Source organism: Micromys minutus, assembly GCF_963924665.1.
Source record: "Micromys minutus genome assembly, chromosome: 16".
Classification (NCBI taxonomy): Eukaryota; Metazoa; Chordata; class Mammalia; order Rodentia; family Muridae; genus Micromys; species Micromys minutus.
Window position 1 is genome coordinate 10,163,535 of NC_137985.1, and position 144,179 is coordinate 10,307,713.

The 144,179-nt window shown below is 40.9% G+C and overlaps 3 protein-coding genes across 5 annotated transcripts; 2 read left to right on the top strand and 1 right to left on the bottom strand.

Annotated features, from left to right (window-relative positions):
* Positions 1-8,979: 8,979 nt before the first annotated feature.
* MTMR2 (myotubularin related protein 2) lies at positions 8,980-66,683 on the top strand. 2 transcript variants are annotated; one of them, XM_080929792.1, is made up of 17 exons: positions 9,055-9,190; positions 20,927-20,997; positions 40,138-40,243; positions 43,498-43,573; positions 46,088-46,182; positions 46,518-46,628; positions 48,910-49,011; positions 50,022-50,105; positions 51,721-51,870; positions 52,590-52,778; positions 56,007-56,192; positions 56,666-56,872; positions 60,196-60,288; positions 61,506-61,619; positions 62,756-62,932; positions 63,313-65,159; positions 66,612-66,683. In XM_080929792.1, the coding sequence occupies exons 4-16, from the start codon at positions 43,528-43,530 to the stop codon at positions 63,472-63,474; spliced, it is 1,716 nt and encodes a 571-aa protein (XP_080785918.1). In that variant the 5' UTR covers positions 9,055-9,190; positions 20,927-20,997; positions 40,138-40,243; positions 43,498-43,527; the 3' UTR covers positions 63,475-65,159; positions 66,612-66,683. The 2 variants fall into 2 exon arrangements, with proteins under 2 accessions (XP_080785917.1, XP_080785918.1); XM_080929791.1 differs by lacking the exon at positions 20,927-20,997 and having other exon boundaries at positions 8,980-9,190.
* Positions 65,180-85,065, bottom strand: CEP57 (centrosomal protein 57). Its single transcript, XM_080929793.1, has 11 exons — positions 84,828-85,065; positions 79,821-79,977; positions 75,860-76,039; positions 75,315-75,436; positions 73,903-74,019; positions 73,239-73,316; positions 70,719-70,829; positions 69,976-70,053; positions 68,557-68,792; positions 67,744-67,888; positions 65,180-66,750 (listed from the first exon to the last, which is right to left on the bottom strand). The coding sequence occupies exons 1-11, from the start codon at positions 84,870-84,872 to the stop codon at positions 66,517-66,519; spliced, it is 1,503 nt and encodes a 500-aa protein (XP_080785919.1). The 5' UTR covers positions 84,873-85,065; the 3' UTR covers positions 65,180-66,516.
* A 600-nt stretch (positions 85,066-85,665) lies between these two features.
* Positions 85,666-104,232, top strand: FAM76B (family with sequence similarity 76 member B). 2 transcript variants are annotated; one of them, XM_080930429.1, is made up of 10 exons: positions 85,666-86,029; positions 86,730-86,794; positions 87,705-87,759; positions 88,744-88,899; positions 90,772-90,971; positions 94,224-94,271; positions 94,451-94,531; positions 95,169-95,304; positions 97,946-98,047; positions 101,734-104,232. In XM_080930429.1, exons 1-10 carry the CDS (start codon positions 85,943-85,945, stop codon positions 101,821-101,823), a joined length of 1,020 nt encoding a protein of 339 aa, XP_080786555.1. In that variant the 5' UTR covers positions 85,666-85,942; the 3' UTR covers positions 101,824-104,232. The 2 variants fall into 2 exon arrangements, with proteins under 2 accessions (XP_080786555.1, XP_080786556.1); XM_080930430.1 differs by having other exon boundaries at positions 95,172-95,304.
* Positions 104,233-144,179: the final 39,947 nt, after the last annotated feature.

Below are 144,179 nucleotides of genomic sequence, written 5' to 3' on the forward strand. Positions count from 1 at the left end.
CTCCCAGAAGAGTACACAGTGCTCTGGAACCAGGTCAGCTTGTAGATGGATTTTTTTTTTTCTCTAGATCACACTCCATCTCCCATAAGAAGACTTTAGTAGTCGCTCTGTCCCACGTGGAAATTTCTTGAGCCTATACACACCTATAGAAAAATTCATTTGCACAATATAAAAGGTGTTTTATGCTAAACAGACACATAACAAAGCATCATTTATGTAATCAATTTACAACATGAGAGGGTCTATATTCAGAGGACTTGTCCACATACTAACTGACACCAGAACAAATGCTATGGTCTATATGACAGACACTACTGGAAGCATATGACATGTCCAAAGACTTTATGTCAAATGTTACTACGTTTGATGCAGAGAAAGGTTGGACCATTTTCTGGCACTGTACACCTAAGGCAATATTTTTGAAAGGACATTAACTGCATTCCTACATTTAGAGAAAGCCCATAGAGGATAGGTAGTCCAAATCCACACTCTGCACCAAGGAAATGTCAAATCTGGAATCCAGGACTGCTAGCTCTGTGAAGTCACCTGCTATTCAACAGAGGCCACTGCAATCACTGCTCTTTGTAAGTATTTTATTGATTATAACACATTCATACTTCATTTTTAGCCTTCGGTCTGTGGTATTGCTGTAATTGATTCTGGGACAGGCATACTGTCACCTTTGTGTACAAACTTTTCCACATTACACAGCTATAATTGTCTTTAGTTGTCAGCTTGACACACCTAGACTCTCAGTAAGGAAGTGCCTGCACTGAACTGGCGTGTGTACCTGTCTGTGGAGGACTGGGAGCTCACCAAAATAGAAGTTAGGAATTTCATGAACTCATTTTGAATGAATGAATGAATTTGTGTGTAGAAAGCAGTTGCTGCAGTAAGAATCAACAAGTTTCACTTACCTAAAAAAGAAAAGAATTTCAATTAGCAGAGGTGCTGAAGGACGACAGGAGGAACATGGAAAGAGAAATTAAGGAATTATAAACATCCACCAAAGTCTTAGAGATAAACTGCTCCCTATAAAAGCTCCCCATGGGCCAGGGAAAGGACTCATGGGCAAAGTGCTTGTTGAGGAAACCTGATGACCTGAGTTCGGATCACCGGAACCCATGCCAGAGTAGGATGTGGTAATGCGTGCACTTGTCATCATCAACCCCACAGAGAGGTGGGAGATGGACCCAGGATCACACAAGCCCATTGGTGACCATCAAGAAACCCTAGGTCAGTGAAGATGGAAGTGGGAACTGTCACTCAAGTTGACTTCCATGAGCACAAACACATGAAGGCACACACACACACACACACACACACACACACACACTCACGCACATATACACTTTCATACACACACACTCTCACACACATATACACTCTCATACAAACACACACACTCACGCATACCTACACTCTCTCACACACACTCATATACATGCTCACACACACACTCACACACACATACACTCACACACATACACTCACACACATACACTGTCTCACACACACTCATATACATGCTCACATATGCACTCACACACACACATACACTCTCACAACACTCACACACACACACTCACTCACATACACTCACACACACAAACACACAGACACACACACACACACACACACACACACACACACACACACACAAACACTCACTCCGTATTTTCTTCCCTGCTCAGCATCTCACTTCACGCATCTTTTCCTTACTGAGTTACACAGTATGGAAGCTTACTTTCATCACTCAATAGTATCATTAATCAGCCCCATCTCCTTAGGGCATCATGTTGTCACTCTGATTTATGGAGAAAAGGAATAAACATTACTCAGAGACACAGATCCTAGGATTTAGCATGCCCTCCTTAGAAAGTATGTTTTTTTATCTGTGTCTAGGGTAATTTAGTTATGGCTGGTAACATATATCTTGTATTGTTGAAGCTGTTATTTGGAATTTGAAGTATCAATAGGATGGTGCTCATAAAAGTAGAGAATCAGGAGGAATGGCTTATAGTGGATGCAGTGCATGGTACCCAGTGTTTCATAGACTGTTTCTGAAACTGTAGAGGATGAAAGCAGAAGCACATTTCCCACACTTCTCTGATGTATGATCTATATATGACATCAGTTGCATCCGACTCCGCATGGGTGGAAACGGAGGTGAGGCCGGGCACCTCTTTGCCAGTCTGACCGTCTGCTTCTCAATCCCCACACCGTTACAGAACTGCGTCAACTCTCACGGCAGCACCCCAAGCCCCCACTTCACTCATTGAATCGTGTAGCTTGTATAACGTTTTTCTGTGATTTATTTCCTTTTCTGCGCCATGTTGTCCTCTGCTGATTCAAATGTTTACATTTTGCCTCTGTTTCCTCTGATGGTTAAAGCCTACCTTATGAAAAATTCTGTGTGAGAGTGGACTACTTATTCAAAATTTGTACCGTTCCAGTCTATAGAGCATGGTTATATTAGATCTTCCTCTTCCAGGGGGAAATATACTTCTTATGCCAAAATATGAATGACACGATGAATTTCCTATCCAAGCAGTTTTAAGAGCCTGCCTCTTCATTGTGCCATGAGAAAGGTGAGCTCGTCATGTCTTCGGTAGGGATGCTCCTTTGTCTAGTGTCTCACAAATATCTATAGTGCAGAACCTCAGCACATGTGCGGCTGCCAAATAATCAGAGAAGCAAAACATTCTTTGTGAACTCCTTCTGAGATTCAGAGATTGCTATCACACTGCAAGCACGTAGTAAAAGCTGACTGATGTGTTTCATCACATCCCCCACACTCCTGGGTTCATTCACCGATCTCTGCGTCTCTTTCTGTGTCTGTCTATCTCTGTGTATAGATAGACAGATGGAGAGGTGGATAGATGGCTGTTGGGTAGATGATTAGATAGATCAGTAGGTAGGTAATAGATGCTGAGTCTTTATCCTAGAGTAGTCTATATATTTCTGTGTAGTTGAGAACGACTTCGAACTTTGAGCTTCCTGCCTTTACCTCCAGAGGTTAAAAGTATTCCCTGCTGTAAAGGGGTTTCATTCAGTACAGGGAATTGAGCCCAGGTTCTCCTGCATGCTAGAAAATCTATACATGGCTCTGTGATGAATATGATATATCTGCGATCAAAAGCATACCCTTGGCTGTGTCTGTAAGGTTATTTTAGGAATTATTGAATAATGAAAACTCCGATGTAATGTGTGGTTTAGTTCCTTCATGGATTCTTAGCATGATGACTGTTGGGAGGTCACGTCAAACAGGAGATGGTCAAGAGTAGAACACGAGGCCCAGTTGGGAAACTAGGTCACTGAGAGGTGGGAGGGGCTCTGTCATGCCCTGACTCCTGTCTGCAATCCACTTCCCTCTGCTTCCTGTCTGTGGTGATGTAACCTCTTTGTCCATCATGCCACCATTGGTCCAGAAACAACAGAGTTGGTCCTAAAGGAATCAAACCTTCAAAACTGTGATGTAATCTCACTTTTATTCTGCTCATGTTAAGGCATCATGTCACAGCAATACAGGTCCAATCACCAAATATTACATTGTATTACACTATATTATGTATATAGTATACATGTATATATTTAAAAATATATATGCTTATTCACCAAGGATCACTGTGTTTTCTTTTACTTCATTGGACCTAGTAATATTAGCTGCTCGGAGCCATTGCCTGGTACTTCTAACATGTTGGACTTTTGTGTTTAGCTTCTTTTGATTATTTGTTTCCTTTGAGAGTATGTTTGGAGCAATTTTGGATTATGTCCTAGATGTTATTTTTAAAGTCTCTGGGTTTTGTTCTAATCTTCTGGAAAGTGTTAATGCCTTTTTAAAATAAGAGACTAAGTTGGTTAGACAGGGACTCTGTCTTATTTAGGTAACAGGTCAAATCTTGCTCAGCTCTTCCAGCAGGAAGTGATGGAGCCCTCTCACTTCCCAAGTCACCTGCGCTCCGCCTTCACTCTGTGCGATCTAAAGTAGGGCTTAGCCAGAGTTTGCAGGGGCTTGGTCCGCAGTGTCCTGTTATCTTTTCCTGAAAATGGCCTCACATCCCAGCTGCCTTTGACACTGCTTCCTTAATTCCTCATGAAACTTTAGAAGGTGGAGTCTCAGGGGAAGTGGGTCCCTAGCATCGGGCCTTGAGTTTTATAGCCCTGGTCTGTTTCCTGTTGCATCTTTGCCTCTGGTTTCTCTCCAATGTAGGAAGGTCAGATGTAGGAAGTGGGCTGTGCTGTCTCCGATCATGCGCCAGGTTAATTGTTCTCCCTTAGATCGTTTTGTCAAGGATTTGATCCCAGCAAAAGTGACTAAAGTGCTGCAGTCAATCTGAATAAAGCACATTAAAAGTGTAACCATAGCTAATAAACCTAGAACAATTTACAACAAATAGGTCTTTCTCATACTCCTGTAGTCCACAAGCTCTCCTCTTGTGGTGATACATGATTATGTCTCTATGATGAAAAGGATGTAAACGGCAGACATTGTGGTTAGCACTGTCCACTCCCTGAGGGCTGCTTGAACACACGGACTGAAGCAGTGACATTGTGAGTCTATTTGAAAATGCAGATAGCTACCAGGTGACACGTTTCTTCTCGTAGGAAGAAGGCAGGGTGGGACTCCACCAGCTAGTCAGGATGACACGCACCTTAAAATGTGTCCTTTCTGGCGTTTCCAGGTAGCAAGCATCTTCAGTATGGCTGAGTGCAGTTGACTGAGACTGTGAGGTAGTGGGGGTAGTTGTTTTAGATAATTTACAGGTTTGTGCACGTTTCATGTTTCTAAGGGTTGTGTTTCTGTGTTTTGAGGGAAGTACACATTACCGTCCCTATGCTTTTCCATCATATCACTGCCTCCAAAGACACTTATTTCTTATTAGATTCTGGTAATCTGGTAATCTAATCAACAGCCTTTGGCAAGATGATGGATTATACACACCTATAGAACTAAATAGTGAGTTTTTTTTTTTAAAAAAAAAAAAACGTGTCTATAGCATGAAAGTATTAGTTGTCTAGTAAATAATGAAAGAATATAGGTTTGTGAATTTTTTATGAAATACTGTGATAGACACTTTTAGAAAGAAATCTAACCTTATATTTTTGCATAGCTTTAGTGTTTTAAATTTTGTTTTTAAGCAATTGATTTTTCTTCTATTTTTAAAAGTAATAATCACTAATTAAAATTAAAACTTTAATGGTCTACTCCACAGGCAGTTTGAGAAATACTAGTGCAAGTTAAACACTAAAACTTAACTTTGGAGAACTTTAAAATTAACCATTTTACATAAAATACATCCCTAGACTATAATCTTGATAAGAGATACGCTGAGATTTTGTTGCACATGTATGTATGTAAAGTATATATATGCATGTTCACATGTGTGTGGGTGGGCATAAACATTGTACACATTTGAAAACCATAATCTGACACCAGGCGTCTTCCTCAGTCTCCCTTTATCTTATGTATTGATGGAGAGTCTCCGTTGCACTTAGAGCTGGATGATTCAGCTGGTCTGGCCAGGTCGCTTGTGCCGGGAAACCTGTCTCCACATCCGTGTGCCGCAGTGATAGGAAGGATGGTCACACCCACCAGCATCTACCTGTACGTTGGGGATCCAAACTCTGGGTGTATATGGCTTGCACTTGTATCATGTGTACATGGAAATCTCTGTACTTGCACAGGGGCACATACAATGTGTACGGAGGCCTTCCTCTGCCCCAGGTGCCTGTCCTAGTTTGGTTCTTTGCTACTGTAATAAACACAAGGACCAAAAGCATCTTGTGGAGGGAAGATTGGCTTATGCATCCCCATCACACTCCATCACTGAGGAAAGTAAAGAATTATGGGAGAAAGCTATTTCCTGGCTTGCTTTACCCAACCTGATCAGCTTCCTTCCTTCCTTCCTTTCTTTTCTTTCTTTCTCTTCCTTCCAACTCTTTCTTTGTGTTTTACATCAGGTATTCCAGTTCCACTCATCTCTTAATCCCCTTGTATCTGTCCTCCAGTCTTGCAACCTCCCCACAAAAGAAAATTAAAAAAACAAAAAAACAAAAAAGAGAAAAGATCCCATTGTGGAGGCTGCAGTGTGTCACAGTGTGTCCCACAGTGTACCCCTCTGTCTGTACAACTTTTTCTTGCAAATATTCATTGTGATGAGTCACTGGTCTAGTCCAAGCTCTAAGTCCAAGGCTTTTGTCACAGTAGTGCCAGGGAAATTTTAGTGATCCCCAAAAGACAGACAGGAGCCAATATGATGAAACTCACATCTGGCCACAGACAAGCAGGAATACACCCATCTCTATCCTCTTGGCAATGAGATTATAAGCAGGCCATGAAACTCAGCTCCCTCCCTCCCTCTCTCCCTCCTCTCCTCCCTCTCTCCTTCCCTCCCTCCCTTTCTCCTTCCTTCCCTCCCTCCCTCTCTTCCTTGTCTTTCTTTTATGTAGCTCCTTAGAGGATGGAGTTCAAGGTGGTCACACAGAAAGCTCTTTACTGATCCATCTCTCCAACCCCGATGCTGAAGTATTCTTATAAGAAGTGAGGCAGGTGGGTGTGAAAAGTCTTCAGCTCATATTTCCTGGCTATGTGATAAAACAGCTCAAACAAACCATGTATAAGATGAGGAGTGCAGTGACTTAACCTTCATCGAAATCATTCGTACAATGTATAAGATGAGGAGTGCAGTGACTTAACCTTCATCGAAATCATTCATACAATGTATAAGATGAGGAGTGCAGTGACTTAACCTTCATCGAAATCATTCGTTGCTGTTTTGTTCTTCATCAATCAGGTTAGACGTCAAGCTGGTGTGTCCGGGGGGAAAAACAATAATAGCAACAGATCTATTTACTAAGAACTTCCTGTGCAACTGACTGTTAAGAAAAACAATCTGTTCTGAGTTTTCAGAGATGAAAAACAAGTATTCAAAGTAAGTTTGGTGACAGAATCAGGATTGCAATGCAGGCTTTTCTGGTTGCAGTCTCTCTACATTTGATACTGTTCTATGATCATCACCAGAGAAGGTCATGTACAAGTTATATTACCCAGGAAGTCGGGTTTATAATAATCAATACAGCAAAATCAACACATAAAAGTGCTTCATTTGATTATTTATTTTCCTGGCCTATCAGAGAGGTATAATTAAGATCTCTTGAAAAATTACAGAGATGGAAATAATTGCTTATCATCATCCTTGCATGGAAAATGGAAGAAAAGGGCTAAATCTTTTGAGGTTAACTGATGAACCAGCCTACCTTCATCTTGGGTTTGAAATCCATCTTATAGTAAAGACAAAATGGTTCATGCCTATTCATGATTAAATCTGTGTTTCTCAAAAATTGGGCTATGCCCCACCTGTAACCTGAATTACAAATGGTTCTGCATTGTCTGTTATAGAAAAGGAAACCATGCTTTTGTTTCAAAGGTTTTTAAGACTATCTGTTGTTATGGCCACCTTGCATTCATGTTGTTGTTTCAGGAAGTTGTTATGATCAACCTGTATGTTCTACTTCTGTGACCCTGAGGACTTGCCTGCCAACCCCACATTGGAAACCCCTACCCTGGAACTATAAAATCCTTCCTCATGTCCAAGGCTAATCTCTTGAACCCTACATTTAGGGAGAGACAGCTCATGTATACAAAATTTTAAAAGCCTGCTTTAATTAATTTGGCCATGATGATTTGGGTCACTGAACTTTCTCCTCAAATCTGTGGAATTGATATAATCAATCACATAGTCATTTGTCCATTGATAACTTTTCTAGTTTATGTAGAACACAACTGGGATAACTCGATCTTGTAGGAAATGTTATGTTTTAAAATCCAGTAATTGTTTTAAATTAAATCTAGTTTGTAAAAGCACAACTATATTTATCCTAGCAGGAATCTTTAAAAGCTTCTTTTATTTACAGAAACAATCTTTGCATTTTTGTTTTGAAGACATGTGAGGTTATTAAGGTAGAGTCACAATTAGAGACATTCCTCTAGCACTATCCTTCCTGTGTCCTGAGTAACAGAAAGTCACGGCTATTAGCGTTCCCCCTTTATCCAGTTCCTGTCCCTTATCTCATTCCATCTCCACACTCCCTTCCTGCTTTGCAAAGGAATATGAAGGAGCACACAGGAGGTAAGTCTGTTCTCTATGTTACACCACAGCATTCAGCAGTGTTTGTGTCTAATTCTTATGAGTTTAGCAGATTCTCCCTTTTTTACTACACCTTACAGGTTGGTGTCAAAGTGCTTATCAGCTAAAGACGTACTTTCAAGCCACTTTAGCCAATACTCTTGTCACAGGAGGCCTGAACTCTTAAACTTCACTCCCATTTTCCTTTGTATAATGATGTTCAGAGGTGGAAATGTAATTTTCCCTCCCCTCCCCATTCAGGGTAGCTGTAATTACCTTTCTCCTATCAATTACCAGTTAATGGTCTGTCATACTTTAGTTTCCTTTCTTTAACAGTTACCATTTATTAAATTTGTTATATATGCGCACCCGCTGACTGCTGTCTGAGCACTTCTTAAGCAGGCATCGTTTTAGGTGTTTTATATTTATCAACACACTTAGTCTGTGATGTTAATACACTTACACAGAAGGAAGCATACGTGAATGCAAGGTAACCGGAGGCTGTGGTATCTGAGTCGTCTTAGCCTCCCTGTTACCTTTACAAAATAGGCTCTCACATCACATACAATTTCCTATCTCTAGCCTGATCCTTAAATACTTCTGCCCCTCATCCCACAGGCTGCCCACGTTCCTCTCATTTTCCTCGAGTCCACCACTCCCAGGCCTTCACGTCCTGTGTTTTTTCTCTGAAATACTGGTGTCCTCTTCTTTCTGGAGATTATCCTCATAGCTGGAAATTCCATCAGACCGCTTAAGCCGCCTCTCCCTGGGCGGCCAGGGCGCGTGCGCACTGCCTTGTAGAGCCACGGGTACGGACTCCCAACAGCCCCCGCGCGCAGGGCAGGCTGGGGGAACATGGCCGCTTCCGGTCTCGTAGTCCGCCTGGCGCGGGGCTGACAGCGGCGGCGGCCCCGGGCGCTCCTCCCTCTGCTTCTCGCGCCGGCGGCCGCGGAGGGCGCAGCGGCCTCCTGTTCTAGCGCCATGGAGAAGAGCTCGAGCTGCGAGAGTCTCGGCGCGCAGCTCCCGGCGGCAAGGCTGCCCAGCGAGGACTCACTGTCCAGGTGAGGCCGTGCGGTGCCCGGACAGAGGCCGGGAGTGTGTGTGCTTGGAGATGCCAGGGCGTGCGGGAGGGAGGCCGGAGCATGCCGAGGAGAGACCTGGGCCTGGAGAGGCTGGACCCCGAAGAGAGGAGAAGCCACCGGCATCCTGTGCGGGTATGGAGAGCCCAGGAGAGCCGTGCTTCCTCCTCTAGGCCTTTGGTGCGAGAGGTGAAAATACAGTTTATTAATGGCCACTGTCCCTCCAATTCCTGCTCATTTTTCCGTCGTGGATTTTGCTCCAGTTGTGTTTAAGGACGCAGCGTTTTTTTGTTTTTTTGTTTTTTAAAAACTTTATCAGGAGTTCTGTTGTCAAGGGCGTGACACTTTCATCCTGCTCTAGTCACTGTTTGGGGTCCAGCCCATCACCAAACAAGTGACCTTAGAGGGCACTCTGAGACAAGCATGCTTAGATTTGAAATGGAGAGAGGTCGCAGCCTCATAGAGCCGGCTTCTCAGCTTAAACTGTCAGTGGCATTACCAACACAATGTATATTATTTGTGGTATTGGTTTGGAGCACTCTTTGATTAACTGTAAATAACAGCTTCAGTATAGAAACTTGTTACTTTAAACTTTTAAGCTTAATGTAGGCAGACAGCCACAGGTGATTGGAATGTACAGGAAAGGTAGACTGTTATTTTCACTTACCGTGATAAGTGTATATCTAAATTATTTCAAGTTTTGCCTACAAAGTACAAGGAAAGTGTTGGTGTTTGACTATGGTAGCTCAGCTTTTTTCTGCCCTGTCACTCTAAAATTGTACTTTGGGTTTTGTTTTGTTTTTAAACAGATGCTCAAATAAGAAATTATCTTATTTGCATTCATATACTCTATGAAATCAGCTTAATGTATCACACAAATTCTTTCACCCAATAGATTAAATTAAATAGTAATAGATAAATGTATTACTATTTAAAAGTGTCTTTTCATGTATGTACTTGCATGAATTCATGTGTACCACATGCATGGAGGAGTCCAGGGGGTGAGTCTTAAACTGGAGGATGGGCAGGCATGACCCTAGTGTGGGTGCTGAGAACTGAATACTGGTCCTTTGCTGAAGTAGCACGTGGTCTCAACTGCTGAGCCATCGCTTCAGCTCTGACTTAAATTTCTATTAAGTTTAGCTATGAAAAGGATTAATTCTGTTTTTTGGAGAGTGCAGATTATTTCAGCTTGAAGTTTATAACTGAAGTTGATAGAGCCCTCATTTCTAATGGTCTCAAATGCTTCTGTTATGAGATGAATTTAGTTGAAATACTGTGTTTGAATAGTTAATTTCTGAGAATAACATAAATGTGAAGATGAACATATAACTCTTTTCAGGGTCTTTTCTTAAGGTTATACATACTCTGTTAAAGCTGGGTGGAAGGCCTTGAGAAGTACAGTTTCTGCTAAGAGTGTGGTCTTGGTGGAGTGCGTGAGTCATTTTAGATGTTGGTTTAACTCTGCCTTCAGTGTCAGTATAGAGCTGATAGTTGGGGCTTCAAAAGACCATTTATTTTTTCTTTATACAACTTTCAAAGTTTCTCATCAACTGTAGTAAGCAGTGAAGGGTGAGTCTTGCTTGGTACTGCCCTCTTTAGGCAGTTCTTAACTACACCCCTTCCTGAGGGTGCCGCGACAAAATTTACTTTAATATCCTGGTCATCTAGCTGCTTCTATAATTTTATTTTGTAGGTCTTTCTCTGATTCTTTAAGTTGGACCTTGGAATATAAATATAAATAATAACCTACTGTAGGCCAGTTGCGAAGGCTCAGATGGACCTGCCCTTCAGCAGTGTCTAATATTTTACTGCCTACATCTAGTTTCCATCTTCCAGGCTTTCATTAAGCTTCCGGACAACTCAAGTTCACCCTCAGCTACTGCATGTGAAACCAGGCACGCTGGTGGTTTTTATTGATAGCATTTTCTTTCCTCTTCTGTGCACAGCCAGACTTACTGAGCTTGTCCTGTCCTCTTGTTTATTTCTTTTGATTACTTTGACTCCTGTTTTCTAATTTTCCTTGTAATTCATTTTAATGTCTTTTTTCTTCATATATCCTCAAACTGTAGCTATTCTAGGTAATACTTACTTATCTCTGGTATTTTGGTATTTATCAGTTGCTTTCTAGTTGATAAATTTACTAGCTTGCTTGGTCCACGATCCATATATATGCCCAACTTTCCTAAACAAAGCGAGAGGAGGTACATTACAGATGACTGGTGTGTTTGTTTTGTTTTGTGTAGCCCAGTCTAGCCTTGAACTAAAATTCTATGCCTCAGTCTCGTGGGTACTGTAATTACAGGTGGGCACCATCTCTCTTACCCCTAAACTTAATTGCATTTTAAAATTGTACGTTTTTCTTTCTTTTTTTTTTTTTAAATTGGGTATATTTTATTTACATTTCAGATGTTACCCTCTTTCCTAGTTTTCCCTCCATAACACCCTATCCCAGTCCCCCAGCTTCTATGAGGGTGGCCCCTACCCACATATATCCTCCTACCTCCCTGCCATGACGTTCTCCTACACTGGAGCATTGAGTCTTGGCAAGGCCAAGGCCTTCTCTTGCCATTAATGCCCAGCAAGGCCATCCTCTGCTACATGTGCATCTGGAACCATGGGTCCCTCCATGTGGACTCTTTGGATAGTGGTTTAGTCCCTGGGAGCTCTGGTTGGTTGGTATTGTTGTTCATATGTGGTTAAAAACCCCTTCAGCTCCTTCAGTCCTTTCTCTAACTCCTCCACTGGGGACCCAGTTCTCAGTTCAATGGTAGGCTGTGAGTATCCACGTCTGTTTTTGTCATGATCTGGCAGAGCCTCTCAGGAGACAGCTATATCAGGGCTCCTGTCAGCATGCACTTCTTGGCATCAGCAATATTGTCCAGGTTTGTTGGCAGTATATGAACTGGATCTCCAGGTGGGGCAGTCTCTGGGTGGCCTTTGCTTCAGTCTCTGCTTCAAACTTTGTCTCCGTATTTCCGCCTGTGAATATTTTTGTTCCCATTTCTAAGAAGGAACGAAGCATCTGTACTTTGGTCTTTTTTCTTTTGAGCTTCATATGATCTGTGAATGTATCTTGGGTAATCTGAGCTTTTGGGCTAGTATCCACTTATCAGTGAGTGCATGCATGAGTGTTTTTTTTTGTAATTGGGTTATCTCACTCAGGATGATATTTTCTAGTTCCTTCCATTTACCTAAGAATTTCATATGGTCATTGTTTTTAATAGCTGAGTGTAGTGTGTAAATGTACCACATTTTCTGTATCCATTCCTCTGTTTAAAGATATCTGGGTTCTTTCTAGCTCCTGGCTATTATAAATAAGGCTGCCATGAACATGGTGGTGCATGTGTCCTTGTTATATGTTGGAGCATCTTTTGGGCATATATTTTTTTGTTGAGGTCCTTGGTCCACTTGGACTTGAGTTTTGTTTTGGGAGACAGTATGGATCGATTTGCATTCTTCTACATGCTGACCGCCAGTTAAACCAGCACCATTTGTGAAAATGCTGTTACCCCCACCCCCGACTGGATGGTTTGAGCTTCTTTGTCAAAGATGAAGTGACCATACGTGTGTGGGCTCATTTCTGGGTCTTCAAATCTATTCCATTGATCTACCTTCCTGTCTCTGTATCAATATCATACAGTTTTTATCACGATTGATCTGTAATACAGCTTGAGGTCAGGCATGGTGATTCCCCCAGAAGTTTTTTTTCTATTGTTGAGGATAGTTTGCACTATCTTGGGTTTTTTTGTTATTCCAAATGAATTTGCAAATTGCTCTTTCTAACTCTATGAAGAATTGAGTTGGAATTTTGATGGGGATTGCGTTAAATCTGTAGATTGCTTTTGGTAAGTTGGCCATTTTTACTCTATTAATCCTGCTAATCCATGAACATGGGAGATATTTTCATCTCTGAGATCTTATTCAATTTCTTTCTTTCATCAGAGACTTGGAGTTCTTGTCTTGATCATACAGATCTTTCACTTGCTTGGTTAGAGTCACACCAAGGTATTTCTTATTATTTGTGACTATCACAAAGGCTGTCATTTCCCTAATTTCTTTCTCAGCCTGTTTATCCTTGGAGTAGAGGAAGGCTACTGATTTATTTGAGTTAATACATATCTAGCCACTTTGCTGAAGTTGTTTATCAGCTGTAGAAATTCTCTGGTGGAATTTTTGTGGTCACATAAGTATACTATCATATCATCAGCAAAGAGTGATTTTCTTCCTTTCCAATTTGTAGCTTTTGACCTCCTTTTGTTGTCTAATTGCTCTGGCTAGTACTTCGAATACTACATTGAATAGGTAGGGTGAGAGTAGGCAGCCTTGTCTAATCCCTGATTTTAGTGGGATTGCTTCAAGTTTCTCTCCATTTAGTTTGATGATGTATATTGCTTTTACTATGTTTAGGTATGGGCCTTGAATTCCTGATCTTTCTAAGACTTTTTAACATTAAGGGGTGTGGAATACTGTTAAATGCTTTCTCAGCATCTAATGAGATGATCATGTGGGTTTTTTTTTTTTTTTTTTTTCTGATTGTTTTCTTATGGAGTGCATTACTATGATGGATTTCTATATATTGAACTATCCCTGGATCTCTGGGATGAAGCCCCCTTGATCATGATGGATGATGATTTTGATGTGTTTGTTCTTGGATTCCGTTTGTGAGAATTTTATTGAGTATTATTGTATCAGTATTCATAAGGAAAATTGGTCTGAAGTTCTTTTTCTTTGTTGGGTTTTTGTGTGATTTAGTTATGTGTAAGCATAAATGTGGCCTCATAGAAGGAGCTCGGTAGTGTTCTTTCTGTTTCTATTTTGTAAAATAGTTTGGAGAGTATTGGCATCAGTCTGATAGAATTATGCACTAAATCCATCTGGCCTTGGGCTGTTTTTGGTTGGGAGACTTTCGATGACTACTTCTATTTCTTTAGGGATTGTGAGACTGTTTAGATGATTTTTCTGATCCTGATTTTAATTTTGGTACCTGGTATCTGTCCAGAAAATTGTCCATTTCATCCCTATTTCCCAATTTTGTTGAGTATAGGCTTTTGTAGCAGGATCTGATGACTTTTAATTTTTTTTCAGTTTCTGTTGTTATGTCTTCCCTTTCATTTCTGAATTTGTTAATTTGAATACTGTCTCTGTGCCTTTTAGTTAGTCTGGCTAAGTGTTTAATCTATCTTATTTTCTCAAAGAACCAGCTCCTGGTTTTCTTGATTCTTTGTATAGTTCTTTTTGTTTCTATTTGGTTGATTTCACTCCTGAGTTTATTTCCTGCTGTCTATTCCTCTTGGGTGTTTCTGCTTCTTTTTGTTCTAGAGATTTTAACTGTGCTGTCAATCTGCTAGTGTATTCTCTCTCTAGTTTCTTTATGGAGCTACTCAGAGCTATGAGTTTTCCTCTTAGCACTGCTTTCATTGTGTCGCATAAGTTTGGACATGTTATGCCTTCATTTTCATTAAATTCTAAAAAGTCTTCACTTTTTTTTCTTTATTTTTTCCTTGACCAAGTTATCATTGAGTAGAGTATTGTTCAGCTTCCATGTGTATGTGGGCTTTTTGTTGTTATTGAAGACCATTCTTAGTTCATGGTGATCTGATAGGATTCATGGGATTATTTCAGTCTTCTTGTATCTCTTAAGGCCTGTTTTGTTACCGATTATATGGTCAGTTTTAGAGAAGGTACCATGAGGTGCTGAAAAGAAGGTATATTCTTTTGTTTAGGATGAAATGTTCTATAGATGTCTGTTAAATCCATTTGGTTCATAACTTCTGTTAGTTTCACTGTGTCTCTGTTCAGTCTCTGCTTTCATGATCTGTCCATTTATGAGAGTTGCGTGTTGAAGTCTCTCACTATTATTCTGTGTGGTACAATGTATGCTTTGAGTTTTATTAAGGTTTCTTTTATGAATGTGGGTGCCCTTGCATTTGGAGCATAAATATTCACACTTGAGATTTCATCTTGGTTTTTTTTTCCTTTGAGGAGTATGAAGTGTTCTTCCTTACCTTTTTTGATAACTTTTTGTTGAAAATTAATTTTATTTGATAATAGAATGGCTACTTTAGCTCATTTCTTTGGACCATTTGCTTGTAAAATTGTTTTCCAGCCTTTTACTCTGAGGTAGTGGCTGTCTTTGTCACCGAGGTGTGTTTCCTGTATACAGCAAAATGCTGTGTTCTCTGTACATATCCAGTCTGTTAGTCTATGTCTTTTTATTGGGGAATTGAGTCCATTGATATTGAGAGACCAATGATTGTTGTTTCCTGTTATTTTTGTTGTTAGAGGTGGAATTGCATTTGTGTAGCTGTCATCTTTTGGGTTAGTTGAAAGAAAATTACTTTCTTGCTTTTTCTAGGGTGTAGTTTCCCTCCTTGTGTTGGAGTTTTCCATTTATTATCCTTTGTAGGGCTGGGTTTGTGGACAGATATTTGTGTAAATTTGGTTTTGTCATGGAATATCTTGGTTTCTTCATCTATGTTAATTGAGAGTTTTGCTGGATATAGCAGCCTAGGCTGACATCTGTGTTCTCTTAGGACTTGTATGACACCTGCACAGGATCTTCTAGCTTTCATAGTCTCTGTTGGGAAGTCTGCTGTAGTTCTGATAAGTCTGTTGTTATATGTTACTGCCCCTTTTCCCTTACTGCTTTTAATATTCTTTCTTTGTTTTGTGCATTTGGTGTTTTGTCTATTATGTGACAGGAGAAATATCTTCTCTGTTTCAGTCTATTTGGAGTTCTGTAGGTTTGTTTGTTTATTTTGGTTTGGTTTTTGTTTTTTGTTTTTCAAATGGGCATTTCTTTAGTTAGATTAGGGAAGTTTTCGTTTATAATTTTGTTGAAGATATTTACTGGCCTTTTAAGATGGAGTCTTCCCTCTCATCTATACCTATTATCCTCTGGTTTGTTCTTCTCATTGTGTCCTGGATATCCTGGATGTTTTGGGTTAGGAGCTTTTTGCGTTTTGCACACTTACTATTTTGGCAATGTTTTCTATGGTATCTTCTGCCCCTGAGATTCTCTCTTCCTTCTCTTGTATTCCGATGCTTGTGTTTATGACTCCTGATCTTTTTCTTAAGTTTTATATTTCCAGGGTTGGCTCCCTTTGTGATTTTTTAAATTGTTTCTATTTCTAGTTTTAGATACTGAAAAATAGTATCTAAAAACAGTAGTTTTGTTCAGTTCCTGCACCTTTTTGATTGTTTTCTCTTTAAGGGTTTGTACCTGTTTACCTGTGCTGTCCTGTTTCTTTAAGGGAATCATCCATGACCTTTTTAAAGTCCTCTAACATCATCGTGAGTTGTGATTTTAAACCAGAATCTTGCTTTTCTGGTATTTTGAGGTATTCAGGACTTGCTGTGGTTGAGGGAACTGGTTTCTGATGTTCCCAAGTGGCCTTGGTTTCTGTCTCTTACATTCTTGGACTTGCTTCTCACCATCTGCTTATCTTTGGTTTTAGCTGGGCTTGCTGATTCAGACTGTGGCACTTCTGGGGGACAAGTTCTCTCCCAGCTGGTTCTGGGTATAGAGAGTTGTAGCACAGGGTCAGCTCTGTGCGCAGGCAGAAACGGGAAGGATCCTGTTCCAGACTGTTCTTTCATTCCTGTGTCTTGAGGGCTCTGGGCAGGTCCCTCAGAGCAGAAGTGGTGGTCTTTCCTCTTCTCTCAGGTGTTTTAGTACTTCTGGGGGACCAGCTCTCTCCTAGTGGAGACTGTTTATAGAGAGCTGTGGCACAGGGTCAGCTCTGGGCGCAGGTGGAAATTGGAAAGGTCCTGTCTCAGACTGCTCCTCAGTTCCTGTTTCCTGAGAGTTCTGGGCTGGTTCCTCTTGGCCAGGAATTTGTGCAGAAGTGGTGGTCTCACCTGTGCTCTCAGATGTGTTAACACTCCCTCGAGAATGGGTCTCTCCCAGCAGGGTCTAGGTACAGAGTGCTCTGGCAATGGGTCAGCTCCCATATGGTTTTCTTAAAGTTATCACCATTTGAAACTAGTAAATCCTGGGTTACTGTTTCTGTGAATTTTAATCATGGTCTTAAGAGGTTTCCAGATGCCTAAAGCATATTTTGTTGCAAAATCTCATCTGTAGTTTTAGCTTCAATATCACTTGAAAGTGACATGTTGGTAGGAAATATTTTTCTGGGTTTTTCTAGTAGTGATAGATTTATCACATTCTTACATATTTCCATTGTGACTTGTGGTGTGTTTTCTGAGACATCTAGCCAGGACTAGTGTCAGAGGTTAAAGATTCAGGACGAGGTGACTCCCTTAGCATTGTTCTTATTGGCATAGAGTCATGTACTGATTATTTAGCGATTTAAAGATTATTTTGAGTTTCATTATTTCTAAACCCTGAAAGAACTTTAACATTCTCTTATTTAAGACCCAATATTATTATGAACTCACCAGTACTTTGATCAAGACTTTTTTTGTTTTTGAGACAGGGCTTTCTGTGTATCCCTGGCTGTCCTGGAACTTGGCTCTGCATGCAGATCTGGCTAGCCTAGGATCAAGAGATCCACCTGCCTCTTCCTTCCAAGAGCTGGGATTAAAAGTGGTGGTTGGAATTAAGCACCACCACCAGCCTTGCGATCAAGTATGAAATTTAATGCTGAAATTAAAGCTGAGTTTGGGCCTTGTATACTTTTTCTTTCTTAAATCTCAACTTTAAAGGAAAATTTCTGAGTATTTGCAGCTATGAATAACATAGTCAAAATACAGACCCTAAGATTTTTCCTATACGATATATCACAGTAAGATATACTCATAAAAAGTATTATAATGGAGAAATTATATGAGAGCATAAATAAACCAAACCAAAGTAACCTGCATTGTACCCAAGGGAAGGAAATAACTGGGCAGGGCACAGATGTCCAGAAGGCAGGAAGTTTATTTTGGAAAGCTGCCAAATTAATGCTATTGTATTAGTAAAACTACCAGAGCCTAAGATTGCATGTGATTTAGGGTTTTGACTAGTGGAAATTCTCCAGGTTGTAGTGTGGAATGTTTTCAGTTTTTAAGGAAAACGGCTTTGAATATGTAAAGTACTTGCTATTTGTTATGCCTTGTAGGTGAAATATGTGGCTGAATGCTAATTAAGGACCTGGAGTGATTTTATAAGACTGATTCCTGCAAGAAGCAGGTTAAAAATGGAGCTCTAAAAAGTGATGATGTCAGGGCTGGAGAGATGGCTCAGCAGTTAGGAGCACTGGCTGTTCTTCCAGACGTCATGAGTTCAATTCCCAGCAACCACATGTTGGCTCACAACCATCTGTGATGGGATCAGATGCCCTCTTCCTGTGTGTCTGAGACAGTGACAGTGTACTCATACATAAACAAATAAAGTGATGATGTCAGAAGGTTCCTGAAACTCAGAGTATCAGAGACTGTGGTGACCAGAAACAGCAGCTTTTTTCTTTACCCATATAAAAGCTCTCAGAGGTAGTGCAGTTGTGATGTAGTGGATCTGAGGACCAAATTCTTCATGTGTTTAGATTCCAAAGTTACCATCGGAGCCAGCATTGCAGTTAGAGTCCACCATTGGAATCTCAGAGGGATAGTCCCTCTCTTTGAAAGATATGCTGTTGGAGATGGTAGGCTGCTTTACACCTACAGTCTAGTTGCCAATTACATGGAGCTATGGCCATGGCTGTAAGACAACTCTTCTCTAAGACTTTGTGCTAAGGCAAAGCTTGGAGGTTTTAACTTAAGGAATAGGAGAAAAAGAGACAGACAGAATAGGAGAAGGCAGTAGATTCTTCCTGACACAAATTAACCATTTAAAAGCAAGAAGCATGTTCCTGTGATGCTCACGTAAGCAGGAGATGCCTCTGGTTGCCAGGCAGTAGTCACAATAGAAAATGAGGGCTTCTGTATTGTAGCAACCAAGAAACTTGTCAGTACCTTCAACTCCAAGTTAAACTCTTTGTGTACTGTATTGGCTTTTTTTATAGTCATAATCTCAGAGTCTAAAATGTTGCTGGGCCAGGAAGAGTTGGCTAAGCAGGGATCAAAGAATAGGCAGCTATGCTGCACTTTTACTTCAAGGAGCTCAAGGGATCACAGGGCAAGGTAGTGGGGGTGGTGGTCTTGCCAGCTACTGCTTCCTCCTTTCCAGTTCCAAACCACCTGCCCATATATTTTTATTTCTACATGAGAAATAAGCCTGGCCATCTTAAGCTATGTTAGTTTATCAGCACTTTTGCCAGCATTCTGTGTTTAATTCTGCCCTAAAACACTTTAAAAAAAAAATCAATGTTGTATGAATCCTTCTGTTACCTAACTTAAATAGTTCTTAAACTTGGGGGAAAAATGTCTTTTGTGTGTTTGATATGTGTGTATGTATGTGTATTCGGATACATGCATGCTATAGTGTGTGTGTGTGTGTGTGTGTGTGTGTAAGAGAGAGAGAGAGAGAGAGAGAGAGAGAGAGAGAGAGAGAGAGAGAGAGAGTGAGAGTGTAAGTCAGGAAAGCCTTGGGTGTTAGTCTTTGCCTTCTACCTTCTGAGGCAAGGTCTCTTTCGTTTGCTGCAGTATGTGCCAGATTGGTTAAACCCTTAGCTTTCCTAGACCCTCCTCTAGCTCTCGGAATACAAGAATTACAGATGTCTCTGGATTTATGAGTTCTCGTGCCCATACTTGAAGCAAATGCTTAACCCCCTGACCCATCTCCCCATCCCTAACTTAAGTATTTTAAGAGTATAATTTCAAACATAAGGAGTTGAATATTTGAGGATGAGTAGGTAAGTGCGTGTGGATTGCTAGGACCACTGTTCATCATGCAGTAGGATTCCACAGGTGAAATAACAAATCTGCCTGTCTCCCTCTCTGTAGGATTCCTTTTTCTTGTGACAGAAAGTGAGTGCTTGCTTGAGCAGTTATGTGTCTCACTTCGAGTCTGTGCTTCTGTGGAAAGGGTAGTAATTGACTTGTGAGAGGCCAGTCACTGTGAGCCATCATTTCCTTAACCTAAGCAAAGGTGCCTGCCTGTAAAGGTCAAAGGTAAAATTAACGAGTCTTCTTTTCCTAATATTAAAAATGCATTATTTCATTGTTTCAAAGGTAGTAACAGAAATAGAAACACGAGGGTAAGTTTGATTGCCATGTGATAGTTGTTACAGCAAAGTTAATAGGGACGACACAGTATGATGTAAATAATAGTTCTGAATGATTGTTGTAGGCCTACTGTGTGCTGAGTGTGACATTAAGTTACTTACGTGCTTTTCTCACATAAGCCTGTATAAGCTAGACAGTATTACATTTTTCATTTTACAGATAAGAAAATTAAAGGTTGGACTGGACTGATATTGGAGTCCACGTCTCTGACTTCAGGGTCTGTGTGTGACACAGAAATGATTGTGCCCAAAGCTTAGGTGCCTGGGTCCAGGCAGCTTTACAGTTAACAGTTCCTGCACAGATTGATGGGGTTACAGAGGTGTATTCTTGACATGTACCCTGTGGAGAAATGTAAAGGCATGTTAGCGAATTGAGAATTTTTCTTTAGCTCTGAGCAATTTGTTTTTCATACAGAAGGAAATATGACGGGTGATGTATAGTTTTCATGTACAAGGACAGTTTTATGTTTTGAAGATCTCATGAAACATGCAAGTGAAGACCTTCCCCTCCTTCTCTACCCCTCAGACTTTGCACATAGAGTTCTTAACTCCAGGGCTCATTCATTCAGAATCTGAACCCCCTAAGTTCCTTTGTGTTTGTTTACAGTTAATGTGTTAAGAACCATTGACATTTGAAGATCATCAGAAGTGAAGATAAAACATCTCAAAAATTATAATGTAAGTGAATGGGAAACTTCAAAAAATGGACAGAAATTGACATTGCCAGTAATATCCTTGGAATCTGATATTATTCCAGATGAAATTTGTGCACATGAGTAATGAGTGACTTCAAACTTTAATCACAATTCCATGTTCCAATCAAGAATAGCCTGTGATCTCTTCTACATAGGGAAAGCGGTCATTACATTGTAGTCACCCAGTAATTTTCCCTTTGATTTTGAGGCATGGGGTGCTTCTGTGTGCTTCCTCCCTTTCTCCCTTAGGACTTTGAAGTTTGAGATGAGAACAGGATGAATCGGGTACAAATTATATTTGTGTGGAGACTGTTTTCTGGTAGCAGATCTGTCTGTGGCTTATGTTGCTACCATTTTGCATCTCTTAGTCCTAAAGAGGACAGTGAGATGCAAGCCTTCTTCTTCCCTTTCTACCTGCTCCTTTCATCCAAGTTCCAAGTTGCTGAGTATTCACGATGTCTTGTACTCTATGCACTGGAACCAGCATTTAACTAATTCATTCATTCATTGGTTTTTGATGAGACAGTGACTAATTGTAGCCCACGCTGGCCTTACCCTCTGTAGCTGAGTGTGATCATGAGTTTCCGATCCTCTATTCCACCTCCCTCATGCCAGGACCACAGAAGTGCATCATGCACCTGATTCATGATTCTGCAGATCAAACTCAGGCTCTTTTAAAAGCTAGACAAACTCTGTTCCTGAATTCTTGAGCGCTTGGTGCTGTGCCTGCTGTGTTACTGTTAGGCACATCAGGACCACTCAGTGCTTTCCACACTCTGGGGACCTACATGTTCTAGTCACAGGTGCTGCTAAATGAACATTTGGTTTGTAGTTTCTAGCTTATTCTGAATCATCAGGAACAAGAACAGGGATTTGTACTGGGAAGTCTGAAATGATTGGTTCAGATGCTTTTTGGAGTCTTAGTCCAACTCCAAGATTTTGTGGATGAGGGAAAAGACTTTGAGAAGTTCAATTGTTTCTCTAAAGACAGTTGAATCTGGAGGCTGGTGTTTTGTACTAAGTACCAACCCTGAGTTGGAGATTTCACAGTCATGCTGCAATTTTTGTTTGCTACACAGCTTCACTGTGCTTCATGTGTTAAAGCCCCTCCTCTGTCCTACATTTTAATATAATAACCAATCCATCCTTGTTTCCAAAATACCTAGAAGCTACAGATGTATCATTTACCGAAAGATGACATGCTGTTTCCCAGTCTTTAGCCTGAAGTCTGGCTGATTCTGACTTAGATCATTAGGTAGGGAAAAGCCCTTTTTAAAAAAAAAATCTAGTGCATCCCTATTCCTCTGTGGACTGAGTTTTCTATGATTCTGGAGTTCTTTTTTAAGTGTCTGTGAGTAGGAGGTGCTAGCTAGCTATGTCATGAGCAACTCTGTCATTGTTTTTCTCCCCGTCAGCTCTGTGAAGCTTAGTGTTAGGAGTGATCAAGTTTTCTGTGTGTGGAACCTGATGCTTCACACACCAAGCCGTAGATCTTGCCATTGAAATTAACTTATATTTGTAATACAATCGTATTTATTAAAAACTTTTAAGTAATGTTTTGAACCATATGTTTTGACTTAACTATATTATTGCACATATTTTATATTGTGTCTCTTAGTTCCTGAATTATATTTTGTATTAATAAATAAAGTTAGCCCACTTTTTAAAAAATATCCTATGATATTGGAATTACTAGAATGTGGGTTATAAACTGTTACTACTCATTGCTGAGTGTTTTGAGGTATGTCTTAGTTAAAGGATGCTTTTCACGTATTATTTGATTTATGATATGGGGGACCAAACTGGGTCTTACACATGCACAAAATGCTGCTTGTAAGCAGTCATTCATCTGTGCATAGTTATTATCCTTGACTTTACAGATGCCAGTTCCATTGTCATTGTTTTGTAACCGCAGGGTCAAAGTTGCAGATAGATAATCTCCAAAGTGAGACTTGGTCTGGGAATGGAGCTCAGTTGTAGAGCCCATGTTTGGTATTCAACTTCCAGCATTATAGTGAGAAAAAGAAAGTTTGAAAGGAGGACTTTATTATGTGGTGTTAATTCCCCACCAAAGGAATTTACTTAAGTTGCACACATGCTGAAAGATGCATCTGTCACAGCTATGATGTAACTGTTACCTACAGCGTTGCCTTATTATTTAACTGTATATACTTACCATTAATTTTAGCTTAAAATCAGAATGAAGCATATAAATTCTGATCACTTGACTTGTTATTTCCTGTGCTCAGACTTTATTCAGTTGTTAAGCGTATGCTGTTGTTATACAAGTAGCCTAAATTTCTCTTTCATTGTGTCAGAGTCTGTGATAGTTAGTGTCATCTACTTGAGGATATAGAATCACCTGGGAGATAGGACTGTAGGGAATTATCTTCATTGTATTATTCCATGTGGGAAGAAAACCTATCTTAATAGTGTTGGGATTATTCTCTGGGCAAGGGAGTGTTGACTACACAGAACAGAGAAAGCGAGCTGAGCTAGTACTAGTGCATTTGTCTCTGCTTCCTGACTGTGGGTGTGAGTTTTCCCACCATGATGGACTTCACCCTTGAGCTGTAAGTCAAAATAAACTATTTCCTTCTTAAGTTGTTCTAGTCAGGATTTTATCACAGCATCAGGGAAGGAAACTAGAGCAGAGTCTTAGTGATCAGTCCAGATTATCACCTTCAGTACATGAAATACTCAAGGAAGACTCGGTTGGCAAATAGGTGGTCAGTGTAATCACAGAAGCTAACGAGCACACAGTTAGGTGTCAGTTTTGTAGTTGCAAAGTTGTTTTGCTTATGCAGGTAGGAATCCATGAGTGATAATTAGGTATTTCACTTTTCCAGGCTGGCAAGAGAAAGAGGTATGGTGTGAGCTTTCTTAGTGGCTTGCTGATAGGGAAAGAAACCAGTGCAACTCAGTTCCACTTCTTCACCGCTGAAGTCTGTGTGGAAAGGGAGCTAGTTGGTAGGACAGTGACATGAACAGTAAGTTGTGATTGTCATGTTAAAATACCTGCATCGTCTAAGGAATGGCATCTATTTATTTAATAATAATGAACTCACATTTGCAGGTAGCATGAGAAGATTACATGAGTCATGTAGTGGTGAGTTTAAACCACTTCGAGCTTCCAGCCACCCGCCCAGCAGCTCTTTTGATCCACGCACAAAAGACACATACATGTTAGCTTGATTTGGAAATGCCTTAGCTACCCAAAGGCTGGGCAGTTCTTCTCCTCCTGCGGCTAGCACACGTTTCCCTCCAGGACTCCTGGCTCAAAACCTTCTAAATCTACTTTTAACTTCGCTGCCCTGTTACTCTCTGTGCTGCCCAGGAACCGCTTTCCCTTCCATCTACATTTCCCATGCTCTTCCCTCTCAGCTCTAAATCTGATCGCCCTTTCCCTCGAGCCACGGAGATGCTTCGTCTCCTTCTCTCTCCTGCTGCCTACCCCGAGCAAATCTAAGGGTCCCACCCCATCTCCCATTGCCCAGCCATTGGCCACTGACATCTTTATTGATTGATTAAAAACCAATTGGGGACAAGGACCTTCAGTGTTTGGACACGGAAATTCCCGATTGAATCAAAGGATTAGGACCAATCTCTAGGAGTCATTCATCAAGATATAAAGAAAGTCTGAAGAGATGGCTCAGAGGTCAAGAGCACTTGCAGGAGACTCAGTTCTCAGCTCCCACATAGCAGTCTACAACCATCCATAACTCCAGTTCCAGGATGTTCAACACCCTCTTCTGACCTGCAGGCACTAGGCATGGGTGTGGTTCACATATAGTCATGCAAGTAAAACACTCCCACAGAGTAGAATCTTGGTGTTCTTGTGGTTTTGTGCTTGCTGAGATCAGAAAGCTGCCCGGGCCAGGGCTTTACTGACTAAGCCGGATACCATGTCAGTAACCCAGATATAACCTGACAAATTTCACTTTAGAATATTTTTCCCAGTTAACTGATACATAAGGAAGTTTTCCTTGTAGGCCACACTTGTGGATCTACTTACATACTTATTTAAACTGATTGATGAATAAAATAGATTTTGAGGAGATTTTTAGGACTGCTGTTGGAGCCCCTCCTCCTGGCCTCATTCCACCTCATGCTGACATTCATTTTCATTACAGTGCTTTGGTGGTTACCAGTTTTGTTAACTTCTAAATATCGTCTTTGCAAAACCATTATGTGGGGGAAAGTCTTGTAAGCTGTATAAATTGGTTCAAATTTATGTTGGAATTGACAGATCGCATGCACTGAGTTGATCTGGAAATAAAATGATATTATAATTTAACTGTGTCCTGGATGACCTGTTCTTACTTCCTTGGCATTTTCCAAAGTGCCAGTGAACACCAGCCAAGGCTGGCAGAGCTCAGACTCACCTTGTCCTCTGAGTGAGGACTCTCATTTGTCAGTTGCCTTGATATAACATTATTTTTGACTCTTCTCTTGTCCTTTAGATTGGTTAAGTTTAAACAGCATTTAACAAGTGGTTAAACGTGCACTTACTGTATTCTGGTGAAGTTGTTTTCTGTTTTGGAGACAGATATTCTGACAGTAGGTTGTTGTTTTATGAAACACTGCAGGCCTTTTATTTTTTAAGTAAATTTTCAACAGTGACTGACAAGCACATACAGTGCCGAGGAAGAACACTGCAGTCCATTGTGTGAGTGCTGACAGCAAACTTTGCATTCCTAGAAAAGCTCTCTTCCAATCAGAATTCAGAAGGCATTCTTTAATATTCATGGGCAGACGACATTAATAACCAGAAAACATCTGAAAGCACCTCTTGGTTTCATGGGATATTCAACGGAATTTGAGTTGGCAGTGAGAAAAGTTGTTTAAACAGAGCAGATGGTTTAGCTCTCACTGTAACAACTGTGGGCAGCTGAGCCTGGGAGAAGAAACATGGCTGATCCTGCGTCCTCTTGACACTTGTTTACTAGGAGTGAGAAGTAGGTGACACGTGTCTGACTTTCTGGGCTTTTTTGACTTAAGCATGTGCGATGCTAGCTACTTTTCTTGTGTCTAATTTTCACTTTTACAAGAAGTGTTTCGTTGACTGTTGGAATTCTGCTCAGGAGGAATCAGGAGCATGAATGTTGGAATATGTTAATCTTGGATTTTATTTTCTGTTTTTTACTGTTGATTTCTGCCAAGTGGCTATGTGACAAGAAAGTAATGATAATTTTATTAACAGTCCTTCAGACCAGTGTTTCAGACACAATAATACTTTGCTGTTATTTTCATTATAAAGAACTGATGGGTGTAGACTTGGTAGTCCCAGGTGTGTATCCCCAAAATAGGTACCAACATTCATATGTTTAGGAGGGATTTGCTTAATTTGTAAGTTTGTGTCCTAAACATTTCTCTAGAATATGTGTACCTGGGGGTCAGAGGTTCCTAAGTAAAAGAAACTCCAGAAAAGTAGAAGATTGTTTATTTTACCTTTTGACCCTTGTTTGGAACAGGCCAGAGTAGTTGCTGTCTGTCTGAGGATACCTGGCGTGTATTAGGCTCCCATCAACACTGCACTTTGCATTAGTAGTAGAGTTCGAATAGGGCGGCCAGGGATAAAAAGGACATTGTGGTACAACAAGAGGAGCAGATGTGTGGGAATGACTAAGAGTCAGATGATGGTTTCTGCTTGGTTCTTGTGGTGGATGAAGCTGTGTCACCGACAGAGGGATGACAAGATGGAGAGTGAGCAGGCTCGCTGGTTTGTCCTTCCCCTCAGTGTACATTTAAATTGTGTTCTTTCAGAGGTATGTGTGGACTCAGGGATGTTTTCTTTTCTGAGAGCAGAATTTAGCATTTAAATAATGCCAGGTTTATTCTACTTTTAAAAATGATGCTGAAAATTTAGACAAATTAATTTGTGATGGTCATTGAACACAAGGCTCCTGACTTCTACTAGGCCAGCACACAACCATTAAGTTATATCCCAGCTGTTTGTGAGTTGTTAATGTCCTTCTTAAGGGGTGATAGTAAGAATTTAGTAACTAGAGTATAATTGTAGTGGTGTTATGATGGGTATTTCTCACAGGAAAAATTGTCTCCAAGAGTAATGTAAAGTATAATTTATGTCCTGGACAGTTTTCCAGAGTGCTGGCTTAATGCTTCATCGATTGCTAAGATTTCTTCTGTTTATGCCTCCTGTCTTGACAAAACATGCTTGACGCTCCAAAGAGAGACATTAATGATCTGGGGCATGAAGTATTGTGATTGTTTCTGTTGCAGAACACACTTGATTTTATGTTGTTTTGAATTTTACTAATATCTGCACGCTGTTCAGTGCATTGGAAGTTGCTAGTTAATGACTTTGAGCTTTGTCAGTATGTGTTTAATAAGTGTGTGTTCGTGAATAATAAGTTCATGAATGTGTGTTTTGTGTTGTGTTTATATGTATGTGTGTGTGTATGTGTGTATATTTATGTGTGCATGTGTTTGTGTTTATGTGCGTGAGTTTCCATCGGAAGATGTAGAGTAAAAGAAGAGGATTGTGATTTTAATTTAATTTTTAATTGCCTCTACTTACTGGCTCGGACAAAAAAGCCCACAGCAATTGGGAATGAAAATGTGCTGCAGTTCAAGGAGAACATTTGCATGGAAAAAGGCACAGTATAATTAAACAGCAGTGCTGAGGGACGAGGCTGACGCTTTCCTAGTGATTAAATGTGTATAGATGTGCACACACTGGGAGAGAGGAGAGTTGGGGAATGTTTTCACTCTCAGGAGCTGCTGAGTTATGGAGACCAGGAAACCTCATTTAGCACAACGATTTCAGTATTTATAGTTGGTTCTTGACTGTCAGTCCTGTAAGCCTAAGCTCCCAGCAGTCTCCCTCTGGGAGCATGATCTGACCTTGGTAATCTGTTTTCTCTCTTAACTTTCAAATTCACTTTGAGGCAGGATTTCCTCATTTACCTATAGGTGGGCCAGAACCTGCCATCCTCTTGCCTCTTCTTCCCAAGTTCTAGGATGATGACAGGCCAGTCTGTTTACAGCCTGCTACCTCTGCTTCTTGATGTTGTGATTGTGAGTCTAGCCTTTAATGACTGAGCCATCTTTCTAGCCTTAACTCTATTCCTCTGAAGAGCAAATTGTTAAGAATTTCACCTAATTTAACTTTCCACTTTTGTATTTAACTCTATTGTAAACTAGGATTTCTAATGGTTTGGGGGCATCCTTTTCTAGCTTCTGTTAGCTACAATAATAGTTGGCCTGGTATTCTTTGTAATATATGTGCTAAACTCTTACTTTATTTCATCATTATGAGTATACAAATAACTCTTAGCATGTGTCTAGTACTCAGCAGGTATTAAGTAATTTATCTAATAAATTTAAATAAAATTAAACCTAGGAGTATTGTGTGCCAGCTGTTATCAAGGAGCTGAGCCAGGGTTTTCATCTCTTAAGAAAATTATTACCCTTCTAAGGAGTATTTTTAGACACATGTCTCTCTGTCCTCTCCCCCCCATGTTCACATAATAGATATGATTTTATCTACTATGGGTTTTTTTTGTTAAAAAATATATATAATATGTCAGTGGAAATATAAAGATCATGGGTTCAAGGCCAGCCTGAGCTACATGAGACTTTATGTCAGAAAACAAAATAATATTTAAAATTTTTGTTCAGTTTGGCTCTTTCTCAAAGGGCCATTTTTATTCACACCTATGGGGCCCACATTCTCCCTTTAGGAATGCATGTTCTGGACTCTGGGGATCCCATTTTACTTATAGCCTGTATACAAGCAGGTATATAGTTTAACCCAGTAAATACCACAGGCTTTCTCCACTCCTTGGATCAGTACAGTGTTCTGGATTTGATATAGCTACTACCCAGCTTTAATCTCTCCACTGTTTAGTGAACATATCAAGTTGAGTAGTTCTGAGAGAACCTCACCGTCAATGGATTAACATTTTATATTCTTTCTGTATTCCGCATGTTTAGTCAGTTGTTTCTTCTATGCATCTCGTGTGGCATATCATTGTTTTTTGGTTGTCTATTAAGTGATATAACTGCCTGATTAACCAAATCTGTCCAGAATTTTACCATCCTGACCCTTTCTTGGTCATATTTAATCCATCCTTCTCTGTGTACCTGTAACATTCCTTTTCCAGTACGGTGCATAGTTGAGTAGGCACCTTCATCTCTGGTGCGTCTTCCTTGGTAGCATACCCACTGCTGAACTCTGCATCTGTATGGGGTATTCACCCAGCAGAAAGTCATGACTAAGCACTGAGCAAATGGATTACTAAGACAGGCACATATGCATCGCGTGTGGGCTCCAAACCCCTCAGCCTCCTAGTACATATGGCAGCACACATGCTAACTCTGTCTGGAAAGTTCCAGGATAACTCCATCAGTTTCACACATGACTATGTTTTTTTTTTTTTTTTTTTTTTTTTTTCTTTCTTTCTTGTGTAGTTGGCAGAGTGCCTTCTTCTTGATCAGGAGACTTGGGATCATGTTTTGACTCATCCCTTGCCCTTGCTGTCTTACCAAGTCAGTGCTAAGTTCTGTTGATTCAGGTCCCTGTGTGCCTTATGGCCACTCCTATTTACATCGTTTTGCTAGTTCGGTCTCTACCTCTGTCCTTAGATGGTTCTTATCTTACTGCTGTGATGAAACCACAATGACCAAATTAACTTGGGGAGGGAAGGATTTCTTTTATTTGGTTTACACTTCCATATCTAGCTATCATTGAAGGGAATCAAGACTGGAACTCAAACAGAGCAGGAAACTGGAGACAGGAAAATTCTGGTCCAGGAGACTGGTGAAGAGAATAAAGGGTAGACCAGAAAAGGCCATGGAACCAAAATGGCTGGATTACATAGGGAAGGTCATCAGGAGGGCGGCTGGCAGCCCGGAGTATTGGGTATATGGATTGAACAGAGATGTTTTTAGCACAGTGAGAAGCACTTTTAAATCTGTCTTTAGAAAACAACCAAAAGAAATATAAAATTTTGAACTTGTGGCTTTGATAGTAGTAATCAGTGCTTAGTAGAGTTAAATTAATAACTTACCAGAAGTCCACTAATCAGTGATAAAATTCTGACCTTCTGAAGTCTGAAGTGTGTGCGCCTAGGAAATGTGCAGACCAAAGTGGTGTTGGTTGATGAATAATGTTAGCAGGCTGCATAAACTTGCTCTGAGATGTAGTACCTTGCCAGCTACAAGGTTCTTACTGTCTGGCAGCTTAAATTTAAAGGGGTGGGGACCGTGCAGCGCTCCAGTACTGTGAGGAAAGTAATTAAGTGTACATTCAGACAGACTGGAGACCTCAGATGGACAGAGTTAAGTTCTAACTGCAAGGCCTAGAACTTTGGGAAACCAGGGTTTTCACTGAGGCTGATAGGAAAGTTAGACAATGGGCTGAGCTAAAGAAATGGCCTGTGTGGGACGGCATGAGGGTTGGGCTTGTGGAACAATAGGCAAAACAAACCTTGACATGAAGATGAGCAATGGAGAAATGTGAGGAGGGGACAGTAGAAACTACATGTGTTGTCATACAGTCATGGCAACCAGAACATCCATCATACATGCTTATGTGAGAAGGAAAAACGGGGTCCTGGCACAGCTGTGCTTCTGTGCTGTGGCCCCTTAGTCTGACAAGCTCACCAAGGGCAGCATTTGATATGTACAGCAGCTTTCTCCAGTCCTGCCTGTTGGGATTCTGTAAACTCCACCCCTCAGTTACCTAGCAACAGCCAGGTATACCCCACCCCTCAATTACCCAGCAGTGGCCAGGTATGCTCCGCCCCTATTCCCTTTTCACCATCGGCTTCCCTACCCTCCCCTTTTCTCTCTTTTTATATAAGAAAAAAGGGAGGAATGTTGGCATTAGGATAGCCCCCTCCCCCAGCAATGGCTCCACCCACAGGTGACAGGAACCTAGCACATCAATCGCCATGGAAACAGCCAAAGCATTCCCAGAAGACATCAGTTCTAAATCCCATCTCCACCTGGGAGCAAGTGACGTCACTACCCCTACAAAAGACCGAAACCCTTTCTCCTCTCTCTTTTTCCTCTTCCTCTCTTCGCCCGGCCTTGACCCCTGCCCTATCCCGTTCTATTAAACCTCTCCACGTGGAACCGTGTTTGGTGTGGTCTGTCTGGGCCTAGGCGAGAAATCTAATTTACAACACTGCCAGTGTGTGTCTCTGACATAATCACAGGGACAGTGCTGTGACCTGCACACCCTGCTGCCCTCCAGTCTCATCATTTGTCTGAAAAGAGAACTGAAAAGGCTGACCACCACATTCTTGCTTAAAAGCCCAGACTTTAAAATCTGAGACCCAAATTGTTAGCTTCTCTTACTTATTTTTTTCCTTTCCCTTTAACAGTTATTTGGTTTCTTGGTGCTACATCTACATTGTTCTGTTAGTATTATTCTAGATAATGTACTACCTATAATTCCCAATTTTAGTTTTATTACTTTTAAAAGTTATTATCCCCATTCTCTCAGAAGGTTGTGAGGTAGTCCTATATGTATGTGAATTTTTCCTGATAGACCTTGGAGTTGCTGTATTAAGAGTTTTATTTTGTTGTATAGAACAAAAAATTCTATTGCAGTGATTTTAGAAATTGAGGTTCTATTTATTCATATATTTGACATGAATTTCAGGGTTATGGGTATGGTGGCAGCTGACTAGCTGTTCTGTTAGCCCCTAAGGACCCAACCCTCATCCTGGTGGACTTTTTGTAGGTCCTCTGTTTATAGAATGGCCACTGATAATCACTTCAGGCAAGAGAAAGGAACGACAGTAGACCTATCTTGCATATAGTCCATACTCCCTTTAGTAAAAGAAGGTTTCCACTACCATTAGCAGACCCCATCTAATCTCAGTGACCAGAGTTTTCTCTCTGGTCTTCCCAGCCACAGGGAACTAAAGCAAAGTCTGTCTTTTCAGAGTCAAATGAAGCTGTGGCCTTAAGCCTTATTTAACCTGCTATGGCAAACAAAGTTAAATTAATCAGATGTTAGCTACAAACAAGAGGAACATTTACATATGTATGTATGTTTACAAGTATATGTGTAAGTATGTCTATCCATTTTGTTTGTTTATACAATGATTCTGTTTATTTCTTGGTTGTTGTTATAGACAGGACTTGTAAAGTTTATTTTAAAGCTAACATACTTAAGAATTTTTGCCACAGTCCTAAGATAGGATTTCAAGGAAATATAATGAAACAAATTTATAATTTTGTATAAGGAAAACACGTGTGTTTTAAAAGCTGGGAACAGTGGTTCACACCTGTAATTCTAGCATTTGGGAGGTTGAAGGCAGGAAGGTTGTAAGTTGGATGCCAGCTACATAGTGAGGCTTTCTTTTAAAAGGTGTGTTGTGTGTGTGTGTGTGTGTGTGTGTGTGTGTGTTAATGACCCATGTCTGTATATATATATTTTTTAAATCTACATTTAAAGTTTTAGTGACATGTCTTCATTTTCTTTGAATGTTTTACAATGATTTAGCTTTTGTAGAAAAATGATATAAGAATATAATTTTTTAATCCTTTAGAAACTTAAAATGTGGGGGATTCAATAAAATGTATAATATGATCAAGTATCAGAAGTTGTATAAGAATTAAAGAAAGTAAAGGTAACTTGAGTTGATTACTTACACAGCAGAAACACTTAATGGCAGGCTCACTGAGAGTATGGAGTCAGCTGTGATCGGAAGCCCGAGATGCAAAGGCAGCCTGTCTGTACACCCATCTTTGCTGAACCATGTCTAGTTTTTTTGGATGTTCTGTGTACTTTGATGTTGCCATATCTTTGTAGTAAACTTTTTATTCATGAAAATTTATTGCATAACTCTTTGATTTTTAAATGTTCAGTTTTTAAAAAAATTATAATAGTTGTCGTTCATGTAAAATAGTATTATATAGTGCATTGTATGTTATGAGCTCCCTCCACCCTCAAAAATTCTAACGCTATACATGTCTTTGCTGAAGATTCCCCAAACAGCATGTGAATAAATTTTTTAAAAGAATATTAAGTGAACAAAATTTTAGTACTGCACTAACCAGTCTTCACATAACTCTGAACTGAATGCTATACTTTTACAAGGAGGTTGTCATTCATGCTTTGGGATTCTAAAGCATTCTCACAAATCATCACATGAAGCATAAGACTGTATATGATCATTACAGTGCCATTTCTGGATTGCAACCAGATATGGGGCCATAGAAATCAGCATTTGAATAATACAAAGATAATCTTTACATAGTGCACAATAACATCATGCCAACATTTTCCCTTTTGGTCTAAAAAGACTTCTTTTTTCTAATAACAAGCTATATACAATAATAATTATGAAGACTATCAGGTACTATTTACATTCATAATATCCAGTCCATATATATTTGGCATCCTTGAGAAAGTATTCTTCTATCTGTCCTATTTTATCAAGTTCAAAGTTTTGTTCCTAAATCAATTTTTATTATAATTTGCACTATCAGCCTACAACATCTTCTTAGACTTAACTTAAAAATAAAAATCCTAAACAAGTTAAACTTAGTTGTGAGATTCTAACTATCTAGTCTTCATCCTCATTAGAGACCTGAGAAGGATAAATATTACCTGAATATGCAGGAAGTGCAGAGCAAGCAGCTTCCAAAACTGTAGAAATGACTGTCTGGACAGTCCCCCGAGATTTCTCTGTGTGGATGGAGCATCTGTCTTCATCCTTCCAGCCCAAGTGTCTGACAGACATTTTGTGGAGCAGGAATTATGAATGACTGCTTACCCTGTCTTGACAAAGCTTAGCAGTCAGTTTTCCTGTGTCTTGTCTGTCCATTTTGCACAGTTGAAGCAAGGACAGTTTTCCCCTAGTGGCAAGTCTGCCACTTTTGAAGCAAACTTTACTATGTAGGTTCTTCAGTGTGCATTATCTTCTTTGAAGTAGAATGGAGTTGCTGCCAGGAGCAGACCTGTCTCAATTTCATAAAACCTTTTTACGTCTTTAAATGCCATAGTCTTTGGATCTCTGAGTGTTTTGAAGATTGTCTATAGTACATCTGAATAGCAAACATTGCTTGCTTTTAGCTATTTATTATCTTTCAACCTAGGAAGCATATTTCTATAATTAATTAATATCTAAGATGACCACAAGTTTGATTAACTATTAACTTGTATTTCTTGAATATTCTAAGCAGTTTGTAATAACAGTTTTCAAGGACTAAAATTTAAATTGTATTTCTAAATAAATTATATAGGTGCAATACCTTAGTATGTTGTAGCAAACAAAATATGATCCTAAATTTGTATCAGTATACAAAGCTCTATACCAGTGTAACCAAATGTAACCGTAATTTGTATCAGTGTACAAAGATACCAATGTATTTGTCTTGTTGACACTCTTTGGTATAAAAGTAGATTCAGTAATCTACCCTTTTGTCGTATTAATCCTATATTCCCCCTTTTCTGTTATCCCTTCTTCCTCCTGTCCTCTCTAACACTAGATAGGAGAGAAAGAAGGGGATAGAGGGAAGAAAAAGAAGTCCCTGAATCTAACCTTTATTTGTCTCCAGCCTAAGACTATTAACTTGTATTCACTGCTTTAAATGGTGACCAATAGTCATGTGTTTAACAACCAAAGAATTACGCATCTCACCTTTGGGAATGGAGGCTTCCTTCTCTTAAAATTGTTTTCTGATGATTTGGGTCATTGTTTTCATTTTGATGCCATCCCTAAGAAAATTGAAATGTAGGTCGGTCTTAAGGAAGTTATAACATTTGCTGTCCAGTCTCTGTATGTTGAGAAAGTTCCGAGCTTAACTGACATTTTGATTGGAGCAGTCTGTAATGTTGGGTGATGTAACCGGCCATATAGAAGTTTTCTGGGATGCAGAGTTTTGAGGAAACATTACTGAAGCAGGCTGAGCTGGGATGAAGCAGGATGCTGGAATACATGTGTCTTAGCATTCTTCGAGCATCCTCCAGGTGAATCTTTTCAAGGCTGCTGTTTGGTTATTTATCTCTGTGAACACAAACTTTGACAAGTAATACACATTTCTGCATTAACATATGTATGGAATGTGCATTGTGTACAGTTCAGCCACAGACAATTCTTTGCTCTCTGAGCAGGTAAGGCATCTGTGTTTCTTTACAAGTTAGTCTGAACTGTATAGCTGAGGATGATGTGTACTAGGTCATGAGGACTCTGTCTGAAGTCCTGTCTGGAGACATTTTCACGTCTCAGCCAGTCTCAACAGTTCCCATGCAAGAGGGATCAGTAACACAAGTTGGTCTTCCTGACTTTTTTTTGTCTGCAGCCAAGATCTTTAGAAGTCTCCCTTTGTCATGATCTGACTTTTATCCTTCTGAAAGGAATTCACAGCTTTTCTTTTCCTATAGAAACAAACACAAACCCTTCCCCAGTATAACACATTTCCTGCCTTTCATTCTGAGGTTAGGACACTCCTTAATTTCAACAGGCTCATTTACTTCATCAGATCCCCTAAGCCAGTGTCTCTCTGCAGCTGTTCTTTTTGTTCAGTCACATTTAAAAACTTCTAAGTCCATAAAGCACGGTGTGATCTATCTCTGGGGGTTTTGTTACTCCTGCTTGTTAGGATAATTTTTAAAGTATAATTGGATCTGTTCACAGCTGTCCTGTCGGATTGTGTGGTATACCTGTGATATGCTTTATATTCTAATATGTAAAAAATGTTTTATTTTACTAGAGACATATGCTGGATCATTGTCAGTCTTAATTTGTATAGGCATTCCCATAATTGCCAACTTTTAATAAATGTATAATTCCTGAATCAGGTTTTTCAAAACTTAAAGCAATTGCCCATTGAAATTCTAAATATGTATCTCTGGTATGGTGCACATACTTTAATTTCCAAACTCTGCAAAATGAAAACACATCTATTTGCCTTCCGGGGTACTTTTTTGTTTACTCCTTCAGGTAATAGAGTTTTGTTATATAAACAAATAGGGCATTTCCTTATAATTTTCTTGGCTTGTTGTCAAGTGAGCGAAAAATCTTTTGTAAACCTTTGATATTAGCATGGTATTTCTCATGAAACTCTGAAGCTTCTAGCAACTACTAATAGTCGGTCAGCTCCATTACTGCTTTGTGCTGGAGAGCCTCACAGACCCATGTGTGACCTAATGTGTGTTATATACAATGGATGTTTTCTGTTTCTTATAACTTGTAGTTGAATAAATAGTGAAGCTAATTTGGATTCATCCTGAATAATTCCAGAAAATAGCAGTTTCTGTATGCAAAACAACTCTTTCTGCATATTGTGAGTCAGTTACTATATTAAGAGATTCTGCAAAATCTAATAATAAGAACTCATATTATGGGCTGGAGAGATGGCACAGTGGTTAGGAGCACTGATTGTTCTTCCAGAGGTCCTGAGTTCAAATCCCAGCAACCACATGGTGGTTCACAACCATCTGTAATGAGATCTGATGCTCTCCTCTAGTGTATCTGAAGACAGCTACAGTGTATTTACATATAATAAATAAATCTTTAAAAAACTCATATTACTCTGATTGTTGAACTGAATTGTACGGTCTCTAAGCCACTTTACTTGCTTTCCCCCCCTGACCTATAGCCTGCCTTTTCTGATTTATTTGCATCAGTATAAAATGTAGGAGCTCCAGAAATTGGAATCCCTTTATAATGTAAGGGAGGGGGCATTTGGTTCTTTACATAAATTGAAGTTGCTTGCATTTTGGGTATTTGTTAATTTCTCCCCCCAAAATCACTGCAGGCTCTTTGCTAGCACTCATTTTCTGCCCATAATGAGGTAATATCAACATTAGTAAAAGGTACCACAACCTCAACTGGTTCTGTCCCAGGTAATTGACCAAGTTTCATTTTTCCCTTCAGAATCAATTCAGAAACATTTTCTATATAGGTTTTTAACTTTGTATTCTTTTTGTGTGCTAAAAATATACATTTTAAGACACAGTCTTCTCTGAGCATAAAAATTCCTGTGGAATGAGAGTAGAAAGCATAATTACTAAGATACAGGACATCTGTGGATCAAGATGATCTATAAGTTCATCTTGTAATTTTTTACCATAGCCAATTATTTTTCAGGTTCAGCTGATAATTTTTTTTGGACTATTTAGGTTTTTATCACCTTGTAAGTTTTGATTATTTCAATTTATTATTACTTGGCTCTTGAGTAGTTAATCTGTTTGTGGGCTTTAGCCAATTAATGATTCCCAACAATTTTAAAAATCATTAAGGGTTCTTAATTGGTTTCTTCTGATTTGTACCTTCTGTGGTCAGATCTTTTGAACACTTATTTTACATCCTAGGTAATTAATAGAATCTCCTTTTTGTATTCTTTTTAAGAGCAATTTGTAATCCCTAGCAAGGCAAAAAATTCTCTTTATCTTATTAAACATTTTTCCAAAGGTATTTATATCTGAATCAGCCAGTAAGATATTATGCATATGGTAAATTATGGATTGAGGAAACTACTTACCAATTATTTCTAGTGGCTATTGCATCAAATATTGTCATAAGGTAGGGCTGTTCAACATTATGGGAAGGCTCTCATACCTTTTGGCTGGCATAGTGGCCACTGTGAAGGCATATCTTTATCTTCTTGTTCTTGTAAAGGAATTGTGAAAAAGCAATCTTTTTAATCAATCTCTATGATAGACCATTCCTTGGGTAACAAGGAAGGTCATGAGATTCCAAGCTACAGTGATTTTACTAATTGCTTTTGGGTCCCTTAACGTTCTCCAATTGACAGATGTCTTTTTAGTGATAAATATCGGAGAGCTCCAAGGGCTGATGGACTCTCCTGTGTGTTGACTTTCCAGTTGCTCTTGGACTACCTGTTCCCAATGCCTGGAAATTCTTTAGTCATAGGCTTTTTTGCTCTATCCAAACTGGTTGGTCAGTCCACCATTTTAGTGGTAAGGTTGTTGTTGGTGGTTTTTCAACAGTCGTGCCTCCAAATAAAGTTGGAGAGTTAGCCTCTGCTGTCTTGGTTTATGGATAATTTGTACCTTCTCAGACTGTTCTTGATAACATTTTATAATACATTCATCAGGAACATCCTTTATTTTATGGTTTGTTTCTCAAGTTGGAGGAATGCTAATCTGTGTTTTCCCATTGCTGTAACAGATCTCTTCCCCATAAATTCATGGCTTCATCAGCCACAAATGGCCTTAGTTTTCCTATTTGACCTATTTGCTGAGTCATCTCACCAGCTCTTCTCCATGGATGTCCTACAGGTGAATAAGTAAATGAATACATGGACGAATGGATAAAAGGAAGGAGTTCATCCAAATTATGTTTTTGAGAACTAGAAGAGTATAATCAGACTTGAGTAGTAAGCATATTTAACTCTTAAATAACAGAGTCTACAATTTTTATGTCTTTCTACAAGTTATTGAAAAGGCAACCCAGAATCTGCTGACAATGCAAGTTGCAATAACTATTGGAGTTATAAATCAAACACTTAAAATTGGTCTGCAGCCAGGTACGCTGAAACTATTAGAAGAGAAAGTGGGGAAGAGCTTAGAACACAGGCACAGGGGAAATTTTCCTGAACAGAACACCAGTGCCTTATGCTCTAAGATCAAGAATCAACAAATGGGACCTCATGAAATTACAAAACTTCTGTAAGGCAAAGGACACTGTCAGTAGGACAAAACGGCAACCAACAGATTGGGAAAAGATCTTTACGAGTCCTACATCTGATAGAGGGCTAGTGTCCAGTATATACAAAGATAGACTATAGAGAATTAGATAATTCTATTAAAAAATGGGGTACAGAGCTAAACAAAGAATTCTCAGCTGAGGAACATTGAATGGCTGAGAAGCACCTAAAGAAATGTTCAACATCCCTAATCATCAGGGAAATGCAAATCAAAACAACCCTGAGATTCCACCTCACATCAGTTAGAATCACTAAGATCAAAAACTCAGATGACAGCAGATGCTTGCGAGGATGTGGAGAAAGAGGAACACTCCTCCTTGTTGGTGGGGTTGTAAGCTGGTACAACCACCCTGGAAATCAATTTGGCAGTTCCTCAGAAAACTGGACATAGTACTACCTGAAAACCCAGCTATTCCTCCACTCCTGGGCATATACCCCAAAGATGCTCCAACATATAACAAGGACACATGCTTCACCATGTTTATAGCAGCCTTATTTATAATAGCCAGAAGCTGAAAAGAACCCAGATGTCCATCAACAGATGAATGAATACCAAAAGTGTGGTACATTTACTCATTGGAGTACTACTCAGCTATTAGAAACAATGACTTCTTGAAGTTTGTAGGCAAATGGATGGAACTAGAGACTATCATCCTGAGTGAGGTAACCCAGTCACAAAAGAACACACACAGTATCCACTCACTGATAAGCAGATACTAGCCCCAGAAAGCTCTGAATACCCAATACCCAAGAAACAATGTACAGACGTTATGAAGCTCAAAAAGAAGGAAGGCCAAAATGGGGATGCCTCAGTCCTTCATAGAAGAGAGAACAAAACTCTTATGGGAGGAAATACAAGGTCAAATAGAAGAACGGGGGTTGAAGAAAAGATCACTCAGAAGCCGCCTCACCTGGGGATCCACTACATATGCAGTCACCAAATCCAAGTACTATAGCTGATCCCAAAAAGTACTTACTGGCAGGAACCAGACAGTGATGCCCCCTCAGGGACTATGCTAGAGACATAACCATCAGTCTGAACTCGGGGACCCCAATGAGGGTGCTAAAGAAAGGATGTAAGGATCTGAAAGGGTTGCAACTTCATGGGAAGAACAACATTATCAACAACCAAACCCTCCAGAACTCCCATGGAGTAAAACACCAACCTTTGTGCACACATTGAGAGACCTATTGATCCATTTGCATATGTAGCTGAAGATAGCAGTGTCTGGCATCAATGTGAGAAGAGGCCTTTGTTCCAGAGGAACAATGTAGGGGAATGACAAGGCAATGGGTTAGAGAGGGGGATCAGAAGGGAGTGCACCTTTGTGAAGGCAACTGGAGGAGGGGCAGGGGAAATGGGAGCTGGGCAGGGTAAAGAGATAACATCTCAAAGGTAAACATAGAGTATCTAGTAAAAAAGCCCCATTTCCCAACCATCCTGTGTTTTTATCTTTTGCAGTGCTTCCACTTGTCAGTCAGAGAGCTCAGTTCATACCAAATCAGCTTCTGCCATATCATCAGATTCTGTTTCAACTTCTGCAGACAACTTTTCTCCTGATTTGAGGGTATGTATGCTGCTTGAACGTACTGATGATATCCTTACTGTTCAGTATCTTCCCAGCACTATCAGTAGAACCTGTAATAATGAGATAGGTGATAACAGAAAACTCTCAAAGCCCACCCGAATTATTTGTGATGGCTGTATATGCTTGACCTAGGACTTGGCACTATTAGGGGGTGTGGCCTTGTTAGAGTAGGTGTGTCACTGTGGGTGTGGGCTTAAGACCATCACCCTTGCTGCCTGGAAGTCAGTCTTCCACCAGCAGCCTTCAGATGAAGATGTAGAACTCTCAGCTCCTCCTGCACCAAGCCTGCCTGGATGCTGCCATGTTCCTTCCTTGATGATAATGGATTGAACCTCTGAACCTGTAAGCCATTCCAATTAAATGCTGTCCTTACAAGAGTTGTCTTGTCATGGTGTCTGTCCACAGCAGTAAATCTGTAACTAAGACACTATTCTAGATAAGGTCAGTAAATTTGAATGTTTACTTATTATTTTAAAAAATGAATGATTTATTCCTTAAGTTAGTACATTTAAATATTTTGTTTAAAGGTAATATTTCTTTTGTGATATGATTTTCCTGATTAATTCCGTAGTAACATGGAATAATAGCTACATGCATTGAGAATGTACTATAGCCAACCGTTGCTGTAAGTGCTGTGTGTAAATGATCTCTTAAGACTTCTAGTTTAGTCACTTCCACATAGCATCTCAGTTAGTATGTCCATAGGCTCATAGCTAATACAGTACTGTACTGTACTGCCAATTACATTAGTCAGGGTTCTCTGAAGGAACAGAATTGATCGGATGAAAATGTATGTTTAAAGGGATTTACTAGAGTGTCTTACAGGCCATGATCCTAGTAGTTCAATGTAGGCTGCCTCCTAAGGAAAGGCAGCTGGTAGCTGTGCAGTCTATGCGACTGGATGTCTTCAGCACTCCCTGTCTGCTGCTGAAGTCCAGAGAACTTGGAGGGAACTGCTGTCTTTAGTCTGTTAGAGTCTGGAAGAAGTAGATCCTCCCAACAGTGAAGGAATGCCTCATCAACGGAATACATGAACTTGCCAGCAAGAGTGAGGACGAACAGGCCCAAAGTAAAATCTCTTTTTTCTATGTCCTTTTATGTGGGCTGCCATCAGAAGGTGTGGCTCAGATAAGGGTGGGGCTTCCCACCTCCTCACAGGAGTGCCCAGCAGCTTGGCTTTTAGTTTCTGCCAGACATAGTTGTTGACAGCCATGGCTAGCGGTCAAACCAGTGCTCTCCCCATTAAATTCAGTTCTGCAGGAAAAGTATTCCAGTATTTATATCTTATTTCTACAGAATTAACCATGTCAGTGAAGCACTGAAGCACGTAGTATAATTGTGGGTTCATCTGCTTTTCCTCAACCACTTAGCCATGAGTGGTGGAAAATGCATTTTTGTATATTAATTCTACCCTTTCTTCAGAATTTCTTTTTAAACAGTAGCCATTCATTTTCAAAGTTCTGAAAGATGGAAGTCTGGGTTCAAGTGTCTGCAGCATATTCTTCCTGGTTTCGTTCAGACATGGAAGAGAATATAAATATCTTCAGTAATGAAATTCTTTGCCATTGAGAAATTTTGAGAATTATTGAGACTATTAACTTTTTTATTTTAATAAATACATGAAGACATGTCAAGGTTAGGGATCTGCAAAGGTTCTAAAATACTTGTTATCTTTCGTATAACACTGGATTAAAGGCATATCTCCAGGGCTTATCTTCATCATCTGTGAGTGCTGTGCTAATTGCACTGTCTTTCTGGTTAGCGTCAGAAGAACATGTGCATTCAGGTGTTACTTGTTGCTAGTAACAGTGAGTGTAAGTCTTGCTGCTCCCCTTATTAATGCTAACCAACACATGGTTCATATCTGCTTTTGTCTACTAGTGGGCTAATCAAAATAAAGTAGGGCATAAGCTTAATTTTAAACTGTTTTGGTCTACTTGTGGTCAGGTCTCACTACTTAAAAACAGAATTGGTTCAAAAATGTAGTTTTTTAGTTAAAAACAAAATGTGCCTCTCCTGTCACAAGCGCTGCATAAAGCAGCAGTTCTCAACCCCATGAGTCAAGACCCCTTAGGTAAGCCTCCAAAAATATCTACATTATGATTCATAGCAGTAGTAAAATTACAGTTATAACATAGCAGCAAAAATAACTTTATGGTTGGAGTCACCACACTATTGAAGGGTCGCAACATTAGGTTGTTGGTTGAAGACCACTGGCGTAAAGGCTTCTCTCGTTGTCTTAGGATAGTATATATGCCATAAGTAATAAGTGACTGGCTCATACTCGCACTTGAGGCCAGAGTGTTCATCAGTAACATGAAGTGTTATTATTTATCACTCTTACTGAGTCAGCTTAATTTTAGATCAGTTTAAAGTTAAGAAAAACTTCTTATCTGTTAGTAAAGAGTTTCCATATAGGTCATATATAGTGTCTTATGCTTTTAGTGTACAATAGTTTGTGCGTGTGCGTGTGTGTCAGGAGGGACACAGGATTGGCAGGGTGGGGTATAGATATCCTTTAGAGCTAATTCTCTATAGTGACTTATTTTCAGCATTCCGACCATTTATGACTACATTAGTCACTTACCACACTGCATGGAGTCACATCTCTGGCCAAGAGGGCGGTACTGGCACTTTTGTACACACTACTATTTATGAGGCATCTGACAATATGACCTTGATTCTGTATCTGCTTTTTGGAAAAATGGAACGTGTTTCCTGGGGTCAGGATTTAATGTAATACTCCCCTTTTAATAAGGTTATCGGTATCACTTAAGACTTCTAAATAGTAATTTACACAAGGATCTAGTGTCACAGATTGTAAATGTGCTCTGCACCCTTGGTGTGGTTTATTGGAAGTGGGTGGGCTTTGGACTTTCCTACTGTTATGATGGGACCCAGTGCACTCTTTTAAGCTTTAGGACTAAGTAAGTTCACTGCCACTTGGACCTATTAAATGAGGATTAAAAATTATTTTATTTTTCTGTTGGTTAGGATTTATTGTGAAAATATGCAGCTTATTTTAGTGAATGCAAGATTTTATAATGCTTAGGCATTCAGGAAATACTTTAGAAAAAGGCAGTTTCGAATTGTATGTGGTTTATATAATTTGATTTAAAGTTAGTGTAGTAAGATTATAATTTCAAATAAAAGTTAACAGTCTAAAATGAAATGTGAATGAAAAAAATAGCCTTAGAATAAAGTGTGTTTCTTTCTTACACATCCCCATCTAGGTCCTGAGGGAGGCAAACAAATTAGCAGAAATGGAGGAACCAGCCCTGCTTCCTGGAGAGAACATTAAAGACATGGGTCTGTAATGCTGTTTCATGGTTTGTTCCTTTCTGTCTGCACAATTGCACGTTCTCCTGTAGCCTCTCACCTGCACACTGCAAGCCCAGACCCAGAGCTGTTGGGAGAGAAATGTACAAATTCAGTGTTACTCTTTCAGTTGTTGCTGAACTCTGTGAAGCACAGTTCTATTATTTTGAATTACTGCATTCAGCCACTGTGTTGACCAGCTAACAGCATTAAACAAGTGATTTTTATTAAAGTAGAACGTCTTATTTTCTGTTTTTTGTAACTTTCTTCCTTGATCAAATTCCGGTTGTGTTTTGGGTGAAGTCTTTGGTGTTCGTTGCAGAGCACGCATCTATGTGGTGGACAGAGCTTGTATCCTAGTGTAATACTTGTGATCAGCAAAGCTGCACTTTGTGCCCTTGTTATGCTGTTCACAAAGCAGTATTCATAGATTTTGAGGAGGGTGAAGGAAGATGTTTCGTAGCAAATAAAGTAAGCACCATTTCTCATACATTAGCACTGTGGATGCTGTGTGATGGGAGTAGTTACCACAATGGTCTTCAAGATTATATTGTGGGAAAGACATTAGCTTGCTTTGGTAGGTGAGGAAACTGGAGCACAGGGAGATTCTTAGCTAATAAACCACAGCTCAGCCCATAATGGTTTCTTTCTGCTATTCTACAGTCCGTGCCCTTGCTGCCTCCATCATAGCGTATGGCCGTACAAAAGGGTTGTCGACTGGCCACTTTCCTGTACTGTCCCTGTACCCTGGGACTTCACCCACAACCAGTTTCTTTATTGCTTATTGTTTCCATTGGTTATATCTCATTAGTAGGTTTACGCACATATGGATTATTGAGTACAAATTTGTGTTTCAACATGAGTCTCCACCTTCCTGTATGTAGAGAAGTGCCTCTGTCTCTGAACCAGGCCTAAGTATCCCATGCATCCTGTCCCAAATGTTCTTAACCGCAGACTCGCTCTTTATCTTGTATGTCGCCCCAGGAGTGCTTTTGCTCTTTTTTAACCCTCTTCCTGCTTACGGCACATGCAGGCATTTGAGTTTATTAACACAGATCCTTCCACATAGTTAACAATGACAAAGAAGTCTCGTGTGTGTTATGGCCATGGCAGATGCTTGCCCATATACACATACAAATAAATAAGTGTAATAAAAGCAGAAATGGTAGTAGAAGCATTAAATGAATGCTGTGGGGGTTACTTGTCTCAGAATATTATGGTCTGGTATTCCCACACTTCAGTTACTCAGCTTTAATGGAGGAGTCAGATACTAAGACTGTGCTAGGTTAGTGGGTTAGCTTTGCTATGAGATAGCCTAATGTTCATGGAGAAAGAATGTTTTTAGTCAAGAGAACTATGCTTGTCTTATAATAATTATTGGTTCCAGAATGCTGAACAGTTTATTTTACTTTTCTGTACATTGAAAATCTCATCTAAAAGTTGCTAGCAAATAGATTTACACACACACACACACACACACACACACACACACACATCTGATTGAGGTTAAATTACACATGCACAGGTGAAAAGTACTTCATGAACTAAGCAGCTGAAAGGATCTCTCTGTCTGCAGTGAGGGTGTGTAGAAGAAAGCAGAGACAGGCATCGGCAGTGGGGATACGTGTAGGCCTTTGCATCTGCCAGTGTCTTCTCTCCCTGTCTAGGAATGAGGGAGTGCAAGAAGGACGTCCCGTGATGCCACAGGATGAGAACGCCAGTTGCTTTTCCTACAGAAGAAAACTGGGTCTGATGTCATCCAGACCATTTCAGTGACACCGAGGAAACTTTAATTTAAGCTATAAGATCGTAATGAAAACAAAATCTGTCTTTATGTTGTGATGGGACTTGTTTAATTTCAGAAATTTCTAAATAAAACACGCATCGGAAATTAAGAAAATGTACCTCACGCTTCCTGAGAGATTTAATGCAGAGTGTGGGACAACTGTTAGAAGACTGGTTTCATTTCAGATCCCATACAAAATCGTCAGCCCTTCAAATTGATTAATATAAAACCAAAGTCAGGAAGTTTTAGTGCCTTACAAATTGTGTAGGTTTTTGTCTCCCCCACCCTCCCCTGGGAGTTTGTAGAATCTTGTGACTCTTAAGAACTGACCTGCATTTCCTTGGGGGAATCTGATATTTTGCCCTAATAATGTCATGGAGAGAATTTATAATATCCTAAGATTAAAATCCTTGAATTAGCAAGGTGGTGGTTGTGCCCATCTTTAATATCAATACCTGGGAGGTAGACAGGCTGATCTCTGAGTTCAAGGCCAGCCTGATCTGCAAAGTGAGTTCCAGGACAGCCAGGGATACTACAGTTCTCAGATTAAGATAAAGTTGAAAGTTTGGATTAAGCTTCTGAAGGATTTTTTTTTAACATCATTTATTCTGTGATTTTTTTTTTACAATTATCCAAGCAGTCAAATTAATTATAAAATGTGTGATCCATTTTTAATAGCACATAGTGTCAAGTAAACTCTGACTATTTTGTCTTTTCAGCCAAAGATGTGACTTACATATGTCCATTCACTGGTGCTGTACGAGGAACGCTGACTGTCACAAATTACAGATTGTATTTCAAGAGCATGGAACGGGTGAGGCTTCGTCTGTATATTTGTGTGTGTTTGGGATGTTTGCTTACCTCTGGTTAATTGACGTATTATTGAGACATAGCTGTCCTGTAACTTGCTGTGGACCAGGCTAGACTCCAACTCGGAAGTTTTCCTGCCTCAGCCTCCACGTGCTTGTTCTAAAGGTGTGCTCTACCACTCTCCGCTCACTCCTGGGTAGCATTTGATTAAAGAGTTGCTGGTTAAGATTTTTAACATTTTGGGCAAACAGGTGTTGGATATTAAACACATGGTCCTGTTCATGTTATTCAAGCACTTTGCAGTTTTTATAAGTTGTGCGTTTTCTTTTCATCTTGCAGGACCCTCCATTTGTTCTAGATGCTTCTCTTGGAGTGATAAGTAGAGTAGAAAAAATTGGTGGTGCGTCTAGCCGGGGTGAAAACTCTTACGGCCTGGAGACTGTGTGCAAGGTAAGCTTTACAATACTGGTGTGGTTGTATTTGCTCTAGAAAGCAGTACTTGAGCCTGTCTTTGGAAACTGGCATGAGTGGATTACATACTAAAAGTTTATTCTTATAGTATCATTATTTGCTCCGAAGTTACACGGCGTTTAGTACCAGGACATGGTCAGCATCTTTATATATCTCTTTTTTTGGTTTTTTTAAGATAAGGTCTCTGCCCTGGAACTTGTGCTGTAGACCAGGGAGGCCTCAAACTCATAGATCTGCCTGCTTCTGCCTCCCAAGGTGTATGCACTACTTGGCTGGTGCTCATCTCAATTCTAGACCACATTACTTCTGTCTCATTCTCCCCGTGCCCTAAGTCAAAGAAAGAGTATGTATCCATAAGTATGTATCCAGAAGGTTTGCATGTGTTGATCTTAAAAGTTTGTTGAATCTCATGTTGGAGTTATTGACTTAGTAACTGGTAGTTTCTCAATGTCCAGAAGGTTCTGAATATAATGGCTACCATCGGGTATATAGTGTACCTTGCTTCTTGGTCATTTATCTTTAGCAAGAAATAGTATAAAGAGTTTCAGGCCGGCTGACTTCTGAAATCATTGTAGATATGTTTTCCTGTGGACCTGTACCGTTATAGTTGGGTCTTTGCTGGAGAGAGGTTAAACAAAGAGGTGATCTGAGTGTCCTTATAGTCATAGAGGTGCTTGCAGGAGGACAGTGTGCATGTGTATGTCATAGGACAGAACAGATTTTATTTGTATTAGAACTACACTATGTATTGTCTCTGTTTGTGGTTTTTCAAATTTATAGGGAGTGTTTTATACCCTAAAAACAGAAAAACACATTTGTGTGTTTCTGATGTCAGAATTATTGAATAGTAACACATTCACAGTTAGTGGCTCCATTGACAGCAGTGTGCCATACAGCCCTACCAACCTTGTAGCGTGGCTGAAGGTTTATTTAGTCTAGTCTTAATTGCTGATATGCACTCTCAGGTCACATAGTAAATGCTTCAGTGCATTTCTTGGCATGTAGATAAGTCGCAGAGTGAACACCCATTGTAGAGGCCACAGTGCATGTCGGGAGTTTCAGAAATCTGCGGAGAGAGTCTCTGTCTATAGGTAGTAAATCAAACCAGTGCTGGAGGGAGCGAGCTACCAGTAGGTGTGAGGCCAGCCAGCACAGGAAGTGAGTCTGCAGCAAGGGATGACTGGTTAGTTTCAGCTAGGAGAGCACACATGCAGTCAGGAATTTGAGTAGACTAGCCCAACCAGAGCTTCAGGAGCAGTCAGGAGTTCTTAGTGCTTGACACGCCAGGTTTCAGATGATGTGGGAGCAGTAAGGTCAGGGTGAGGAGCTGTATTCTCCATAGTCTGCTGTCTTGGTTTTCCTGGTAGAATTTCAATCCACTATGTGCCCTTTTGCCATCTCAGTTCAGCACAGTAAACTAAGAGTAGCCCCTTTCTACTCTCAGGAATAACCCACTGAAGAGTCTCTGCCGGCTGGATGGCTGTGCTACAGTCATCTCGTGCTCTCGTCTTTCTTCCCTGGAAAGAGGTCTAAAATCGCTTGTAAAATGGAGTGTCAGTATTAAATGATTATAAATATATTATGATTTTATATTGTACAGTACTGAGTAAGCAGTAGGACACGGTCTGATCTCAACAAAAATGAGACTGTAACAAAGTAAATTCACCATTTGCCTAGGTTAAAATACTTAAGTAAAAGTGGATACTTGTAAATCATTTTTAATCTCAAATGTATTTACTAGGTGCTAAGAGCCAGCATAAATGTGACTTCTAATGTCACTGCCTGAGCATGAGGACCAGCTGAGGACATGTGGAGAGTCCCTGTGATCCAGTGTAGGCTGAGTCTGGGTGCTTCCAGCCAGCTAGTAGGCATGCCGTTGAATGAGGAAGAAGGAAGGGCCGTTCAGTCCTGTGTAGCAGGAGAGAGGAAGTGAGATGATGGCATCCATACATGGTGGAGGGGCGGCAACAGCTGACCACGGTTTTTATTTTTAAACAGTAGGTTCTGGGAATTACACTACAGCCCTGTACTGTGAGGCAAGCACTTTACCTGCTGAGCCGGGAGCAGGATGACTCTGCCGTGTGGTACAGTGTCCTGCGTTTCTTCTGCTCCCAGTGACCCCCCCCCCTTTTTTTTTTTTGCTTGCAGATGTTTTTACATCGTAAATGCAAACCTTCTCTTTATCCAACATTTCCAAGTAACCTCATTTGTTCATTAAAAAGAAACAAAGTAATTTAATTAGATATTATATCTTTTCTAGGATATCAGGAATTTACGATTTGCTCATAAACCAGAGGGGCGAACAAGAAGATCTATATTTGAGAATCTAATGAAATATGCATTTCCTGTGTCTAATGGCTTGGTAAATGTTTCTTTCTAATCTGTATGGTCATTATTAATGTGAACAAACTCAGCTAGGTTGTCCAGATTGTCCCTTTTATGTTCCTGATTTGCGCTTAGCTAGAGGGTATCTTATCCCCAAGGTCCATTTTAGTAATGACATTCTATAAGTATGTGTTGATTCCTTGTGAGGAGGAGCAAACTAGAAATTGAACCTAGGGCTTTATACCAGGCAAGTGCTGTACCACAGAGGGATTTTGTATATGTGTCTATTTGCGACAGGCTGGCTTCTCCTGCCACAGCTCCACGAGGCCTGGATTACAGCTTATATAATACTTTTGTAAGGATATTTTTATGATAAAAGCTTTACGTAGTCTTCATTAGAGTGAAATCCCCCTGGGTGGGAGCTGGCATTAAGGAACTTGGGGCAGTTACTAGTGTAGCAGTATTTTAGCTGTGCTGGGTTCTCTCGGCCACATGTTAGGATTCACCTCCATTCATTCCTGTCAGAGCCGGAATGGGATGGCAGGGAACTAGCTCTGTGCGTGGATTTCTCACTTCAGTGGCAATTATTTTTATAAACACCATAGTTCTTTTTTCTAGTTGTACGTTAAAAAAGCTTACATGCCAATGTATAAAAAGCTTCTTCAGTATATCAGAGCATACAGTATGGATTTTAGAGCCACTCACTGGTGCCGTCGAGTGTTGGACCAGTTATTTCTGTTGAAAAGGACTTTTAAGAAGATGTCATTTATTACTTAGTATGAACCCTATAAAAGGTACCAGAATATTTAAAGGAAACAGGTTAGCATTTGGTAAGTTTTATAAGTGAGTCTTTGTGTTTTTCTCTACTTTTTAAAGCATATAAAGATATTTAGTGTTGTAAATTAAATAGTAATTTCAGTCATAAACTAAAAGGGGCAATACAGAATATTCTTGCAAATAAGTAAATAAAAACAGAAGTACTTTAGGGACATATTTCTGATTCATTTCTTTCTTAAATGTCTTTTTAAACTGCTGTTTATTTTGTAGCCTCTTTTTGCTTTTGAGTATAAAGAAGTATTCCCTGAAAATGGGTGGAAACTGTATGACCCCCTTCTAGAGTACAGAAGGCAGGTATGTGCTTTTTTGTTCCAGCTCCGTGTTCTGTGTTATTTTCAAGACAGACAGTTGATCAAAGCAAGGAGTTCTTTCATTGTCTCTTCCTTTTGTTTTATCTGGAAGCTAATCTGGTTTGGTGAGTTGCTTTGTAGAAGACACTAATGATCCTCTATGAGTCTTTATCTAGTTTATGAGCATAAGTTTGTCTAAAAAAATGTTTGCTCAGTATAAAGATGAAAATGGGATCAGTATGTGTGAATTTTAATGTTCTTATATGTCATAATATCATTCATTCAACTTTTTTCATTTTAGGTATCCTAGAGTATATGAAAGAAAAATAACTTTACTGCTTCTAGTTTAGCTCTGCAATTTTTTGAGTTCCATTCTTCATAGAGGATAGAGAAATACATTCCCTGTGCTCAGGGCAGCGTTTGGCTTACCTTAGTTAGTACACATACATTTTAACTTGGTGTTTGCCTGTGTGTTTGCAGGGATTAAGTTCATGGTTTCCATGTGCTGGGCAAACACTCTACTTTTACATGTATTACTGTTGATAGCTTCTCATATTTTCCACTCAACTTTGATGCATTTAAACTTGATGAGTATTAATGGCACATGTGATTTTCTCTGTTGAGGCTCTTTCTGAAGGAATCCTCTGTTATTTCTTTGGTACTGTTATTGCTTGTGCTCTAGTAGGGAAGGTACTGACTGGTCTCACTGATAATGTCAGGACGTGGCAATGCCTGCTCTGTCACAGACTGTGTCTGTTGAACATAAGATGTAAAGGTACTAAATATCTGCATAATATGGATAAACTGAGGCATGGGAAGGTTAAGCAATCTGTCCAGGATAACGTAATTATTATTGTGGAAGGTAGGATTTGAATTCACAAAATGCAAAAAAAATGTGTTTCAGTAGGTAAGTTAGTAGTAGTCTGACTAATGAGAAATAACCAGTTTGAATGAGAATAACTGTACAACATCAGACCCACAGAGTCTTAAAGGTACTAGAAGAAGTAGATTCTTTTGGGCTAGGGAGATGGCATTTGGCACACAAGCCTGGAAACCAGAGTTTAACCAGCTATAACCATAACACTTCTCTGGCCTCTAGTGGGCTATGGCACCTGTCTTTACTCTTCCTGCCCACTCCCCACAATAGTATTAGTAGTAGAAGATTTCTTTTTATTATTATCTGGATTTTTAAAAGTGGGAGCTGGAGGATAGTCTGACAAATAGGCCACCAGTAATTATAGCCTGCAGAAGTGGAAGTGAAATAAGAACATCTGACAGAGTGCTAGCGACCAGAAGTTTTAGAGGATGTATACCTGTCTATATAAATCAGTCTCCTCACTTCCTAAGACAGCTCTTGTGAGAGCAGATCCTGCTGCCTTTGTTTCCGCCCTTACCAGATAGGCTTAGTATCTAACAAATTAACGAGCTTACTAATATTACATCTGGTGTCAAGTAACTGCAGATCTTCACGTTCTAATGTCTTCCTAAACCCTGTCTGTCACTGAGAACAGCTGTCAGATATGGGTAGTAGAGATAGGTGAAGCTGGCTTAGGTGGCTACTGACCCAGTGTCAGTTATGTTTAACTGACAGGTTGTCTTGTGTTTTATGTCATATGCAGGGAATTCCGAATGAAAGCTGGAGAATAACAAAGATAAACGAGCGCTATGAGCTCTGTGACACATATCCTGCCCTCTTGGTTGTGCCAGCAAACACTCCTGATGAGGAGCTAAAGAGAGTGGCATCCTTCAGGTCACGGGGCCGGATCCCAGTAAGTAGGCTGAGTAGGTACATCCATGGGTCCAGGGTGGTAAGCTATAGCATTTATGTGAGGATATTAGATACCAGCTTAAACTGTGAAGGTAAAACAATATTGTTGGCTCCTAACTCAGATATTTGCTGTGTATTGGTTACCATTTTATATCTTAGATATTTTTTTAAGAATATTTCTGTATGTATGTATATATGTGACTACACTGTAGCTGTCTTCAGACCAGAAGAGGGCATCAGATCCCATTACAGATGGTTGTGAGCCACCATGTGGTTGCTGGGAACTGAACTCATGGCCTTTGGAAGAGCAGTCAGTGCTCTTAACCACTGAGCCATCTCTCCAGCCCCTTATATATTCTTTAGTTATAGCAATAAATGCTTTCTTCCCTACTGAGTCCAAGAAAGTAGGAAACTTTACAAATTTATCATGTACAACTATTTCAAAAGAGGAGATGAAATAATTTTAGTTGCAAATGCATAGGTATCGAGGATTTTAATAAAAAAAAATTAAGCAGGGTTTATTTAGCTCTGTTTTAATGTACTTCTTTTTACAACGAAGCTTCTCATTAATCAGTGAGATTGATAAGTGTCTGTTTAGTTAACTCTCTATAAAGCAGAGTCAGTTAGAAATAAGGGTGCCAGGGATCTGAATAGAGGCTGCTCCCTAGGAGGCTTGGGAATAAGATACAGTGGTATATGTCACCATGTCTTTTCATTAAGGTTTTATCATGGATTCACCCTGAAAGTCAAGCCACAGTCACTCGCTGCAGCCAGCCCATGGTTGGAGTGAGTGGGAAGCGCAGCAAAGAGGATGAGAAGTATCTTCAGGCCATCATGGACTCCAATGCCCAGTCTCACAAAATATTTATATTTGATGCTCGGCCAAGTGTAAATGCTGTTGCGAATAAGGTGAGGTTTTTTTAGTAATTAGTTGTCACTAGTCTGATGTTACTCAAGGCAGCGGAATTTGTCTGAACAGTAGCCTTGGAAAGTGGTCATGATAGAGACCATGGTACCTGAGTCGGTGAGAGCACAGGTCATGGTTAGCTATTTAAAGACTGTTTCATCTGTATTTAAAAAAAGTAGTTAAGGTGGCTTGCTAAGCAAATGACACAATGCGTTAACACAGCCCAGTACCGCTAGAATCATTAAATTTTGCTTCCATTTCTAAACCTGTGTAGTTGTACATCAACTTTTAATTTGAAGTAAAATGGAATACTTTTTAAGTCAACATTTTATTATGTCAATGAAAATTTATGTCACTTAATGTCTGATAGCCAGTCACACTGAACTGTCCTTCGATTTTTTTTTTTGTCCTCCTGCTGAGTGGCACTTGAGTGGTCATCCTCAGCTCATGAGAATGTTCCTCACTCTGCATCTGCATAGTTTTAGAGCCTCGTGAGTCACACGTGCTCTTTGCAAGTGGTCCTTTTAAAGGAGGTGAAGGAGTCCTGACATCCGAAGTCATTGCAAGTTATAAAGCATGATGATTGTGTCAACTTTCCTGTCAGTTAAACCAGAAGACTCATCGAGGTTAAAACTCCAAGTTCATCCTAAGACTCTGTAATACAGAATTCTTTCAGTATTTAGTAATTTAAATGCCAAAAATTATAATTTTCAAAAATAGACTTATAAAACTTTATGCATCATTTGAACTACATTTATACTACAACTAAGTATCGCCCACAGATGTGCTTTATCATGAATTTTTCTTTACACTACTGAACACACTGTTGAACACACTGCTCCTCACCAACAATCTTTCTTTATATTTTGTATCCTTTTTGATATTTTATAGAATGTGATGTATAAATGAACCATATAGCCAAGAAGTCAAATAAATTCTCTAGCAAACACTGATTTTCTTCTCCAAATTCTGTGCCTTGAATAAAAACAAGAATCAGACTTAGTTCTCTCTGAGCAAAATAAGGACCAGAAGGCAACAACTGTGGTGGGGGCAAAGTGATGACCTTGTGTTTGCCTGCTCCTCACCCCCTTCTGGAAGAATCTTTAGCACCACATATGTACTCTGTTGCAGAAATTTTCACAGCTAGCTGGGTCACCGTTGTAGCTGCTCCTGCAGCCAGGGCCCCATTGGAGCCCCCGACCGTCCTGGCTCCTCGCAGCCTTCATGCTGCCACAGGTCCAGTGGCAGCCTCTGCACTCTAGTCCCCACTCAGGTCCCAGAGCATGCTCAGTGCGTCTTAGGAGTCCATCTGTGGGCTTCTCTTGCCTGTCCAGCTTTTCCTACCATGTTCCCTGACTACATGGTGGATTGTTTTTATTTTGTCCCCAAATCTGAGATGAACCTGAGGTTTATTCAGATTTAGGTTTGGTTTGTTCTGCGGGCTACACTGATCCTTGGATCCAAGTTACTTTGATTAGCTTGGGTTGCACTATGTTGCTTCCCATTCACTGATAGCAGTCAACCCTTGGGGCTTTCGCAGTCTTTGCTACACTGCCCTATACTTGGTATTTTAAGACTTACTAGAGTAGCTAATCACTGAGTTCAGTTTTAAATGGTTTCCATGCTGTTGGTTTATCATCTAGTTGCCGTAAAGAAGATAAATGAAGAATGTGAATACTTGGTGTATTCACAGCCCATCATGGCTGTGGTTCTCTATTATTTCCCTCCTCTCTCTGGAGTGAGTTTATAAAGGAGCTATTGCCTTGTGGATTCTGTGACGGGCTTGTATAATAGCTACTACATCTTCTGATGTTTGTTAAGACAACATTGCTTTGCAAGTTTCTCTATCCTGAGTTTTAGGGTTACTTTGTTAGTGACTTTATCTAGCCTGTATCAGTAACTGGTGCTGTGAGCACATGCCAGTTACTCCTGGGGACGCTCTGGGAGACCTACTTCTCTTGCCAGACCTCACATTGTAAACCTCCAGCAATCCTCCAAATAGTCACACAGCCTGTGGGTGTTAAGCCTTCACGTCCCTTCTCACTCTTCAGAAGTTGTGGTCAACAAGTACTGTTGACATTTGACATTAAGTTTTGTGACAGTCTTGAAAGTAAATTACTCTGTACATGAGAAATCTTACCAATTTTTAAAGTTAGTTTGGAGTTGAATTCAGAGGTGTCATAGTCAGAATCATATTAGGGTAGTTTCTATAGTATCCTCATTTGTTTTTGTTAAGACTCCACTAAGTGTGATTATGTATGAGTTAGGAAAGACAGGTTTTTTTTTTTTTTTTTTAAACAGAAAATGGAATATTAAACTTGGGGAAATTAGGTTGTCTTTCCTTGCTACAGATTGTCTTGAAAAGCATATATTTTCTTTTTGATAGATTTGAGGATAGTAATTTCAGTAGGATTCTGTTTTATACTTTTTAAAATTTAAAATGAATTAGCTGCTTATAGTGTAAGCAGACTGTTGCTAATCTTGTCACCGTGATTGTTAGGAGGGCAGTGTATCCATGAGAGCATTTTGAGAAATAAAACTTCTGACTTGACCACTGGGTTAATGCATTTTTTTTTTTTTTGAGTCAAACTTTAGATCTTAAAAAGTTGTGGGGTACAGAAGGCAGGGTGACTGCTTAGGACACCCCCTCTACCCAGGGAGAATGGTTTTCCGCTGTCATGGTCTTTCCTACAGTAAGCATCACACTACAGAAATGTGGGGCCTGTCAGTGAAACTGAAACTGGAAGTAAAGTAAATCCTCCTCAGATAAATCTTTTTTCAAGTATTTTGTCACAACAGAATCTTCTACTTGGAAGTCAGTATGGCTACAATGTTTGGTTTTTAATTAAACGTGAAATGTGAAAAGCAGCAGCTTGGATAGACTAGTATGAGATTTTTTATATGGAATTTATAATTATTTCAGCAAGTTTGGAGGAAAATCCTTGTTATAGATAGGATTGATATGCACGGAAAGTGTTCTTTAAAATACTGATGCACTTTGGGATGATACATAACTAATGTACGGGCCACATAGGCTTGGTACAGGCTGTTTCAGAAAGAGTGTGAGGCTTGTGTGTTTATTACAAGTGGCCTGAGCTACCCATGCTTCCCACAGGGTTTCCATATGTAAGCAGTGGTCTTATTTTGTATACCGTAGGATGGAACTTTGTAACTGATATGTTAGAGATGGCTATCACTCATGATTTTCTGTGATGTGTCCCTTTTTGTAGGCAAAGGGGGGAGGTTATGAAAGTGAAGATGCCTATCAAAATGCAGAACTCGTTTTTCTGGATATTCATAATATCCATGTTATGAGAGAATCATTACGGAAGCTGAAGGAGATTGTGTACCCCAACATTGAGGAAACTCACTGGCTGTCTAACTTAGAATCTACACACTGGCTGGAACATATTAAGGTGTGTATTTACTCTTCCTCAATGCTTTTGTCTACCGTGTCTCTTGACAATGAACTTAGTAAGAAGGACCTGCCGAGTATTGGGGCCAATGAGTGTGTGCACTCGGGTCTGAGGTACCTCACCGCCTGCTGTGCATGTGCTGCTGTCTTGCTTTCCCACCCATCTGCATTCTGTCCATCCTCCAGATGACAGTGTCTTCACTTCTCAGTTTCCCATGTTGCATCCAATTTCAGTCTCCTGTGTTTTCAGCTCCCACCCATTTAATATGCTGTTCATTTATTTTTCCTGTTTTTGAGACAAGTTCCAGGCAGTCCTCAACCTCAGACTCTTAGGATTATAGGCAAGAGCCTTGGCACCTGGCTCCTTTTTATTGATGCCTCTTTCCATGTGACTGACATAGTTCTCAATCTAACAAGACTGTATTATTTTCTTTTAAGAAGTGTTTTAACTTTCATTTTAAAACTTGTTTCCAGCTCATTCTTGCAGGGGCTCTTAGGATTGCTGACAAGGTTGAGTCTGGGAAGACATCTGTGGTGGTGCATTGCAGTGATGGATGGGACCGCACAGCTCAGCTCACTTCCCTGGCTATGCTCATGCTGGATGGATACTATCGAACCATACGAGGATTTGAAGTCCTTGTGGAGAAAGAGTGGCTCAGCTTTGGACATAGATTCCAACTAGTGAGTAAAGTATTCATTTCACTGGGTTTGGTCCGTTGTGTGCTCACATGGGCATATGCCTCTGTGCAGCTCAGAGGTGGTCAGTTTTCTTCCCTAGTTTCTTTCTACTTTATTCTTATTTAGAGACATAGTCCCTCACTGAGCCTGGGGGTGGGGGCGTCACAGATTTGGGGAAGGCTGGCCAGCTACCAAAACATCTCTGTGCTGGGATTACAGGCATGCATAGTCTGCCTAACTTGTACTTAGGTGTTCAGATCAAACTCAGGTCTTACGTTCTTGTGGCAAACACTTTTCTCACTGAGCCATCACTTTTAATGTTTCTTCACATGCATCTTGTACAAGGTATAAATGTGGCCATTTACTCAGCAAGTCATGAGAGTACTATATTTGGTAAGGTTTTCGTATGTTCTTACATAACGCAGTCTGAACCAGAGTTATCTGACCTTCTCTTCTGCCATCCCTGCCTAGAAATTCAGCTGTCATCAATGGTCATGGCGCTGTCCCTCTAAACGAAGCTGCAAAATACTGCTAGCTTTCCCTCTGGGCTTGTATGAAAATGATGGTGGTGCAGATACTGATTTAGTTATATAAAGTAGTCTGAAGTAATTTGGAATTAAAATACTCATGTAGAAAAGTCTGGGGTCTTTAACGGATAAGACTTGGTCTTGGTTAAGACGACTTGCTCTTGTGAGGACTTCAGTCCATTTCCCAGCACTCGGGTTCAGTTCCCAAGCACCTGTCACTCCAGAGGACCTGACTCTTTCGGTCTTTGGGCATCAGTCCTCACGTGCAGATATGCTTATGCACATAAAAAGTAAATAAAAAGATTACCTACAACTTAACTCCTTTGGACTAAGATACAGTTTCCTATTTATTCTTTCCAAAAATTTAAACAGGTAGTCTTATAGAAATGATAAAAAATTGAGCCCAGTACTTTTCAAAATGTATTAATTACTTAAAACTGGTGATTAAACCCAGGGTCATAGAGTTTAGACAAACACTCTAACCACTTAAATTTCCAAGGCTGACCCTACATTTACTTTATTATCCTCTAGCCTCAGCTTCCTGTCTGTGCCACTGGGGCTGGGCTCAGATTTTTTTTTTTTTTTAACAGTGAATTTCAAATTTAAGTCTTGAGAATATGTTAGTTGGATTAAAATTGCAAAGTCATGAATCCAAAGTTTATACGTCAACCAGCTAATGTGTACCTACCAAGTTAGTACTTAGATTCATCACCATGTCCAGAAACAAGGATGTACCCCTTCCTGAGGCCATGGTCCCCCTTAGACTTCCTGCTGGAGTCTCTTCATGATAGGATGAGGCATCCTGCTCCTTCTTGTTCCACACTCCTTTGGAGACAAAGGAAAAACATTCCTTGCTATATATATATATATATATATATATACACATATATATATATATAGCTGTCTCCCTACAGCACCCATAAGCTTTTCAGGATGGGTATCCTTGATTCCTTGATTGATCTTTTTCTCCCTGTCCCAGTTGTCTGCCATTATTACTTAAGGCTGTCACAGTGTGGTACCCACCGTTATTTCTACTATTTAGTGAAACAGTTATGTCTTCCTTGAAAAGTCCTTTTGCCTTTGCTTTCTTGTACTGTGCTTTGGCCTCGTGGCATTCATTAGTAGGGATAATTAGTGGCTTCTGTTCAACATGGTATTGGAATCAGGAAACCTAGAACAGTGACCTTGTGAGTCTGCTGTCTTCCTCATGCTGTCTGCCTGTTGTTTGTATTGGAGTGAAGACTGGAGTCATCTTCCCAGGAGGGGGAAGCAGGAAGAGCAGATGTCTAGGTTGAGAAGGGATGATGAACAAGGCAAGAGTTGAATTAAGGAAGACCATTAGAGGCCTAGAAGTCACCGAGGGATGTGGGTCTTGGTATCTGCATGGATGCTCTTTAATATTAGTCTTTAGAAGGGTTTACTAGGAGTATTTTTTAAGCCACTCCAAGGAACTGTCGCTCAAAATTAGGCAATGTAGACATCTCTCCCAATAGCTTACATTTTCTCCATACAATGATGTACTTACCAGAAAAACCTTTTAAAAAAATTTAAAGGAAAATTTTCCTTTCCTATGTAGGTAAACAGCATTTTTAGTAAGCATTTTTGGAGAATTAAGGATGTTTTGAAATCTGTCAAAACTTAGCAGATGATAATCGTGTCTTTTTTTTTTTTGTCCTTTGTTCTACAGAAAATACTAGCTCACAGTTAAACAGAGTCTCCTGATGTGCTATTTTGTTCACTGTATCAGAGGCATAGGCAAGTGATTTTATTAGAAAAGTAAGGCAAATGTGTACTAAAACTCTAATCTTTATATGATCAGCAACAAATACTGTCTATGATATTTCATTTTAAGGAAAACAGTACATTCTTGAAAAGCACCAAATCTTCCTTATGATCCATACTTAACATTAAAATGTTACTTTGTTTCATCCTGATGCACAGGATAATAGCAAATGAAATGTGTGCCTTCTGTTTTGTCACATTAATTAAAATGTTTACTTAGTAACATTTTCTCTTGCTTTGCTAATACTTGTCTAAGAAAACTGGGCATTCTTTCTTCAGTAGTGAGCATGTAGCAGGACAGAAGATAGTCTGTTGTGGCCCTTCCTCACTGCCCAGCTTGACAGCTAACAGCAGTATACATTAGCACCAGGAATACCAATACTGCATACTGGGAGATGTGAACCAAAAAACATCTTAGGATTATGACAATATCTTTTTTTCATTGAAGCCTGCCTCAGAAGTTGTACACCCCAATTTTTTGAATGAATCCCTGCTCTGCGATTTTAACTTGCATGGGTGGGGACCCATTGTGTGAAGAGCAGATCCAAGTACTTATGTGGCATGCATCTATCTATCAATCTATCTATCAATCTATCTGTCTGTCTGTCTGTCTGTCTGTCTGTCTATCTATCTATCTATCTATCTATCTATCTATCTATCTATCTATCTATCTATCTATCTATCTATCTATCTATCTATCTATCTATCGTACCTGGGGAGGTACCTTATCCACTGACTATCCATAAGAAATGTCTTACCACAGAGAAGTTAAATCTTTAAGACAAAATCTGGGCTCTTAAGGACTTTCTCTCCTTTGTTTTAGAATACAGGTTTCATTTATTAAAGTAGTTATCTTGAAGTTTGCATGTGTAAAGATGTTAATACGTTTCTGCTTACTAGAGTTGTAGTAATTTCTACTTTGCAACTTTCAAAAGATGTTTTGAAGAAATTAAAAATACCAACCAAATTATACTTTCAGAAAATAGAAAATGTGACATTTCATTGTCTTTGCTTCAGAGAGTTGGCCATGGAGATAAGAACCATGCAGATGCAGACAGGTCACCTGTTTTCCTTCAGTTTATTGACTGTGTCTGGCAAATGACAAGACAGGTAAAACACATCATCTGGTGACACCCTGCCCCCATATTCCTCAGTGGTCCTGATTGGCTTACGATTCTTGATAATAGCTAATTCCCAGAGATAATAGCTCCTGTAATTGTTGGACATTAAAACTTGTTTTTATGGTAATAATAATTATTAAACACTTGGATTCTAGTAGCATTTTAGCCCAGAGCACTGATAAAAATGAAAAATATTCCTCCTTTGATATAAAGTCCTTTGTTCACTGACAGTTCTGTTCGTTTGCTAAGGAAGATGAACAAATTTCATCAAATTCCAGCCAAAAATAAACACTATTTTGAGCCATTTTTTAAAATCTGTTTTAAAGAAGTGTTTGGGGCAGAAAGTGTAAGGCAGGATGGCTTAGCTCCTGTCAATCATGGAGCTATTAGAAACCCTGTAACGGCAGCTGGTTTGTTTGAAATAGTTGTATACCCCAGTAGTATAATTAACAGTATAAATGACTCAGTCTAGAAAGGTTCATGATAGGACACAGTTGCAAGGCTCATCTAAAGAAGGACTAGCAGTAAGCTACATGTCCCCATAGATTTTAAGTTAGGTTGACAGACTTTTTCTAAAATACCAAGGCAGTATTTTCCAGTTCACTGTGGAATGTTTTACAGGGTCTTAATTAATAGATTTATTTACAAATTAGTTTCCGAATGGTTTTGTGATATTAATAACATGGGGTTCAATTAAACCTTTTACTACCTTTTGGGCAGTCTTTAATTCCTTGGATAGCCCTCCAAAAATGACTTGTATAAAATTGAGGTGCCCACTGAGGGTTAAGTCTGAGTTGGATCAATGCTACCAGTTGTGAATTATAAGAACCTGTTCTTCCATAAGAAAAGTAGGCTGACTTACAAGTTATCTGCACAGCTCCTTAGCTGATACTTCTGTGTCTATACAGAAGGCATTTGCTGGGCACATTTGATAGTTTTAATTCTTAGAAATAAGACATGTTGAAAACTGAAAGAATACCAGACTCAACAGAACTGTTCCATGTCAGGAATCAGTGGCTGGCAATTACAGTGTCAAACAAAACCATTCAATACTTGCTGCATGAGACTCTGCCTTAGGAAGGAAAACAAATAATGCCATGATGGCTTAGGTAGTTTTAAAATGTCTAAATACTATTATAAAAGATCTACTCATGACAGATAAATGTGTGTGGAAAATGTCTCAAGCTTGTGCTGTCCAATTTGCAGTTTCCCACCGCATTTGAATTCAATGAGTATTTTCTCATCTCCATCCTGGACCACTTGTATAGCTGTTTATTTGGGACATTCCTCTGTAACAGTGAACAGCAGAGGGGGAAAGAGGTATGGCTCTCACTTGGTATGTATTTGGTTATACTGTATCTTACAAGATGTATAATAAGCATTACTTTGACCCATAACTGGGGATAAGGGATCATTTATAATCCCAGGTATTCCAGAGGCTAAGATTGAAGGATCATATCTGAACCCAGCCCTTTAAACACATATCCTCTCAAAATAAATGTGAAGAAAACATGTAGATAGGAGATGCTGGGAAAGTACAAGGTCAGTGCTCTCCTCGCTCTTCAGAGCACTGGGTTCAAGCCTGCTACAGCAAAACAAGGACGTCCACTTTCATCCTGAACACCTTGTCAGAAAGCTGGTTACTCTGGGAGAGCGCTCACACTGCACAGCCCTGCTACCAGGTTAGGGTATTAGACCACCAACTTCTAAGTTCATTCCTGTTCCCGTAAAACAGGAGGATAGTGTTTACTGTTGTGAAAATTAAATTCTTCCTAGACTGTACCTTGCAGGTGTTATACTTCATAGTAAATATATTTCCATGCATGGTAGGCTTTCAGTATATTGTGGGTTATTAGTCATAAGTACCACAGCAGTATTCTAATTACTGTCAGTGTTTTTGAGAAACTACCCTTGATCTAAAAGTCTTAAATCATAAATTTTAAATACAAAATCCTAATGTTATAAGCACAGAACTGTGGGCCATCACCATTTAATTTAGAGCCTCTTTCATTGCACCGAAGGCATCACACACTGCTAGTCCATGTTCTCCCAGGATTGGGCAGATGCACGTCATTTAAATGGAATCACCACGTGACCTTTGTGTCTGGCTCCTTTCATTACTATCCAACATTCAGATGTCATACCACACTTCCTCTTCATGGTCAAATAATCTTCCATTGTGTATATCCCATCACGTCTTTGGGTTGTTCTTCATTTTGGCTGTTATAAACAGCACTGATTTAATCATGTGGAGCACCTTTATTTTTTGTCCATGGAAAAGTGTATGGTACATGTGTTAGGGGAGACCAGAAGAGGGTCTACCCATGTGGATGAACTCTGATCTCATTCTCAGCATCCTCTATTTTTAATTTTAATCATCACACAACCCTACACAAATTTCACCTAGGGTTTAAAGGCTGATGTGTTAGGGATCTTAACCAATTTTTCTCTTGCAGAATCTTCCTAAGAAGACAGTGTCACTGTGGTCCTATATAAACAGCCAGCTGGAAGACTTCACTAATCCCCTTTATGGGAGCTACTCCAATCATGTCCTTTACCCAGTAGCCAGCATGCGCCACCTAGAGCTCTGGGTGGGATATTACATAAGGTGGAACCCCCGGATGAAACCACAGGTACACATCTCCAATGTATGGTCCCATTAGGTTTGTCACACTCAGAACTTCCCACTCTGTTCTTTAGTTACGAGACTTTCCCAACTGCACACACACGCCTTTTGGTATACAGAAAGAAATAACTTTATAAAGCCCTAAAGCTGCAGGTCCATAGTCCTTGAAGAGTTTTAAATAAATGATAGTCATAAAGTAGCATCTTTCAGGGACATCTGAAGCCATTGAAAGATAAAAAGTGACAACAGAACACAAATTTCACTAAGGAACTAAAGGTGAGACTGTCCAACTGCTTAAACAGCCAGTGCCACAAAGCTCAAGGAATGGTTAAGAGCTCAGGTTTGCCTGGATTTCTTCTACTGCAGTGATTTTGTTTGCTCTTGCAGGAACCCATCCACAGCAGATACAAAGAACTTCTTGCCAAAAGAGCAGAGCTTCAAAGGAAAGTAGAGGAACTTCAGAGAGAAATTTCCAACCGTTCAACCTCCTCTTCAGAGAGAGCCAGCTCTCCTGCACAGTGTGTGACTCCTGTCCAAACTGTTGTATGAAAGGACTAGGCCAGGGCATCACTGCCAGGAACACAGCACCTTATGGGTAGAAAGCCTTCCATGTTTGAAACCCATCTATGGGAGAGTCCTTCAAATGCTGTATTTATTTCAAATCTCTCTTAGATGAGTTTAGAACATAAAGTGCAAGTGACAATGAAAATTATCTCATTTGTAATTAAAAGTATGACACTAATCTTAAGTCACCCAAAGAATACTAAAATACTGCAGTCCTGCATTCGCACTGGGAGCAAGTTTTTCATCTAAAAAAATGTCTTAAAACTCTGAGCACCTGGTGAGATCTCTAGGAGGGGAGAGAAGCAAGGGCATCTGTTCTTACACCTGAGAGCACACATACTGAGCCTTGATCTCATTTTTTGTGGTATTTAATACAGTAAAAAGCATTGTTTTGAGATGATTATGGCATAGTAGTTAAAAATGCTGCTGACGGTGTAATTAGCGTATTTTCAACAGCAGTTAGGAAATGATGCCTTATATATGTGCTTTGGGGGTTGAACGGACAAAGCAGTAGCCGTCATCCAGGAATTCAAAGAATATTCCACACCCATCAGCATAATTTCCATCTGTATATTGATCACAAACATCACATAAGACATTTTTAAACCTTAACTTTATCTTAATGCTAATTGGCAAGTTTTAAGACAGTACTTTTAAAAACTTACAAGTCTGACTTTAAGTGCTATATTTAAATCTCACATGAACACCTGACCAAAGAACACTGCATGTGAGTTAGTCTCAGTGCCAGCAAGTAAGGCCTTGCTTCTCTGCTCACCTGAGTTCGGTGCTGGTGTGAACAGTTGACTCCTGGTGTCTATTTTACTCTGTATAAGAGCCATATGTAATGTACTGTAACAAACGAGCTTCTCACCACTTGGTCTTTTAATTAAATGACTTCAAACCTTGTCCTTATCCATGGCTGTCTAAAGTATCCTCCCCCACCCCTCACAAATGTTAACCTGCAATTGTCCAGTTTGATCCCACCTATCTTTGACACCTAAAATCAAACTAAAAAAACAAAACAGTTCCCTAATTCATTGTTTAAACTGTAGTCATGTTGTCGATGTTGGAATTAGCACATCACACATACACAGGCAGATCTCCTCTTCCCTACATCCTTTTTCTTTCTTGTATATTTTATAATGATACTGAGCCTAGAGCCTCACACTTACCAGGCGAATGCTGTACCTCAGCATATCCAGTATTTACAAGAATTGGTACCAAATCATTTGGTTGGTGTAAAATGAGCTATAAAACTTTTTTGAGGAAGTACTTATGTTCCCAGCATTCAAGTAAGGTTTCTATAATAGTGCACTTTCCTCCCTAGTCTGTTATCCTTGTTGAAACCTTTGACCATCTTGGTATGACATAAAGGAATGCTGATAGGATCCTGACTTTAAAGTTGATCAATCACAATCAATATATATATATCCCTCCAAAACCAAGAAATCCTCTTGTGGAATGTGCATACTAAAAGCGGCTTTCTGTGGAATTCAACTGCATTCCTGGTATAGTCACATCTCCCCCAGCATGAAAACACTCTTATGCAGCATGGAATCCATGCTGGCGTCTCATACAGAGTACAAGGGAGCTCTGCTGTGAGTGAATGAACAAGGAAGAAGAAGAAGAAGCAAAACCAAAGCCCGCAGTGGGGATCCAGCTGGAGACAGGTAGGATTTAGTATCTTTCAGTTACTATTCTAATTAGAACTTGGAGCTATTATCATTCAGATCACAGTTACACAGTTTAATGTCCTGAAATCCAAACAAGGAGTTAACAGAAGTCTAACAGTTGAAGTGGTTGAGCTGTGAATATTTACCAGGTCACCAGAGCAGTTTTCACCTTCCTGGGGTCTATGGACTCACTGCTGTCAGTTCATTGCTGCTGCAAACCTGCTCATCAGAAAATCGCACACACAAGTAAAGGTTTATATACAACTTCCGGAGATTCACCAATCTCAAAAATCTATTCTATGTAAGGACTCTTAAAAACTCTACTAGAAAATTAATTCAGGAGATCAAGAAGCACAAACAATTCAAGCTACTCAAGTGTAATACATAACCTTCCCTGTTACTTTAGTATATGACTAGTATGTTCACCAGCCTATCTAAACCATTCAGTAACCTTGGGCTTAGGTCTCTGTAAACACAGTAACAACATGCGTCAAATATTCTTATTTCCCAATCAGGATACTAATATGCACTTTTTGAGATTGTATAACAAATAAAGCCTTTGTTAGCTGGCTGTTAAGCAAAGTTTAAAAATTGCTTTATTGATTTGAAGGACCAAATTTATAAACATTAACATGTGGATCTATTCAAAATTAATAATTTACATTGACTTGATGTGTATTCAGTTCACATACTGCCCTCATACTGTATGCTAAAAGCATGGGGTTCTAAGAGTCAAGATTAAAAAGTGCTTAACATGATTACAAATAGGTACTGTCTAAAAACTGCAAATGTGTACATTTTACACATACCCCCCATTCTCATTGTTTATTCCAAAATTTCATTCATTTCATTAACAACTATTTAAGAGTTTTATGAAAACATTGTGACATATTTCATGGATAACTGACATAAAATGTTGGATTCTTTAATAGCGAACTGACTGTTGATCAATGTCTGAAATACCAAAGCAAAACAAAGTCCTCTTGAAAACAGTAGATTTAATGGTCATCTGGAGAAGGGAAAGTTAGTAGGCACAAGACTTATAAAGCACTGACTATGGGGACAGCCTCATATTCTTAATTTTCAAACCCAATTTACATATATACCTACTTAAAAAACATACCCACAAGTAAAAAAACCTGGTCATTTGTTTACAAAGTGCAGTGTATGAGTTCAGCAAATCCACAGACAGTGCGGCGTCTCTGCCATAGAACTCCAGCTCCAGTTACTTGTGCTGCCCGGCACAACAGACTGTAAAGCTTGGTCCTAACACCTGCCAGTAATGGCAGCTTAGCAAGCATGAGACCTGGAAGTCTGCTCATTGTCCAGTAAGCACATCATTTATGACCTGGTGTCAGTAATCCCAACACAGATTACTGCTCTGCAATGAATTCTGTATAGTTTGCATGTCCTTCAGTAACTGAAGATTTTTCCTGCTTTTTTCTCCAGGTCTCAGTTTAGCAAAATCCTTCTTACTTGTGGTCCTTGTGACTCCAGATGAACGGCCGCTACTGTTTCCTTCTTCATCAAGAGTCTTTCTGTTAACTTTTAATTCCTTCTTCTGCTTATCTATGCTTTGTTTCTCCAGCTGTCCAAATAAAGCAGGGAAAAGATGAATTCAATAAAAACATTTGCTTTAATATAGGGTCTTGCTACATTCAGTCTTGATTCCCCTGCCTCAACTTCTTAAATACTCCATTAACTTATCAACATCTTCTATAACACTCAAGTGATAGATTCTTAATGGGTTTTTTTAAAGCACATAAGTCTGTAGGAATTATAAATCATTTATGTAAAATACAGAACCAGATAAATGTTATATAAATACTGTAATACTCTACACTAGAAGGGCTGGCTTCTAATACTTAGGGTGTGCCCCGCTTGACCAGACTAAACTAGAGTAGAGCTGCTAGTTGGCAGTTCAGCTCCAACATTAACCACAGTCAGGATTTCCTTGGGCAGGTTAATTCACTGACATACATCCATATCTCCCAGAAATACAGCCCCAGTTACTTCACCTATAAAACGGGTTTTAAGAAAATTGAGATGGCATTCTTAATAATCTTGGTTTTGTGTCATTGAAACAGTTCTTCCACATCATACAGCATTCAGAAGCTTGAGAGGTACTTTTACTTCTAAAACCTACCTCAAATTTATCCACTCTTCCCCAGGCTCCAATTACCGTCAGCCCAGGAGCTGGACTCCACCCACCCCTGTCCTACTTCTTCTTCACAGTAATCTCAGATATATGGTCTATTTTTCTAGTTGAGAATCTCAAGTAGGCTTATTAAATGTGAGTATACCTTTTACTTTTAGTCATTATTTAGTATGAGCAAACATACTACTTTTTTTACATATTTAATCTATGAAAACTGAAAATTCTAGCTGTATTTTAAGACAATTTAATCAAACTAAACCACTTAAACTTGTCCATAAAGCTAAGGATATTAAATATACTCAGTAGACACATCTCATGAAACCTAAGAAAGAACTAACACTTCTTTCCTAAACCACTTAACACAGACTTGAAGAAATTCTCAATCATCAATTAATATAAGACTGACAGAAGGGCAGAAGTCACCTGGGCCTGGTATTTCCGGACTTTAGTTATCTGGTTGGCCTTTGCTTCCATTCTTCCCACTAATGCCTCCAATTCACACTCCAGGTTGTCTTTTAGTTCCACAGTTGGTGATTCCTGTATGAGTTTAGTAAGCTGCTGGTGATCACTGCATACAAAACGCAAGTGACACTACCTTAAGTTCTTCAGTTTTAACAGTTGTCCTTTACATCTCACTATGGGATTTACCACTCTTAAAAAAAAATGACCCCTTTTTAACAAACTGCTGCTTTTCACCGGAAGCTGAGTTCAGTTCCCAACAAGGACATCATAAATAGGCAGCTCAAGCGACTTAAGCTCCGAGAGCTCTAATGCCCTCTTCTGGCCTCCTTGGGCACCTGCACACATGTCATATACACATAAATAAAAACAAATGTTTACAAAATGACGATTCATTGTAAGTATTCTTAATTCCAGACAAATTTGGGTCCATCCAGGGTTGCAAGCTAATATAAACCTTTATCTGCTTTTCTGCTTCTCCCACAGAATTACTTTAAAGCCAATTCTCAGGGACACTGGTTTTCAAACACTGTCCTAACACATTATTTATATTTGGCTAACCCTCAATACTATTAGCCTTGGCATTTGACATCTAACAAAATTAGAAAGGGAGGTTTGAGCAATGATAGGTAGGTTTATTTAACTCCCAGCCAGTGGGCTAGTGTAATGGTTATGTTTGACATCAGTGAATACAATTAGGATTAATAAATCTAAGCAGCCAAAAAAATGAGATTTTAGAACTAAATATAAATTTAAATTAAAAAAATCAAAACTCACAAGCTCATTTGCCCAAATTCATCCTGTAACGTCTGTAAGACATCCAAAAGTTCTTCATTAACACTGCTGGAAGGAGTCATCACTGACTTCTTACTCTTACTACTTCGTGAACAAGCTTGCTTTGCCAAGGGAACACTGTTAACAACTCGATCATTGCACAGAGCTTTACTGTGGTGTTTCATCAGATGCAAAACATGCTGAACGTTGGCTACCACGGCATGGCTGGGACTGGTGGACTAAAGAGAAAAGTAAATCAAGCAAACAATGTCCTTGATTCCCATGTTCTAGATCTTAACCTGAGTAAGAGTCCATCTCTAAATCCTAAGGCATAAATGTACTATACTGTGATAAATTAGCAACCAGCCATCCACCTGTATCAAACACTTAACTGAGGTACTAATGTCTTGAGTTAGTAAAAACATCCTGCTGGGGATATAGCTCAGGTGACAGGTACTTAAGTAGCATGCAAGAGGCCCCTTGTCCCTAGTATCATATAAGTTGTTTGTGTTGCATACTTAGAATTCCAGCACTTGAGAGGCAAAGGCAGGAGGATCAGAAACTATTCATCCTGTGCTACAGTGGGGTTCAAGACCACATCTAAAACCAAACACATACTCACACGTTCTCTCTCTCTCTCTCTTACACACACTCACACACACACACACACACACACACACACACACACACACACACACACACACACAAACCAACTGGCCTTCTTGTTTCATCTTATGTTCCTGGCTCCACCCTATTACTGTACCCCAAACCCTGTGATGTTTGTGGGTACAAACAGTTGCTGTATAAACCTTATGACTTGAGTTCTATCTACAGAACCCATGGTAGAAAGAGAAAACTCCCTTTAAGTTATACCCTGACTGTCACATGTACAGGGTCATCAAGTGCCCCAACTCCCCATTTCTTTACATTGAAAACCAAGTTTGTAATAAACACACAAATTAAAAAGTGTATAAAAAATAACTTCACAACCATATTTATAGAGGTTTATACAAAGACTCAAAAAAAAAAAAACAAAAACAAAAACCCTAAGGTTGTGCCTTCTGCAGGTTGCTCACATCTGTAATTCCAGCACTCCCATGGCCACTGCAGGATTTTCCCTTTAGTCCATGTCCCCTAAAATGTGTTCTGAGGGCTGAAATAAGGTCTAAAGAGATGGTGCATCAGTTAAGAACACTAGCTGCTCTTTCAATAGAATTTCAAGTTCAATTCCCAGCACCCACATGACAGGCTACTCTGTAAGCTGTAACTCTAGTTCTGGAGGACCCAACACCCTCTTCTGGCCCCCTGTGAACACTAAACACAGACACACACAGAGAAAGGCAAACCATCCATATATATAAATGTCAAAGGAAATCAAAAAAGCAAGATATTTAAACATAAAAATCAAGAGCTACAACTCACCGTTCCAGCAACAAAAGGCATATCACCTAAGCACAATCTGTAGTGTGGCTGTGCACCATAACAGTTCCTTGAACCTTTCTGGATGGAGGAAAAAGAAAATAATTGTATTTTATTTTGGTGAACTAACCCAAGACTCCAGCTTACTATGGAACTACTGGGTACCTTGTACCACTATTTTTTTTCCCCTGCAGAAACCAGGCTTCAAGAAGCAGGGATTTGATACAACTCATTATGGAAAAAGCATGGCCGCCGTAGGTCTCGGGGTGGGTGCGCATTCATCACATTGTACCAACAGTCAGGAAATAGAGAGAGGACAGGAAGTGGGCCAGGCCAAGATCCTCAAGGCCCACTTTCCAGTGATTTAAATGGGGGACATTTTATATTCAAATCACAGTTGTTTATATTGGGATTGTATAGTGTTAACCTAATATTACTTAAAGGCTAAGGGGATTGGAGGGAGTTACTAACAAAACAGTGTCAGGTTTAAGTGGAGGACAAAGCGTTTTAAGAGTAAAGGTAATGAAGGCAGTGAACACAGGCTGAATATATTTTATGATCTATAGTTCCCAATTTTCATACAGGTCCTCACAACCAAGGTGAGAATTCATGAGTAAATCTTACAGATTTTTACCTTTGAACATAGAAATAGAATGAGAGTCACCTCCCAAGGTTCTAAAACCACAGAGCTTTTTCACACAAATCATTACACTAAATTGATACTTTGACTGGTTCAGTTTTCATACCTTTTCTGGTGGTTTGGGCTTCTTTTTTTTAATTTTTCTAGTGCTAGTTGAAACACATGAAGTAGTCTTATCTTCAAAAATAAGTCTATTTGCTTCTAGACCACTCTGTAACTAAGAAAAAATAGCACAGTTAATGATGTGAAATAAAGCTACAATTCACATCTGAGATGCCATGTTAGCCTGTACAACACAGTAGAAACCATCTCAGTGGAATGGCAGCGTGACTACTGTATGTCTTCAGTCACATGTGACCTGCTGAGCCATGGCCATGGACTGCCTGGAAGCACTGTCTAGTAGTCTGTAAATTCTACTTCAGAAATTAAAAAACATGATTACCATAAAAGCAGACCCAGAGCAAAATGGATTCCTTCCTGTTTAAAGCTCAGAAGTAGCGATAATTATTTCAGCAACTGTTATCTTTTTAGTGAAAAGTCTACACTTTTTTTTTAAGTTGCACTTTTCTGAGCTGGAGAGACTGCTAGGCTGAAGAGTACATTCTGGCTACCAGAGAAAATGTTCTCAGCACCCACCCACATGGCAGCTTTAAACTATTTAATCCCAGGTTAGAGAGATCCAGGACCCTATTTTGGCCTCTGTAAGCATATGTGTGGCATATATACAGAACATACAGACAAAACTTACAAAGTAAATCTTGGGAGTAGGGAGCACAAATTCCTCTAAACTGTCTTTCAATAGCCCTGCTCATCCGTAAAAGTGGCTATTTTGTCTCTCTATATACACAAAAGCCTTCCTCTAAAGCGTTTAGTTTCTATGTGAGGAAAAGTCCCCCAGAAGGTATACCCGAGCTTTGAGAAACAGCAGAAGCAATGAATGAAACACTGAGAACATTCCTTCCTCACCTCAGGCAGTGTTAGGGCAGGGTCCTCACTACAACGGCATGCCAGGCTCTCCACCCTCAGGAGCATGACATCCTTGGGCATACTTTAGTAATAGTTTATTCTAGACTCAAGACCCCACTGGAAATCATCCTTACAACGTCAGCAAGCATGAGCAGTAACAGAAACCACTTAAGAGACACTTTTTGATTCTAGTTTATATATATAATTTTCCTAGATGAGTTCTTATATATATACGCCTGAATTTTAAAGTGCTTTATTATCATTTCTTGTTTGAGTTCCCTAGCACTATAAAACCCAGGCTCTAGATGGATAAGTGATGGATTTGGGATTAAACAAATCAGAATCAACAAGATGCAAAAATGCATCTGCCTTCCACTACCCTAGCATTCACTATCAGAACTTAACTGTTAACAATTCATCAATCAATGAATCTGTGAAAATTTCTATTTGGTATACAAGGGCTATGTACTACAATTTGATAAAGAATAACCCATATATGTGCAGTTACATGTAAGTAATATAAAATAGTAAAATAGTTTTCTCTAAAGTTAGAAGAAATTCTTTAAAAAGCAAAACTGGTTAAATGGCCATTAGCTTAGCAAGTATACAGAGAGTAAATCTACCAGTCCTATCAGTTTTAATAAAAAAGAATCAATGACTCAAAGAAGCACCAGAAAGGGGGGGGGGCAAAACCAACCCTGCAATGTTTCTGTTCCTACATCAGCATCTATGAGAATGCAGGATACTAGACACAGTGACCTGCTTCTTGGGATTACTATGATTAAACGTTATATACAGTGTGATAATCTTAAAGAGGTTGGAAGAGAAAGACTATCTAGAAGATATCTGAGCAAATAAACAGAAAAGTCTGTAGCTAAATCATAAAACAACTTCATCTTACAGAGTCTAAGGAGTATTTATTATCCCCATAGTGATGGTTGGAATACATTAACTGACGCTTTGAATCTACACAATTCTACCTCCAGTGGCTGGCCACAGAATTCAAAACTAGGAGAGAGTAGAGCTCGTTCTTCTACTAAGACGGGCCACTAGCTTAACCTTTCTGTCCTGGTATATTGACAGTCTCAAGGGAAGTGGCAGTTTTGTTGCCGCAGTACTAAGGACTTATGTCTTATGAATGAATGCCAGGCAGCTGTTCTACCCTTCAACTTTGCTTCTAACCCAAGGAATACTTTTATACCGGATACAGAATCATCTGGTAGTAGCTCATCATACCTTAGCCTTACATGAATGGTACTGTGTCCGACCTGTTTTTACAAGTATTTTGTATTTACGTGTATGGATGTTTTGCCTGCATTTATGTATGTACATGTGTCTGGAGGCCAGGAATTAGAAGAATGTCAGGCTCTACAGAACTGGAGCTGAAGAGGATTGTGAGCCACATGTGGGTCGCTCAGAATTTTATCAGGTCTGTTGTGAAGACAACAAAATGTTCTAATCCTCTCCAACATCCCTCCAGCTCCAACCTCAGAGGTTTTAAAGTACTAATTCAGACTCTGCAATTTGAAACATCAAAAAAACTGGTCAAATTTTAATTTGTAAATTACATTCCTAATTTCCATTACTTGGCTGAGGTGTGCACATGAAGCTGCTGTGCTTGTGTGTAACTGTTGGCCATTAAAACTGTTGTTCCACTCACCTCTGCTGCCCGAGCCTGCATACGCTTCCTTTCCTGCTCTTCCTCACGGAGTTTAGATTCCAACTCTTGCATTTTTTTCTAGTAATAACAATATCAAGAGAGTAATGTTTAGAAGTATCTTTTTGTAGGGTTTTAAGGACAGTTAAAATAAGCGTGTTAGTTCGTGCCACTAGTGGGCCAGGCCCGACGATACCCATGGGACTCTCCTAGTCTCCTAATCGACGGCTAACAGTAATTACTGAGTAGCTGTGAGTTAAGTGGCCAAATTATGAAAGAAATCTATGCCCGAAGAACACAGGTTGTACAAAGGTAAAGACGACATAAAGACAAATCTAGAGCTTCTGTAGTATTAAGTATCTCCAGGGTAAAACACAGAAATAAAGTTAGTTCAGGAAAAAAAAAAATCTATATGATGCCAGATTTAAGTATCAAAAACACTTCACCTTTCAGTTTTCAAAAAAACAAACCAACAAAGAAAACCATTATGCTTAGCCACCAAGACTGCAGAATGTCAACATTCCTTTTCAAATTACCTTTTTCTTTTTAAAGACTATGTATAAGAAATACCCATGTATTTCTAAATATTATAAATACCCATGTTTATGAAAAAAGTGACAGCCACAGCATTCTACATCAGTAGGTAAAAGTCATCATGTTCACTGACTTCTGCAAGGGCCTGCATTGCGGTGAGTTTGTTGTATTCCTGTTCAAGAAGATCCAGTTTTTCCAGCTGGCTCTGAACATGGGTTTGATCATGCTGCCGTTCTCTTTCTAGTGAAACCTGAGAAACAGTGTCAAGATACAATACGATAATCGGGAAGTTGTAGACGGTACACAGAGGAATGTCCATCCTCTCAGACTTGCTGGAATGCAAACAAGTTCTAGGAATAGAACACCAACACCTCAAGAGAACCAATGATCTCCTTGCCTCACTTTGTCAGAGGCCATCAGAGACAAGCTGGTTCCCTCTTTTTGCCATGTGGGTTTGAGGGATCAAATTTGTTTTTCAGGCCTTGCTGCAAATACCTTTATGCACCAAGCCATCCCACCAGCCTTGGAATTCTCAACATACAGTATTTTACCTAGTATGTGGTTTTATATAAGAAAAACATCCTTATGCCCTATAATAAGGAGAATTTATTAGACACACAGACTATACAAATACACAAATATTTCTAGTAAGTTTGGTCCTATTAAGCAACCTCTTAATAAATAAATGCATACAAGTTCTCTTATTTCCTTTGAATGTAAAATATATTCTTTTCTCCTTCAAACTTAGGGTCTGATTTGGAAAGACTGCCCATATACTTAAGGAATGATTGTCTCAGAAAAAAACAATTCAAAATAAATGGGCAAATACACTATATGGGCTATATCTGTAAAATCCCAACAGTAAGAACCTGAGTATGCCATTTCTCCAAATGTCCATGACAATGGGGAATTATACAAGAAACTTCTAATCAAACTTTGCATAGTAAAGTTAAATTGTCCATATGAAAAGTATGTTAAAAAATATAATGGACATTGATGTTGTCACTGTCCTCTACAAATTAGCAACTTATAAATACAAATGCAACAGAAGAAAAAATCTTTTGTTAAAAATGTAACAAGTGTCATAATTGGGCACACAGCTCATCTGGTAGAGTGCTTACTTAGCACCAGAGAAGCCTTGGGTGTGACCCATAGCACTCCATACACCATGTATAGCGCTGTATACCTATAACCTCAGCACCTGAGATGGAGTCAGGAAGATCAGAAGGGCCAGGTTATTCCTGGACAACATAAGCCAGCCTAGGCTATATGAGATCCTGTTTCAATAACCAGTTACTTACAAGGTGTATTAACTGCAAGGAGTTTTACAAAGAACAGTGGATTTCAGTGGCACATATGCTTATTTGCATATTCAATAATGCAGACTCCAAGACATTAACATGATTAACTTTCGAATGTAAGCACAAGTCTACCAAGTACTAGAATCAGAACAGAGCCAATCAAGCCACTATTCCACCGAGCTGTCAGGTTCATGTCTGCTGATGATCTGTCACCATGCTTGATTTCATCTGAGAGGTGCCATACCTGCTTTTCTAAGACAGATGTTCTCTCCATTTCTGCATGCTTTATCATATTTCGCATGTATTCCAATTGTTTTTCTAAAAGATTACATTTATTTTCTGCAGCTACCAACTGGGATGCCAGTTCTAAAATGAATACATACAAAAAAGTAGTAATTAGCTAACATACAAACTTGTCCCAACAGCTTGTAAGCAGGAACTGGACTCGCAGTAAATTCATGGGGCACAGGTAAGGTTCATGGTAGAGCCCTTGCTCAGTATGCCAGAGTACAGCAAAACAAGGCAGTAGCCTCCCAAGCCTCCAGTCCCTTCCCTTTCAGTACTCCCAAGAACCCTTCCTGGACGACTTAGGTTCTTCCTTTCGTGAGTCAAATATGCCACACTGCCAATAAGCAGTATGCGTGATGTCACTTGCTCCTCACAATACACCAGATTATGATGTAATTCTTTAATGGTTAAAGACAGTGACAACTACAAAATACCAATGTGGAATTTAAGTAACTTTACAACATTTGGATAAATTTTAGTTTCCTTTATAATTAAACACACCTTGATTGTGCTTTGATTCTTCATTCTTTGAATTCTCTCTCTCTTGTATCTGTTCATCCAACACTTTCTTATATTCAATTGTTTCCCTAGACAAGGTTTTCACACTTTCTTCTGCCTGAATCCTTTCCAGTTCCAGCCGTCGAATCTTATCTTGAAGATTCTTAAGAGCAGAAAATATGGCTGTCAAATATAAAAAGCACACCATAACTTAAATTAGTTATACACAGAGAGAAGCTAACCAAAACGGGAAATTGTCTGAAAGATTCTTACTCTGTACCACAGGATGACTTCAAAAGTCACAGCAATCCTGCCTGAGCCTTCCAAAGACTGGGCTAGAGGTGTGAGCCACAGAGCAAAGCTCTGAAAAGAAACTTGCAGGAGACTGAAGCAAGTCAAGCAGCAGATCATTCCGTACTTACAAAGCATTTCCTATTTAAAGTCATTTCAAGGCATCGTTTGAATCTTTTCAAAGGTTCTACTAGTTACTCAAGTAAAAATTAAACAAAAACCATCTCTGTGTTAAATAAAACATATCACAGAGTTTTAACTGTTAAAAACAAAACCAAAAACCTTGGCTAATTATACTTAAATTCATAGCTGTCCTAAGGTGCTGACTAAGAAAAGCCCCAAAGTTCAAAGTCTTTTCTGAGATTTATCCAATCACTTAACTGTAATCCCCAAGGCAAGACAGGAAACCAGCTGGGCAAACTCCAAACATCTCCAAGTCTGATGTCAAACCGAACTTCAGATCAACACCTTTTTCATCTTTGTTGACTGCAACAAACTTCTTTCTCCTAGGCTGGTTCCACTCCCTGTTAGCAGCTTTCCTCAGCAGATAGCCCATGGCTCTGGCATCTTGAACATCTTAGTCTCTAAGATAACTTCAGTGTTACAGCTTCTTGTTTCAATGTCTGGGATCCACATGTGACCTTCTGGGCTCCTCCCAAGGGCTGGCACCACTTCTCCAGCTCTGCCCTCTGTAACACTCTAAGCTCTGGCTGATCCACTTCGCTGCCACTGCTGTTCTTGGTGATTATATCCCATGGTACTGGCATCTGCAATATGGATCTTCCACTGCAACTAAACTTCACCAATAGCCTCTCATAGGCTCTCTTCATGGTGCCAAGCCTCAAATCCTTTGCATGATTCCTTCTGTCCTGGCCATCAACTACAACTGAGACTATGGCTTTCCATATCCTTCATGCTTCAAAACCAGTACCACTTGGGTGACTCTTACACATTAAAAAGTACAGCTGCAACCTGAGGTAAAACCTTGCCCATCTCTGGAACACAGCTTCTTTGTATTCTCCGAAAACATTTCCTAGAAGATTTCACCTCAGTGATGCTGGTCTCTTCTACTAATTTCTTAGCTCTAGTTAAGCAGCATCAATTGTCCCAGTAGTCCCTTCTATTTTTCACTCTAAAGCCAGAGCCACATGGCCGAAGCTGCCATATTCTGCTGCTTGCTGGGTCTGAACTACCCCCCCCCCCATTCTATTATCAGTGTTCTGTTTTCCATCTCCCATTCTGCCTAAGCTTGGCGTTCCTAGAATTTGCTCTATAGATTGACCTTGAACTTAAGAGATTAGAATGGCTCTGTCTCCAGTAATGCTGGGGTTAAAGGTATGTACCACTATGCCTGGATCTAAGCTTAGCTGGGTAGGATCTTGCCCCCCAAAATCCCTTAATCTGTTATCTCCTAGAACATAAGATTTAGTTCCATTTCACTTCCTGGTGCCCCTTTAATACTTGAACCATAAATTTTTTATTTTTCCTAAGTTTGCTACACTTGTTCAAAATGCTCTTCATGAGACTAAACCAGAGAACAAAGTCTCTGCGGGACTCTCTTGAGACTTCCTTTGTCAATGCAATCAATATAAATCTTTTACCTCAGTCTCAGGTAGACTGTTCAGACAAGGGCAAAAAGCCACATTCTTCACCAAAATATCATAAAAACAATCTCTAGGCCACAATTTTGACGTTCTCCACTGAAACCTCTTGGGCCAGGTCTGCACAGCTCAAATCATACTCAGCAATAAGAAAGTCTTCCATAATCCTACTAGGATAACCCATTAAACTGGCTTAAAGCATTCCACTGCTTTCCAAAGTCCCCAAATCCACATTCGTCCAAACAAAGGGATGGTCAGCCTATCATAGCAATATCCAGTCCGACACCAACTTCTGTCTCAGGATTTACTATTGTGAGCAGACACTGTGACCGAGGCAAATCTTATAAAGACAACATTAAATGGGGCTGGCTTACAGGTTCAGAGTCCATTATCAAGGTGGGAGCATGGCAGCATCCAGGCAGGCATGGTCCAGGTAGAGCTGAGAGTTCTATGTCTTCATCTGAAGGCCACCAGTGGAAGACTGACTTCCTGGCAGATAGATCTTAGAGCCCACACCCACAGTGACACACCTACTCCAGCAAGGCCACACCTTCTAATCTTGCTACTCCCTGGGCTGAGCATATACAAACCATCATAATACCTCTGCAGTACCATGTCTACCTGCATGTTGTCATGCTCTCTGCCAAGAAGGCATGGTCTAAACCTCAGAAACTGAAAAAGGCCCAATGAAATGCTTTTCTTTGTAGAATTGCTGTAGTCATGGTCTCTTCACAGCAATAGAACACTAAGACCATCCTGAAGTATATCAATGTTGTCAACCCCTTGACCTCTAGATGATGCACTAAAATCAGAGCAGCTATGACTGTTAACAGAAGACCCTAAAAAATGTCCTAACATTGCATCCTGGAAGGTGAGGAGGCTCATAGAACTTACTAAATAACTCAGGAGGCTGCTAGAGGAATTCTGGCTTTTAGGCAACTACGATGAGGGTCCTATAGCCCATGCCCACAGTGATACACGTATTCCAACAAAGCCTACCTTTTAATATTGCCACTCCCTGGGTCAAGCATATAAACAGTTCCTCCAGTGCCATGACTACCTAGACATTGCCATGTTTCCTGTCATGATGATAACGCACTGAACCTTAGAACAGAGAGCTAGCCCTAATTAAATGCTATCATGGCGTCTCTTTACAGCAGTGGAAACCCTAACTAAGACATGTCTCTTTGGTCTGTGTTGCTACCTCTATGAGGCAGACATTTATTTGTTCATGTATCCCCAGCAACAGGCACACAACAGATGTGTGTCTTTTTGTTTTATACACACATAAGTATAGAAATCTGCACAGAGGTCAAATATGCACTTGGCTACCACTCAGGTAACAGGTTTGTTTAGTCAAGGTCTTTTACAACTGAGGTTCACTGATTAAAGCTATGTTTGCTGGACAGTGAGCCCCGAGATCTAGCTGTCTGCCTCTGCCATACAGCACTGGGAATAGAAACATGCCAAAGTTTCTGGTTTAAAAGATCAAGTATTGGCTTTGTTTACTCTTTGACACCTTTTTAGATCATATTTACCACTTCCTATCACACGCTCCCAGGACTTGGCCCCCTGCCAACACACACATACCCTCCCAATATCTGTTCTTAGAAAAATATAATTCAGAGTCCAAGTAGTATTATCTACAGATGACCCTGACGTTTTACAAAGGTATTTATTTAACGGGTATGGGTTTCTGCCCACATATATAGCAGTGTACCCCGTGTATAAAATAGTGTCAGATTCCCTGGAACTAGAGTTACAAACAGTTGTGAATTGAACTCAGGTCCTCTTGAAGAGCAGCTAGTGCTCCCAACTACTGAGCCATCTCTTTGGCCCTGACCTGAGACTTTGGTTACTGACTGATTTTAGAGATGACAGACTAGTGATAAGTGACTCAGAGTATTTTAGGTTCCATAATTTGGTGAATAATGTTCAGCAGTCTATATGGAAAGCACAATAAATTCACAGAAGTAAAGGGGAAAACTTAGACTGTTTGAAAACAAAAGATGCTGTATTTAAGAAGTTTCAACTAATGTGCGAACAAATAGTATCTACTCTGAGTTGATTACCTCTGCTGTTGCTTTCCGGATAGGCAAACGTAGGCTTATTTGGGGAGCGTCTCAGATCACTGTTAAGGAAAGGCTTATGGGTCGGGTACAACACATATGGAGATGAAGAATGATGAACCACATTTCCACTAGACTTTGATGGCTCAGCTAGGACGCTCTGAAAGAGAGGATATTGTAATTACCCTTTAAACTTTTAAACCAAATACTGAAACCCAAACACTGTTGTCAAGACATGATTTTTAGGGTTAAACGTTTACCTATTTATATATGCTCATAAAACCTAAATACAAATATTTAGGCAAATTAAATCTTTGTTCAGATCAGAAACAGGTACAGATTGCTGAATTACTCTATCTTTGATAAAGAACACAATGTTTTTTATTGATTATTTGGGAATTTCACAGCATGCACTCCTGATACCCAGTCCTCCTAAGCCTAATCCCCCATCCTTGTGAACTGCCCCCTTCACCCAAAAAAACTATTGTCCATATAGTCACTGGAGTATGGTCAAATTTCCAGTGGCCAGATCCTTTAAAAAAAAAAAAACCAAACAAAAAAAAGTTCTTCTCTATCTGTACCTCTACCAGAAGCCATCAATTGTGGAGAGCTTCACTTTGCAATCTTTATCACAATCTTTTCAATTACTTCCTGTTTACGCTGTTACTTTTGGGAGGGGGGATGAGGGGTTGTCCTGGAAACCTTCTAAGTCCCCATTTCTCAACTGTGCATCTACAGTCATCAATACCACTACAGAAGGAACCTCCCTTTCCTGTACTGTCTGTATCAGTGCGGATCATGGCCTTCTACATTGGCTTCTGGCAAGAACATAGACCATGAATATCATCAAGGTTTCCAGCATCTGCATGTACCAAGGACCTCAGCCTGGTCTCCAGGGACAGTACAAAGACATCAACATGGCCACCTGTTAAAGTATAGGCCAAAGACACCATCATAAACCTCAGCTGCAGCATAGGCCAAGGACAACATATGACCTCTGGATCAACACAGGTTACAGAGGCGCATACAGTCCCTGGGACAGCCCAGCCCATCACACACATCATAGACATGGCTTTAGGCAGCTGCACATCACAGACATGTATATGGTCTTCAATGGCAGCACAGTCTATGGACATCCACAAAGCCCTCCAGCTGCAGTGGAACTAGTGACCTAGACATGGCCTCAGGTGGCAGCACAGGCCACACACATCAAGATGGCCCCTGTTGGCAGTATGGGCTTCCGGCAGCAGCACAGAGCACTTACATCTAAATGGCTCTCCCCATGACTGTAGGAGGAGACAAGGTCATGGATCCAGACATGGTCTTCTTGAGGCAGCACAGCCCAGACACCAGCATGTTCTTTTCTTAAAGAATTTATATTTAGCTCCCCAAAAGGGAAAACAATTATAAAACATTCAGGCTCATCAGATATTCTCATATATAACTATTTCTCTACACACACCATCTGTCATGAATCTGTCAAATTTGACATTATGTTTTGTTCTACATGATATAAATTTACCACAGTATACTTCTGAATGTTAATTGGAATTTTAGTAGTGGGTGAGTTTATGGTGTTGGACACTCAGGAAAGAGGGAAGCGGTGGAGACTCTAGGAGCCAGGGTAGAAGGCAGGATGACTACCAGCCTTTTCAGAGTTCTCACATATTCATTTGTTCTTCTCAAAACATCCTAACAAATGAGGGCTTTCCATCTTGTGTTACTGCAGTCTGAGTAGGTACAAAGCAATGAAGGGTATTCACAACAATAAACCATGGATGTCCTCCAGTGATACCTGCATGATAATAAAATTTTGTTTTGAATGTAACCTGAAGAAGTTAAGTTTTCAGTTCTTAAAAATATTAAAATTCGGTCAACGTCTGGTACCTTGGTCTTACATATAAGCACAGAGAACAGTGTTTTTTATTGGTTAGCAGACACAGACTCCTATCATTTACATTCACACTAAGGTAAGTGATTCTGTTATAGTCCCCTTACAAAAGCAGAAAAATCTATGTGATCACTTGAACCAAATAAACAACTAGTTCTGAATAGAAAACCCATCAACTAGCTCTTCCCTTTTCCCTAACAAGCAGCAAGCATGTAACATGCCTGTCTCCACTTAGCTTTTCAAAGTCTCACCTCCTACTGTTAAACCCCTCCTGGTGCCTTATTCCCCTTCTCGACTACATCTGTCCCAGTACAGGAAAGGAGAAAGACAAAACCTTTTCCTGAACTACAAGACTCCTCAACCCTATACTGACTGAGCTTTTTAAAACAAACTCTAGTCCAATGGATACAGGTGCCCACTGAATAAGCTTAATGAACTGAGTTTCTTCCCAGAACCCACTTAATGGTGGAAGGAAACAACCCTAAAGTTGTCCTGTGACCTCCAAAGCAAACTGTGGCAGGTGCACACCCCCCAATCATGCACACATCAATAAAAAACTACCAAATTTTTAAGTAAAATAATCTTTCAAAAGAACTTTTACAACTGCTCCTTTAAGTCACCCCTCTACCCATTCCTAAGAAGCTCATCAAACTCACCAATTACTCTACATTTCTAAATTCAACAGTGTCTCAGACACATGGATCCCATCTTTGTGATCATTCGCCTCAACCCTCAGTGGAGGAAGCAACAAGGATATTCCCTTAGCCGCAGTCCCCTCCTCCCTGATCGCTAGCCACTTTTACTAACTGCCAGAATTCCCCAAGGCTTTATCCTCAAGGTTCATTTTTTTGTCTACAAGGATTCTCATGAGAAGTCTCACCTACTCTCAGGGCTCTTCATTTGTTTGCCAGTAGCTTTCAAGTTTAAAATACAGAGATCTGAATCTACAACTCTAATCTTTATTTATTCACATTATTCATTACCTACTCTTGGATGTCTCAATAGGCACCTCAAATGTAACCAAATTCTTGGTTAGTTCACAACTCTGCTCCTCTCCCAGCATACCAAAGCAAATGGCACTGCCATTTACTAAATGGCTCTATATAAAACCCTAATAAGAGATCATTTATTTACCTCTTATCTATTCTCTGAAAATCATTCAGGGTTCTTTCTCCATAACATATTTAGAATCTTTTATACTGCAATGTTTGAATTACATGAAACATTACTTTTCACATTTCTTAAGTATGCCCTTCCAATCAATCAGCTTGGTAATGATAATAATCCTTTTTAAAAAAATCAACTCAAGTTAATATATCTAATCAAAGCCCTATGGAGTATGATTCAAAATTCTTCCCATAATTTATAACCTGCCACATAATGTGGCACCAGTCTAACCTCTGTCTCCTTTCCTGACACTTTCTTTTGATACTGTATCCTTACCAGTTTTTCAGCAATATGGACTTTTTTTATTTCAAACACCCACAATACAGTCTTATTTCCATATACTGTGACTATTCTGCCTGCAAAGCTCCCTTCCTCCCTTCAGTTACCGGCTCACAAGCCTAACTAACACTAAGGCATTCTCTGGCCATCCTACTAAAAATAGCACCTTTCTAACAATGCATCTCCAAACCTTTTACTTGTAAGGCTACTATTATACACATGTACTAGGGTGAAGTAGAAAATACTTTCTCTTCTGTTCCCAATCTCGGGCACAGTCACAAGATCCATTTTTCCTTTAAGCAGGCTTTACATTTCTGTTGGGTCTACTAGAAAGACTAGGACTGACCACCCGGACGGCCTTCCATGCCGTTCAATCTAAGTTCCCTTAGTGTCCAATTTCTAAGTTGAGAGCAAAGAAGAGCTCCCCTTTCCCAGGTTTAATAATCGTATCTCATATAATTCACGTGTCTGCTGTCACTTAGTTCTGATAGTTTTCCTTTACCTTTCACTGATCTGGCAATGAATTAACTCCCAATTACTTGCTTCATCTCTTCTCCTTAATCTCCTCTAGATCTTTGGCAAAGGTACACCCCACTGTTTGGAAAACTTGAAATATTCTGACCTTTTCACAAATTCTAGTAGCCATAGAAAGCTGAAACTGAGATTCCCAAGTGTGACTTTCTGAAGGTGTTGGTAATCTCTATGGCCTTTTCCTCATCTGCTGTTAAAATTACCTGATACTTTCCTGACATCCTTCATTATTCATTTTCACCCATTTTTCTAGTTCTTTTTGATCAGCTCTACCTCTATTTTCTCTACGTATTTTGGTGTCCTGGAAGTACCCATTGTCTTGCCACATACCTTAAAAAACTTGCAGTGCTTTCGTCTCTTAAAATTCCTTCAAACAGGCAGCTAGCTCATCTTCTCTTCTAGATTCTGTCTTTCCTAATACTGTTAATCAGTCCCTCCCAGATTCCTCTGGTATTAAAACATGACAGCGCAGTAATTATCTAGTTAGTACAGTGCTTTGCTCCTTCTTCAGAGTGGAGTTTCTATTCAGTTCCTCCCTGTAACTTTAGGACCAACGGTCAGCTAGGCACAGGGGCATTTCGAAACAGAACTCGAGCTTCCTCACACTTATTTCTTATCCCTTTTTTAATGGAGCGTTCTCCAAAAGACAAAATCCACTCTTAAAACACCAATGACTAATCTCGACGGCCAAATTTCCCCGATCGCTTCACCAAAGCAACATTTCCACACTGACTCCTAGTAATGCGTGGGAAGTGGGAATGTCCTGTAGCAACGGCGAATATGCACTGTGGAGACCACGGACCCTCAGAGGCTGTCACTCTACAGACCTGCACACTTACCTGTTACTGAGGGTTTCCGAGCTGGGCCGTTATGCTCACGTGACTGACGGAGCTTTGTTTTAGCAAGCCTGAGAGTGCACCAGCCCGGTTCGGGACAACGCTCCACAGCACTGGCTGAGAGGACAAGTGAGCGCAGGGTGGAAAAGGAGGCGGGCTGCTGCTCCAGAAGACACAGTTGCAGCCTCCCGGAGTGGCACGCGGCCTCGGGCAACCCGCCCTCCTGCGGGACGAATGCTGACGCCAGTTCTAGGGCCGCCAGAAAAGTGAGGCCCACCTGGAACCCACGCAAACGCCGCCCCTTACCGAAAACTGAGAATCAGAAGCCGCCGAGACCGAGGCCGCCGCCATCTTCCCACCTGCGCAACGCGGGCCGTCGTCCTCGAGCTCCTCCTCTGGATTCGACAGCCGCCCGCCTGGGGCAAGCCGAATCCAAGTCCCCGATGGAAGCGGCGGGCGAGCTGTGAACCCTATAGGAGCCTCGGTCTCGCAAACCACAAGGACGCCACACTCAGTGCGCAAGGGAAAGGCAACGCGTCTTGACAGACGCCTTCCAGTGACCAATCAGAAAGGAGGACAACTTCTGGTGGCAGGGGCGAGCCCGCCTCTTCTCCCGGTGACGTCACAAGGTAGCGCACCGCGGAGCCTGTGGGAACGGCATCGTCGTGAGTTGACCGACGGCTCCGAGAGCGTCTGGAAAGGGACGGATGTTCTGGAGGAAACAAAGGCTAGGGCTTCTGGAACCTTCAGCGCCTACTGGGGTGAATGACGGAAGCTGAATTAAGGCGAATGAAAGGTTGATACGCTCCATCAGCACCCCAGAAATAAACTCCAGAGAGCGTTGCTTCTCCAGGTGAAGTACTGACCTTTCGGCCAATGACAAACAGGAGTAGGAGGGGCTTAACGACATGGTCCAATGGAAGCCAAGGACTGAAAAAAGTGGCGCTTCGCGGACCTGTGCCCAATGGGCTAAGGCGCATCGGCCAAACGGTGACTGGCCGCGGTTTGTGGGAGGGGTCTTTTCAAAGGCGATTTCGCGCTCTGAGAGCGGCAGCCTCCTATTGGTTGGTGCTTTCTCTCTTTGTGGGCGCTCCCTGCCTAACCTAGGCAAGGGACTGGGCGGAGCTTCCGAGTGACGTTAGGCTCTCTGCAGCCAATCAAAGAGAGGGACGCGAGACCGAGGAGGAAGCGGAATCCACAGCCTTGCTCCCGCTTCGTCTCCCTCCGCCACGGTCCGGGCCTAAGCGGGAGCGGCGGGGCAGGCGGCTGTAGGTGACCCGGGACGGCGGCAGAGGCGGAGGGAGACGCAGGGGGATCGGCAGTTACCAAGTCCGGGCTGCAGCGGCAGAAGAGCCGGCGGGCGGGGCAGCCGAGTTCCTGGAGGCCCCGCCTGAGCGCGCGCGGAGGAGCCGGAAAGCAGGATGGCGGCGTCGGCCCTGTACGCCTGCACCAAGTGCACGCAGCGCTACCCCTTCGAGGAGCTCTCGCAGGGCCAACAGCTCTGCAAGGTCGGTGGGCGCCGGGCGTTCAGCGCACCGCTCCCCGCCAGGGCCCGGGCATTATGTGGGCGAGACCCGTGTCGGCCGCGTCCCGCCTGCTTTCAGGCTGGGGCTGGGTCGGCCCCGCCTGGAGGTCTCGGGTGGGGCTGAGCCAGGCGGCCACCAGTCCACGGTGTCGCAGAGATCCGGTGCAGACGCTCTCACCCCAGCTGTGGAAGAGACTGCCCTCTCCTTCCACTGGGAGGCAGGTTCCGTGTTTGCACTTTCTTGCTAGGAACCCGAACTCGAAGCTGCAGAGCTGATGGCATCCTGCTTCCCTGTCCCGGAAAGCGAAGCGACTAGTTTGGGAACAGAGTGCTCTGATATGGAGCTCCTCCCATCCCATAAAAGCCGGGATGCTGTCTGTGAGCAACTGTGCAAAATAACTGGTAGTTTCATACGTAAATCACCCCTGGAAGTCAGTCCTGACAGCTTCCATAATTTTATATGTTCCATATCCCTCCTCTGCCCCCCCCCCCATCCACTAAGGACAAAAATGTCCCTATGGAATTATACTCTGGCGGCTGATGAGATAATTCACCCAGTTATTTACATTGCCAGCCAGGTTTTATTGACATTTCAGGCACTTGACTAGATCGATTAATTTTTACCAGAAGAGTGAGATTGGGTCTCTGAGATACGTATTCACTTGTGTGTTATCTTATTACAGGAATGTCGGATTGCACATCCTATTGTAAAATGTACTTACTGCAGATCAGAATTTCAGCAGGAGAGGTTTGTATACTGTGCAGTTTTTCATTGTTACAAATTCGTTTAAGAAATAACTGGGTTTTTTTTTTAATATTTGTGTTAAAGTGCTTTGAAAAAATGCTTTTGTTTCTGAAGTTTAAAATGAAAAGCTATTGTGTACAGCATGAAAGAAGACATTTAAAGAAATCCTGGTTTGATTTTAGAACCAGACTTCAACTTGAACATGTGAAAATAAAGGGTAAATTGATGGATGGAAAATATATACTTCTGCCAACAATCAAAATATAAACAATTACTTTTAAATGGGAACTGCTAATTAACCTGAAGAAAGAGCTACAGTGTTACCAACTGCCTTCTAAGACTGAACTCACTGCCTTTAGCAGTATGACTCGCAGAGATGTTTTTAGCAGGAAATCCCTCTTTTAGAAGACACAAAGTAAACTCAAAACAAATAATTTTATTACTGAGTATGTGGACCTGACAGTGGAGAAGAACAGACTGGGAAGTAAGGGGCCCTAATGGATGAGGATGTACATTTATATTGGTGAGGGAAAGTTTAGAACCAGAGGCAAGACTTCTACTTTGGTTTCTTTACAGGAAATATGCAGTAAGTTGGTGGCCTATTAGCACAGTAGCACAGTGTTTGGAGGTGGAGGCAGGAGAATTACCACTTGGAGACTAACCTGGGCGTATATCCTAGGACCTGGAGACGCAGTGTAATGTGTAAATAGTAAATGGACAACTAAGTTGGTAGAAAACTATTCTAAAATTAACACTGTGTTTAAGAAGGTACTCATTGTGAGAATAAGTAATGTACAGATTTTTTTTGTCTTTTTTTTTTTTTTTTGGCTCAACCATTTGTTATAGGTCAGTATGTGTTACTTACCCTGGAAAGCTACATGAGTGTAATCATCTGAATATAATTCCTTTTCAGCAAAACTAACACAATTTGTAAGAAGTGTGCTCAAAATGTCAAGCAGTTTGGAACAGTAAGTATATATTTTTCATGTCAAGTCATTATTATTGGCTAGTTAACAGTTCTTTATAATTTTCTCATGAAACAGTCCAGTCTCTATACTTATGTATCTGCACATATCAAAATAGTTCATGGAAGAAATTTATTCTGTAGTCTTAATGGGAAAATAAAATAATTTAAAAACAACTGCATGCTTTACATGCTATATAGTTAATGTACAAATGAAGAAAGTTCCTTAGTATGAATATTTATTTTCAACGTTAACCTAATCCAAACTTTCCTGATTTCTGGAACTTTTTATATGGGAGTACCATTCAAGTGTTGAAAACTAATGACAGTATCTTGGTACAAATTGACTGAGATATAGATGATAGATAGATAGATAGATAGATAGATAGATAGATAGATAGATAGATAGATAGACAAACAGACAAACACACATACATGTACATATATATTTTTAATAATAAAGACTCCATACTGTCTTGAATATCCAAAAAATCAAGGATACTTATTGTTACTTAAATTGAATATGCTTATACAATGTTTTTAATATTGAAAAGATACTTATGTTTACTGTGGCAACAACCTATACATGGTAAAATTATTTTTAATTGAATAAATGATATAATGGCTAAGCCAGTTAGTAAATCACCTCAAGTTACAGGTTTATGTTATGAGACTTTCCTGTGAATGATTGTTTAAACTCACAAGCAAATTGTATGTTGTATAAAAATGTCATATAAGTCCACTCAGGACTCACATTGTATCTCTCACAATGGCCAGATTTTTGAGCTTCATGACTGTAGCAGTGAGTGTTAGTTGAATGAATACACCCATGTTATTCGTCTTTGAATATGTACTTGACAGAAACAAATGTTTGTAACTTAACACTTTTCTTTACTAACTCCCCAAATATTTTACTAACAACACTGTATGTGCCTTATGTAACAAAGTTTTAAATATCTCAGTTAAACTAAATATGTTTATTTTTCAGCCTAAGCCCTGTCAGTACTGTAACATAATTGCAGCATTTATTGGTACCAAGTGTCAGCGTTGTACAAATTCAGAAAAAAAATATGGAGCACCTCAGACTTGTGAACAGTGCAAACAGCAGTGTGCTTTTGATCGGAAGGAGGAAGGAAGAAGAAAAGTATGTTTTATTTATGTTATGATATCTTCTAGAAATAAAATACCGAACAACTTGGCAATTGTTATAATCAGTACACCTTTAAGACACTGGTTTCTGCTGCCTGAAAACAGAAATGGGGGAATAGCATAGTTTGTCTTTGCATCATGTATGGGTTCATGTTGACCAGTTCGGATGACTATACCTGAAAGATCTGTCATGCTGAACATGGTGTGTGTCTGTAGTTCCAGCTCCTTAGGAGGCTGAAGCAGGAGGATCATTTGAACCCAGAAATTGAAGAGCAGCCCAGACAGTACAGTAACTGTCCTGAGTCAGAGTGCTTGTAGTTCTCTTGTGACTGGGGCTCTGCAGTGCTCCTGCCGGTTCTTTTTTGAAGTGAGTCCTGTTAAGTATACTCCTTCTGGTTACTTGAAATTGTTATATGAAAAAAATCTCAGATGGCATATTAGCACATAAAATTCAAAGTTAGTGTTCTGCCTTTTGTTCGGCTCATGTTTGAAACTACTGTTTGTTTCTCTCTGCCTACAGTGACTTAATTATTAGGGTACATGTGCCATTCCTCTACTGATGAGCGTTCACACAAGCCTCCTGTTTGTCAGTTCAGTTGCTTTGGAGGATGACTCTCACTTTGAGGGGCTTACCCAGATCCCCCCACAGCACTGTATGTACCTTAGTGTAAGACATGCCCCTCCAGCATTTCCTGTATGGGATGAGGAAAGGCAGAAAGTACACCTCAGTTTTGGGAAGAAGTTACTTTCCCTCCACTAAACTCACACGATTGATTCTCATTATTTGCAGTAGTTACTCTGTAAAGTTGCCAGAAGCACCAGTGACTAGTGAGCTGTGGCTTTTAAGAGAAATTCAGGAGTAAGTTCCTGCCTATAATCCTAACATGCTTAACAGTTTACCAATGCATTTGTGATTTTAGTGTCTGTTGAAGATAACTTATATATGAATTTAATTGAACTCATAGCCAGGAACAGTAATAATAGCTCAACAAAACTATAACTAGCTTCTTTAAGGCCCATCACAGCCTTTTAAAAACTAAAATGGCAGCACTGAATGGTTTCTGGGGACATGAGCTTACGGTATGAGAGCTGAAACTAGGAAGAGCCCGGCTCGTTTGCTATGGTTGGGGCTGTGCTGCCTGCTGACAGTTTTACACTGCCCTACCTCTATGTGAATGACCAAAACTAGGATTCTAGACTTAGAGATCAATAGGCAAATCTACAGGTAGATAAACTCTGAATATAATGAGAATTGATTGTTAAGGCTTCTGTTTTTAAGTCACAGTACTTACTGTTAACTTATGGGAGGTAACTATCATTTTGGTAATTACACTGAAATGAGGCTAGATTTCTTAGAAATAATCAGCCCTTTGTACTTTTAAAAAATTTATTTCTAGACTGATATGTGTCTATAAATGTTTTACCTGCATGTATGAATGTGTACCATGTGCCTACCTAATACCTGAAAAAGTCAGAAGAGGGTGCTGGATGCCCCGGAACTAGAGTTATAGGTGGTTGTGAGCCACCAAGTGGGTGTCAAGAACTGAACCTGGGATCTCTGTAAGAGCAAAAAAAAAATGTGCTTACCTCCTGAGATCTCTCGCCCCTGTTGTACTTATCTTCTAGACAAAATAAAGGCAGCGTCTCTCAAAATTAAAAATACTTTCAACAGAGCTGGAGGTCTGTAATCAGTTCTCGTAGCTGATTTTATAATCCTTGTACAGTATTTATTCCAGACATCAGATGTGTGCATTTGTTCTGGACCTTGATGAAGCACAGGATTGAAGTAGGATTGCAAGCTGAGTTGCTTGCTGGACACACTGGAGCCAGTTTGCCAGTGCACTTAATGCAGCTCTTTTCCTCCAAGGTTGATGGGAAGTTGCTGTGCTGGCTCTGCACCTTATCATACAAGAGAGTTTTGCAGAAGACAAAAGAACAGAGGAAGAGTTTGGGGTCTTCACATTCCAATTCCTCGTCTTCATCTCTTACTGAAAAAGACCAGCACCATTCAAAACACCATCACCATCACCATCATCACCACCATCGCCACAGCAGTGGCCACCACAAGTAAGCACTTTGAAATCCTTTGCTGTAACCGTTTCTGCCATTGCCAGTGATCTTCTCACTGGTCTATTATCTTACCCCCATGTAGTGGTGCTTAGTTATTTTTAATCTTATGGGTATGCACATGACACCACAAACTCAGAGGCTCGAAAATGACTTTGTGGACCCGTTCGGGGTCCTTCTGCCTCATATGACTTCCAGAGAGGAAGCTCGGGTTGAAAGCTTCATGAGAAACCCTTGTTTTCTGCCCCAGTATTTGAAGTTGTTTATCCTAGTAAAAGCATGTGTAAAGCACTGTGGAGGAATGCACATTTAGTCCTTTCAGAGAACAAACGAGAGCATCATTTATGACCAATAGAAACTTTTCTGTAGTAGGGATTGAGCCCAGGTCTCCTCCTACGTGCTAAGCACAGACTCTGTCGTTGAGCTGTCCGCCCAGCCAATGTAGAAGCATTGTTAATTCTCCAGTTCCCAAGTGTAAGAGGTGGGATTTTAACTACAGGTACTTTGTTTTATACTTTTGTTAGTTGTTGTATTTTTTTTTTTTAATCATAGATGATATTGTAAAACTTCAAGTATAATCTTAGTTTTTAAAGTAATTTCATGTAGGGAGAAATTAAATAGTAATAATGTCTTAACTGTGTGTATGGTTAAGAAGTTTTTAAGATGTAAGTTTAGTGTTGATAGAAACAAAACAACATTAAAACAAATTTAACTTGTAAATAAAAATGTAAATAAGGATGTGATATATACCCATTTTTTCAGAAGACTTTTTTTTCTGAATTTTATGCATCTTTAGAATTTCAGACAGTTATTTAAATTATGATTTTATGTGCAGGAAACAAATGACTTCCACATTTTGCGATACAAAAGTTTTAGCTTAACTGTCAGCAAATAGCTTTTAGACTGTGAGGATTCATTGAGACTATGGTGTTTGCTGCTGTGTTGTGGTGTTTCCTAGGTGACAGTCGTACACTGCATGCACTGACATGGAGGAAGAAAATGTAGGGAGTTAGAGAAAGGACTGAAGGGGCTGAAGGGATTTGCATCCCCATAAGAACAACACAACCAACCAGAGCTCCCAGGGACTAAACTACTATCCAGAGAGGACCCATAGCCTCACCTGCACATGTAGCAGAGGGTGGCCTTGTTGGGCATCAGTGGGAGGGGAAGCCTTTGGTCCTGCCAAGGCTAGATGCCCCAGTGTAGAGGGATGTCAGGGAGGGGAGGCAGGAGAGCATGGGGGTGAGGGCACCCTCATAGAAGGAGGAGGAGGGTTGGAATAGGGGGTTTATGGAGGGGAAACTGGGAAAGGGGATAACATTTGAGATGTAAATAAAATATATCCAATTAAAAATATACAAAAAAGAAAAGACTGTGGGGTTTTAGATCTGAGTAGCCAAGGAGCCAGTGGAGCACAAGCCTTGTTTCTGTTTCTTGATACAAAAAGAATGTTAAAACTATGTACCATAAAACCCTATTTCTCAGATTCTAGAATGTCTTCTTCCCTGGTTGTCTTTCAATATAATTTATCCTATCCTGATGGGGGCAGGGGTGTAAATTTAGGTGGCAACCATTTAATCCTTTAAAAGGAAAACAATTTTCTAATAAAAAAGCAGAAAAAGACAATGCTGACTTGCTTTTTGGGTTTTTCCCCACTCTTTTGGAGGGGTACTTAAGAAATACTGATACATTATTCCCTTGTTATTCACAAGAGAAAGGTTCCAAGTCCTTTGGATATGAAACTCCAAAGTGCCCCAGTCTCCTTCATGATGTGGTCTAGTTTTTGTATGACCTGTGCTGTAAGTGATCTGTAAATTACTCACAGAACCACCCCAGTAGATAGACTTAGAACCCATTGTTAACTATGTTGTTTTTGTAGAAAAAACAAGTTCAGTATTGTTTACTGCAATGACCACTGTAAGCTGACCTACATTTCCTCTGGATCCTCAGATTTAGAACCTGTCACTACGTAGGGCTGGTGGTACAGTTTTGTATCTGATGACTAAAGACCTTATTATGAATAGTCATGCCAGCTTGTTGGGTCCTATCTTAAGTTGAGATCAGACAGAACACCTAAGATATGATCGATGGTTGATGATGAAGGGCCATTGTGCAGGGCATAGCCCTAAAGTCAGTTTGGATCCAGGATGACACCCTCGGATCACTAAAATGGGGATTTCAGGAGTTTCTGATTAATCATTACTGTGCTGTTGCTACTTACGTTAGTAATTATGTGACTTGGGAATTCATACACATAGACTTGACTTACTGTGTCTTACACATGTGCAGAGGACTTCCTCCTCAGACCTGCAACTTGATGCCTGACAGAAGATGATCAGGGTAACTGGGTTACAGCTCAGTCTTTGCAGCTTCAGTTTTTTTCTTGTTTTGTTCTCCTGGTTACACGTTAATTCTTTTATTCTACTTAAAAACGTAACTGATGGTTTTTATACACATGTAAATTATCTATTTGTTGTACATGTTAATGCTGTATTAGGTTGTGTTAGGTTGTCTTATTTGTATAAGTGCTTGTAGCCATAAACAAAATTAATTATACCCATTTCATAGATATGGAACTGAGACTTGGGGACTTTAAATAACCTTGTGGTATTACAGCTTAGATGATGTTCATTTTTTAACTTGAATAAATACGTGTTTCTAACTCACAGGCCAAGTAGGAGTTATTGGTACTACAGACAAATGGGAAGGAAGTCAAAGCGTTATGAGAGACCATCTGTCTTTATGAAATTTTCCAGCATGAGCGTGACTTGTGTCCTGACAAAGAGACATCTATAGACTTGGAGGAGGCTTAGGGAGACTAAGAAGAAATGGAATAAGCTACTTCCTCGTCCGACTTGACACATGATTCTTAGCAGCTTGAGTTACATTAAGTTTATCTGAATTTAGATAACCAGGCAGTTGCAGACTTTTGTATAGTACAACCAGGGCAGTTGACACGATCATTCCTAGATTCTTACATGATCCTGCTGTGCTCATGTCCTCCAAAACCAAGTACAATTTTAAATTGAGTTATTGGAAATTTTAAAGAGAAAATATGTTCTACCATTGTACATGTGTTTAAAAAAATTTAAGCTGGCTAGTAATAATTGAATTAGAGTTTATCCTATTAAAATATGATTTGTTCCATATATTAGCTTATATGGCTACTGTGAACAGTAAATTTATAACAGATTCTTTTGGGAAAGAGTGTGTTGAATAAATATGATCGGATGTTACTCTTGTGTTTTTCAGAGTCAGCAGTCTGAGTCCTGAGCAGGAGCAGGGACTGTGGAAACAGAGGTGAGTGCTGGGGTGCTGTGTGGTGCTGTTGACATGCGCTTGTATGAATCAGCCTCTAACGTGCTCATGTAGATTGACAAAGAACTGGTGATGGCCAGGGTTACTTCATAAGGAGTAGCTTAGAGGTTGATGCCTCTGTCTGTTTCATTCTAATCATTTTTGCCAATGTTTGCTTTCAGCCATAAATCTTCTGCAGCAATTCAGAATGAAACTCCAAAGAAAAAGCCCAAATTGGAATCTAAGCCATCTAATGGAGATAGGTAAAAATGAGTGTCTTTAATGCTATGAAAACTGAACTTAATTGAGTAGTTCTGGTTAATTATCAATTACTATTACATGGGTCTCACACACCAACTTTTTTAAGTCACCTTGGAGAGTAAAGCATACATAATCAGTTAAGAAAACTTTTAATTTTGGCAATAAAGTGGCACTGAACTATGTTGTAATAACTGGGGAATAAATTTGGGTTCTGAGGAAAGAACAAATCTGAATAGAAAACATTATTGTAGTTGTTCTTCAAGGAAAAGAAACACAAATCTGATTGTGGTATTTTTTTTCAATTGACCTGCTTAGCAAAATGTTTTGATTAAAAATATGAGTGTGACTTTGTTAGTTCATTAGCCAACGTTTGCTGATGTTACTGTACAAATTGGCTGCCTATTGCTTTACACTAGAAGTATTGACCCCCTAAAAGCTAATACTGAATTATATTTCTGCAGGTGTATGTAATGTGTGCCATTAGTAAGGTAATTTGCCAGTTGCATCCATTTCTGTCAGGTACATATTTTTTTGCATTAGCCTTAAGGATGTTTGTGGAATTGTCTAATTTATGCAATTTGAACATCTGCAGGTTTTCCTTCTACTTTATGTAATTCTGTTTCTTTTTTTTCTTTTTAGTAGCTCTATAAATCAGTCAGCAGATAGTGGGGGAACAGACAATTTTGTCCTTATCAGTCAACTGAAAGAAGAAGTGATGTCACTTAAGCGTCTCTTACAGCAAAGAGACCAGACCATCTTGGAAAAAGATAAAAAGGTGAGAGTACAGTTCACTGAAGCCTGATAAGAGCTGCATCTTGACTTATTTACCCTCGTAAATTTTCATTAGGTAATGTTTGCAATGCATGACTTTTACAAGACAAACTATAGAAGCCCAAATTGAAGTGTAGTCCATCTCATGAAAATAAGTAAAAATGGTGTTCAAAATATTCATAGTTCTAAGAATTAACTGAGAGCTGATTATAGTAGTAATTTTTTGAGGATTAGTTTTCGGTTAGCGTGCAAATTTAAATTAGGTCTGATATCTTAATTGTAAAATGAGATATAAATGGGATATATAAATCAGTGTGGTTTTAAAAGTAGTTGAAAACAGTCTTTGGTGTATATTGACTGTCTGTGTCAATCTGTATCAATTACCTGATGAGAAGTAGTAATATTCTCCTGTCCTGTGGTAGTGATTAGCAATGGGTGTCTCAGAACAGTCTCTGAGAAGTGGGTGTACTTAAGGCTTTATAGTTCGTTAGCCACACTCAGGATGAAATTCCAATCCTGGCCATTTATTTTTCTGTGGCCTTAAGTAGAACATGTTTAGTAGTTAAGGCCTTGGTTTCTCATTTTATATATGTGGGCTTCATGCTACTTGATGGGCTGACTGATGATCATGTGTGTAAGAAATATTGCTTGCAGCTCTTGACACATGTAAATCTGTGTTGGTGCATTTCACCATGGCAGAGGACTTAACTGCACTTAGGCTTCATACAAACATCCACTGGAAAAATTGTGAAAACATTAAAAACAATTTTTAATGACTCCTTAAAAAACAGTAATTGTATTTTAACCGACAAAAAAGATTAACATAAAAAAGGTCTAGAATCTTTAAAAGGTGTTTGCTATCAGCAAAAAGAGGTTGTTTTGGACAGGTCAGGGTATTCCTGGAGCCTGCATCCTGCAGCTTTGGGCGGTCAGGAGGACAGGGTGGTCCTGAAGCCTACATCCCCAGCTCTGTGCTACAGCTCCCACACTTTTGGTGGTTGATGGCCTTCATTTTCTGTGTTCATGTTTTATATTTTGACTGAGAGTTTCAGTGTGTGCTCTGCCTACCTTCTCCCAAGTGCTGAGATTAAAGATGTGCCCACCTCTTTATTTTAATATGTACTACAGTGTAAGTAAATTTAATTTGTGAGAATTGGCATTGGTATGCAAGGTAAAAATCTGATAGTTGTAGTTGTTTTTTTAGGGTTCTTTATGAGTCACAATTTTAAATTAACTTGCTTTTATGATAACAAATTGTGTACCAGTGGTTCTCATCCTTCCTAGTGTTGTAGTGACTCTCACCCCCTCGCCAACCATAAGATAATATTTTATGGCTACTTTATAACTGTAATTTTGCTGCTGTTATGAGTTGTAATGTAAATATCTGTGTTTTCCAGTGGTTTTAGGTGGTCCCTGCAAAAGTGTCTTCAACTCCTCTCCTTTTAATAGAGGGCACAATCCACAGGTTGAAAACTGCTGTTGTTGACTCTGACCCTTTCTCTCCAGAATCACTGTTATGTTTAACTACTCTGTCCGAATTTCCTGCTTTAGTGTTGCCTTAAAAACAAAAGGCACCAGCAAGTTTACAATTAGTGTTGTAAGGAAAATAATTTTGTATCTAAAATTAATGACACATTTGCAGGTTTTCTTTGTAGTCTAAAAGGATCAAGTTACTTTCCTGTGTCTGTTTGTCTATTGAGAGTGGCTTCCAAAGCCAGGCACTCACTATAAGAAGTCAGAAAGAATCACAGGCAGATGAACAGACACTATCTTTCCTTTCTAGAAGCTCATGGTCTGGAGTCAGTACAACAGCTAAAATAATTATCAAAGTTGATGGTGTCAGAATTGGCTTTTCAGAATAAAAGTCTTTAAATATACAATACTGACCCAGGAGAGAAACTAAAGCCTTTGTTTGGAAGGATGAACATAAAACTCTTTACTTTTTCTCTTGGCTTTTGTACCTTTTTATTTCCTAGGTACTTAGTAATTTTGGGGAAACACAAACTTTGTTGTGTGCTTCTGTTAATAACAGTTGGACTGTGTGTTTGAAATCCTATGATGTCGTCCTTTGGTTTGTGTTCGTATTAACAACGGCATCGTCTGTGATCTCTGCTTCCTCTCACCATTGAGTTTTCTTCTAGTACTTGTCTAATTTGGTTCAGATTTCACACTAATTGCTTTTCTCATGCTACACTGACTGTATTCTTGTCCTGATAGGTAAATGTAGTAAATGACTTTATGTACATAATGCTGGGCACAAATTAACAATTACAAACACCATTGCTCTTGGTTGGTAAGTGTTGGCTAAATGTGCCAATTATGGAGCCTTTTTTCTTCCATTATTGAAGATGATTTTAACTAGAAAACTGTTGACTTACAGTGAAGTGAATTTGCTTGAAGCACTTCATAAGTTTTGCTTTGGTATGTTTGTTATAAAAGTGTGACCAATTAAATCCAGAGCAAATTCTCAAAGATCATCCTTAACAGTAAAATCTGCAGTGGAACTGGCAACTGGTCTCACAGAAGATGCAGCTGCTACCAACTGCTTCTACCTTCACTGCAAGTGCATGCCTGTTAGGAAGAATATTTAGTGTTTTACTATGTGACAGACACGTGTACATGATGCCTTTTTATTATTATTTCAGTTAACTGAACTGAAAGCAGACTTTCAGTACCAAGAGTCAAATTTGAGAACTAAGATGAACAGTATGGAAAAAGCGCACAAAGAAACTGTGGAACAACTTCAGGTAAACTGTTATTTATGTCAACTGCAGAAGGGAGGGAGCTAAAACCAGTTCTTGTTGGGTGGTTGGGAGGCAGAGGCAGGTGGATCTCTGAATTTGAGGCCAGCCTGGTCTACAGAGTGAGCTCCAGGACAGCTATAGGAGAAACCCTGTGTCAAAACCTCGTCTGCACAACCACCCCAAAAAATCCAGGTCTCCAGACCGTGATTGAAGGGCTGTTATGCTGTGTGCAATTGCTGCAAATCAAGACAATGCTTAATTGTGGACTCTCTGAGAGTGTTGAAAATGTATTAGGTATTCAGTATATTTCATAAGTACTAGTGTATTTAATCTAGATACACTGGGAGCTGAGAGTCACCACCTCAGGGGTAGATAGAGAACATCAGCACAGAAGAGGCTGTTCTCTTATTCCAGATTATCTTTATCTGTTCTATAAATTGAGGCATGAAACCATAACACACTGATTTCATGTTCTGTAGTTTGTAGATTGTGACATTTATAGAGTTAATCTTTTAGAGTATTTAGAGTAACAGGCTTAGGGTTGTTTTGTTAGTTTATTTTTGCTGTTCTAGTGATTAAACCCTGGTTCTTACACATGCTAGGCAAGTACTACCTAACCTTAGCCCCTAAGTGAAGAAACTTTCCATCTTAAACATACAGATAATGTTATATTCAGAGTTCAAACTGGAAGGGAGAGTGCGGCTTTGAAAGGAGTGCATGAATTTTGCTTCATTTGTATGTTTTGTTTTCTGCTGATTTTTTTTTTTTCTTTTTCATTACACCAAGGCATATTTTCTATTCGTTTTGTGGTTTGGTATGCGTCATAACTGAATAGGATTTACATACTTCTTGGAATGCAGATGTATATTCCCTGCTTCCTATTCTTACTAGGGACAGGAGTTTGTGAAGGAAGCTCTGTAGCACCAGGGACATAGTGCATGCAAGGGATTTGCTTATGTGTGATGACTTGAGGACATCATTTGCCCTCCCTCCTCAGAGACTGACCCTCCTGACATCGGCCTCTTGTGCATTGGTTACTGCTTTTACCCACCAGGGATTATTTGGGTTTATTATATTACTAAATTTTGAATGATTCCCTGGAATATAATCAGCTTTATCTAACAGAAGAGCTGAAATGAAATAAATATAGAATAACCATGATAACAGTAAGCACCATCTAGGTTTGACTTGTCCTGGTATGCTCTTCCACCGCTCCAAAGAACAGTTCTTTTGTTAAAGAGACTTGCAAGAGAACCATTTTTGTTTTAATCTAGTTGGTGTCTTCAGCCCACTTCCTCTTAACTGAATTTTCCCATGCTACTGCCGTAAGAGCCAGTGTTTTTACATGTTGTGTTCATGTTTGCTTCTTACAATAGCTGAGCAATGAGTTACCCAAATTACAGGTGAGACAGGGCACATAAATTCTGAGACATAGACACTGCATTGTGTGCCTCAGGATCACCTGTATATTCCTCAGTCTTGTAGCAGCCCACACCTCAGGTTACAGGTATCTGAATGTCCTCCTTATCAGCTGCTTCCTTATACGCTGAGTTTCTGCTAGAAACGCTCTTTACAGCTAAGTGTAGTTCCCACCTACTGCCTTCAGTAGCGTTGCTCAGGTGAGTATCCTGGTCAAGTCTCCTCTCTTCCACATGCTCTGTTTTGGAGGTGGTGCTTCACTGTGTAGCCCGGTTTGGCCTCAAACTCAGCATCTTCCTTTAGCCTCCAAGTACTTGGGTTTGTGCCCCTTCCTTGCTGCCTACTTTCTTAATCTTTCTTGATACAGAGAATTTGACAATTAACACAATTATTTTGCTCTATATTTTAAACTATCAAATCTAGAAACACAAACTGAAATTCATCCCCCAAATTAAATCTTAAGACCAATAATGCCAAGTAAAAAATTCTGTTCTTGAGTAAGACAAGCTAAAAAGGAAGGGAAATTATGTGTGAATGCTCTTGTGTTCAGACCGCAGTACCACGGCTGTGTAATTCTTTTTCAACTCCCCGAGTCTCTTGTTACGGGTAAAGTGTCCTCCAGTTAAGTCAGAGGTAAGTAGAACCTAGAGCCTGATAGGCAGGGTCTGTGTAGTTTCTTCCTTTATTTAGGATGACATTTCTAAATGCTTCTGACTTAAGTATTACAGTAATTGCCTTGGCTTCTGTAGGGTGCAAAATAAGTATTAGAATAAAATGTCACTGTATACATTTAACCACTGCAACTTAAAACTCAACTGCAGTATAAAGTTTATATTGCGAGTACTCAAAATAAGACTCAAAATAACCACCAATGCACTTTTTCTCTCTTAAAGTCTTTGTTATATGTAATTTATCAACAACTTACTGGTATCATTGGGAGACTTGGGAGACTAGATATTGAAAATTAGCTTCAAAAGTACTCAAGAGAAAAATTGCCTTCAAATCTATTTTTTTAGTTCCTGCATCTTGTTCTAAGAAAGAAAGTGTAAATTCACTTTTCTTTGATTAAAAGCAGAGCTGTAATTACTCGGTGATCCAGGGTAAATGTTTGCTCCTTCCTGCTTCTGCAGACCTGCTCAGGCCTCTTACCCTCCCTGCTCTGCACTCCAGCTCTGCTTGTTGCCAGTGGGTCTGTTGTAGTTAATGTTCAATAATACAAAGTCAGTCTCTTCCCATCTAGCAGGGACTTGGATGTGTCAGTGACGGTTTATGCTTCTGAGTGGTGGGGACTTCCCTGGGGATTTAAGTTGCTATAGTTTAATAGTGCTCGCGCTCCGTACTGTTACTGTTGGCCCAGAGACTTCAGAGTGGCCTTGATGGTTTGCAGTTTACATGAGGAACTTTCATTATGTAACTTCCCAGACGCTGCAAAGAGTAGCACAAACCAAAAAATGATAAAGGACTCAATGAGGGCCCCGCCCCCCCCCAAACAGCGCCCTGCAGGCAGTGTTCCTTCTGATGAGCAGGCTAATGTGAAATTTTGAGTCTTTGGTGGTGGCAGGGGTTGGGGGTGTGTTATGAAACTGTTAGGCAATGGCTTTGATGATACTAAAGTCAGTGTCACGTGAAAGGACCTAGAGCTGGTGAAAATGCAAATGAGCAGTATCTGCCCTGCAAGTCTTAGAACCAGAGTTTGACTTCCCAGACCCGCATGGGGGGAAGAGGGAGTGCACTCCCTCAGGACACATACACACATCCGCTCATACACGTGTACGTAAATAGACAAAGAAATGTTTGAGAAGGGCAGGTGGCAAAGTGATACAATGATTTCTTTACAAAAACGGTCTGATACTTTTTCTGTATAATAGTAAACAGCAAATGGAAGACCTCATTCAGCTTGCAGGAAAATTCTCCAAAATAAGTATTTGATTCATCCTTTGATACTGTCGGTTGTAGAATAACTTACATTTAAATAGCTTTCATGCATTAAAGAACCAAACTTTATTTTCTTATTTTAAATTTGAAACTTCTAGGGAGAGAGCTACTTGCCATTTCTTGTCCAAAACTGTAGTTGTGGACAGACACTGACATTTGTGAAAAGCTGATAAACCAATCTAGAAGTTTCTGCCTATTTAGCCTTACAAAGATAAAATATACCAACTCATGGATCTCTTAGTGTTTCATTAATATAATTTTTATATAATGAAATAATAAGTAGTAGTTTTCAGCATGACTTAATAGTTCAAATCTTGAATTTTTGTTTCTCACAGGCCAAAAACAGAGAACTACTCAAACAGGTCGCAGCCTTGTCAAAGGGTAAAAAGTTTGACAAGAGTGGAAGCGTGCTAACGTCTCCTTGAGAAAGTCACTCGCTTAACATTTCTGCCTGAGTGTGCTGAGGTGTCCTGTGACACCCTAGATTCTGTGCAGTGGAAAGATATTTTTACATGCCAAATAAATTGGTATGTCTCCTATTCACTTTTGTAACTTACACACAGCATTTTTAAGTTGTAAACATGCAGATAAAACTTCAGCTGGTTTGGAGTGACTTCTTAATTCTTTGATACACGGGACTCTTTTCTAGCAATAGTATTAACGGTTGTGGAGTGCAGGTGTGTGCACTGTATAAAATGCAACATGCAATAAGGGAGTGGTCGGCAGAACAGCAGCAGGGGTTGTGTTTTGCTTTTGTTTAACACTATGCTGATTTCAAATAAATAGTTTTCAATTTAGAAATGCAAAACTTTTAAACAAAAAAAATGGTGAAAACTTTTTTTGGGAATTGTATTTTTACTTCACATCAACATGGATTTAGAGAATCATGGTGCTTTTATTAAAAGAGCTTCAGAGTATATGTAAATGTCTTTACACGTTACATCACTAATATCAGTTTAGTAATCTAACATTTCATTACTGTTATAGGATTGATGTTTACTGTACAGCATCCAAGGTAAAATGTGTTTTTGTTTTGTAAAAACTGTAGATTTTTACTTACAAGTGCCTTTTTGCCACCTAATGTTTTTATTTATAGGAATGCTGATCTTTTGTACATACAGTTTGTTTAAAAATCATGTTAATAAGTGTTTGTATATAAGTGCATATGTAAATAACCGAATTTCAAAAAGAAATCAAAGTTATTAGTAACATGCAAGACTGCATATTAAGAATGAACTGATAATGCCTATAGACTTTAGGTGATTTTGTGTTTGCTGCTGTATCATAAGGGAAGCTGTTGGTCATGAGTTCATTTAACTATGTTGGAATACTTTCCTAAAGATTTAATTTTAACTCCATTTTGATAGAGTGATTTTATTTTTATGTTGTGTGGCTTCATGTTTATATTTTGTGAGTTACATGTTTTGCTTTATTTTTATATAAAATTTCTTTAAAATTTATAACGTTTCTATAACGGTCCATATATCTGCTTTTTTTATAATGTGTTCTAAGTTAATATTTATGTACACCATTCTTACTTTGTAAATTTAATACAAATCTGGAAAATTAAATAACTTTTTATAATCAAATCCGTGCTTATGTCTGAATAATTGAAACCTGTAAGATTCAGACACTATTTATAAATAATTAGTCTCAAAAGAATAAAATTATAAAAGATTACGATAGTGTGGGATAGATTCTGAAAAATTACAGATCAGCTTTTGAACTCTAGTGGTTTTCAGCCAGTAACCAACATCTGCTTAGAGTTAGTTCTGGCTTCAAGGTGAATTTTAAACCTTTAGGCATCGCTGGCCGTACCACATGACTTCTTTTAGGAATGTGCAGATAGTTACAAGGTTTTCATCAGTCCCAAAGGGTTTCCTTTTAAAGAAATGTTTATATGGTCTTCATATCAAAGGTTAATGTTAAGAGTACATATAACAATTCATTTTAAATTATTCAAGTTTTAGTAAACTTCCCGCAGTGATTTACTACAAGTGAAAGGAAGTCTGTAAGTTCAGAAACACATCATTTTCAAGTGACAGTAAGACTGAAATAGTCCAGTCTGCCACCATGAGGCCTCAGAAGCACGTTCACTTACTGTTCTCAACTTCAGTAGATAATGCCTTACTGTGGGTGTTCATGTTTGCAGGATTTGCTGAGTTCTTAAAGTAGTCACTACATTGTTTTAAGTTTTGTTATGATATTACAGTTTCCTGGCCATTTTTCAGTCCACAGTAGTCACAATTCTAAATGAACTGCAGTAGTTCTAATACCTCACTGGAGATGATAGAAATGGAATCCTTCATCCCCTTTCTAGCAACATGGAAATTGAAAATCAATTTAAAATAATGAAGCTTTGTAAAGTGCAAGGCTAAAACTAAAATTTAGGGCTTTACAGTATTCAGCCCTAATTAGACATACTCTTTATTCTGTGACTTTATTTTATAACTTAATTTCTTTTGCAATTGTATAAATACGTAATTGAGTCTCAATCCCAGATCTGTAGTGTGTTGATCTAATGAGTCGGTACTCTTTAAACGTGGACCTGTCCAGAGGTACTGTGGTGTGCTGTATTGTGCTTTTAGCCTGTTTGCTGCAGGTAGCATATCCCAGTGAGGGTCATATGGGCTCCAGTTTATCATGTATTAATAGCCTGTGAATATTACAGTCATTTTTAGAGTATATTGGTCTAAATATGCATTTTACAATGAACGTGTTAAGCTGGTCACATGTATAGATTAACAAAATACTGTACTGTACACATCTGACTGTTGACATTTTGTACTTTTTTTCTAAGCCAATATTTCACAATAAAAATATGCTGAAAGCTTTGTGTTGATTCTACTGTAATGCATTACTGTAATTTGGGTGGACACACAGAGAAATAATAAGTCTTGGGACCACAGATCCAAAGTTGGCCTCGGTCTGGAATCACAGTGTCGGCAGGGGAGTCCTGAATATAGGAGGAGCTTGTCATTCCCCTACCTCACACCCAGTTCCATCCTGTTCACTAGTTGGTCATCTTCCTTCATAGCCCAATGAACTTTGAAATCTCTTTGGTCCCACCCTAATTCTTTGTAGCATTCCATTGTGTTATTCTGTGTCTGCACCATCTCCCCATTTTACACTCTTAGCTACGTCTTCGAAGTCCCACTTGTTCCGTTGAGTGCCATATTGCCAGGTTAAGGAATACCATTAGGAACATTTTGAGGTGAGGCATTATTGAGCATACTGCAAGGATTGTGGTCTCCCTCCTCCCAGTGAAGTCCCAACACAGTAGCTATGAGGAAAATGACTGAGACTGAGCATTAAAAGACCATCGTAGCTGGTTCAGTCTGCCTTGAATGGATAAGCTGGTCTGAGCATGTCAGTATGAACAGTTACAGAAGATAAAAGTAATGGAATGAAACATTCAGTGACTATATAATTACAATGCACAGAAACAAAACTAGGGCCTAATTGGTCACCACTGGCAAATGGTTAGAGACAAATTCATTATTTTGAACACTAGTATTCATTATTTTAAAACCACTAGGCAAATTGACTAGATGCAGTTTCTCTTGGGAGGAAAACCACTTACTGCAAAACTTAGATACAATAATGATCTCTTGTTTTGGCAACTTGCAGTAGAGAGCACCAACAGTTAAACTAGGAAAGACATTGTCAACAACGTTTCTGATGGAGCAACACTCTATAAAGAATTGTTCAGTTGGTAGATGTCAATTACATTCTTTGGTGTGACTTTCAATAAGACCAGCTTCTGTTTCTAATTGAAAGATATTTCTGATGGGGAAACACCCTCTACAAAGAGTTGCCCAGTTGGCAGACTTAGGATCTTTCAAATTTGAAATAGAACCCAAGGTCATATTGAAAGTCACACCAAAGGATATAATTGACATTTTCTCCATAAATTCCAAGGTGTGTGTGTGTGTGTGTGTGTGTGTGTGTGTGTGTGTGTAAGCAATAGAGGTGGAACCTATAGACTAAGAAAATAATCACATTGGTGGCCCCTAGTTAGAATATAAATCAAATTTAAATTGTTTTATTAAACTTATACAATAGAACTGGTTGTTGTTTTTCAATATTGATAGTGATGATTATTCTTTACAAGTCTTTGTGACTACTATTAAATACTTGGTTTTGATGCATCTCATTGGAAAAGATGGATGGATTAAAGGTGTGCACCACCACCCCTGGCATGTCCCATTTTTGTGATAGAGCTTTTTATAAGGAAAAAAAAAGCAACGTAAATGGCATTGTGTGTGCCTGCAATCATGACACTTGAGAGACTGAGGCAGGAGAATCACATGTTTGAGGCCAGGCTGGGCTATGTAATGAGATCCTGTCTTAAAAGGCAAAAAACACTGGCACCAACAGCCCCTGTGAAATTATACTCATCTTAATACATGCTCACTGAAGGGGAAAAAATCAGAATTCAAGTAAGAAAGAAGCCATCCATGTCTGAGTAATCATGCTACAGTATCATTTGGTTCCTGTTTTTCCATCACAGCAAAGGGACTCAGGTAGGGCACAGGCAATCACTGAGGGACTGAAAGTGCAAAAATCTTCAAGCATCAGATTATTGCAAGGAGTGCAGGCTGCAAAGGCTGGCATTGCCGAAGAACTGATGAAACTGTTCTGTAAACTATAAAAGTTGAGCTTCCCTCCCTTGCCTGTGTCTCCTGCCTTGTTCCTGTTCTTGGTCCCCCTTTATCCCTTACATTGGAGGTAAACATTTTACGATTTTAACCCGTGTGTGTACCCACATACCACAGTGTGAGAGATTTGAACACAGGCCATCAGGTTTGGTGGCAAACACCTTTACCTGTTGACCCATCTTGCCAGTCTAAGCCTCTTCAATGTAATATGTCCAAAATTGTGTCCTAATGCTTAGATGTGCCCCTGACTCAAAACAGTCGAAATGGAAACTCCCTGATGCTATCACCCTAGATGGAAACAATTCAGTCTGTTGGGGCTCAACTCTTCAGTACTGTCCTGGACTCTTTCTCATACTTCTGGCCGTTCGTTCAAAATTTCTGCCAACCCTAACTTCATACCATAACCAGAATTTAACTACTCTCCCCTGCCCCCACCCATCTTCTCTGGTGACATTTGGCTATGGTCAGTTCCAAGAGTGAGCGTACTAAATGAGGTCACCTTATCTTTGGTCTCCAGTGGTTTTGGACAGTCAAGACACCTAGGGCTGGAGAGGGCCTGTTCTGGGGATCAAGGGAATAAAGGTTGGTCTACTTCGTACATTGCAGCAAACAACACCTCCACAACCAAGAGTTGTTAGTAAAGGTGGCTGCAAGCTCAGGTTGTGATCTCCTGACCTTAGATTGGTGGATTATTAACAGTGATTCTCAGTTTCACGGGCCATGTAGGTGATGAAGGCACTGGCTGACGCCACTTGTGGAAAGTGCTCGTTCTCAGGTGGTGGCTTCTCGTCACCTACAGTGGAGAGTCAAGGGAGTTAATTGTCTTCTCTTATCTAAGGCATGGTCTACTTCCTCCCTGCGCCCAGATTTCTGCAGTCAACACTTGGAGATCCAGCAGAGGGATTTTATGGAGACAGCAAATACAAACTCCTACCTACAGTGTGTTTACATCTCAGCTTCCCAACAGTCCAAACACCTTGATTTTGAAGAATCCTGGACAATTTCAGCCTCTCTGAAAATTCCTACTAGTGTCCACCAGAGGGAGGGCTCTGCTACTAAACCATGCTGCCTACACAGCGCTTTCCTTCCCAGCCAGCCCAGCCCTCGGACCTGCTTCAGTAAGAGCGAGCTTCTTTGGCTGGTTTGGTTTTGGTTGTGAGCCTAGCCTTTAAAGGCTGAGTCATCGCCAGCCCTCTGGTTAAAGTTACTTTAAGAACGTCATATGATTTCCCTCTCACCGGTCCCACTCATGCTTGGAGTACAAGGTGTGTTTGTCCTTTATGTATACCAGATGTCCCTGTTCTTACTGCTCTGCAGGGGACAGTGGATCAGCACCTAGCTGTCCTGAACCAGAAGCTGGCATCTCTGGCAAAGGCCTGGGGAAGTGTGGCATGGGTAGTGTGCATAAATGCTTTTCTGTGGGCACAGCCTGGACATCCGTGAAGATGTGCCCATGCTTCCAGTGCCCACCTCGTCAGAAATGGCGTGCTTGAGTCAAGCTGTAGCTTTAGTTAGATGCGTGGGCTCTCAACTTGTGGACCATCAACTGAACCATCCTGCATCTTAAATGTTTACTTCACACTTCACAACAGCAAAGTACAGTTATGAAGTAGCAGTGAGGTAATTTTATGGTTGCGGGGCAGGGTCCCCATAACATGAGGAACTGTGTTAAAGGGACACAGCATTAGGAATGGGAACAGGGTGCAACCTGACTGTTCAGTAAGCTTGGCATTTGTTGATCTGTGACACTGTCTGACTTTCCATAGCGGAACATGTACAATTTTAAAGTATCGTTTAGAAATGCTGTGCAACTTATAGTGTAGACAGTATCAAAAACTAAAGTGAACTTTGATGTTTGAAATCTGCAAATATGAAAAACAACATTAAACAATTTAAAGTTAGTGCTGGTGAGATGCTCAGGGTCTTTGCAGCTCCTTCAGAGGACCAGAGTTTGGCTCCCAGAATGCACTCTGGGCAATTCACTTCCCTGCCCTATAGCTCCAGGAAATCTGATGCCCGCTTCTGACCTTCTCAGGCCTCCCTATGAATGAATATACAAGCACATGTATATCAGACAGACAGACACACAAAACACTAAACAAGCAAACAAACAAAACCTTTAAGAAAAATAAAGTAGCAGCCTCACCATACCAAAGTGGTTACAAATGCCAACTTAAGTTGTGGGAGCGCCACACAGAGCTTCCCCGCCACTAGCTGAGGAACTGGCATCCTGCCCAGCATTACTACCAGGGCTAAGGTACAGATGTGCAGACGAAACAGCTCAGTACCTAAGAAGGCGTGCAGGACATCTTGTTGTATTTAGTAAGTACCAGTAGAACTGAGGACTGTGTACTGTATGCTAAATGTTCCTGCTTCCAGGACACACCCAGAGCTGGAGTTCTTTTCAATCATCCACAGGAAACGCGCTAACAGCTTTGAGTGTTGATCTGAACCTTCATATGTGTTCTACTCGAATTTTCATTTTACAGCGAGGCCCAGAAATCAGCCCCTTTTCTCAACTCTGCCTGGGATTGTAGAGAGCCATTTGTGCCGCACCCAAACATGGTGCCGGCTTCCCGCCGAGGACTCAGCAAACAGAGCCCAGGAGACATAGCGCGCATGTGCCACAGATGGCACAGCCCGCTCTGGGGGCATGCTAATGAGTTACTGGAAGGCGCACCAATCAGGTAGTGACACGAGTCTCCTGGGCATATATAAGTAGTGCATTTTCCTTCCACAGGGGTCCCCTGCTCAGAGTATTGTACAATAAAGGTTCACAGAAGAATCCTGTTGTCGCACGCCATTCCTGCCGGCGGGACGTGGGGCGACATGGGATGGAACCCAGGGTTTTATATGCAATAGTCTAGCACTTTACCTGTGAGTTACAGAGCCATCTTGAAAAGGAAGTCTTCCTGAATTTGTGAAAGACATAACTGGCTCTCTCAGGTGCCCGTACTTTGGAGCTGCTGCTGTCAGCACAGTGCAGACTGGATACTCACCAGTGAGTGAACTATGTTAGCTGTCCTTAGCAGGCTCAAAGAGCTTTACAGGTGGGGGTCAGCATGAGTTCACCTCCACAGAAACCGTGCAAGACTTAGCACCTCAGCAGCTGGAACCATGGAGGCTGGGGATGAAGCACAGGGCTGGAGCTGATCATTCGGAAACCTACAGCCAGACCCCCAAAAGCTGCCTAAGTATGGCTGAAGGGAAAGGCTGATGGAGCGGGGGTGTCATGAAAGTCCCACACAGAACAAAGGCAGGCCCTCTGGCCACTTTCCCGGGGATGGTGGCAGATAGGAGATGCCATCAGATACTTGAGAAGAGAGAGAGATGGCTTGGCCTCTGACTGGGGGGAACAGAAGGGACTAAGGAAAGATGGAGGGATGAGTGGATGAAAGACTGATGGAGACTTAAACAACTGGAACCTATCAAGAGAAGCATCTGGAGGCGTGCTCGCCAGAATAGTTAAGTCAAGACACTGCAATTAGTGATGGTGACGTGGCCGAAGGCCACAGTGAGTCAGCATGGAAGCAGTGGCAACGCCATTATATTTTACAGAGAGATGGTGCGATCTCTAAGTTCACGTATTTATCTGAATTCTCAGCTAAATTAGAGACTTGTAAGTGTGGAGGGATTTAATCCTGTCAGCGCAAAGGCAAGGCAAGAACTAGAGAGGTTATTAATGCATTCTCCAGCTGCTGCCAATATGACGGCACAGAACAACGACACTTTGGGCTTGTGTTCTCCTGGGCCTGTGGCTAGGCCTCTTTAGTACAGCCTAAGTGAGGATGGCTTTTCCTGCTCCATGACAACTAGAGGCCCAGTGGGGAACTAGAGCATGTGGGGCAAACCCAGTAGCAAAGGACAGAATCATCTAGAAGCATCTATACACAGACATAGAAGCTAGGGGGAGTGTTAGGACTGGTTTGTGCTGTAACTGCCAACTTCCCACATGAGGTCTCTTCCTGTAGTTTTGAGTTTCATATAATGGTTGAATTGTCCAGACAAAAGGTAGAAGCTTCCCGGCCACCTATGTGTGTCAGACTCTTCACTTTTGCTGTTTTGTGTTCACCATAGCAACCCATGCAGGCACTACAGTGGCATAAACATATTATCTTAGGTCAAATGTCAAATGATTATAGCCACAGGCAGTCATTAAAAATGGGGTCAACTGGTCAAGGCTTCCTTCAGGAAATCAAGGCAAAAGATAAAAGCAAAACCAGCCCTCTGTAATTAAAGGGTTCCCAAGGAAGAAAAGAAAAAAAATATTCATGTGAACCTGCTGGTCCCTGAGGCTTCAGCTACAGGCCCTGGTCACACCTCGGGCCCCTGATGGTAAGAATGGCCAGTGTCAAGTGAACCTGCCGAGTCCCAGCAGCAAGCACTCAGTAACCATTGTTGAGACTCTGTCGTAAGGAAATAACAAAGGCCAGATGTTGTGGAGCAAGACTGCAACCCCAGTCCTTGGGAAGCAAAGGCAGTTAGATCCCTGAGTTCAAGCCCAGGCTAGTCTACATGGTGAATTCCAGCCCAGCCAGGAATACACAATGAGACCTGATCTTAAATAATGAAACAGTCATGGATGTTTAAACCGATGAAGCAGGGCATTCATTGGCTGCAATGTTTGGAGGACAATAATGGTGCTTTTATGCTTATATAGTTTCATTCTGTTAACATGGATTCTTGGGCTGGAGATTAGCCCAGTTGGAAGAATGCTTTGTCTAGTGTTCATGAATCCCTAGGCTCTATCCCTCCCTGGTGCTCCGTAAACCAGACATGTGCTGCACCTGTATTCCAGCCCTGGGAAGGCAGAAGCAGAGGAACCAGAAGGTCAAGGTCATTGTCACCTACACATTGAGTTTGAGGCCAGCCTAGGCTATGAGAGGAAGGGGGAAGAAGAGTCCTTCAAAGAACCATACTAGAATATGTACAAGTACAATGACGTCATTTCTTAGATTTGCTTCATAACAAGGGTGGGGGGAGAAAGGAATCAGGCATGGAAGAAGCAATATTGGCTATATGTTGATAGTTGTGAAAACCAGTAATAGCCATATGGGAGTTCTTTATTTCCTTTCCTTCTGTATATGTTTTGTAAACTTTCCCACAAAAAAAAAAATTTAAAGCATATATATATACACAAACCCAAAAATGCATGTTTATGCATGCAGATAGGAACTAACCTCCAGACAGGATTCGCTATACTTCACAGAGAAATGAATAATTTAGAATGAATCATAAAATAGTTGCATTTGTCCAAGTCAAAAAAAAAGTGTTATAGAAAATTAAAGGCCTCACTGCTCCATGAGGAGGATGATGTAGCTTCTGTGCCTCTGGTCCCTATCACTTTATCTGGTGAGAGTCAGCACACCCCGAGGCTCCACTCAAAGCTCGATAAACTCACTCCTCAGAGACACGTGAACATACACGCAAAGGGAACTCTGGGGCGAGTGGGAAGTGAGCTCATTTTTATCTGAAGTCCTTCTTTGGACCACACAGTGGGTGTCACTGCGCTTCACATGACAGCCAGCTTCTCCATCCTTCACTGCCAGTCATCCATCAAACAGTCTGACTCCTCCCCACAATGGCTGCCAGACCTGCTCTCTTGCTTTGGTCCCACCTCTTGGCCATGGTCTGAGCACAGCAAAGGGTCTGCTGTCCTATCTTTACACCCAGTTTCCCACGGACCCCACAGAGCAGTGTTTACATTATTGCTCCCTCTCTGTACCTCTTCCATTTCCTCCGGTTCACATCTGGCTCAAGTATGTTGTCTTTCATCTACTAGGGAAACGTTACTACCTCCAGGTATCCGTTCCATGACCTGAAAAATTAATCTTCAGGCATCTGTGTTGCTGCAGCTATCTAAGCCTATCTCTTTTAGAAGACAGCATCCACACTGCACTTTCTATTACACGTGTTGGCATAATCACATGTCTGGAGACTGTGTGCTCCTTGGCCACTGGACCACACTTACGTTATCCCCAAGGAATATCCAGCACTAGGCATGACACAACACAAGAGTAAGGTAAACACCTCTTGAGTTAATGAACCAAGGCTTTCATACATTTCCCTTGGTGAATTTCTTAAAAGAGTAAAAACAAACCCAAATTAAAAACCTATAAATAGTTCCAGGTGTAATTTATCATTCTCCAGAGGTCAGTTATGGAGACAATGTTTTGCACGGTTCCTTCCATTGCTCTTGTGCTGACTAGAAGGGGAGAAGCATGTTCTGGTTAATTGTTATTAAAAAACTACAATATTATTAGCTATCTTTCAGGAGATAAAATTAAGTCCAAAACTAATTAAAGTGTGCCCTCCAACTGATGGGGAAAGAAGCCCCAGTTTCTCAGTGGATTAGTTAGACATTCTCTTCTATATTAAACAATAAAGGAAGAGCTGTTATCTCCAGCAAATATTTTCCTAAAAGAACAACTGTTCTTACCTTGGTTTTAAAAAAAAAGAAAAAGAAAAAGCAATAACCCTGAGCAGGTCTCCCTGTCACCCCTGGTATGCAGCCACCAATACAGTCCCTCGATGGGGAACTTGGACTCTGAGCAGATGGATAATTAGGCAGAATATTCTATTAAGAGACTTTTGAGAAGAAAGTGGGACTCAATCAGGGATGCAGGTGACAAAGGGGACTCAGCAGCAACGGTGGCTTAGTGGAAAGGGTTCAGAAACTTCTCTCTTTTTAATAGAAACCCTACTAACCTCATCACCTTAGGGCTTCTGCTCAGTGATTAAAAGGGGCTAGCCTGGCCTTTGAAGAAGAAGGCTAAGTCTTTAGTGTATTCATATGACTCTTACTTTAATTGGAAAGCTGTTTTGCCTAAAGTATAGTAGTGATTAAAACAGTTCTGGCACTATATTTCCAGATGTAAATCAGTACTGAGGCTGGTCTTGCTCCCTTGACCCAGAGCACAGGAAATTGGACAAATATGTGTGTAACAGCTCTCTTCAGACTGTGCACAGCAGTCTAGGACCCTCTTTCCCTGGGAGGAAGAAAATGACCAATGGGTATACTTCAGTTTTCTGTACTTAAGCATGACAGTACTCAAGGGGGTGGGGGGCCTGAAGAGAACCAGTTGGTTTTGTATGGAGACACAGAAGGGAGAGGTTGGAGGGGGTTGAGATATTCAAATGTTGTAGAACAAGGAACGAGAGAGAGAGAGAGAGAGAGAGAGAGAGAGAGAGAGAGAGAGAGAGAGAGAGAGAGAGAGAGATGCAGAACAGCATGAGATTGCTTAGGGACTTACCCTACCCTGATGCTGAACAGCAACTGCATTGACATTGAGAGAGTGAAGAGTCCTTGGGGTGAAGCAAGGGGCCAAGAACAAATGTGTACAGCACTGATCACTGCAGCTCGGTATGCTGGTTTGAATGGAAAATCTCCTTCCTAGATTCATATATTTAAACAGTTGGGCCCCTACTGGTGGTGAGGTTAAGGGGGATTATGCACCTTTTAAGAGGTTCAACCTTGCTGGATGAAGTACATCACTGGGGGTGGACCTTGGGTGTTTATAACATCACCCTGATAGGTTTTCCACTGACACAATATAGGCCAGATCAGACCAGATTAAAAGTAAATAAATGCAGGTTTAATTGGCACAACTCCTGGCAGTCCCAAAGAACAGGCTGGAGAAGTCAAGCATGCACAGGCTAAGGTTTTATAGAACTTGGGTAAGGGGTGATCACATGTCAGTCAGGATCTGGGACTGTGCCCAAGTGTGGTCAGAACCTGGGCACCTGGGAGGGCACTTGGGCAGGCTGGCCATGTTTGAATGAATTGGAGTTTTTCAGTATGGGTGAGATTGGAGAAGGATGGCAGATGGAGTCTTCCCAGCTTGTGCAGAGGCAAGAAGTGAGCTCCAATCAAACACACCCTACTTTCAGTCTGTTCCCTGTTTCTTGGTGTTTCTCTGACCAGCCATTTCTCTACTCCTGCAACTTGCTGCTGTGCCTCCCTCACGTTGTGGACCCTTCCTTTGAAGCTATAGCCATGTACAAACTTTCTTTTATAAATTACTATTGGCTCTGGTGTTTATCATAGAGATGGAAAAGTAATGTGTCGATTAATTTATTTTTGTTCTCTCCCCATCCCAATTTGGAATGAGTGCCTGGCCCCTGGCTAGCTTTACAATCCTACAGCATGTATCCAGAATATCTATGCTGAAAAGACGGCTCAGTGCTTGGTACAATGTATAGAGATGGGTAATGTGCTTGCTGCAAATGCAGATGGGCCTGAGTTTGGATGCCCAGCAGTCACATAAAAATCTGGATTGCCATTTTATCCCTGTAATCCCACCAGGGGACAGAGACTCTCCAGGGGATGCCAAGGACTCTCTAATCAGCAAGCAAAGTTCCAGGTTCAATGAGACAACATACCTCAGAAAGTATAGTTGAGAGTTACTGAGGCAGACAGCAAATATTGGTCCTTGGTTTTCATACAAGTATGCATGGATGTGTGCAGACCTTTACACATACTTGCACATACATGCACATCATGTATGTGTGCACATATACACACAAATAATATCTTGCTGAATACATTTAGAAAGGGCTGCTTAGTAAATGCAAATGTATTTCTGGTGTAGATTTTGTTAGAGTACTTTGAACTTCTATACAGAAAGGCAATATAGTTGTTTTTCTATTTATTTATTTATTTACTTATTCACATTACATCTAGATCACAGCCCCACTCTATCCTCTCCTCTAAGTCCCACTTTAACAATCCTCTCCCCCATTACCCATCCCCTTCTCCTCAGAGACAGAGAAGAAACCCCCCCAAAGGGAGGGACATCTAGTCCCAGCAGGACTAAGCACTCTATCACTATGGCCCAACCAGGCAGTCCAGCTAGGGAAAGGGAGATCAAATGGGAAGGAACAAAGACTGAGACAACCAACACTCCACTTGTTAGGGGACCCACATAAGACCAAGCTGCCCATTTGCTATAAATGTGTAGGGAACTTAGGTCTAGCCCATGCATGCTCTTTGGTTGGTGGTTCTGTACCTGTGAGGCCCCATGGACCCAAGTTAGTTGACTCTGTAGTGTCTATCTTTGTTGCTGAGATGTGTTTCTACTATACAGCAAAATGATGGAACCTATTTATGTATCCACTGTGTTAGTCTATATCTTTTTACTGGGAAATTGATTTCATTAATGTTGAGAGATATTAATGACCAATGATTGTTAATTACTGTTATTTTCATGGTGATGATGATGGTGGTGGTGGTGGTGGTGGTGGTGGTGGTGGTGGTGGCAATCGTGTGTGTGTGTGTGTGTGTGTGTGTGTGTGTTTACTTCCTTTGGTTTTTCTGGTATGAGGTTATTTATTTTCTGTGTTTTCTTGGGTATAGTTAGCTTTGTTGGGTTGGAATTTTCTTCTAGTATCTTTTGTATGGCTGGATTTGTGGATGGATACTGTTAAATTTAATTTTGTCATGGAATATCTTGTTTTCTTTATCTATGGTGATTGGAAGCTTTTTTGGAAATGACATCTGTGATCTCTGCCCAGGTTCTTCTGATGTTTAGAGAGTCTGTTGAGAAGTCAGGTGTGATCCTCATAGGTCTGCCTTCAGATGTCACTTGGCCTTTTCTCCCGTAGCTATTAATATTCTCTTTGTTATGTACATTTAGTGTTTTATTTTGTGTCAGGAGAAATTTCTTTTATGCTGTAATCTATTTGGTGCTTTTTAAGCTTTTTGTGTGTTTATATGCATATCTTTCTTTAAGTTGGGGAAATTTTCTTCTATGATTTTGTTGAAAATGTTTTCGGGTCTTTTATCTGGAAATCTTATTATATTCCTATTATTCTTAGATTCTTTTCATAATTTCCCAAATATCTTGGCTGTTTTGTGTTAGGAACTTTTTAGATTTATCAATTTATTTAATTTATCTTCTACACCTGAGATTCTTTCTTTCATTTCTTATATTCTGTTTGTGCTTACATCTGTATTTCCATTCTCTTTCCTAGACACTCTTCAGGATCATTTCAGCTCATGTTTTTCCATCTTGCTTCTATTTTCAGGTCTTGAACAGTTTTATTAATTTCCTTCACCTGTTTGATTATATTTTCCTATATTTCTTTAAGGGATTTATTCATTTCCTCCTTAAAGGCCTCTGTCATCTTTATAAGATTGGATTTAAGGTCATCTTGTGCTTTGGCTGTGATCAGATATTTAGGGATTGCTGCAGTAGAATAGCTGGGCTCTGATGGTGCCCCATTGCTCTGGCTCTGTTGACTGTGTTTTTACACTGGCTTTTAGCCATGGGTTTTGATTGACATCCACAGGACTTCTTGGGTGGTGGCAGTGAGGGAGCCAGCAGAGTCGTGGCCTGGGTGTTCTTGGGTCCCCTCTGGAAGGCTGACAGAGTCATGGCCTGGGTGTTCTTGGGTCCCCTCTGGAAGGCTGACAGAGCCGTGGCCTGGGTGTTCTTGGGTCCCCTCTGGAAGGCTGATGGAGCCATGGCCTAGCCGCTGCTAAACACACTTGTCATCAACACTCAACTTTGTCCAAAACAAGCCATATGATGGGCCACAAAAGTGTCTCAATAATTTGATTTTAAATGGAAATAATGTATAGCAAAAACAAGAAATATTAAAGTCCTCAATGTCAAAATCAAAAGAATGTAAAGGTCTCAAATAAGCAGCTTAGTTCCTTTCATCTCAAGTAACTAGAAAAACAAGGAACAACTGAAATCTAGAATTTGTAGAAGGAAATGTATAAAAAAGACTAGAGCAGAATTTAGAACAGTAACAACAATAGCAACAACAAAAGCAGAGACAAAAATTCAAATGATTAATGACAAAAGTCTGGTTCTTTGATAGACGAACAGAATTCTTTGCTAGACTGGCTAAGAGAACCACAGAGAAGACACATTGTAACTGATAGCACAGGGTTACTATGGATGGTTCCAAAAATGGTACAACCTAAATGTATTGACAGATAGCTGAATATAGACTTTAAAACACTGAGTCATGAAGAGACAGACAGACTGAATGGAAGAGCAGCAAGCCACGACTTTCGAGTTAGTTACCTAAATACCTCGCATTTAAGAAGAGCCTGTACCATATTTACTGCGGGGTTCACCAGACATTTCCAGAAGAACCAGCATCAGTTCGTCTCAGTCTATCTTGCTATTAAAGCTGGATGAGAACACAACAGAAGAAAACCATAGACCAACATCCTTAGTAAACAGATTTTAAAAAAATCCTCCACAAAACAGCATCAAACTGGATCCAGCAGCATAAGGCACATACTGAGACACTATACGTCTGACAAAGGTTGTGTGGTTAATGTTAGTCGTCAACCTGACAGTCTCTGGTATCACCCAATCGATGGGCTTCACGGTGTGTCCGTAGGGCGTTACCCTGACTGTGTTGAAGGAAGACCTGCCCACTGTGGGTGTCACTATTCCCTAGCTAGGATTCTGGGCTGTACAGATGGAGAAATGGAACTGAACAGTAGCAACCACCAATTACTCTGTTCTTCTGATGCGATGTGGCTAGCTCTATTCTACTGCCTCGGCTTCCCTACATGATGGATTGTACCTTGAGCCCTGACCTAAAACAAGTCTTTTCTTCTTGAAGTTGGCCAAGATATATATTAGCATGATTTTATATTTTATATTTTATATACTAATCACAATACATTTAAGAAATATAACCACGGTAAGACACTTGGACTTGGAAAAAAAATCTTCCTGCCTGTTAGTCAGGACAAAATGTACTGGTAACTGTTACATCCTTTTCTGATTATACAGCTCACTGTCCCATGGGGAATAGTTGATTACATTATTGAACAGATTATGGCCTAGGTGAGCCCATGCATCTGGAATCTGTGGGGCTGTAAAAATTCAAGTGTGCAGCTGGATACCATACGGAGGTCCACAGGCTTTGTTCAGCTGCCCATTGAGAGGATACTGAAAGTGCTCTCTTCCCTTCTGTCGTCATGAAACTGTTTTTGCTTCTGAGGACTGTGTTCATTATAGAGTAGCTATTTTAAGGTTGTTTCTGCCTACATAATGTTTTTGTTTTGTGTGTTTTCCTTAGATGAAAATCAAGCTTCTCCTTGGGTACTTGAAACCAGAAGGACAAACAGGAGCCAACATATGTTCAGCGATAGCTACAGAGCTGGATTTCATTAAACTGTCTTCATGACCGACTCGAGTGGTACCATACTTCATTTATTTCCTATGACCATGGAGTTATTGGTTTGTGTGTCCAAAGATGCACAGAAAGGCAGCGCACAGGGTGCTATTTAGAACTATGTATTAGAGTCCAAATACAGAATATTCTACATAATCTATTATAGCAGATATGTTAGCCTGTTTTCCAAAATGCTAGAGAAAAATTATCTTAAAGGGGATTGGACCCCAGTCCTCTCTGTAAGAGTAACAAATGCTCTTATCCCTAAGCCATCTCTACAGCCCTTTCATTTAAATTTTTAGAGACAGAATTTTTGTTTGTTTGATTGATTGATTGATTTTTTTTTTTTTTTTTTTTTTTTTTTGTAGCCCAGGCTGGCCTCAAATTCTTTATAAAGCTAAGGAGAACCTGGAACTTCTGGTCCTCCTATTTTCACTCCTGAGTCCTGGGGATTACAGGCCTGAGCCACTACACCCAGCCAGCAACTGCTTAAACAATCCAGCCTGTGGAGGCACCTACAGAGGTGAAGAGAGAGCCTGCTCCCCAGCCTGGAAAGAGTCTGCTAGGAAACAGCAACTTAGCATGGGAGTGCTAAGCAGAGCCCAAGTGGATCAACCCTAAGACTTAACTGAGAGCAACAACAGGAATGGGTGCTGAAGAAAGGGCTGTGCTGGTTTCTGAAACAGTGGTATCTGCAGAAGAGACAGCCCTGTGCTTTCACTGCCCTTAAAGCAAGTTGGTTGGTGGCTCAGTAAGTAACCCACAGTCATTTCCAGTTCTCCAATTCTTTTGGTCTGAAGGACTGTGGGTTAGTTAGGTGGTAGCACATACAACGGCTGGAAGTTTTTCTGAGGAGTGATGTTTCCTTACTCCACCTTTGGAAGAAAAGGGTTTGACCGTGTGAGCTGCACTGAAATCAAAGAACGTCTTTAAAGCCAGTTTTCTAATGATCTACTTATTTGTTATATATAATTCAGACACCAGAAGAGGCATCAGATATTATATAGATGGTTGTGAGCCACCATGTACGTGGTTGCTGGGAATTGAACTCAGGACCTCTGGAAAAGCAGTCAGTGTTCTTAACCATGGAGCCATCTCTCCAACCCAAAATGCCAGTTTTTAAAATACTGCTTTAAAGGCAAGCATGCCAAAAGAAGGAGCAGAGAAATTTTGTCTACAAGCAGACCATGCATATGGTGGATATACCTGCTTTATGAAACGTAATGAAAATCTAAAAATAATATCTAGTGTCCTGTGTGGAGATAAATACCCTGACAGAATTTGTTTGACACAAAGAGTTCTCAGCACTGAGGAATACATGAGTCCAGCTACTGTTCTAACTGGTGTGGGAAACTTAATGATGGACATGTTCCAGAGCTGGTTTCCTATAATTCTTCCACAGTAGTGTAGAAACCAGCTAAGGCCATGGCATGCAAATCAGTGATTTTTATCATGCAAAACATATTCTAATTTTTGTCTTGGGATAAACTTCGAAATTGAAACGCATTGGCTTCAAGCAGACCCGAGGCCCATTTTGTGTCTGCAAAACACAAACATTGAACCATAGCAGTGACCAGTGGTCATAGCATCTGTGTGTTGTGAAGAAGAAAATCCATTTGAAATCTAGTCTGTCAGTTCATTGCATTAAAAATGTTTTAAAATGTAAATAACAAAATTATTAAAAATATAATTTTTTGAAATTATTTATTATTTTGAAATTATTCATTATTCCAGTGAAAACAGAAAAATGACTTCCAATTTAGCTAAGATTTTTTTTTTTTACTTTTTAAAGACTTTTATGTTTGTTCATGTGTATGTATGTGTGTAGGTCATGTATACACAGAGGCCAGAAGAGTTACAGGCACTGGAAACCACCTGAACCAAACCTAGGTCCTCTGCAAGAGCAGCCAGTGCCTTTCATTTAGAACTGGAGAGAAGCTGCAAACTTTAAACAGCGCACTAAACGGTGGTAATGTTAATGCTTAAAAAATCAAAACATGGTTTAAAAGTATAAACCATGTTTAGTTTAAAACATGGTTTAAAACTAAAAGTATAATATACTATATAGTTTTATAGTATATTATAAAACTATAATACTGGGTTTTGTAGTGTTTTTCTTGAGTGTGCTTATTTATCTGTTATCATCATAATGTGCATGTGTGTGTGTGTGTGTGTGTGTGTGTGTGTGTGTGTGCTCGTCCATGTTATGGCACCTCGTCCATGTTATGGCACCTTGTGGAAGTCAGAAACCTTGGGTGTTAGTTCCTTCTACTAGGAAACTCAGGTTGTCATGCATTTATCTGCTAAGCCATTCATCAACTCTAACCTGTTGTTTTAATGTTTTAAAAGGTGGGCTGCCCTTGACCTTGTCATGTAGCCTGAGAGGATGCATGACCTTGAGATTCCTGTCGTTACCCTCCACCTGGTACCGTGAAGTGCCGGGGATCAAACTCAGGTCTCTATGCTAGGCCAGCGCTCTCCCAACTGAGCCACATGCTCAGCCTCTGTGGCACACTTTTCTAACATTTATATTTGCAGGTAAAATATAGAATTGCTACTTTCTTTAAGAACAAAGACATGTGGTGGCACATGTGAGAGAAAGCTCTGGCCTTAGGCTATGGGATGCCTCGGTGCTGTTTGTATTTGATGCTAATCCTGCCCCCAGTGGATTAAATACTCAGGTGATTCCATGTGAACCTGCTCCCCTATTTAACTGAACATAAAGTCTAGAGCCTGTGATTGGGCAGTGGAAGGGAAAGGCATGACTGGAAGTTTTAGAAAAAGAGAAGACAAGATGGAGGACAGAGGAGAAGAGTTGGAAGATGGAGCAGACCCACATGGCCTGCAGGGGCCTTAAGTTGCCAGGGATTTCATAGCTGGTGAGTAGAGAGTGGCATATTTGTCCAATCTAGGCATGCAGCTTGTAAATATATTAACTGAGTTGTGTTCTTTGCATGGGCATATTGGGGTTACAGATTTACTGATATAAATCTAGCTGGTATGAGTCTCTATTGTGTTCCTTTCAGGGGTCTAAAAGGTGCTGGGTGAGACCAGAACTTTTATAGTGTTCTGTAGACCAACCATGGAACCTAGCTGTGGGGGATGGGTGATACCACCAATGTAAAAGAAAGCATGGGTTCTTTTAACATTACGTGCTACAGTCTTACATTAGCTCAGTTTCAAAAAATAACCTGGATGGTAAAGCAGTTTACAGTAACAGTTACTGTTACTGATCATACACATACATTCGTTCTTTACATCTTTGGTTACATTTGTGCAAGCTATCACAGAAAGCTGTGTGTTCTGCAGAAGATGCTCCTACCTTATGTGCAAGGAGATGACCTTTGTTCATCTGCAAGATGCTTTTCAGGGCACAATTCCAGTTAATTGTAGACAATATTGCTTCTCTATTTGACTTGAAACCCATTAGATTTTCCCACTCCCATGTTCCATTTTCTGCAGATCTCCCAAAGAGGCACAGTAAATCTACCAACAATTAATAAGAAGTGATGCTTTTATTAGCAAATGAATTTGTTGTAGAATTTAAAAAGCAATCAGTGCTTAAGTAGCATCTGTTTTTATACATAATGCTCTGAGATGTGTCTGTTTCTCAGGAACACACTGGTACATGGCTTAAATGAATCTCATGTGTATATTCCAGTGTTCAAGAGCCCCTTGCCACTCTATTCCTGACATCACCTGCTGACATGTGCCCTTGTGTCTTAAGTGTTATGTAAGACTCAAATTGAGTCTTATTTATTTGAGGCTCCCATGAATGAGATGAGAGATCAGGATCGATGCAAAAGCAAGAGGCTTATTCATCCAGTGCTCTGGGGTGGCCTACATCTAGAGGAGAGGTGACTCTGAAAGGCTGTTATAAGCAGTTTTTATACTTTTTAGGGGTATAGGTTACATCAGCAAGATTATAATTTAAATTCATTGGCTAAGTGTATTGGCCTTTGAATCTATTGGCTAGCAAGCATTTGACAGGCATTCACCTTTATCTGGGACCAGATGGGCAGGACACTATCAGTCAGCACATTCTGCAGTTTTTAAAGAATGTTCCTGCTTCTTCCATGAACTGTGGGTGGAGAATGGTACTTGACCTAGCCTTGACCTGAGGCGGTAGATGTAAGACTGGTGAAAGCCCCTAGGGTCCTTCATTACCAGGAGTACAATGAGTGGAAGAGCTCACCTGGCTGTAGTGTGAGGCACTGGGACTTCACAAGCAGCCAAGGGTAATCAGAGTACTGTGTATCAGGAGTTTCCACAAGGCCAAGACAGACTTGCACACCAAATGACTTTCCAGGAGTGTGAAGACATCCCTTAGGAATCCCACAGCTATAGAGATGAGACCTGAGTCACACCTGGTATGGAGGAGTGGGGAGGGGGACAAATGTGTTCTGCCTTTGTTTGTCTTCCTATAGTTGCATGAGTAAGAATGGCCCCACGGGCTCATGTATTTGAACACTTAGTCATTATGAGTGGCACTATTTGATACAAATTAGTAATCACTCCAAAGCAAATCCATGATGAAAAGGAGCAATCTGGACAAACAGAAAAACAAACTGGATAGTTTGAGGAAAAAAGGAGCCCCGGGAAGTGTAACGGAGCTAAGCCCGATGCTCAAGTATAAAGAAAAGACTGAGATTAAATGAATGAAGGGAGTGGTGATCTTTGGGCAAGACCCCCCCCCCCCAGCTAAGCTTCCACCTCGTGAAAGGGATGTAAAGGCAAGCTTAAGCAGAGAGGGAAACTGTCAGCAACAGAAGCTGCAGCCACGTGGTTCTAGACTTAGTCAGGGTTACAAGAAAGGGATGGTGAGTGTCCGTCCACGGCTAAGAAAAGATGCTGAAACACAGCAGTGGCGTCCCTGCGAGGAGGCTCAGGGAGGCCATCTGTGTGCAGCTGTGAACTTGAAGCCTGGATTGCCTTGGAGACCCCAAGATGTGAGAGATTTCAGTTATGGGATACCTGCTGAGGAAAGATTCCAACAGGGAGTGGAAGCAGCTCAAGAGAGAGAAGTGGGCTGCAGTCAACACGGCTGAAAGGAGCTGGAGCTCTAAAGAGCTATTTGACATCAGTCATGGAGATGCAGTTTGGAGTTTGCCCAGGGTTTTCAGTCTTGCTTTGGGCCAGTATTTCCTCATAATGCTCCCCTTTGCAGTGGTAATCTTTATCTGAGCCATAGTATGTTGGAAGCTTGTGATCTGCTTTTTTACTCTGATTTTATAGGGGGTTACAGGTAAGAGACTTCCATGATTCTCAGAAGGGACTATGAACTTTGAACTTTCAGACAGTGTTGAGTCTGTGACAGATTGTGGGGCCTTTTGAAGTCAGACTAAATGCATTTTGCATTATGATACTGGGCTATGAGAGTCAGAGAATAGATGTGGTGGTTTGGATGAGAATGGCACCCATGGGCTTTTATAGTGGAACACTTAGCTGTGGGGAATGGCACTATTTGAGAAGAATTAGGGGGTGTGGCTTTGTTGAGAAGGTGTGGTTACCAATCCCCATCTCTTCTCAGCCTGCGGATCAGGATGTAGCTCTCAGCTACAGCTCTAATGCCATGCTTGCTGCCATGAGGATAATGGGCCAAAGCTCTGAAGCTTCAAGCAGGTAACTCTTATGAAAGAAAGTGTGGTGTATTTTCACAGCAATAGAACCCTGACTAAGACATTTCCTTTACTCTGGACCTTAAAGTCTTTATGTACTACTTCAGAATGACCTTCAAGTATTTCACTAGAATACACACACATAGAGATACACACACACACATAGAGATACACACATACACACACACATAGAGACAGATACACACAGACACACACACAGACACACACATACACACACATAGAGACAGACAGACACACACACATAAACACACACATGCACACACAAAAACACATACACACTCATTACTACAAGTTTAGTAAAATGATTTCTAGGCATGTTATGGATAAGGACCTAGACATTCCAGTGTTGTAGGACTAGGAGAGTGGAGATAAGGATAATACTTAATCTTGTCATTGCTAAAGAGTTGGCAATAGCCAAGATACAAAACTAGTCTAAATGTCCACCAGGATACACACACACACACACACACACACACACACACACACACACACACACACATGCTTTTTCTCCTTGGGGAATCCAGATTCATATTTGCCCGAGTTCAGGATCAACGCTTTGAGTGTGAATGTTGGCACTAAGTGGCTTTTCATGGCTTCCTTCCCTTTACCCTTGAAGGTGGAGCACACACAAGACTCACTCTGCCCCAGACCAGGATATGGTGATGGGAAGGTTACGACCTTTGTTCTTCAGAGAGCTATTCCAGAGCATGACCTGGAGGATCTTGAAAGCACAGAACCTGCAGATTCCTCCTGGAATAGATGTTTCAGTTCTTCTTGGGTCATTTCTTCTGCCAGAATGGGCTGAGAGTGGTCCTGGGTCCAAAACTCCTCTAACAGTTAGTTTACTTTTTCATTTCTCCCTCTTTCTCTCTCTCCATCTCCATTTTCCTTTTAATATTTATACGTATATTTCAAATTTCATACATGTTTTACACCAATTCTCTTCTCTCCATGGTCTCCTCTCCTGGTTACCACCCTCCCCGCCCCTCCCCCACTCCCCTTGTTCATTAGACAATGTCACTTCTACTTCCAGTCTCTTTAGAGAAACTTCCAAAGCAACAGATCCTGTACATACCATTGTACATGGAGGTCACTTTTGCAGTTGGGCATATTTAAAATTTGAAACTTGATGAAAAAATCTGTTGAGACGAAGAATTTGCTTAAGAGCTGGGCACTATGCGGCGATGGTGTTTGATCACTAGCATCCATGTAAAGAAAACCTGGGCGTGGTAGTGCACACCTGTACCCTCAGGCCGTGGAAAGATGGGGATCCCTAGAACTTGCTGTACAGCCAGTCTAGCCAAATCAGTGGGCTTCAGGTTTAGTGAGAGATCCTGTCTCAAAAACCAAGGAGAGTGATTGAGGAAGATGCTCACTGTCAACCTCTGGCTCCCACACGTGTGCATGTACATATGTGGACATGTGTACAATATATGATCTATATTTTAAATCTTCTTAAAATCTACCGTCAGTCAAAGTAACTATGGAATCACTGTAGGGGATAGAAGTAGGTGTGAACTTCTACATTGGTCTGGCTTTCATTATAAAGCCATTGGAACCTTATATAACCTAATGAATTATTCATGGTTTAATATTTTAGAAAGCATTTAGGCATCAATCCTAGTTTTGAAAGTCAGAATTTGTTGCATTTGTGCACAGTGAGCCTCCACTGTATACCCAAGACTTAGAAGTGATTCGAAGGGTTTGTTGTTTCAGGTGGAGGATGGGGTATGGAACCACTGGAAGGGAGCTGGTGTCCACAGAACATGGCAGAGAATGAGGGGACCGTGCATAGGATCTCTACTGACCCCCAGTTTTCCCTCGGACTGGCTCCAGCCTGAACTCTTTCTAAAATTTGATTTTTTTAAGTGTCTTTCCTCCCTTCTCTCCCAGTTTCTCACTCATATGTCTCAGAGTTGTCCCTGGCTTTCTAGCACTCAACATGTGAGTCCCAAAGGCTGGTTCCAGTTGGACCGAGCACAGCACAGGCAAGTCCTGACCCCTTTAGGGCTGACTGCTGTTTTCTTGCTCTGTCTCCATTAGATAGCTGCGTTCTCATCTGGAGAACTATGACCTGAGGACAGACAGGAGAAAAGACATGGAGAAAAGGCGGTGAAGAATTTTAAAAGTCAGGATGTCTTCAAATAGCTTCAGTTGAAGCCATTTTCCATCTTTTCTGTAAAACCTTCCCTGACTAAGCAGAAGATAGATGGCCATTCTTTCTGCTCCGACACTTTCCCATTGCTTTCCCAGTTCAGGGTGGTGAGTAACAAACTTCCTCCGTGTCTAGGGCTGGCATTTCGTTATCCACTGAGTCTGGCCATAGGTTTGTGAGTTGGGAAGTAAGTCAGTGGTCTAGGAAACCTGACCACCATGAAAGCTAATAACTTCTATTATTTTTGCTATTTCCGCATGAAATAAAGACATTTGTGTGTCATTTCATACATAGAGGCTGGCAACAGTGTTTTACGTTATGGTTTCTCTGAGATGCACTGGATAAATAATTGTGGGCACACTTTAAATCTCCATGGGTCTCTAATCCACAGTCCACAGGATGCGAGATCATACATGTATTTATTTTGCATAGCATAGCAATACAACTTTGTCATCTGTAAAATTCATGCTTGAAACATGCAGTTACAAAACAACCACTTAAAAAGACTCATAATTTTTAAAAGAAGTTGACGATTTTGTGTAAGGTCACCCTCGTTGCTATCCAGTTCTGCAAGCCCCTTGGGAGGCACCGACTGGACGGCCTCCGAGATGAGCCTTCTTAAACCCCAGGAGCTTCTGCTCCGATCACAGCCTAGTGCACAGCATCCAGAACCCAGAGCGGAAGCTAGAAGCAATACAGCAGAGATCTCACTAAAGCTACGGGGGATTCTGCCCAAGGAGAACGAGGACAGCGTGGTTCCCAGATAGCCCGATTTCCACCAGGACGGGTTTTGTGTGTTCTTGGGTTAAAATTCTGGTTTTGTATTAATCCCATTTGATTAAGACATAAAACTAGTGAGAGTGTGTGCCCTGTTATGCATCTGCAAAGTATATAAAATTTTTGTAGGACGTTTATTTGTTTATCTCTTGTGCCTATGCACTTGAGCACTGACTGCCTTTTGTCTGCTGCTCTTTTTCTTTCCGGGGACAGTGCAGAGTTTTGAAGGGCCATCGGTGTCCCTGTGCGACTGATGCTGAGATCAGTTAAAGAGGTCTGAAGAGGTCGGCAGGCAAGTTATTCTAAAATCCTTCTCAGGAGGAGACATCTGTTTCTCTTTTAGGGTGCCAATCATTACATGTGTTTTCCAACACTGCCACATTCAGCCATCTGGAGTGGCTGCGTCCCATGCACACAGGCTTAGTCACTGTACACAAACAGACACCTTTGCCTAAACTGCAACACCAGCCAGAAAATCACTGTCACCTCCTGAACTCTTTCCAGGTCAGAGGCATTTTCTCTAGGACATTGCTAGTCTCGTCCGTTTGCAGTTTGTTTACCAGGTTCTGCTGGTTTGAATGCCAAGGAAAACAGAGGGGATGTTGGTTTCGTTGCTATTCTTGTTGCTTAAGGTTATGGTGTGGGATAAAACCCAACGCCCACAGCTAATGCTAATGTACAGAGTAGCTAGGCCTGCTCTAAAAGAAACCCTGTCCGCTGCCTTCTCATTTCAAAGTTACCTAGGTCAGTGCAGTTTTGTGGATAGCTTTGGAAAAGTACCTCAAAGTTGATAAATTCTGCTTTTCAGAAATTCCTTTTACATTTAGCTAAAGTATCTCACTTTGCCTCTAGAAGTGCCTTGGATGGAAGCTTGGTAAGATCCAGGGTCTCAGATTTAGGTACCACTGCCTTCCAATCTGCTTTCTCCTTCCAATGAATTACATAATTTGAGGCAGTTACATGACTGTCTTGTGGCCTAGTTTCCTCAATTGAAGACCGAAGAAAAGAACTTGTATAATCAGAAGGTAACGTTTTTGACCCCGGCTGTTTTCACATGGTAGATATCTGATAAACAGTGACCTCCATGTTTGTTCAAGGGGAGTGAACCAGGTCCCTTACAGGATGCTGTATGCATGGCAGACATTCTGGCATTGTGTAAATGTAACTAAAAACGAAATCCCAAGAGTAGGGAAGCTACTAAGTAGCTTCATGGCAAAACCAGCTTCCCTGATTTCTGAATCTTTGTTTTTTTTTTCTGAAATGGCGGATTTAGAAATGACCCTTTGCCCTTTGAATACTTAGGAGGAATATTTGTCTTGTTCCATCAGGGACGGAACTTCCTTTCAGAAAAGCAAGTTGTTTAGATAGTTTGTGGACCTAAGAATTATATTTTACTAGTAATTCAAGACAGCACTCTGTATCCCTCTTCTACTAACAATTGGGAGAAAAGTCATCTCTGCTGGTGGGACGCTGTGGACCGTGCGGTCTTTCACTGCCTCGGCTCTGCCAGCATTTTTATTGTTTTTGATGAACAGATTGTACATAGCAAGGAGCTCAATGTGACCATTAGCTGCGTCTTGAAATCCCTTCGAGGGGAGATGATAGAAGCTGTGTCATATTTTCTTGGTGGATTCAAGATGGAAAAGGCAGGTTTGGTTTCTGTTCCTTTGGCGGTCCTTCATGGGAAACTCAAGACAAAGCCTGAGCACTGGTTACTAAGTAACAGCAGAAGGGATGAGGAGCTGAGGAAGCGAAGGACTCACACAGTCCTTTCATTTACTGTTCGGTGACTAATGCCTTCAGCTTTCTTCCTGGAGGTTTTCCAAGCTTTTTGCTTGCTCTTCACCTTGACTCTGCCCAATATTTTTGATCATGGCTTAAGTGTGGCAGCAGCTTTTGCAAGCACAGAGCCGAAGCAAAAACAGCTGGCAAAGCCTAGGAGAAGAAAGACAGAGAGCCCTCAGTAGCTACAGTATTCTGCAGAATTTGTGTTCGTGCCTGGCTCTTTAGGGGGAGGCTCTGTGGCTTCCAGCATTGATATTTCCTATCATTATACCAGTGTTTCTGACTTTGTGAGAGTCTGCGACCTTCAGTGCTAATAATGAGCGAATGTATCAGAAAGCATTTTTCTGGCACCCTTCAGATGTCCCTGTTCACTGGCTCCCGTGTGCTTCCAGAGGAGTACTCGGCCTCCGTCACTGTCCCTTTCCACAGGTCCCCTGCTTCTTCGACTGCAGTCGTCTCTAGTATTGAAGCGAATTCCCACAACTCCCATCACTCTTGACCCCTGACATCTCAGACAAGCTTCTCCATGTACTGTACCCTTTTCCTGGTTGCTCTGGTTTTTCTTCACAAGCTCCGACTTTTCATGGACAAGATGAGTCTTGTGATATCAAAATTAACACAGGGAAGACACAGTGTTAGATTGTTGGGCACCTACTTATGAAATGTGAGCTCCCTTAGCTCTCTGGAAACAATTCGGAGAAGGCTGAACTAAACAGCATCCGGGCGGTCTTTGTGCCAGGCTGTGTGGGCATGTCTGCCTTTTCTGTGCTAATAGTTTCTGAATTAGAATAATATTCTCCCAGAATCATTGGTGAGCTTGGGTTTTTACAGAGGGCCCAATCCTATCAGGCTTTGTCTGAGGGAAAGGATCTGTGACTTGTCACAGGAACTTTGCTGCCTGCTGGTATCCTAACCCAGGGAGGATTTTTCACAGCCAGCCTTGATTGTTCTAAGATTTATCTTGGAGCAGCTAGGAAGAGAGGACTGCTTCTAACCTTAGAGGTCATGGGAAAGAAGAGAACTGTGTGTTATTCTTGGTCTGCTCTGGGATTTAGCATGTGTGGAAGAGGGACAACCCCACGATGGATATAATTTCAGTAACAGAGATAATTTTTGAGCTTTTATATCAGAAATCTAATATTCTGAGAGAGTCATTCCTCTGGATCTTTCTACAAGAGTTTCTTATCACTGGGGGTATTGTATTTTAAGCATCAAGTTTTTTTTTTTCACTTAAAATACGCCAAGGCAACGTCAGTCCACACCTGAGGGGAATCATTCACAAGGAGCTGGAGCTCCAGCAGCAAGAAGGGCAGCAGCGCCCAGCAAGGGCCAGCAGGAGATGGTGCTTGAAGACACAACAAGGACACAATGTGACAAGTTTAGAGGTCCGTTTGCTTGCTTCTGCTTTGTCTTCCATTTGTGTGTGGTTGTCCTTTGCAAGGAGCTTTGCCACTTGTAGGTTGTGTATTATGAGCTGTGTTAAATGATTAGCAACAGTGACCATGAGCTCGTACGAGTGGGTAAGCAGATGCATGGTATTATATGTGCAATACTTTATTTTCCAGAAACTAGTACAAGAACCAACACAAACTTGACTCGCAGCATCCTTTTTATGTCTGTAATGGATGCTCTTGTCATTCATTCACATTCCATTTGCGCACTGTGGACCACTTCTCTCTCCCCCCCTGGGTGGGATGGGAAGGTTTGTGGATGCAGACCATAAGGATGGATACCATGTCCTTCAAGGTCATTGGAGCAAAAGGGTTCAGAGATATAAATGGGGAGCAGAGTTTCCAAAGCCAGAGGATATAGGCAGGAAGACGTGTCTGAGTGACCTCTTTGGGCAGTTGAAGAATGCTGAGAGCCAGGTCCTGAGGGTAGGCATCTGTGACTTCCTAATGCCAGTGGCTGGGTCAGTACCAGGCCAAGCAGAGCCTTCTGAATCGTCCACTTCTCTGGCTCTCTGTTAGGCCTTGTAAATAAAAGACACCACCACAATGACTCTTACTCTAGGCAGCTCTATGAGACCTTTATACACGTCTGTAACTGTGTCTTCACAGAAATCCCTTCATTGTACAGGAGAAACTGTCTCCACAGTGTAGGGACACAGTTGCGGTTGCATGAGATATAGATGTGAGCTACGTTCCTTCCTTCTCTATGAAATTTATGTTCTTAAAATTTTCTGTTTGTGGGCTGGAGAGATGGCTCAGCAGTTAAGAGCACTGACTGCCCTTCCAGAGGTCCTGAGTTCAAATCCCAGCAACCGCATGGTGGCTCACAACGATCTGACCTGGGATCCAATGCCCTCTTTTGGTGTGTCTGAGGAGAGCAACAGTGTACTCACATATATAAATAAATCTTTAAAATTATGTTGTTTGCTTTTGAGCTGTCGATATATATTAACGCCTTGTTCCAGCATAGAGTAAATCCAGACGCCCTCACAAGAGTAAGCAAGCAGGAGGAGTGATGGATTCTTTTCCCTGGAACTCCTGAAGAGTTGGCAGCACCGACAGCATCAAGGGAAAATACCTGCAGGATCAGGACCGCTCTTTCTGCTCTGAGGCTGGATTAGACATCAGCTATTCTTCATACACCCCAGGAGGTTAGAACTCTGCTGGACATATCACTGAAAGCGAATGGCCATCAGAGAAGCAGACATGGATTGTTACTTGTTGGAGGCATCAATAGGCACACCAGCTGACCTGTAGCTGCTCCTGACCATGGGAGATGAAGAATTAATAAAGACTGCAAAGGAAATATGCTCAGAGAGGGAAATGTTCATAATTGCTCCCAGAACAATGCATGGGTGGTGGTTGTATGGTGGCCATGTCAATAAGAGTGAAATGGAGTGAGTAAAAACACAAGAAGCTGTGAAGAAGGAGGTGAGGGACCCGCGTGCAACAGGCTTGGCAGATGAGGACATTTCAGAGATGGCTGGGTGCTTAAGGAGGGCACTGCCGGTTGCTGCCAAGTCCTGCGCCCCATAGTTCTCATCTACGCCTCTTCCTGCTCCTTGGAGCACTGATCAGACGTCAGCTAGGAAGCCTGCCTCTCTTTATGTCATACGATCCTCTCTTCCCTGCGTCAGAATGTCAAGAGTCCAAGATGATCCTGTCTGTTGCCTGTAGACATGTTTGCTGCTTTTCTGCCTTGATGCAGTGACAGTGCTGTGAGGTCAGGGGTCACACAGAACCAGTTCCTACAGGATTCCCAGATGTGCAGAGCATCCCGAATGACGCTAGGCATTGCACCCTGAAACCCCACAGCAGAAGGTTCAGAGAATCAACGACCCAGGGCGGGTGAGGCAGTTTATAAGGCAAAAGACTTGCTGCCAGTCTGGTGACCTGAGTTCGATCCATGGGTTCACCATGGTAGAAAGACCTGATTATCACTACTTGTCCTCTGACACACACACACACACACACACACACACACACACACACACACACGGGGGGGGGGCAGAGAAAGAGAGAGAGAGAGAGAGGGAGGGAGGTATGGTTGCACACACAGATGTACACAGTCACACTAAAATAAATAAAGATGTAACCTAAAAAAATAAAAAAGAACTGGTGAAGAAAACTGAAATCTAGACAATATTTTTGACAGGTGATATGCTATTCTAAGCATGAGGTAATAACATCTTAAAAGTAATTTATTGGGAGCCAGACAGAATTGAAAAGATAATCACATGCAATTTCAAAGAGTAGAGATGGAAGGGAGAGAAAGATTAATTCTGTCATATATCTAATTGCTTCATTGCTTCTTTCTCTCTTTGATCAGGACTCTGTGTCTTAGCACTGCCACAATTAGAGGAGCCACACTTTTCTGAGTAGGTGACATAGATTCCTTTGCTCCAAGAACAAAAATGCCAGGCAAGGTGGCAAACACCTTTCATCCCAGCACTCAGGAGACAGTAGCAGGGGAGTCTCTGTGAGTTCCAGGCCAGCCAGGACTGCATAGGGAAACTCCATCTCATAGAAAGAACAAAAGAACAGAACAGAAACAGTACTGAAGGTGCTGAAGGACATGGAGCCAGCAAAGTACCTCATCCCCCCTTTGTGCCGGATGAAGCCCTGTTCTGAGTGTATCATGATGTCTACTTTCTGTGGAAGGTGGAGCTGCCTTCCTGTATGATCAAACCTGGTTACAGAACTACCATGTCTGTCTGAGCAGTGGGCGAGGTGACAGAGGAACTGTCTGCAGTGCAGATCATTTCTAAAATGAACAGACAAGTATTCTCCACATGACAGAATTTCCATCACAACCACTGACTTGCTTGAGCCTAAAGCTATATAATCTTTCTTATTCTCCATGTGCCCTGTAAGAGTCATTGGGGATATAACCTTTAGTGGGATCTACACTATGAGACACAGGATATTTAATAGGTAACACATATTATGTGTGTGTGTGTGTGTGTGTGTGTGTGTGTGTGTATGTGTGTGTGTTTGCTCACATGAATTCTTGTGCATATGGATACCAGATATTTTCAGGAGCCATGTAGGATAAGCTAAGGATAGCAGGTGGCTTTTCTGGGGGTGGCCCACCAATTTTTGTATGGTCTGAGATGGGTAAACTCAATGGCAGACCCAAAGAGACTCCATCTCAGGATTGCTTCTTGCAGCTGATATGCCTTTCCTGGCTTTATTAAATCAATACAATAATCTGCATAATAAGAAATATAGTGAGCTTTCATAATCACACTAAAAAGAGATATAGACTTGAGACAAATCTGCATTCAGGGAAAATGTATGTTCATGAATAGAGCTATAGGTTTGCACTATGATAAGGTAAGGCATGAAAAGCTATTGCTTTGAACTTAAGTCAACGTCCTTCTGTAATTCCTAGTTTATGTAGCATTTTATCTCTGAGGTAATTTTATAAATAATATTTTGTCTAAGAAGGTATAAAAAGGCCAGAGAAAGAAATAAAGTTGGCTGGTTGGTTTGGCTTGGTGGGGGGGGTCTCTACTCCATCCATCCATCCATCCATCCATCCGTCCGTCCATATGTATATGTCTATTTGTGTAGGGAAATGCGTATAATAAGCTACATGAATATTTGTGGGATTGGTTGAGCAGCCAGATTGTGGGTGTATGAATGTATCTGTGCATATTTGCCTGTGTAAAGCATTTGATTCGTTTCCTTTCCTTCCTTTCTGGTTCACAAAGAGTTAACCAGAGAGCCTTCTGGCTGCTCAGACAAAAAAAGGAGCAATAGTAATAAATTCTTTATCTAACCACCTACTGTTAGCAACAAGTGTCAGCAGACCCAGACGCCTGCAGCTTCTGGCCACAGACAGGCAAAGTTATCATAGAAAGCAACCCTTGTCTCCAACAAAACTCTTCCCTCTTTGATGCTTCAAAGGGGACCAAGCCCAGGGCTAGGCCCTCGGCAAGATATCAACCTTAGTAATTGTTCCTTAGGCATTTCTTTGGAGACAGGTATCTCATTGGTCTAGAATTCACCAGGTAGGGTAGGTTGGCTATGGAGCCCCAGGGATCGTCTGTCTCTCCCTGCTCAGCTCTGAGATTACCAATGCATCACCATGTTTTATAAAATGTAGTTCTGGGATGGGACTGTGGTCCTTGTGCTTAAAACAGGCATTTTACCGACAGAATCATTTTCTCATCCCAATAACCCGGTCCAGTCATTGGTTGGTCATTCCCTCAATTCTGCTCCATCTTTATCCCTGTACATCTTGTAGGCAGGACAAATCATGAGTCAAAAATTCCATGGATAGGTTGGTGTCCCATCCTTCTATTGGAGTTCTTGCCTTGTTACAAGAGGTGGCTGGTTCATGTCTCCTATCTTCCAGTGGTAGGAGTTTTAGCTAGGGTCACCTTCAGATTCCTGGGGGGTTCCCTTGTCCTGCTTGTCTCAGAGATGCTCTCTCCTCCACCAATACCAGTTCTCTCTCTCAGTTCTGTCTGCCTCCATCCTCCCCACACTTGTTCCCTTCTGTTCCCCTCCACACTCCATTTCCCACCTAGTTCCAAATGTTCTACATCCTTAGTCATCAGTAATGGAGAAATCTTCTTGCTCCACATCCTTGCCAGCATGTGCTATCCCTTGAGTTTTTGATCTTAGCCATCCTGACTAACTCTGAGATTCCACCTTATACCAGTGCAAACCTGTACAACAACTTTGGAAATCAATTTGGTGTTTTCTCAGAAAATTAGAAATAATTTTACCTCAAGGCTCAGCTATACTTCTTTTGGGCATATATCCCAAAGATGCGCCAACATACCATAAGGACACTTGTTAAACTATGTTCACAGAAGCTTTATTCATAATAGCCAGAAACTGGAAACCACCTAGATGTTCCCCAACTGAAGAATGGATAAAAATATGTGGTACAATTACACAATAGAGTGCTACTTAGCTGTTAAAAACAAGGATATCATGAAATTTGCAGGCAAAAAGATGAAACTAGGAAACATCTCCTGAGTTGGGTAACCCACACCCAGAAACACACACACACACACACACACACACACACACACACACACACACACACACACACACACGGTATGTGCTCCCATGTGAATGGACATCAGCTATAAAGTACAGGATAACCGTGATACAATCCACAGACCCAAAAAGCCAAATAGCAAGGATAACCCAAGGATGCTTGAAAGTCACTGAGGAGGGAAAACAGAATAGACATTAGGAATGGATACAGAGACAGATTTTAATGAAAGAGCAATAGTTTATGAAGATTTAGCCCATTTAATTTAAAAGGCCATCCAATCCCAAGAGCTGCTGGAGACGTCAGCCCTGGAAGGACATGGCATGGCAGGGCGTAAGTGCGGAGCTGAGAGGCAGAAGAGCAGACTCTCCGCTGCTGCTGGAAGCTTCTGTGAACCCGAGAAGAGCTGATATATCTTTCCAAGGCCAACAGTAAGAAGAAGATACAGCTGGACGCTCTTAGGCAGAGAGGTGTGTCTCTTACTACGGGGAAAGTTAAGAAATAATCCAACTCAGGACTGAAATCAGTAAAATACAAACTAGCATAAAAACCCAACACAGAACCCGCCTTCTTAACCCCATCCTGCTCATCCCACGGTCTGCCTCAGGCCCGACTCCTGGATGTGCCTGGGTCGAGTCCCAGGACGGTCACACAGGTGGAGTGTGCTGAAGTCAGCTCATGTGGTCCAGAGGTACAGACGGACCTGCAGAATTTCCCAATTCCCTGTGCAGTGGATGGCTCAAAGTTGGCACACTGGGAGAACTTACAGCACAGGAAACAAACTCTACAAGCCCGGACTTCCACCTGCAAGAACCGGCTGTTTGTAAGTTCTCAGGATTCTGCTGTCTTGGAGCGCTTTGTGTAAGAAACGATATGATGACCGTCTGCTTCCAGACGCTCTCATGGGCTTTGTAGACTGGTCTCCAAACTGTCGCAATAAGATTTTCATAGTGGTCACAGTAGTTACAGAAAGACGTTTACGTGCAGAATTCAAGATAAATACCTATGAAGAGCAAATCCCTTAGTGGCTCTTCCAACATCTGCAAGTGGGTGCATTTGTCATGAAGGAACCAACTTGACAGAGCCCCAGAGCTCTGGGGGACCACAGTGTCACACATACTGCTGTTACTTCCTGTTTGACTTTGGACAATGCTTCAGCTTCTCCTGACTCCATTTTTATTAGCAATATTGCTGATTTAACCTATAATGGCCCCTTCCCTAATATCTTCAATAAGTGTTACCTTCATGTCCTTCCATGGATCCCTTCTGTCACTGATGAGGTGTTTTTGTCTGTCTGTTTTCAGGTGAGAAGGGACCTCTTCCTGTCTGATTCCTGACATATTTGTCAACCCTGAAGGATGTGGCTGAAGTCTGGAGAGCAGGGAAAGGAGCCGCAGCCCGTGCGGTGAACCCGACAGCAGCACAATGAGTGACAACCAGCCATAGAAACAGCCACAAACAAGTGCCACCGACGCGGGCCCTGTAGTGAACCACAGTGTCCAGGGCCAAATCTAAACATCCCAGGAGAGGTAAACCAACAAGATCGGACAGTGGCTAAAACTTGTTAATTCAAGGAGAGAGGGGTAAAGGTAAGGAAGGGCTCAGTTTATCTCTTCCTTAGCGACTGTGTCCATAGTTTCTTTCCCTCCACTCTGTCACCCTGCCTTTCCCGCTTCTGATGGTCCTTTATTCTCTAGACGGTCAGGGGTAAAGAAACTCTGGTGCCAGCTGCATCTGACCTTGAATTCGGTCCCCAGGCATCCTTAGGAGCAGGTGTCTGGAGTGAAAAGAAGTTTCAAGCCTTCTGTCTTACTCCCTTTTCATGTTTGCAGACCGCGTTTCTTCCTCGTCTTTGATCTCACAGTCTGAGACGCACTTGTCCAGTTGGTAATTATAAATATTAGAGTTGGGGCAGGGCGGTCAGGATGCCTGGAGCTGGCTGACAAAGGGACTCTTGCACAGAGAGTAGCGGAGGGGGACCAGTAGGTGGCGCCCTCCAGCCAGCAATGCCCAGTGGGACTGAAAAGGTCAGTGTCTTAATTCTGGAAGTTCTGGAAATTTGAAGGAGAAGCTTCCCAACCCATTTACAAGATGGCTAGATCTTGGTTCCCATTACTTCTTTTCACTACTTAGCTCCTTCAGAGCTGGGGGAAGATGGGAAATTAACTGCCTACAGATGTTACCAAAACTCGTTTGGCTGCTGGAATTAGTGGGTGGGTTGATATTCTGCCTGGGTGTCAGGTAATCTTTCAGAAGAAACGTTGTGCTGGTGTGGGAGGCTGCCTCATTCTTCCACAGCAATCGTGTGGTGTGATCACGAAACTTTATGGTGATACGTAAACAAATAGTCAACAACAACAGATCTTCGTAGGGAGTGTGAAAACGTCTATTTCTGTTTGAGGAACCTTTGGAATGTTCAACATAAGTGGGGCAGATTCGTTTAATGTCGCTATGGCAACACATTCTGTAGCTGCTTCCTGGCCCAGTATAGGGACAGCACTTAGCTCAGGGCTTAGCACTGAGCAAGCCAATGTGGACTTGAAGGCTTTCTCCATCCCTATAGTATGCTCTAGAAAGGAGGATAGTTTCTTTATTCATTTCCCCCTTTGCTTTGCCTATCGTGAAGACCCTAGCAAAAACGTTAGCTAAGTAGGAACACCAGGCACAGTAGTGGCCCTGTGATGTCATTTACAGCCAGCAGGTTCCCCCTTGTCTTAGCTATGGTTGCTGTGGAGAGACACCATGACCAAGGCAGAGTATATAAGAAAGTGCTGAAGTGAAGGCTCGCTCAGTTTCAGAGGCTACTCCACGACCTTCATGGTGGGAAGCATGGGGGCGGCAGGCAGGCATAGAAGTGAAGAGTAGCTGAGAGCTTACATCTGGTCTGTAAGCACCTGGAAGAAAGAGCGTGAGATTGGGCCTGGTGTGGGGTTTTGAAACACCAACACCAAAGCTCACCTACACCAAGGCCACGCCTCCTAGTCCTTCCTAAACAGTTCAACCACTAGGGACAAAGCATTCAAATACAAGACCTTACACTCTCACTCACACCACCACATCTTATTTCCCTCTTCATATCCATGTGAACTGCAGGATGCTCCTCGGCAGAGGCGGCTACAGCCTGTTCCACTCTCCTTGAGTAAAGCATCCCTCCTCCTCTCCCACCAACACAGCATGACAACAGTCATGGACACTGGCTAATCCAGTTCACCCGGCACTGCTATGAGTTTTTGAAAAACAAATAAACACCCTGAAGTTTCTAATTAATTTTAACACATCCAATCACTCCAGCCAATTTTGGATTTATAAGATACACACTTTTTTTTAAATCAAGATCCCTTTCTAGATAATCAGAAGCAATGGCCTCACGGGAGTTGAGTAGAAGCCCAGAACTGAAAGCACCTGTCATCTTTTCCTCCAATTGCATTTTCAGTGCAGCCCTTCCTTTAACCAAAGGTGTGAAAAGCTTCAGGCAAATGGAGGCTAGAAAAGGAGGTGCTTTGAGACCGAGTCAAACTGTGCCTTCTCTGAAGAGAGTTATATATCCCAACACAACCTCTCAGGAGCTTTCTGTGGGCTTGTGACTGCTGGTATGTCCAGACAGGAGAACCCTTCTGTTGTTAACACCCTGATCAACTGCTGCTAACATTCACCTGCTCAGACCAGCAGCATGTTGGCTATCAGAGGCCGCAGGGGAGATCCAGCTCTTCACCAGCATTACTGTCTCAGTGAAGGTAACATACACAGCTATTAAATTCCTCCAGCTTTGAACTGAGGATCTGAAAGCATCTGTCATCTTTCCCATGAAACTGCCACCAACTCCGGCTGCTTCTGGGTCTCCTCTGTGTTCATGGAGAATTTTTTCTTGCCCAGTTATGTAAATCTAGGATAAGATCATGTCTTACCCTGGGACTGGGGTGAGGGTATCAGAGCCAGCATGCGGCAGAGTCTACCATTTCAATGTCTGTAGCTATGTTCCAACACAAAGGGGGCAGGGAGTTTTGCTTAAAATAATAAGCAAGAATGGCAAGTCAAGTCCCTGGAAACTGTGCTGGTTAGAGTTTCTTCTTGAAAATACCTGACAGGCATCTACTTTAAGGGGTGAATTATTTTGCTTTGTGGTTCATAGCTAGGAAGGCAGGGTGGAAGGGAGTGTGAGCTGGGTGGTCACATTGCACCTGCAGTCAGGAAGCAGAGGCAGAATAGGAAGCAGGGCCTGGTTAGGAAGCCTCAGGAGCAACCCCAGAACCACTCCTCCAGCAGACTCTACCCCGTAAAGGTTCCACAACCTTCCAAGGCAGCGCCACCTGCTGGAGACCAAGGATTCAAACACACAAGCCTGGGGGGCACATTGCACATCCATACCATGACAGAAACTACATGCATTTGGGGTTCTCTTCGCTGTCTTTCCCAAATCCTTAGTGAAAATATGAATTGAGACTATCCTTCCATCATAGGCCTTCACTGCTGTGCTAACTGGCTTCTGGATACACTGATGGAAGGGCCAACCAGTTTTCCTCTTCTGGTCTCCACTCAGTAACCAAACTGCATGGGCGTCCTCAAGTGATCCCTCTTCCCACTCCTCTGGAGACTAGGCTTAACATATAAATTGTTGGTATTGTGTAGGCTCAGGGGTTGGAGCTCAGAAAGAGCCTGGGTTGCAGGGCTCAGAAGGGTTAACCACAGAAGTAGGGTGAGTGTTGGTTGAGCTTTGAGCTGCGTTTGTCATCAAAGCACTATTATTTGGAAAAGTCTCGGTTTAAACTTCTGTGAGTGTATGTGTGTGTGTGTGTGTGTGTGTGTGTGTGTGTGTATGTGTTTGTGGGTATGTATGGTACATGTGTGTTCATGTGGGGGGTATGTGTGTATGTGCTGTGTGTGGCATGCATGCATGTGGTGTATGTATATATGTGATGTGCATTTGTGTATCGAAAGGGATCCTCTGCCATCTCCTAAAGATTCATCAAGACTCCCAGGTCTTGTCATTCAACACATAAGTATCATTATTATTGAATTAAGCTGAAATGACAGATATCTGTTTCTTTAGACTATCACTGTGAATTATTCATATTAAAATGCTGCTGGCTTGACTGATTTTAACCCTTCAAATTTTGAGTCCTATTCAGGCCAGAGGGTTTCTGTCTTGAGTCTGGGATTGATTTTTGAACGGGAAGAAGTACTTTCTACAAACCTCCCAGTGGCTGCTGTCTGACCGAGGAGTTTCATCAGTGGGGTTTGTTGTATGGTGAAGCTTTTGTCCACTGATGTGAAGGAAGGGGATGTTTCAGGAGTGCTCTGCAGCATTTGGTGAACAGTGTGAAGGAGCTCAGAGCACTTTCTGATGGAGCTATCGGAAAGTCAGCATTACCCAGCTGGGTCACCCTTCTCTAGGAGTGGAAAACAACAACAACAAAAACAAAAAACCCAACAACAACAACAACAAAAAAAAAAAACAAAACAAAACAAAAAAAATAAGACTTCACATCCCTGGTACACACCAGTCATAATCTGGCAATGAGTTTTAGAAATGCACTCTACTGAATAAATGGGCCATTACAGACCATCACTGGGAGGCCAGGAAGGTATACTAGACTAGGGGGGAGGGAGTGGGGGGGATAGAGAGGGGAGTTAACCATTTCAAGATGTTCATAGAGCAGAAAGTTTAGCCTCTAAGTTTTCATCTGCCTAATGTTCTTATTGACAGCTCAAAAAAATGGCGAGAACTATGAAGTCTTGAGCTTGTTTTCCCTACTTGTGAGTGAGTATGTTAGCTGGCTAGTCTCTTAGATATTTTCCACAGGATACACAAGACTCTTTGGGCTAAACAAAGAGCATTATTACTCAGTACGAGAAATAGGCAGAGTATCAATCAGAATAATATGAGGAGAGATACAGAGAGGGAGAGGGAGAAGGAGGGACTGAGGGAGAGAGGGAGCTGGAGAGAGAGTTTACTGAGCTGGAATAGCCATGGCGACTGTGAAGAAGGCAGAGCAGCATCCACACACGGAGTAGATTATTTAACAGAAAAGGGACTTGGGCATTATGGGCCTTAACCCACTGTGGTGGGTAGGGAACACTTCTACCCTTCACAGGTACGGGGTAAATAGTGTGTCTTCTGAGAGTGCTTACTGTGTAAACACCTTTGGAAAGACGGCTCAACAGAGGTCAGTGTTTGTACTAACGAGGGTTGGGGTTGGGGTTAGCATCAGGGTTAGGGTTAGGATTAGTGAGCCTTTCAGGAAACTGTTCAACAGAGAGCTCATAGTCATCTGTGGTATGCATGCGTACTAAGCTCTTCCATCTGAACAGCCACGTCCTGGGTCTCACCACCTCTAGTTTCTGCTCTCACCGGAGGCTTGGAATTTGGCATGGCATCTTTATTTTGATGGAGTATGACCCTCAAGGGATACCGTGTTCTCTGCAATCATGAGGTTAACAGAGTATTTAAAGGTTGAAAAGAAACAACTGGCCTGGGAGGAAGGCGTGGCAGTGGGACCTGGCTGCCCCAGCTTCGGGAAAATCAATAGCAAGGGGGCTGAGGGGACAATGGGCGAATCAATGAGGGGGAGAGGCCCGGAGGGGGAACAGACTTGCTCTCCTCCTCTGATAAAGGTCATGTATTGTGAAGGACAGTTACCTGACAGGTTGACAACCACTGTGACAAGCAGGTTGACAAGTAGAAAGCCAAATAGAAAAAAAGAAAAAGGTGGGAGATGGGAAGCATCTCCCCATGGTTCAAGTGTAACCACGTTAGTTATTTTTTTTTCTCTTGACTATTTTTAATCCATCTTTCCAAAAGAGTCAGGGACAGCTCTCCGCATCGACTTACAAGAAATGAAACTGTGAGTCACAGGATGCTGGTAAGGCTAAGGCTCTGGAGGAAGCTGCCGGGGAGAAAAGAAACCAAGCTTGTGTACACCAAGGTAGCTGCAAAGATAAAGATCCTTGTTTCAGGAAAGTCCCTCAGATGTAGAGAAAGAAAGCATGTTCTGTAAAGGTTGAATGTGAAGACTTAGTGTCTACATTTTACAGAGGAACTTAATTCCACTTGTTCAGGTGGATTGAAAACTCTACTGGCACCATCACAGAAGAACAGGACCCTCTCTGTCATCCCACTAGACTCTGGGGTTGCTGCCTTGGAGCCTTTTAATCTCCTCAGCATCCACAAAGGGCTTGACCAACTCCTCCTAACAGCAGGTAGACAGAGGGATGGAAGTGAACAGCACTCCCTGAACTTCATCCGTCTGTCCCAGTGCACAGCGCTGCTCCAGTCATGACAGAACTGAACAAATCCTTCATGAAATCCAGGAACCCAGTGGCTGGAGAAAATAAAAATATTTATGTGAAGGCATGTGCTACTCACATGGGGATGGTGGGGGGATCTGCCTTGAATCTTTGTCCTACATGGGAAAGGAATCTTGTTGAAGATGCTGCCCCCACAAGTCCTCTTTTGGGGGTTCTAGCTCTCCAATATTTTTAACAAGCACTAAATTTCATCGTGAAACACTGTGGGCTTTCTTGGGGATTTAGATATGAGGTTCAGCATTCCTGAAGGTCAGCTGCACGGTCCTGAAGGTATTACAGAATTGGTTAGATCATACATTAATTAAATGAATAACTATAGATTGTAAGCCACACCTCCAGTCTATTTTTTTCTCCAAGGAAAGGATGACTCAAGTTAACACTATCCAAGAAAAGAATTCTAGGTAATTTTCCTTTTATCTCAAGCTTCCAGTACCCCCTGCTCCCCACTGTTTTGATTTGGATCACATCCTTTCCATGGCCCTACTGTTTTCTCTGAGGACTGGCCTTGTAAATGTCAGCTCCCTCAGCCTGGAGACCTCTCAGGTTCAGAATCTGTTACTGTGAATTGTGTCTGTTCAACGGGGAAGCACAAACAGATGCTGAATGACTCTTTGTGTCCACTTGAAGATAAAGCCAACGATGCTGGTAAAGGTCTTCAGCAATAGCTTATTAGAAGTAAGAGAAGCAATGAATTTATTTCCCAGACCCCTCCTTCCAAAAGGGTTTCTCATAAAGCTAGAGAAGCAGAGGGGAAAACCATATCCTTTCTGATATACAGAGAACATTTCTACTTATGTACTCCATCATTCTGTGACATCCAGAGCGCCTCAAACCATGCTCTCCTCTTCCTGTCTCACCGCAGCATTTCTGATTAGCATTCCGATTTCAGATTTATTCCCACAAGCTTCCAAAGCACAAAACCCCTGAGTCATTCTTCGCTTCTGCCTCCTCCGTACACCCATATCCAATCAGTAATCAAGTCCTGTTGTTTCTGCTTTCAGAATAATTTTCGTATCTTCTTCTTCCTGTTGCCATGGATACCATCAAATCTCCCTCTTTGCTTCATGCCTGGACAACTGCTGTAACTCCTGGAGTCTCTTGACTCCACTCTAGCCTTCACAGCTGCTGTGGGGGTGACTGCTCTTGTTATGCCAGCCCCTGCTCAGCAGCCCCCAGTAGCTCCCTTCTGTTCTTCAAGTCCAGAGTCTAGCTCCGGTGGCCTTGCAGAGCTGGCCATATTCAAAAGCTCTCTGTTAATTTACATGAAGTTTTGTGTGAAATGAAGGAGGTGCCTCCCAGCTAGGGTGCCAGTGGGGCGCCTTAATGAGTAAGTGTGCTACTGTAGGAAGTATACCAGGCAACCGCATCCCTGCTGCAGAGTGTAGAGGCCTCAGAGAACAGGGCAGGGCCGTCCTCCCCACCCCCAACTCCGCCTTCTGACCACTTAGAGCTAAGGCTGCATATTGCACTTTACCTGCTCAAAATGGCCACTCTGAAATGGTATTGTTTTCCTTCTGGTGTGTGTCTGTGCATGTATGCACATGTATGGATATGTGCACATGCAGACATGGGTGTACACTCATGTGCTTGCAGGCGTGGAGGCCAGAGGCCACTGTGGGTATCTTCTTGATCATCCCCAACTATGCTGTTTATGACGGGGTATCTTACTGAACCTGATTTTGCTAGACTGACTAGTCACTGGGGCCCAGGGTCCTCCTGACTGCACTCCCATGCTCAGGGGTTGCAGGTGTGCCCCGATGTGTCCGTCTTCCTATGTGGACACAGGACGGAAGGCAGATGCTCTTGTTCACACAGCGCTTCCCTGAGGAAACCACCTTCCACAC

Bases quoted from the DNA above. Each gene is read 5' to 3' on its own strand.
- FAM76B (XM_080930429.1), top strand. From the start codon at position 85,943: ATGGCGGCGTCGGCCCTGTACGCCTGCACCAAGTGCACGCAGCGCTAC. The intron at 87,760-88,743 runs GTAAGTATATAT...TTTATTTTTCAG, and splicing joins ATGTCAAGCAGTTTGGAACA to CCTAAGCCCTGTCAGTACTG. The intron at 88,900-90,771 runs GTATGTTTTATT...TTTTCCTCCAAG, and splicing joins AGGAGGAAGGAAGAAGAAAA to GTTGATGGGAAGTTGCTGTG.
- CEP57 (XM_080929793.1), bottom strand. From the start codon at position 84,872: ATGGCGGCGGCCTCGGTCTCGGCGGCTTCTGATTCTCAGTTTTCG. The intron at 79,978-84,827 runs GTAAGGGGCGGC...CCTCTCTTTCAG, and splicing joins CTTCTGATTCTCAGTTTTCG to AGCGTCCTAGCTGAGCCATC. The intron at 66,751-67,743 runs GTGACTTCTGCC...TTATTTGGACAG, and splicing joins TCCGGAAATACCAGGCCCAG to CTGGAGAAACAAAGCATAGA.
- MTMR2 (XM_080929791.1), top strand. From the start codon at position 9,111: ATGGAGAAGAGCTCGAGCTGCGAGAGTCTCGGCGCGCAGCTCCCGGCG. The intron at 51,871-52,589 runs GTAAGTAGGCTG...CTTTTCATTAAG, and splicing joins GGTCACGGGGCCGGATCCCA to GTTTTATCATGGATTCACCC. The intron at 52,779-56,006 runs GTGAGGTTTTTT...CCCTTTTTGTAG, and splicing joins TAAATGCTGTTGCGAATAAG to GCAAAGGGGGGAGGTTATGA.